Below are 144,179 nucleotides of genomic sequence, written 5' to 3' on the forward strand. Positions count from 1 at the left end.
ATTTTGTACTTTCTGGAGCTTGCATTAATACTTGTAGCATCATAGCCTGGCATCATGATATGACATCATTGAACTGTGAGAGTTTCTTTCCTTGTAGGCCGTAACATCTTCAGTGTTGACCAAGACCAAAGAAACATTTGGTGAAGTGTGGAAATTCTTTAAAATAGGGGGTTTTAATGCAGTAACAGGATACTTCATGTCACAGACTTTCAAAGTAGACAAATTTGAAATGAGATCAGGTTTTTCAGGCACATGGCTATACAACACAGAAGGTTTTTCTTATGTATTTCCAAGAGGATGGTGAAGCACTGGAATAGGTTGCCCAGAGTGGCTGCGTCATCTCCATCCTTGCAGATATTCAAAACCTGGCTGGACGCAGCAACCTGCTGTAGTTGACGCAGCCATGAGCAGGAAAGCAAACTCCAAAGGTCTCTTTCAACCTCAGTGCTCCCCTGTGATTTCCCCCCCCCCCCCCCCCCCCCCCCTGGACAGCCTGCATAGGACACAAATATCACCTTTCTTAATGTTTGTTTCATTGATTATACAGACCTGTATCTGCCACTAACCAGTACGAGCTAACAAACTAAGGTTTCAGCCTGCCTTGGGCCAGTTTGCCTGATACTTTTTTGTGTCTTTCATAGACAGCACAAGTGTGGCTCCTTTTCTCTTGCATTCCCACTGATGTCATTAGGTTGCAGCAGACCAAAATGTCCCCAGACACCTTTGTTATGGGCCTGTTGGCTCTGCAGACATAGTAAAACAAATGTAAAGACCAATGTGGCCTTTTTCGAACTTTCCTAATTTTTCCAAGTGCCCCTAAGGACTGATCATCCATGTCCAGCTGTCCATCCTGATCTGTGCAACCAGTAATTAAAGGCTTTGGATTACAGATTCCCCAAATTATTGGCAGAATTTAACAAAACAAGCTTTTTTATTTAAAAAGACACATATGTACTACTTATGTCTGTATATTGAAGTGCACTTAACTCTTTTGGGGCAGTGGTTTGCCTCTTTGTTAAGCAAAGAGGCTCATTGCACCAAGTCTTCAGCTGTTGGGAACTGATACAGCTACACTCAGCCTGAATAACCAGCAATACTGAGAAACTCCCTAATTGTGACTGTAAAGATAATCTTTAGCACTTTCTGACCTTTTCAGATTTTTACCTTGCAGAAATGTTTTAGAATGAGGCCATTGATTTATTTGCTTTTCCCAGATGACTGGTATGTTGATTTATAAAGTCATTTGATGGAAGAATTTTTCTCTAAGGATGTCTAAAACAGTGTTGTGCTAGAAACAATTTATTGTTTTGAGCTTCAAAAATTGCATGTATATCTAACAGTTTAAAGCAGGTAGCCATCTTATAATAGAGTTTATAGTTTTCCTTGGTGGCTATCTATCTTATGATGCAGCCTGAATGTTGAAGATGAATGGTGCAGAACCCTCAACCTCGATTGTTGGTAAATAGTGCAGAACACCACCATGGCTCATTTCGCATTTGATTCATTGTGTTGTTCTTTCCCCCTTATTTAAAAGCCATGAGAACATCTTCTTTTGTCCCTTCCTGCTGTTTAAGACCACAAAGACTGTATGCTTGTACTGTACAATGTAGGAGCATGGTAGTGGTGAAGACAACTGAAGAATTTCATTAAAAGAACTTGAGATTTTTGAAGTTCTGACATTCCTACTTTCTTGTGGCACTAATCGTTCTTCTTTTCTCTTTTCAAAACAAAAGGCTACTGAAGCCCAGTGGCTATTCCAGCTCTTAACAGGTATATAAATAAATAAATAAATAAATAAATAAATAAATAAATAAATAAATAAATAAATAAATAAATAAATAAATATAGCAGGCTTAGAATCATAGCCCAGTGTCATAGTAATACTTTTCCAGTTAACAGGTAACTGAAAAGTAATTTCATTTAGTAAACATGAGAAAGATTTCATGGCAGTTTGAATTTATTCAATTATATAATCATCATTATACTGAAAGTCAGTCCAAATAAATAAATATGCGGTAGAAAGAACCACTTTTTCTTAAAAATTTCCTAATAAGCTTATCAAGTTTTAATATGAGTTATCTTCCCAACCAAATCCTGTTCTTCATTAGCATTTTTCATGGATGCGTGATTTAGGGTTGCTCAAAGAATCACGGTCAAATGGATTAGCAAAAGTAGTTAATGTGAATTTGTAAAAGTTCAGCTTAACCATGTTGGATGGCAAGGTTCACTCTGTCACTTACTAACTGGAGGAAACATAGAAAGGCAAACGGACCTAGAATCAAGTTAGGATGATTTACACCAGAGACCAGAAATGCAACAGGCTAAGGGAGACCCTCCCAGTGAGTCAGGAAGTTCAGGTAGACCCCTTTACTTTCTACACTACTAAGGGAGCTTAGGTGCGGCTAGGTCCAATCTTACTCTCAGACTTGGACAACAGTTTATGTCTAAAGGAGTTAACTGCATGGATTTCATTAGTATTAATTTAGCCTGCTGTCTCTCACTTAAGAAGGATCTGTTGTGCATAAGGGGTCTCTCTGCATTGGGTGAGGAAGGATCTCTTGGTCTCAGGTAAGGAATTTCGATCCTTGAGAGGCATCCCAGCCGAAGGGGAGAATCACTGGCACACAGCCCAGTTGCAATTTCAAGAAAGCTTGAATTCAACTCATTGAAAGAGCTGTCATTGGTAAAAATGTCTCTCTGCCTTGAGGAGAAACCACGAGGGGCATCCCAGCCCAAGGGGAGATCACTGCCCTGCAGCCGTGCCATGGCAAGCAGCGAGACCTCAGGGAAGACCCACGAGGCTGTCATATTTATGGGACTAAGTGGTTGTCTCAGTCGGGTTGGATACAGTGGCAAGGTACGCGTGAGACTCCTTGTACCCACAGCTTGCTTTGTTCCTTCATCGAGGAGTCCCAAGCCCCACCCACCATCCATGCCTTAACGGCAAGGCCAGCGCTCCAAGCCCATGTGTGTCAACGTGCGGTGTCCCTGCTCTTCTGCCGGTTACCTGGAGGGGTCCTTGGTACAGCTCAGGCCTTTACCTCCTTGGGAGCCTGTACCAAACTTCTGCTAGTCTGGTTAAGGGGATCAAGTGCATCCACCACAGCATTTTGAGTAAATGGCCACCCCTTCTCTCCCCCAAAGAAATAGGAGTCCACTGTGAAATTACCATACCCAGACAGTACTTGCCTTTTTTAAGGGCTGCATGCATCTATTTTTTCCCACTAACATCATTTCCTGCTGTTAAATCTGTTATTATTGAGACACATAAGAAGCTTTTAAACTTTTAAAACCCCTAAAAGTAATGGATATGTGGTCAGGGATATGCTATATCTGTTTCTTTCATTTAAAATGCTGCTTCAGACCTGTTTCAAACTTTCTGTACAACCGAAACCTCAGTTTCTCCTGTGTTCAAATACAGTTTTTTCCTCTCTCTTCCTTTACGCTATCAACAAAACAGTCTGCTGTTTGTGGTAGTTTTTTCAAGCTGAAATTAAGTTACTGATGTTGTAATTCAATACCATATTAAAAAATTTATTTTCTTTGTAAAAATAACTGGAAGTACCATTACAGATATACTGGCTAGACTGTGTGACTTCCTGAGATCTCACCTGAGGGAAGATAAAAATAAAATTTGTCTGTACTGAATTACAAGACTATTGTGCATGCCACTAGACAGAGGTGAAATGCCAGGAGTTTCAAGTTGTAGGGAGTTTTAAAGATACAACATTTAACGCAATACAAACTTTTCCTAAAAGTGAGATGCAAGCAAACCCAAAGTCATTCATTCAGAAGGATTACAGAATATATTGAGTGTTTTCTTGCTTTTATTGAATGGTTTCAGACATAGAGTTTATCTCATCTTGAATGATCAATTATTCTAGTATTAGCTAATAAAAGATTAGAAGTCAAAAGGTATATCATATTTTTGTTTGTTGATTCTTCTCAGATAATTAATTTGCTTGTTTGCTCATGTTTAATCCTTGTTAGCTCTCCACAGTGAGACTGTTACACTTTTCTATTCCTTTGGCACAGTTTCAGAGGACAGTAATCTTAATTTAGGAATTTACACCTATACAAAGTTTTTGAGATCCACCACTTTTTTTTTTTTTTTTTTTTCTAAAACAGGTTTTATTCTCCACACTTTTTGGGGGGCTCGATATGGGTAGAAAAGCTGATGACTGATTGTGAGAAGTAATATACATCTTTACATCTTTTAATCTCTAGTAATGTCACTTCCTATGAAAACTCTGGAGGGGAGAAATTCCTTAAGTCAAAGAAAATATCTTAATCAGAATATAAAGAAACTAACTTTAAAAACATCAGAGAACTGAACTATAGCATCTAATTATCCATTTTTCAAAATTTAAAAACATATTTATATTTCTCTTACACATACATACAGAAACTATGACACAATATATTTAGCTCAAAAGGGTGTTTAAAATTCAGTAGAGGGGGAGGAAATCATAGTAATGTTGCCAATATAAAATACTGTGGTAGGAAATAAAAGAGTCATGGTGGAGTGCAAAATGTGCCATGTAGTCACTGACATATACTGTAATATGTATAGGTATGTATATACACATTATACAGGTAATTTATCACCTGGAGTCCATTTTTTTCAGTTCATTAAGTTTGCTTTATTGGTTCCTCCCTTTTTCTTTCAGCCTCATCTCACATACACATCGTTATTTTCAACAATCTCATTACGTGGTCTCTAATAAAAAGTGTAGGTCTTTTAACACTGCTGTTGGACGAGTGGCTGTGTTGCCTTAATTTCTCATGTTTGGGCAGAAAAGCTGGCTAGAGGCAGCAGACCTCATCATGGTAACATAACTCAATTTCTATGAGGCAAAGTCTAGAAAATGCCACCAAATACACACAGTTTGGGTATGTATTTGGTACATGCCCATTTTAAGGATGCTTTTCTTTAGTCCTTGGTTTCAGTCCAGTTAGAAAGTTCTACACTGGATGAGCTCTGCTTGTTTCAGTTTATGGTTCCAAAGCACCAATATGAAAGTAATATCTCAAGTTTTCCTAAGTTAAGGTGAAATTTCAGTAAGATACTACATTTACATATTTTCATTGTGTGATAACAGAAATTACAGCTATTTGTCTAAAGAATTAGCCCGCACCCCACAGAAGGACTACACAAGACCTCAGTCGTCATGACCTGGGTTCATAATCATAGAAACTAAAAAACCCTCTCCTGTTCTTAGCTAATCTATACAGAAATACATAACTTTTTACAGAAATAAAGGTGACAAATTTTAGTATTGGTTACAATTAGCACCAACAATCTACCTATACCTCGAATTGGAAAGGTGAGCCACAGACCTACTTAGGTATGGGAGCAGAGTTTTGGTCTATAATCAGTTCCAGTCACAGTCATAACGAGTTTATGTAGAGATGAGGCTGGCAGTAGGCTGCCAAAAAAGTAAAAATATCACCACATTAGAATACATGTCTTCCAGGTATTTTAGTTTAAAATTAAGTTATTGTTTTATGAAGTGCATCTGTACTTTTTGTCGGTCATGAAACTTAGAAAATAAAATCTGTTTACCAGAAAGCTAAGGCATGGTATGATATACATAACAGAGATTTATTTCTCCATGAACCATAGAGCTTGAATTTATTTCACTTAACAGCAGTTTGTAACAGAAGAGCAAATGAACTTGTAACAGTGGAAAAGAGAAACTTTTAAAACACTGTACAGAAGATACTTTTTAATTTGCAAATCACTTTTAGACTCTCACAAGCCCTTTAAGTCTGGATTCTAGCAACATGTAAGTTTTAAAAAAGTGCTTTCAACTGTTGCTTTTAAGAAGTTGTTTTCTATTTCCCTTTGGAGGCATTACATCTATCATATTGTACTGTTTATTCACTCATTGGGCTCAAGTGCAGTTTCCTCTGGAAACCTATAACTAGCATCTGAAAAACAAGTTAGTCTCATGCTCAAATCAACAGCTTGTAACTAGCAATCAATATCTATGCACAACTACAAAATCCTGCCTTTAGCCTCTTACAAGCGCCTCCTCTCAAATGAGAATTTGAGAATGAAAAGTGTGACTCTACAGGACATTTAGAGCCAAATAGATAATAGTTTGATTCCTAGTTAACTTTTTACTTCTTTAAAACATGCTGCAGTGGTCAATGCATCAATGGCTGTGTGTGGTATACTGGGCTCATTATAAATTCTTTGGCTGTATGTCTGTTAATGTCGTTAATGCTTTAATGCCGACCATTCGGAGATGACATGAACCTGTACTACATGGAAAAAAGTGGGTTGTCCCCATAGTTACTATGAGGGAAAATAAGTGATCAGACTACATAAAGACATTTCAAGGTTGTTTCCCTGGGAAGGTTTTGTTTTAAACAATACTAAAAAAAATGCTATATAAATAAATTATGGGACTATAAACCTTTCAAGATAGTGACAATTATTGAATCAGTTTCCAAACAATATTCCTGAAATAACTGTGGCAAAAGTTTACTTTCATCTCTAGCTACAGTACCTTTATGACAAGATGCCAACATATGTAATATAACTTGCGTTACATCTGTCTCTTGAGGGTTGAACAAACTTGACAGTCCTGAGAGAATTATAAGGGCTTTATGATGACAACCTAGTGAGGAAAAAAAGAAAAAAAGAAAAAAAAAAAGGAGAAAAAAATGTTTGACTGTGAACAAAAGAGAACAAATACAAGGAGATAACAGACAAAGTATATGTAAAGTGAAATTCATAGAGACTGATGTTTAAAATTTAAGAAAATTTTATCCTATTTTGGTTTTTGTTGTTTTTTAATCACTTTTTGGGTTTTGTTGATTTTTAACCAAGAATGAGTTCAGGCCCCTAAATCCTCTGTGGCTAAAATAAAATAAAAACCTTCTCTGTGTTTAATCGCTATGAATTTTAACTCCTTTGTTATTTCATGCTAGATAATTGAAATAGGAATATATATGAAATTTTCATCTCTAAGATACTAAATATAGATTGAAACAGATTCCAAACACCACATTGGTTTCTGATCTGACAAAAATATCTAGTTGGCAGGAAGGAAACAGGAAAAAAGTCAGTGACGAATACTCTTGAATACTCTTATAGCTTCATTGACTCTCCTCTGCTTCATGGTCCTTTTACTTCAGTGTAGTAAATCATCAAATGAGATTTTTATATTGTATTTTTCTGTATTTAAAAGATGAAATAGAGTTCAAGAGATTCCTCAGAGTTCTTCTAATCTATTCCCTCTAGAGTTTGGAGGGGGGAGGGAACCTGCTCTTTAGTGTCTGTTTTGGCTCCTGACCTATTCTCTCCAATCTTTCTCATTTTTATAGAATATTGTTAACGAAGTGTGTACAATGTTGCCTGGGAAAAACATGCCACAGTGATTTTTCTTTATTTTTAAAGTGTGTTTGATTCCATCTAGCAGCTGCAGGCCTCCTTTTTCACAAAAGAATCTGATTACTGACTGTGATTAAAATGAATTTCTCTTTATATGATGAACTGTTTTTCCCAACTGTGAATCTAACAAGCACATGTTTTTCTGAGTATCACTGTTATACTTGAAGTTGTAAAGACACAATCATCACAAGACTTTTTATTTACTATTGTTCAATACAAACAGTGTAGAGTGAAAGAAAATAATGAGGTCTTTGATAATCAATTCTTATCAGAAATGTCTTGGGCAGAATGTGGTTTTTCAATTATCATCAGTTGTTCAGTAGCTGTACGCATTGGCTTTTTTTTTCATCTAGAAGTGCTGATTTTATCTTTATTTTAAGAAAGATTAACTTACATTTGAATGCTTGAAATTAAAACTGTTCCTATTTGGACTGCTTTCTTGACAACTGGCATTATTTTGTCTTCCATGATTTTACATGTAAGCACTGTCATACAACTATTGAGCTAAATCTTTAGAAGGAAAAACTCCAAGGTAAGAAAAACAGGCAGCTGGCATGCAGAGGTTTGGGGAATTTGAGGGCAGGACTTTTGTTTTTAAGGAGTCTGTGAGAATAGAGAAGCAGGTAATGGGTAGAATAACCTAGGCATTCTCTAGGAAAATGATGCTTCCAAATTTTGAAAGAAATTGGAACAAAGTTGCTGGTTGGTTATGGGAGGAGGGGAGAGGGATGAAAAGACAGCCACCGAGACTGCCAATGTAAACAGTTGCATTGAAATATTAGCGCTAGCTTTTAAAAGGGACCAGTTGGAGAATGAGCAGTTTGAAAAGATAAAGTGTTGAATCCATTTGGATCTTTGGATCTCATTCCAACTCTACAGCTTGCACCCCAGAAATAAAGACCTTTGGCATTTCTTTTGCTCCACAGCTGTAATTATTGAGGCAATGTCTTTGAGGGGAGGCGAAGGTGTCCTAAAAAGCAAAAGCAAGTTTTGCCATATAATAATGGTGGTTCATAATAGATTATTAATACATTTATGGTGTTTTAACTTGCCCAGATAGAGTATAGTCAAAAATCTCTGAGCTTGGACTTATCTTGAGTTGACAGAACAAGTCATTCGGTAATGAACAGTTATCTCTTTGATGTATGGCAGGGGGAAGGGTAGTTTTCAGGTGGTGTTATATGTAATTTTCCCCAACATATTTTAAATTTATTTGTAATTACAGCTGTGTTATATACTGTATAAAGGTGATAAACTGGTCTCTGTTTCCTGAAAGAAATAATTAATAAGCTGTACTTTTTTTAAATGTTGTACTTCAGAACCTCTTTCTGAATTCCAGAAGCAATGTCATCAAGTTGTACCTTAGTTCCAGGTAATAAGGATAAATAATTTGTATATATATAAAAGCAAGTTGCAGCTCAGTAGTTTTACAGAGAGGCGAGATGAGATGAGACTGCTGGAAAATCCTGGAAAAGCTACATCCAGTCTCTGGGAACAGTATCTCTGTTCACTGCTACAGAGAAGAGATGATGCCCTGCTTTATACCCTATTGAAAAAACCATTAGGATTATGTGAAGTTTCCTTATCTTTCACGTAAAGCACATTGTGTTCACCTTTGTCCCTTTTTCATGATTTTCCTAGTATGGAAAATGGGGAAACAGAAGAAAACACATTTCGTATTGTACTTAGGTTCTTAATATCTCTGAACTTTCTTGCTTAGAAAACATGTCTCTTCTAAAAGACAGGGATATATAGATGACAGCCCGTCTCAGGAACTGCATCTCCAATGTTAAGCCTGGGTCAGGTCAGGGCACGGCTGTGTGGGCTGGCTAGCTAGCTGGGGTGGGCTAATGGGCCGGGGGCAAAATAAAGGCTCCTCTTCATCAGCCCGTCCATATGCCATTGGCTTTTCATATTGAGCCTTTGCAACTACAGAAATGGTTTTCGTGATATGTACTCAGAAAAATGCAAACCAAGCAACTTTTCCAGTGTGCCAAAACCACCGGAGTGGCACCGGGCCAGGGATGCCAACTGGTGCCTTGGAAATGTTCACAAAAGGTGCTTTGCTGTTTCTTGTAACTTTGATTCCAAATTTGCTTTTAAAAGGTCTGTGTGTTTGTGCACATGGTGAAAGTGTAGGAATGGAAAACAGTTTTACTAAAAACTGTAGTCGTCCCTGGAGATTACAAAGTAGGGAAGTGTTTATTGACAGTCAAAGGAAAAATGCTACTATGAAGTAGCCTCATACTCGCTTATAAAGGCCAGAATTATCTAAAAATTGTTGCCTAGCACCATCTTCTGAGCACAGCCTGTACTGCAAACTGTCAGTCCTGAGCTGTCTGCATCACTGTGCACTCCACAGGACAAAACCCCAGTGCTCAGTACCTGCCTGTCAGGCACTACATCATGAGCAAATTTATCCAGTTTGCTGAGCTAGAGGGCTCACATCATTAAGAACTACTTATTATTAAGAATGTGTTTAACAGATTCATGTCTTCCCTAATTAAAAACTTTACTGACAGCCATCAAGTAACTCTAAGGAAATCCACAATGAGAAAATCCTCTGTAGGAAATGCAGTATCTGCCACACTGTTGATAAAAAGATCTCACGTTACTGCACAGGTTGAAGAAATACTGACATTGTTTCTATAAGCTTTGAACGTAGGCTACCCAGTCCTTCTGGGTAGCTTCTTCAATTCTAAGACATCTAGCACAGATCAGTTAAGATTGTGGTTTAGCAAAAATGTTTTATGCAAGAAATGAAAACTTATGCTATATTTTTGTCTGCTATTTTTTCGGGGTTTCAGTATTGCTCTTAATATTAATTACTATAATTAAAAATAAAAAAATAGCCCAAAATAGTTTCTGGGCTATATAATTGGCAATATATTATAGGGGTGTTGCAATATTTTTGTAATAACTGATTTTGCAATAGAATAGAGAGATGCTTATGATGCTTGAAAATTTGAAAATTACATGGCCAAAGAGCAGCAGTTTTAAAAGTGAGACAAAAATTGAGGAGGTTATAGAAAAACAAGAGAAATAAAAAACAGAAAGTACCTACAAGAAAGGTACCTCTGTTGGCCTCATAAACATCAAAACTGAAAACAATACGCCTATGAAGTTGTAAAGTTCAGAAGAAAAGTACATTTCTGGAAGAAGAGAGAAAACCTAGTTAAAGATTAAAGCCTTACAAGTGTGGTTTTTTGATAATATATGTATATATCAGTCATATAACTGTTCTAAAGGATGCTTCACTCTCAAAGGAAGGAGATCAGAGGACATTTCAGTTTCAGATGACTGCAGTTAAAGTTAGATAGCATTCTTTTGATTGTTGTGACTTTTAGTAGTTATTGTAATTTACTGGAATTTACTCAACTTCTGTTGTGAAATTTATTCAGGAAAAGGGACAGTCTCCTTCTACCTAGTTTATCTATAGAATAGAAGGTAAAGCAATAATCTGCTAACAGAATGCCAGTCTGTCATCTGACAGTTCAAAGGCACTCGCATTTGTTATTATTTCTGTGTATCAAGGTTGATTGGGTTTGGGTGGTTTTTTTAATATATATTTTTCTCTGCCCACATTTAAAGAAGGAGAGAATGTGAGAGTCTGCCTCTCCAATGGGTCAGGGAATGCCACTTAAATTACAGGCACAAGAAGAGATAACGGACAGTAAATATAAGATGGAGAAAATCCTGCCTTGAAAAGCCAAAATTCTTAGTCACCTAGCTGATATTTTGGTTTTGTATCCAAATGCACAGGGTCTTGCCCAAAACTAGCCTATTCTTCATACCCACTCCCTGTTCTTCAACACTTTTTGTAACTTTGAAAATGCAGAAATAGTTTGGGTTAAACTTCAGTGTGTTTTCTGTAAATTGAGACTTTTTTGACATTGAGTTTGATTGAAACAGATTCATTTTCTCAACGAAAAGGACAAGTGGAATGGAAAATGTCTTGTTTTAAACTTCCTGCTGCAGTAACATGCAAACACTTTCAGATGTAGTTTTTCTATTAAGTATAAAATATTAATCTATATTCAAAATACCATATTTAAAAGATCATTCCTGGACAGTCTTACCCAAATAAGTTGCCCAAGCAAAAAGTGGGGGATATATTTTCTTCTTAGTCATATATGGTTGGCTTGTTAAAATCTGGATAGTGTGAAGTTAGTGTCGTCCTCTTCGGAACGCTCCATAAATATGATTATTCATGCACAAGAGAATAGAGTTTTTATTTTTTTTTGCATATGTAGAATTGTGATGGAGGAAAAAAAAGTCCTCAGGGAGGTGGGAATGAGCAAGAAAAGGTGTGTAACCTTTAATGACTCCATGTGCGAACGGTGCAGCAGAGCTTTAATGAAGAGAGAGACATGATAGTGGTGAAGATACATAGAGATATCATAATGGTTAAGCTCAGCCTTCAGTCTTGCGCAGAATTGCTTTCACAGGGGCAGTGGTATCCTTGCTTCCCATAGATCACATTATAAAAATACAGTTGCTGGTCCATTTCATGTAAAGATTATCACCCAATCTAAAGAAGAGTAAGGTGCTTTAAGGGCCAGAGCTTAAAAAGAAAGAAAACACAATGATTTGGGCAAAAAAAAAGAAAAGAAAAAAGAAATAGCACAAATAATAATCATTCTGCCAGTGAAAGTCCTGATGAAAAGCACTGAGCAGTCCAAGGTCAGAGATAAGAGAGGATGGCTCCCTCCCACGCCCTGCTGGCGAGCCAGCTGGACGTGCAGCTGTCAGAGCACCTAACAAGCAAAGATGCTACTTAACTATTGCACCTACTCATGTTTGGAGAAACAGAGGAAATGTGAAGGGATGACACCTCATCAGAGAATATCTCTAGTGTTTCCTTTCACCTAATAATGTCTAAACATCTCCAAATTCTCTCCAGTTTGCTTTTCTTCTCTCTTCCTGTTAGGTGTCCAGTTTCCTTTTGTGAATTGCTGGTTTCCTTTCACATGAATTTTCACTGCTGCACAAATAATGTGGAAGAAAAAAACCCCTAAACCAAACTTTAGTACTAAAAACACTGAGGTACTGCTTTCTCTAGAAAATTAAATTGTGCTATTTTATTGCTTAAATTCAAGTACCAGCTCAAATTTTATTTTGATGCTTTCTAACACTTAAGATTTTAGTCTCATGGTAATTCTTGTTATGTCATCCTAAAATCAATTATTTAAAAATCAATTCCAGATGTGAGTGTGTAATATTCCTCTTATTCTTTGCAATTTGAAATGAACTTTCATATCAATAGCTCCAAACGGGGTTGCCAGCCTGTGCATGACCTGATTCCGAGCTGTACAGAAGCACATATAAGTATCTTGGAAAGAAATGGAAACTTCATTACTCCTGATTTCCATGGCACCTTAACAGCAGATCTCTCAGTACCACCTCTTCAGACAGAGATTGAAGCTTGAGTTTTCACTCAAGGAGAGGAACATGTAGAATTAGTTGTCCACATGTAGTTTTAAAATCCATTGTTCCTCAGGCTGACCACTTTATAAGGTTGCGTTCAGATTGCCCTCTGACTTCTCTGCTTCCTACCCTTCCCATCTTTTCCCATTTCCCCTTACCCATATTTATCTTCGTGGTATTTCTATAACAAGATACAATCTTAAACTTAGAATTTAAAAAGTGTAATAGTTACCACAGCCTTGCCGTAGGAATTAGTAGACCATCTCATCACACAACACGCATATGCAAATATTCACATACTCTGCCTCCGAGGTTGTGGTTCATGGTAGGGAGATTTGTCAAGCTGATAAATGTAGCTGCACGGTGCCAGCTAAAAGAATGCAACAATTTTTCTTTCTTACACTATGTTTTAAATAAGCAAACCTCTTGACACAATTTCTTCATAGAACAGTAAAGAAATACATAAAGTGTAATTTTCTTCTAATACTCTTTTTGAGACTATATTAAACTGGAAATGGTAGTATATTTAAAGATAACTTTAAGAGGATTGCTTCTATCTAGATGTTTATTCTACGTGTCTCATGCCTTGTTTACTGATAAAGCATTTCATAAAATTTGCAAGCTGAAGGAGGGGACAAAGGCAGGGGAATTCTGTCATCTCTGCAGTTCTAACCTTTGCAAGCCATGCAGCTCTCAAAGGCTGGCCCTGTGTGTTTGCATTACAGTACTCACCCACAGCTGCTGTTCTTCAAAACTCACCTCTTCTGTGCTCAAGCCTTTATTTTCTTTCATTACTGTAGACTTGATTAGGTTTTTAGATATGGCTTTAGATTTTGTAAACCACACAGCTAAGGCCCCACGCCTGCTTTCTCTCACTTGAGGCTGTGTGCCACCTTTTACCCCAAGCAAATTTCAAATTCCGTGCAGAGGCTTTATGAGGAAGACCCTTTGCTACTGGCAGTTTACCAGTGTTTACTCTGATGTGCCTCTTGCACTTACGTTCCACATTGTTTGTATAATTTGTATTTTAGAGTTTTAAAAACGGGCATTCAATATTGGTGCTTTCCAAACAAGTGAAATAAGCAAGGTCATACTGGTTGCAGGAAATGGTGATGCGCTGTTATAGAAGAACATGAGAAAAGTGTGATTTAGAGCCTGAATGATGAGAGTAGTGACCCTCTTCCTCTGATCCACACAGGTCTTTATTTTTATAAAAAAAGCATACATGGCTGTTGCACAGCCAAAGCAGGGATGGACATGAATAGGGAAAAAATGTCAGTATTTTTATTTATAATGTTTAAAAGTACATATTTGATGCAAAAGATGTTCTACGTAGGTGGTGAGGCAGGCTCCCTATAGGACAGGGGAAGAGAGAGAGAAAATTAGCATCTGCTTCATACTCACAAATGTTTTACCATGCAGATTCACTGCCAAGCCTGGTAGTACACCCCCTTGCATTTGCTTCAGATTATTGATTTGGTGGGAAATAAAAATAACTTCCTCTGATGTGAATTCTCTAACCCATGGTCTCTAAACCATAGCTGGTTTAGGGTTTGTTTCCCACTTGCTTGTATCTTTCTGTTGTTTTGTGATGATAGGGTGGTGTTTGATTTGGTTTGGTTTGGTTTGGTTTTGGGGGGGTCCCCTCCACAGAAATGCACACAAAATGAAAACAGTCATGCAATAAAGCTTGTTTCTGGCCCACCGAGCTAGCAAGGGATTTCTGTGTTGGTCTAGAAATTCACAACTAAATGAAGGTAGTTCTTAGCTGATACACTGGTTTTGTTGCATGGTAGCCTCATGTAATGTCCCCAAAAGAAATCATATTAAACTGTACCATGCTCTCAGCCTTCTGAAGGCGATCAGCTCAGGTTTGCCAAAGGCCGGGGGGGAGGGGCAGCACCTTTCGTAGAAAGGGCACCCTGACATGACAGTATTGGTAACTATTTGTGACTCTAAGAAAGAAAAAAAAAATGAACTTCCTCTAAAACCAAGTGCTAGAAGGAAGGTAAATTTTTGTTTATGTGGACCAGATGCAGTAAGGGCTCTAAGACAGGATTTTTTGTTCTTTTAGAGTACAAGAATGGGATTGATACTGCTGTGTTTTCTATTCCTGAAAAAACCACAAAGTTGTTAAAATATAGTCTAAACTTTCTTAGCAGAGAAATTAAAGTTTATTTGAATGTAGCATGCTATATATAAACATAATTGATTTTTAAAGTTAAAAACATTTTTCTTTTATAAATATGCTTATGAGATTTCATCTTTAGAAGCATTCAATAGGATTAATACTATAATTTTTTTTTAAAAATAGCATATTGCTGAATTCTGAAAACACAGTATTCTATGAGGAAAGTTAGTCTATATGTTCAGGGAATTTTCATCTCTGTCCTGAATTTTCTGATACTGACAAAACAACAACATAACAAACACCTAAGCAGATACTCTTCAAATATTGTGCTTTACAGCATGGAATATCTTACATACATTCTTTTTCTAAAATACACTTTCAGCATTTGAAATTATATAAAAGAACCCGAACAAATGAATGCAAAACAAATCAAAACCCTCATTAGAAACTGGCACACAAAAAGAAAATATCATGCATGTGGAATACTTTGTGCTGTTTTCAGGTGATTCTTTTCCCGTTCTTGATTCTTAGCATTCCATTTGTTTCAAATAAAACATAAACGTGCTTATATAAATGGTAAATAACATTACACAGTGGATGTGGGTTTTTTCTTATCATATTTCTACTGTACATGAGAGAAAGCTGGTAATCTTCAGCTGAGGTCAAAGACTGTCATATCAATATGATATAAAAATTTCATTTTGTAAGTTATATTCAAGGAGTGTAATTATATAATTGTTTTAAAATGTATATTATGGTGATTATCGCAAGAATAGTCAAATTACTTGAACGCATACTGACAGATGGTTAGTGGGCAAAGACAAATCCATGAATAAGCTGACACACTGATCAGAATTGAAATATCACCTATCTATGCACTGTGAAAATGATTGCAAATTATATTAGCATTGTGTTTTGACAAAACAGATTTCTTGCTGTTGGCACATACTTAGTAACATAAAGATACCTTAGCCCTACTGTTTCTTAACTTGCACTATTCCATTTAACATACTGCTAAAAGTGGGTATTCTGTCACAGTACTAGTAATACTGGCGGTTGAATAGCAACCACATTCTATGCTTCTTCAATTTGATTGTAAAATTTATTTAGTATTTTATTTTCTGAATATAGAAATGAAGTTACTTCTGCAGAGACTATTCTGTTGCCAGTGATATTTATGGACAAATATTTCCTTTTGTGTAGTTTTCTGTTGAAGGTGTTTCTCTTTTATTTATTTTCATTTGCTTAAAATATAAAAGCTCTTTTTATAAATGTCAGTGTTCCTGCCAACATAGAAAAGAAAAAAGTTTATGAAATCTTATACACCCGTTTACCACTTTACTACTGCATTTTATAAATAACAGATACAATTTTGTAACAAACTGGAACCATTTAAACATATTATTGAATTGTTATGTATTAAGCATAGTAAAATAATTCACTTATGCAAAACTCTCTGATTTTTGTAATGCAGGAAGACACTTTTGTGCTCTAATAGCATAATGGCTTAGAGATAAGTACTCTTTATCACGGAGGGCTGCTAAGATGCGTATAGTCTGTACTGCTTTTGGGAAAGGTTTCTTATCTTCCTGACTCAGTCTTCACGAAACTCCATGCAGTTTAGTTTCACAATATTTATAATCTCAGGGCAACTTCACAACTACAACACATGCTCCAGCTCTCCCAATATTGACAGGAACTTCCTAAAAAAAGGAAAAAAACAAAAGGAAAAGAAAGAGGAAACTTTTAAAGTATATTCCTATGGATAGGACTAGAAGAAGTTATTTGAAGGTTTAAAGGAAAGCAATTTGTTTATTTAAATTAATCTACTGCTAAAAAAGTTAGATTTAATTAGGGCTCTAAAAACAGTTTTGTTTTTTGGGGAAAAGGCTTTAGCAGCCATTGAGAATTGCAGCAGTGCAGGCTGCTGCTGTTACTCCTAAGTTTTGTAAAAAACCTACACATCCCACGTTCCAATCCCACGGACTGTGTAGCTACAAAAGGATCTTGACAGTTTTAAATATTTCCTCTTAGTCTCCGCTGCGGTGGTCATAAACACGAAAACTGGAAAGTGCCTCCAGGAGAGGGCATTGCCGGCAAACACGTCAGCTCTAACAGCAAATGTAGGCACTTCAAGCACAAAATGATCGGTGCAACATGACCCCCTTGGCCGTGCACTGCCTCCAGCCTTTAGGCTGAAAAATTCTGTACAGTTATTTCACAGAAAAGGCAACCAATATTTTATAAAACCTGACTACAGTATTACTGCATCCTAATATATCATTTTTTCACAAAACTGGTGATAATTTTGCGAGACAGTAATTTTTGTTTTGCCCACTACAGTAACACAGGGTGGTGGGGGCTGGACGGAGCCCACCGAGCCCAGCCCGCGGCTGCCCCCGGCCCTCCCAGGGCGCCGCACAGCATGGCCACCGGGCGGGTGGGGACGGCCCCAGCGAAGGAGAACGGCCCCAGCTCTTCCTCGTGTCCAGAAGGAGCTTCCCGTGTGGCAGTTTGTGCCCGGTGCCCCTTGTCCTGTCGCTGGGCACCACTGCCGGGAGCCTGGCCCCGTCCCCCTGGCACCCGCCCTGAAGGCCCCTGGTACCTGTTGGTCAGACCCCCCTCAGCCGCCTCCTCTCCCGGCTGGACAGGCCCAGCTCTCCCAGCCCTCCCTCACCGGGGAGATGCTCCAGCCCCTCATCATCTTCCCAGCCCTGCGCTGGCCCCTCCCAGCAGCTCCCTGGCTCTCCTCAACTGGGGAGCCCAGCACTGGGCCCAGCACCCCAGATGTGCCTCACCAGGGCAGAGCAGGGGGCAGGATCCCCTCCCTCGACCTGCTGGCCACGCTCCTCCCGATGCACCCAGGGTCCCACTGGCCGCCTGGTCACACTGCTGGCCCATGGGCAACTGGCTGCCCACCAGAGCTCCCAGGTCCCTCTCTGCAGAGCTGCCCCCCAGCAGGGCAGCCACAGCCCATACTGGTGCGTGGGGCTGCCCATCCCCCACCCCCCAGGGGCAGGACCCTACACTCACCTTTGTGGAACTTCATGAGGTTCCTCTGCCCAACCCTCCAGCCTGCCCAGGTCTCGCTGAATGGCAGCGCAGCCTCTGAGGTGTCAGCCGCTCCCAGCTCTGTACCATCAGCAAACCTGCCCAGGGTGCTCTCTGTCCCTCATCCAGGTCACTGACAAACTGAACAGGACTGGACCCAGCACTGACCCCTGGGGAACACCGCAAGCTCCAGGCCTTCAGGTAGTTCACAGCCCTCTGAGCTCTGCCATCCAGCCGGGTCTCAGCCCACCTCACTGCCCACTCACCTAACCCACACTGCCTGGGCTTACCTGCGAGGATGTTGTGGGAGAATGTCAAAAGCCTTGCTGAGGTTAAGGTAAACAACATCCACCACTCTCCCCTCACCCCCTGTCCCATTATTCAGATAGAATTCTTCCTGTCTGCAGGAAAAAATCCTATTATTTGTTAGGCAATTCTTCCTATTACCTCTGTCCACTCGTTATTTTGAGCATCGTAGGACTCCACGGTATCCAGGTACGTATGGCCGTCATAGCCCCCAACAGCATATAATCTGTCCCCCAGAGGACAGATTCCAACAGCATCCCGAGGTACACTCAAGGGGGCCACTGTTGTCCAGGCATCTGTTTTAGGATCATACCTAGGATATTTTACGATCAAAATTAGAAAAATACATTTTAGAAATATATTTCATCTTTGAATTGCTGATATTTGTTTTATTTTCTGTTGTATTGTAGTTCTATTTACACCATGAACTAGTATAGTTACAAGTAATGGGATTAAATATTCAATGTAGCCACTAGAGGGGTCTTCAAGCACATGAAAAATGCCCATATTTTCACTTTTTTATTACAGTCTCTCTATTTCTATCAGATTAAACAACTAATACAGTTTAAAACATAAAATAATGCTGGAGGGAATGATAGCATGGCCACCAATTGACTCAGCAGTTAATTTCAGTATATCCTTCTTTCTCCATTAAGATTTTTTGTTTTCTCTTTTTTGCCAGGACTCATGAGTTCAGAAAATTTCACTGTAGAAGTTAGATATTTCATATAGGTGATGAAAGTTTATAATGCAAAATGTATGGCAGCATTTTACATCAGTGTTGATTTCATTTCGATACGTATTCAGTCAACTTCCAATATAAATTCAAGTGAATTCCAGGGTAGTTCCCACTGTACGCCATCTAACTGAGAACAAAACTTAGCCGTCGTTATTCACAACAAGGAGTTGAATACTGGCTCAGTTTCCCTTTCTTGCCCCCAGAGCACACAAAGGTGTCACTATGGGTGTCCAGGGCCCATTGAAGAGCCCGAGTTGCTCCCACTCATCGTGTTCCCCTCTCACCCAGGGCTCAAGTGTTCTCTTCTCCTTCTACACTGTGCCACATGCCACACAGTGGCAAAGCAACATTTGACACACGACACTTTCTGAAAAAGAAATGTCCAGAATTTGCATTTTCTTAAGAACTGTGCTTATCAGTGGAGAATACAGAAATGGGATTAAATAAGGATCAGATAAACAGTATTTTCATTTAAAAAGGTAATTACTTTGAGAAATGGATATAAAACCAGGATTTCACTGCTTGCACTCTGTGCTACCAAAATCGTTAGGCCAACGTATTAATGCACTATTTAGTTCTAAAGTGTGAATTCAAGCTAAAGTAGTTTTCTTCAGTGTGCCTTTACTTTTTTTTTTTTTTTTGCTTGCAAAATCAGACCCATGGCGTATGTTTTAGCCTGACTTCCTATAGCAACATAGTTTCTTACAGAAACAAGGCTCTTTCTATCAGTTTTCTCCATCAGAAAATGCCTGTGTAGTTACTACTCCTGTTTGATATTCTTCTGTGAATTGTTTGGTATTCTTATGTGAATATCCTGTGATATTTCTTATATTTTTAACCTTTTGGCCAATATCAGCCAAATCATTGGAGGAAGAAACAACTGGGAAGTATTTAGTTCCTACCACCTATGACACAAGTAGCCCAAACCTGGGGTTTGGCACTTGAAAAATCAAAAGGCCACATACTGAATTTGTTTTACTTGTCTTTACTTGGCTCCTGGGCAGCTCAAACAGAAGGGAGAGCGGAAGGAGTTTGACTGTGAGGGTTAATTGTTTTGTTATCACAAGAGTATTGGAAATGTATTCTGCTCAAAATATTATTTCAAAAAGTATATGTATTACAAACATACATTCCAATTGTGAAGAGATTTCCCTTGCTGCTATAAATTATTTTGTACTTCCTTCCTGGAAGGTAAAACAAAAAGGGAAGAAAAAAATTCCTTACCTTTCTACACAGTCGGAAAGCCGAGAGCAGTGGTTGGAAGCAGGTGCATCGTGACCTCCCACAGCATATAAAAACCCATTGTACGTTGCAACACCAACACCACCTCTTCTCTTGGACATCGAAGCACATATACTCCACTTGTTTGTGTGCGGATCAAAACATTCCATGGATTTTAAGCAGGAGCTCCCATCTCGACCACCAACAGCATACAGTCTGGGATAATAACCCACAAGCAGACCAACAATTTCAGTGTGTGCCAGTTGATCAGGTCCCTTTCACACCCTGGCTATTACTTACTGCCATGAAATTGAATTTACTTAGTGCAACTAATTAGAGACCTATGGACTTGTCCAGAGTAAGTCACCTAAAAATATCATTGATTTGTTTTTTGTTGAATTTTGCTTCAGAAGTGCCTGTTTTTCTCCAGTGACTGCAAAAATTTTTAGACCAATCCTGTATAATGTAACTAGAAAATTCTTGACCACTGTTAGAATAATCCTTTTCTGGCTCACTCTTCTGATGTTTGCGAGTGGAAGACAGGAGAGTTCAGTTGTGCAGTTTGTCACTTGACCCATAAAAAGCTTGAGGATTTGATTTGTTTTTTCATGTCATGCCATTAGATACGGACTAGTTGTTTATACAGCTTTCACAGAGAGAGGAAATCATTGTATAGGCAAACAGATCAGTTGGGATTTTTTGTTTTCCATAACATGTGTGGAAACATGGTAGTGTTTCCCACTCTCTAAGGAAAAGAACAAATATACCATTATTGACTAATGTTTTCAATAGACCATTTACTGGTCAAAAAGTGTTGCTCCACAGAAGCTTAAAAGTTTTTTTCTGGTGGAGCTGAATAGAAAAATATTATGGCATGACTTAGGGAAACAGGAAAAGGAGAAGCATTCTGCTTGGATAGACTGTAGTGCTAGCACTGAATGATGGACGTCTGATCTCGGCTTCCCCTGGTATGCCAGAAATTACATCACTAGACTAACAGACATGATTTAAGCCAGGCTGGAGACAGCTTCTATCAGGAATGATTGAGAACAGAGTCAGGATCAGGCTGGATTTCCTCTCTGACAAAGTGGTTTCCTGCATGTTGCTGTGGAAGGTACCAACAGGAGTTTCTGGTGAAGTTTATGCTGAGAACATTTCCTCTAAGATACAGTGGAGACTTGAACAGGCAGTTCTGCCTCTCTTGGACTTTTGAGTTAACAATTAAAATCATGTCAGTTTTGAATGCAAAACCCCAACCTGTATGTGAAGAGGTTTTGCATTTGCAAATATCTGTTTGCTGACATCCTTGTTTCTGCTTTTTATCTTTCTCTTTCTCTGCAATTTAAGAAGTGAACAAGGAAGCCAGTGATAAAGTTTCAGGATAAATGCAGTTGTCTGCCTGCAACTGTAATATTCCCAGCCCCTACAAACTGTCATTGCTAAGAGCTTTCCACAGATTTAAATAAGAAGCTTGGCTCAAGCCATGCTCTGCAACATAACCTGGGGCCTTTTGCAAGGATTTTGTATTTCCAGCACCAGACTATGTTCCTGAAGAAGGAAAACAGAATTCTGCCAGGCATTCATTTACAAATTGTTCTTCCTCGTGCTGAAATATAACTGCTTTCGAATAGGAATGTACAACAAGGTGTAATGCGCTGTTCACTGCAGGTTACACAGTGGATCAATGTATGTGCCTGTTCCCATGTTAAAGTGTTTGAGTGGCTTTAGTGTCTTAGGAGGATGTTTAAATAAGTTTTGAAAATATTATTGGGAAAAACAATGTACAGTGAACGCATGATCTCAGTGTATTTAAGCAATAGATGAAGGGCAGAATAAATCTAGGTAAGATAAGACTTATAGAAGGCTGTTTATTCCATACGCAGAATAAATCTAGGTAAGATAAGACTTATAGAAGGCTGTTTATTCCATACGCAGAATAAATCTAGGTAAGATAAGACTTATAGAAGGCTATTTATTCCATACCTAATTATTAGACTTGTCTTCCTTTCATTGAACACACCATATACCTTTAGCTTTTTAAAAATTATTCTCGACTGTGAACTTGTATGTTAAAGTTGTAGATGCATGTGGGAGCTGTAAAATGGCAGAGGATTGAGTGTTTCTGTACATGTTCTTTCACATGGTACTTAGACACAGAGATTTTAAAGTTTAAACATAAACTCGGAATATTTTTTTAAAGTAGCTGACCTAATATACCCAGAAGTTATATTCTAGGTAAAATTCTGATATGCATGTAATAACATTTTCAAATTGCTATAACTTAGAAGGGCTGAAATATGTTTAAAGCATGACTGCAAGTTTGAAAACAGTTTACTACACAACAGAGGAAAAGCCTTTCTTATTTTTGTATATTTTTCTTTGTTTTCTTGAGGTGATTAATTACTATAAGATTTAAAAGAAAATTTAAGGAACTATATTTCCAAGGAAGGAAGCAAACGAAAAAAACCAAAGAGAGTTTTTCCTGTTGACTTACTTGCTATTTAATGCTGCAACCCCTACAGTGCTTCTAGGGGTTGACATGCTAGCAACATAATTCCATTGCCGTGCTTGTGGGTCCCATCTTTCTACGGTGTTAAGGTAACTCCATCCATCATGGCCACCAACAGCATACATTGGTCCTTCAAGCATTGCTACTCCTTAAAAGGCAGAATTTGGGACAAATTACAGTATCTAATAATTTCAGTAACCAATATTGTATTAACTTCATACTTTAATTCCCTGTATGCAGAAAAGCAATTTCAGCAGGTATTAAACTATCTAAAAGCTACCTTGTCATCTGGCAGAATAAGCCAAAGATAAAAAAATACTTCATATACAGTCTTCTTCTGAATAAGCATTGTCTTTTGTCAAAAGGTTAGAGGAAAGTTTCTTTAGTTCTGATTTCTTCTTGGAGGACTTTCATCTCTTCCACTTCTGTTGACCTGTTCTGGAGTAAACTTGAGCCCCTAAATGAGAAGCAATGTTGTTCTTTTAAAGAATGGCAAAGGTTGAGCCTGGCAGTGAAAATATTCCCAGACCAACCACATATTCCAAGGCAGCTGAAGTTCTGTAGTCCTGCCAGCGTGGAGCCTGAGCGGGTGGGTAGCTGCCTGTCCTTACCGGCTAAAGCACCATAACATTTCAATGCCTGTAAGGGGAACACCCTTTTGGATAAGAGCTGGGCTTGTATCTGTAGCCCTTGGGGCACAGAGAGTGAACCTGGCTGTCTGCAAAGCTCTGTGTGGCCGTACCCTGTGTCTCTGTCCCCCTCCATAGAGAAGGGCTTTGGTGCTTCCCCTCTGGGGAGCTGCTGCTGCTGCTGTTTGCTTCATTTGTTAGGTAAGGCAAAATGTTTGAATCTGGCTGCTTAAAAGTTTTCTAAATCTGTCTTTTTCAGGCCTAAATATACATGGCCTGATTTTTTCAAAAGCACTAACTCTCCACTAAATCATATGAAGCTAATAGGAGCTGTAAGTGTAAGGCAGCTGTGCAAACCAGGCTGATGCACAGGTAGAAGCCAAACTTTGAGCAATCAGATTTAGCTCTGTGACCTACTTGCTGGGCAAAACTATGCCCCTGCAGTTGGTAATTGTAAAGACTGCAATGAAAATTATTTAATCTGTTTTATCTTCTTTCCCTTTACCACCTACTAGTATTTGCTTTTATAAATTTGACAGGCTAGCTGGTAAAAATGCTACACTATATATACATTCTCCACAAAGCAGTGGAGCAGGTAATATAGGTCACAAAGGTTTGCTGAAAAATTCTGGATCAATCTTTTTCTATTATTCATTAAAATAAGTATATTCTATGTCATTTGAACTTACCAATGATTTCAAGCAATACCTGTTGCTGTAAACTTAAGAGAAGCCAGCTTTTTCGTAAGAACAGTGATATATAAATCATTCAGAAATCATCATATTCCCTTCCTTGCAGTCTCCCCAACTGTAAGCTTATCCTTATCTTTTTTTAGTTCCAGAAATAAATTCTAGATTTCATATTATTCATTCACTGTGAATAATAGAAAGGTTTATTGTGCAGTAATGACCCATAGATACTAAGTCATGGCAGAACTCTGTAAAACTTCTTATAATTACAACATTAACATTAGCGAAGTTGTACTTATTTCCTTACCACAATGGTTTTTTCAGTGTGGGTAGTTCTCTGATCTGATTTTCAGAGGTGCTCGGTACCTATGGGCTTAACTTAAGTCATAATTTTAAAAAAAGCCAAACTGAAAATAGTTATTGTATCACAAACATATCTCTTGACCATTAAATTGGATAAAGACTAGATACTTTTCACTGTTGCTTATATTTTGAAATGTTCTAAAATTAAAATTAACTCTGGAAGACCAGTGTAAGTTAGGTGAACACTAATACATATCACTGTCATAAAATTATGGCAATAGGCAACTCTGTCTTTGAAAAATATCTACTACAAATATTGCCACGTGTTATCAAATGTTTCAAAAATTATCTCAACTGTAGTTTTGTCAATGAAAACTCATTTGTATGCAATGCAAGCATTTACAAAGAAAGAGCACCTCTTACCTAGGCCATGTCTGTGTGTTGACATAGGAGGCATTATAGTCCAAACTTTGGTGATAGGGTTGAAACATTCAACGATGTTAGAAGTTTTCAGACCATCTCTTCCTCCCACAATATAGAGCTTGTTGTCAATTACTGCAACTCCAAACTGTAATCGTCTACCATTCATAGTACCAATTTGTATCCAACTATTAGTCCTAAGGTCATATTTTTCAATTGTTGTGGTACCTGTAACAACATAATTATGATGAGATGGCCATGAACTGATCAGTACACAGCAGTCGGTAGCTGGTACAACCCAAAACATTATTAAATTGTAAAATTTTGAAATACTGTCTGTGGAGTTTTAACTGTGGCTCCTTGGTAACTTCAACTATGAAACGTGAACCTAGTAGAGAAAGCTTGCATTAACATTAATTGCATGCATATATAATTGTCAAATCTATGAGAATTAACTGGGGGCAAGAAGATGCAGAACTGAATGCCCTCAAAATTTCAATACTGAAAATTTTAGAGATGAATTAAACCTGTTATTTAAATACCATGAGGGTAGGGGTTTTATGGTTTGAGTTTTGGGGTCTTTTTTAATATCCTTATGAATATGGTACCTCACAACGACGTACACTTTAACCATGTTTGTGCTTAAATCATTAGTGATGATCAAAACCAGAAAATGGGTCCAGGTGTCTGTCTTAGGATTTGGGCATGCCTCTTCATGAATAGTTTGGATGTTTTCCTTGTTATGATGAAGACAGGTAGAAGCCTTAGTTGTGTGTGAGTACACATTTGGTTCCCACAGGTAGCTTCCCTGAGCTTCATCTTTGCAGCAGCCTTGCAGTAACTGCTTGTCTGCTGTAATATATAAGCTGTATTTTCAGTTTTTTCAGGTCACTGAAATTCTAGCCATGCTTTTGCTGCAAGTAATCATAAGGCCCTAGATCTGTGCCATTCAAAACTGACACCTTGCCGTGCGCTGGCCCCATCGGTCACTCGTCAGCGGTGATTTCTCCGGTGAGAGCTGATTTAGCACAGTGGGGGGATGGCTGAGTAACGGCCAAGGTAGAAGAGGCAATTGCCAGCTGCAGGTACAGAGCACCCTGGAGGTCAGCCTCACTCAGCTGAAGGCAACCAGCTGAGAAAAGGAGCCGAGTTCCTGCCTGTTCCTCCACTGGGATTTGAGAGGAGAGAAGCAGTATTTTGAGAATTACAATAGGCAGTTAGTGGCTAAAGAATGATTTACAGCAGCAAAACCACCATGCGATAAAGCAGAAAAGAAAGGTAGCATCTGGTTTAGAAATCTGTTAGAGATCATGTGGTAGACTTAATGCATTTAGTGAAATATCCTTATATCTTTTCTCTCCTCTAACATGTTTTTCCGGATGCAGAGACTGGGAAAGAAACCAGCAGATCCATCTTCAATAAAAGAAAAAAATTCTTTTTCCCTTCTCCTGTCTTCTTTTATTCTGAGAAACTGCATTTCTTTGACTGTTCTTCCCCCTTTTTTTTTTTAGTCTGTTTGCTCTTCTTTGCTTTGATTCCTTCTCATTTATTCTATGCTAATACGCGACTGCCCCAAAGTTCTCAGCTTCAAAAGAAGTATCTCGCACACTAACTGAAAAACAGGGAAAATACATTAAGGTATACAGCGTGTTCATATATACCCTGTAGGCTGCAATTTTTACAGAGGCTGGAAGGTAGGTTTTTAAAGTTAATGTGGCTTGGGCACATTCACATTTTTCGAAATACCAGCCCAAAAGTAGCTCTTTGATCTTCTTTTGATCACTTGAAGTTGAGATTTGACTTCGTATACCACCTGAGATAAGCACAAAGCCAAACCTGGTGTTCCCTGCCAGTTTTCTTTATCACAGAAAGCGCATTATTGCCAGAGGTGTAAGTTACTCCCTTCTCAGAGCTGTTCTTCCAGTGCATCCCAGGCTCTTAGGTGGTGTTTCCTTTATTTTACAATCCAGCGCAGGCTCAAAGTATGAGTCAGAGCTGTAGAGGACAGCAGGGAGGAGAGGAAGTGCTGTTCTTCTTAACCATCAAAAGGCGAAAGTTCAAACAATTGGCTTCATTCCAAGGTGATCAGTAAAGGGGGCACCAATGGGAAGAGCAGCTGTTGACTGAAACAGCCCTTTGTGCGTAACCTTTACTGAGAAAAACCCATCAGAAAATCTTATTCTTAGTTCAGTTGAAGTTAGCTTAATGATTACCTTGAATTCTTGGTTGTTTTATATAATTCATAGTATTGCTAATTAAACTCTGCTAATTGATACGGTTTAACTTTATTTTGCTAAATTGTCCTAGGAATGCATGTTCTCATGTTGTGATGGCGATGAATGTGTATTTTGCACTTGATTTGATTGCATAGAGATAGTAAAGGTAGCATTGCACGAGCTCTCATATAGGAAAAAACAGTCATCAGCAACTTTTTGCAAACCATGTAATGGATTAGCTTCTTTGTGATTCTATTAAAAGTGAAGTCACACAGCTAAAAGTAATACTGTTCAGCAAGTCGCTAGACTTTAAACTAATTATAATTCTTTGGCTCCAAGCTGTGGGTTTGAAGTTAACATTCCTGTAGAAAATGATTCAATATACTGCCTACTAAATATAATACTGTAATGTGTAAAGCTATAAGCTGATTGCAGTTGTGAAAATCAAATAATAAAAACTGGAATACATTTAAAACATTTAACTTTCAGCCACAAATCTGAGAAATCCCTGTGTATGAACTCCTGAAAAAAAAGCTGCACGTACTGTAGCACTTGTGAAAAAGTACAAATCTTCCCATCTGAAATTTTACAGTAAGGATTGATAAGCTTTAGCTAAGAACTCTCTATAGTTCAGTAATGCCTTTTGGTTTTATTTTCCTCCTCTTTAAAAATTTTTCCAGCCTTCTAACTTTGTCAAAAAAGAGCACAGGGTTCTAAAACAGCATTAAAAGAATCGTCAAACTGCATGCACAACTACCGACAAAACTTTTTTTAAAATCACCATCTGAATCAAACTTCTTCAGTCTGCACTTCAAGATACATGCATATCATTTACAAACATATGCTTCTTGTAAGAAGAAAGAACATCTAACACATGGGATTGTGTTCTGTGGGGCTTTCCCCCCCACCTTTTTCACCCTGAATCACTGTTTTCCTAACAGAAAACTTTAAATAATTTTCAGATATTCTCTCAGTGTATGTGATACAATTGATTAATACAATTAAATTAATTTCTGAACTTACCTTTAGTGGCATCCATACCTCCTACAGCATAAAGTGCACCCACTGTAGATTTTCTGGGCTTAGTTCGAGGACTCTGCATCATGGACCGTCTTTCTGGTAGAAGATGGTACTTCATAGCCTCCATAAGAAGTTTCTGACACTCCAGGTCGTCTGCAAACATTGGACTATTTTCTAGGTCGGCTAGTAACTAAGAAACAAAAAGTGAGAATCTTTTTTATATAGAAATAATTAAAATTCTATGTACTTTAGTAATTAAAGTATTTGTAGCTACAAATACTCATTTTCAGTTCACCGCTCACTCAAGCTTTGCTGGAAACTCTGCCTTAATGCAAGCAAAACAATATAAAGGTAGGCAAAAAAGTCTTTAAGTATGATGTCTTTGCTTTATTTTTTCAAAAACTTTCTTTTAACCTTCAGAAAAGGTTAAAATTGCAAATGTAGTACTGCACCTTCTGAATGCATATTATTTTGATACCTAATCCAAAGTTGAATATTTGCAGCTTCAGTCATGGAGTTCCATAAAGTAGCTGTAGTGTCCTGACAGTCGTGATTTTCCCATAAGCTTTTCTGATAAGATATATAGATTCTTCTATGACACAGATACAATAGTGTCAGCTTACTGTAAAACAGTTACGCCCATCTCTGATGCTTATTCGATGAAGTGCCTCAGTCTTAAAGGACAAGTAATGTCACCGCTCAGAATAGTCAGCAATAGTCTAGACCTTTTAATTTTTGTCTATACTTTATGGCAATAAAGAAATAAGTATTGTGCTTTATCTGTCCTGCAGTTTGATAAATCTAAACGTCTTTGCACGGTATCTTAAGCTGCTGTGTTATTAGAGGAAAACTACTACTGTTGCCGACCCACACAGGAGCACTGTACTTTTGTAATACCATTAGACTGGTATTTTTGTACAGGTAATTCTGAGTCTAGTAATTACACAGGCATTGTGGGTTGTTGGGGTTTTTTTTCATCTGTTGACAAATAATAAGCATATCTACTGTACAGATTAAAAAAAAAAAAAGGCAAAAAATGCACCAAAAAACCCCAGCCAAAACCAGAACCTTTCCACAGAATTGTTTTCTCTGTCTAAGCAATGCCTGAGGTGGAGGCAAGCCTTTCAGCTGGTAGTTAAGCTCCCTCTTCGCCCTTCGCATCCATACCTGAGGTGGAAGCAGAGGCAGTCTAATATAAGAAAGAAGCATTCCTAGGTCTCGTTGCCGATTTTGCAAATCATGCTTCACCCACATCATTAACGCCTGGAATATGGCTTCTTCATCTGGAACATTGATGTCATCGCTAGACAAGAGCTTTGCAATTTCATTGGCAGGGAGTAAAAGGAATTCCTGGTTTTTAATTACTTCTGTGAAGTGTTCCTAAGAAGAAAATAAAATAAAATATATATATTTATCAATGCACTGGTCATTTTCACACCTTGAAATAACATTTTCTTAGATCATGTAGGCTTTGCATAAATTTCATTCCTGTTCTGTTCTACAATATAAGGAAATGCAAAATATATTTTAATTATCAATGAATCTCCTTCTACCATTTAAGGCACATTTTGGCTGCTTTTTGCTGTCTTACTCTTGCAGATCTGAAGAATAATCCTCATCTTCACACCACCGTGCCTACAGACATGTTTGTCAGGCTTCTTGTCGGTATGTCCTGTCTTAGGGATTTCTCACTGACAGTTTTGTCCATCATTGTGATCTTAACACTGCAGCTTTATAGAAACACAGTTTGAAGATATGAATGTTAAGAATGCCAAGCAGGCATTCAGTAATCTGTGTAAGTTCTGTTACAATCAGATTCAAAAGTTTTAAGCAAATTACATTGAAACCTTCTGATCCTTTTACAATGAGCTGTGCCGGGTGTTGGCTATATGTCTCCACTCTTAGTAGCAGGTAATAGAGCGAGGGAAATGAAACACACTTTTCTAAAAGTACTTGTCAAGCAGTAGAAAATTGGATGAGTCCCAATAAAGGGGTCTCAGTCTCTAAGCTATTGCTATGATAAAACTCACCAGCTCCAGAAATGTCCACGAAAATTAAATCCCTAGAATCTTTCAAAGAACTATTTTTCATAAAAATAATACATTGTACAGTCAAGTTATAACAATACTAGAATTTATATTAAAATATATTAAGTATGCTTGCTTGTGCTAAATCCAAAGGAAAAAAGAAATGTTAGGAGAGATGGGGGGGTTATGTTACTTGCAAAGAGATGCGTGTAGGAATTAATGTTTGCATTTGAAATACTCATTTCCTTTTATTTATCTGGAAGTAATACATCTTATTTGGGAACAAGATTGAAATAAGGCAGGTGAAGAAATTTTATTAACTGATATTTATATTATTTGTTTTCAGTAGTGTCTTAGATTTCTGTAGGTCCTTTCAAGAGTGCCAAGGATGTAAATATAGAAGTATCAGTGATTAAAGGAGATGTTAACTTTGCTTTGTTACGCATATCCTGCTTTAATATTTTGTGGCATTCAGAGAATAGGGACAGGAAGACCAGTCCACATTTAGTTACAAATATAGCACAAAATGTTTATCAGAATGAGCTCTATCTGCACAACAAGACACCAGGCAGGAAACTGTTAATACTTTGCATCAATGGCCAAAGTAATTGAAGGGAAAGGTCTCCATTGTGCTTGTTTTTATTGAATGGATGTGGTGTTTATAGCTGATTGTCTTCTAAAAATATTTTTATACTACTAGTTCATGTGCATGGTCTCTACATTTACAGTACAGATTTATAGTCTTTCCCCTAATGTACACATTTACAAGTGGTTGAGGTTGGCATGCAAGAAAACTGAATGGAGTTTTTATCCCCTTCTACAACACTTGTGTGTGTGTGCATTGTTATAATCTTTTATTCTCCAAAGTTTTTTAATGTTACTTCAAGGGTTTAAAAAAAATTCTTTAAGATTTTTTAAGAGGTGCAGATTTCCTCTTCTGTCTCTAAATTGTCAGCAGCTGCAAACTTGGTGGGTGGGTTTATGACATGCAAGGTCCCCTTGCATTCTGGATCTGTGTTGCACGCAAGATACAGGAGGTGGTTCTATAGAGGTGGAAACGCTGCCGGCTGTTTCAGGAAGACATAGTGTAAAATCTATATGCACAGTACTGCTGGGTCTCATAGATTCACCATACTTCACATTAGACAGCGTTCGTAAAGGCCCAACTGTCATTTCTGTAACACACTGTTCTAAAAAATAGTAAAGGTCTAACTCCTGGGGAAAACTGGAGGTTTTCCTGGTTAAAATACCTAAACAAAAAAAGCTCTCTTCTCACCTGACATCATAAAATCATATATCTCACCATACGATTTTATTTCAGTTTTGCAGAAGTTTGGACCATAAATTTTAAAGCTGATGCCCCTGTGCTGGGGCTGGTGGGAGAAATGAGGCAGGAGCAAAGGGGGGAGGTTCCTGGTTTTGGCTGAGTATAAAAAGCTGTGGAGCAGGAAGGACAGCACTATCATACAGAGGCTGAGTGACCTTCTACCTTAAATGCCCTTTTCCAAACTTGAAAATATAAAAAGACTCTAGATCGCTGCTAAGCGAACCATTCATTGGTACGACAGGAAGGAGCACCACCAGTGCGTTCAATCTGCACATGCCACTATCATTTATTTCAGCATGTGGAAGTGTACAGTCTCTTGCTGGAATGCTTTCAGCATTATGAAGCCTCTAAACTCGTTTCGACATACTACACTAATATTTCAAGCATAAAGCTGCCATGTGTCTCCTAACAAGTAGTTCTTTTTATATCTGTTTAGCTGTAGCAGTTGCTATTCTTTTTGAGTTTAAAGTTGCTATAGCACATCTTGTTGCCCTGAATATTTATCCCTTGATTTAGTTTCACAGCAAGCTATCTTGCCTCTCTGTTTCCCACACTCTGAATATTCATTTCTTGCTTTGAGCCAGAGGAGGATTATGCTTCTGTCAGGGATGTGCTTCTTTTCAGCATTCCAAACCTTTCCCATAAATTCTTTGTTTGGGGTCCTTTTATGTGTGTCTCACCTTAAAATCAGCTTTAGAATTTTCTTTGTGTTGAATCAAAAGCCTAAGAATGGGCGATTGGTGTTTGCATCTTGACATTAGCCATGTTAAGGCCCTATTACATTTTCTGGAAGAAATACATATCCACCATACTGCAAATTTAAATTCAGTAAGTATGTCCTTCTAAAAGGCAAAACTCAGAAGGGGGAAAAACAGAACTGATTTATTTATTTATTTTCCCCCAAGAGTGCTTTTCTCTCCTTCCAATGCTTCTGTAACAGTCACAGTTCTTAAATTTCCCTTTGGAGACAGAGCTGGGCAGAGATGTCTCTGCATCAGGGACTCGACAGAATTGACCCCGCCAGCATGGGAAGAGCAGCACCACCACAGCAGCCCCGAGTCCCAAAGGCCGTGTGTTTTCCAGGAGAGTGTTCACACTTGCTGTTAGCATTGTCACTGTAAGGCAGTTAGATTGTTCCTCTTACCATAGTGTACATGTGTGCCACCTTCAGGAGCTCCGTGCAGCCCTGAGCATCTCCGAAAGAGCGAATCCCCAGGCAGTTGGATGGGTGGAGCTGCTTCATGAGAAAGTTGCAGCATACCTCAATAACCTGCGAGAGCTGGAGAAGACAAGCTGCAGCTAGCAAACTTTCTATAGTGTCTTCCTTTAACTCTAGAATACCTGTGCAGTTTGCATATAGCGGGGGGGAAAAAAAAAAAGTTTAGGTTTCAGTCATTTTCTTTATATTATTACTTTAAAGCTTCCCACTCCTCAGTTTTTCTCCTCCTCTGTAAAATTTTGAAAAGAAGTGTTCTGTAATGCACAAATTCATTTTCCTTTCTTGCTGAAGGACTCTTTAAGCATATATTTTAACAAACTTAAAGGATTTGGTGGATTTTGAATGCAGTGCTTGCGACATTTTTATTGGAGTTCTAATAGTATTAGGTCTGATTTTGCATGAAAAGAAGTAAAATAAAACAAGTGTGATCGGAGAAAAGCCTGTCCTAAAATTCATATATCAATTAATAAAAATATATATCGTAAGTTTATATTACCCACAAGAACTTCAGTATCAAAAGAGAGGAAATGCCAGCAGTGTGTGCAGGAAACCCGATTTCTTCCATTACCGAGTGTTCATAGATAGACTGAAAGGTGTTAATTTAATAAGATCTTCCATTCTTGTCATCTCGCCAGTGGATGGCTCAATTCCCTAGCTGATATGCAGCACTAAGATCCTATTCTGAAAAAGGAACTGTGGGGGTTTTTTATGGCTGCATTTTCCATTTATCATTACAACCACCAGCCGCCTCAGAAACATTAATTTCTTTTCCAGCCTCTTCTGTGAAAGGGTGATACACACCGTCTCCATTTAACACATGGAGAAGGGCGGTATTGAGAGATTACAGTCAAAATTATCATCGGAGTAGAACTGTAGAGGTTTCTTGTCCAAAGTTCACTTCTGATTTATTGCAGCAGAATATGTAAACAATTCTGAAAATTATAGCTCTTATCTCTGAAAGTCACATTTATAATTCATTACCTAGGAAAAAAAGTAGCACTTAGTTTAGTGGCTTAGTTATTATCACATGAAAACCTGTGACAGAGGCAGTGGGAAAATTCTGTTTTCTATAGCAGTCTCCAGCAATCTTACCGTAGCACAATCCCATCTCTTCCTGATGTGCCTTGCTTTGTAACTTAAATAATACTTTCCAGCTTCTGCAAAAAATGTGGAAAGGCTGGCAGGGTGCAGAATAGGGCAATGTTTGGGTTTGTTTCTTACTATACAACTCAGAATAGTTACTGAATGTATATAGCAAAATTGGTACATGCTCCTGCAAATACAGATTGCAATATAATGGCTCAAAGCAAAGAGGGAATCCTGATTTCACAAGCAAACTTATACTATTTCATAGTTTGGCGTTTGCTTTAGTACTGCTGTATATGTTCTTTCATATGGCTTTGCACTAAGTAAACTGAGATGAAATTTAATCAAGAGGGATGATTTTGAGATGTATGTGGATAATAAGTAGCCCACCACCCAGCTCCTTTGCACTTGTACTAATCTATTTCCTCAGGGAATATATTCTATTTCAGTGTCCCAATATCACTGCATTGTAGATGTTCTGCAGCATTCCCTCTCACCCCCTGTATTTATCTCCTTGTTTGTACCTCCAAACAGGTTTTATTTTGTGTATAGAAACTTATGCTTCCAATTTGGGTTGCAGATTACTTAGCCTTCTCGAGAATTCTCTATGTGACAGTCCAGATATAAGAAGTCCCTGACCTAGCATGTCAAGAAGTCTCCTATTTTTAAAATTTATGCTAATGCTAATATGGCAAATATAATAGGGTCTTTGCTTTACTTTAATCTTTTTAAAAAACCCCAGTCTTTTAATGCCTTTTAAAGTACTATAAGAACAGCAATAAAGGCCTCTGATACATCTTCCATCCTCCCCGTGTCAGCATCATTCAAAGGCAAACAAGCAATGTCCTGGGTGGGACAGCAGATGACAAGGATCTAGTGAATGTTCTTGCTAAGAGCAGTTAGCTGAGGGGGTGGATTATTTACCAATAAATGTTCATAAATTCAGAAAGCTGGTTTTCTGGTCAGTTAAGTGTTGTTACTTCCTGGGAGAGTAATCTTCTCCTTTGGAGATTTGGACCTTTTTGGTCCATTTGGCTTGGTAGGGGAGAAAGTGTTTCGCAGGCTTGTCAGATGCCTGAACGTGCAGACTTCTGCAATGTGCATAACTTTGAATGTTTCTAATTGTAACAGAGACTAATACCCTGGTCACGTTCTACAGCATTTTCCCCTGCTCACTAGAGTGCAGATGAAAGGGATTTCACAATGCTCTGACTTGGTCTTTTTGGCTCTTTGGTTCAACCATTCCAGATTCAGCCATACAGGGGTAAATATTGAAAACAGGAGAAAACAGACTGGGAAAAAGCTACATATTCTGGTATTAAGGTAAAATATTTAATTTCATTAAGATAAAATCTAATTGTTCAAGAGAACATTAGTACACCTTTTTCAGAATGTGGTGGCACTTTCTCATAGTAAAAGTTGTTCTGCTTGTGGGTGTGATCATATTCCTGTTTTCCTGTGATTATTCCTACTCAAGAGCCTTGAGTGAGCCAAGTTAGTGCCACCCTGGCAGACCATTGCTGTAGCTGCCCGTGGCAGGAAGGTTCATCGGATACTCTTGGGTGTCACTGCATAAGGTGGGCAACAGGCATAATATGTTCTCTTTTTAAAATTCCTGAAATAATTTGTATCTAGAGACAGGTGTCCAGTATTAATGTATATGATAACTTTTCTGCATATCTTCTAGAATAAATTATATAAAACAATTATATTTTTTCATCCTCTCTAGAGAAAGGTTTACGTTACATATGCATGATTTATGCAGGTATTCATGTATTAGCACGAAAAGGAAGAAGTGACACTTATGTATGCATTGAATAAACTTTATCTGCCCTTACAACAACGCTGTGGGTAATGGAGGAAGAATTACCTGTGTAGGCATAGCGCACCAAAGCCTTCAGCGCATCAGGGTCTACTCCCTCCATCTTGATCTCCTCTTGCTTTGCTTCACGTACATCATTAGTAAACATTGCAGCAAAATAATCAGACACTGCACTGAGAACCAACCTTAAAATAAAAAGTATTTTAGGAGGACTGCAAATTACTTCATATCTCAATAGCAAGCATCAAATTCAGTATTATTATATCATAAATTCTGTGTGCAATGGAAACATTATCTTTAGCATAGGACTCAAATCTTACAGCAGTAGTGTGCAATAAAGTTAAAAGGGTAATTAGTAATCTAATTTTCTCCCATAGTGCTTGTTTGGGCAGATTTTCTTCACTGATCTCACAATAGTTTGACAGCAGCAAGAAGGGAAGATGGACATTATTAAAGGTTCAGGTTTGAATTTCATTCTATTTGAAATAATGAATATGAAACAGTGTTCACATAATTTTATTCTGTTGTTGGTTGATGTCCTAATTATAGTAACCATTCATTCATAAATAAACAGGATAGGCCTAACTTGGCCTAGCATTTGGAAATTTCAGGCTTTGAAGCCATGTAAACAATATTGGGCAATGTACCTGTGAGCTGGGATCTTTTGGTCTCCAACAATAAGAAGAACATCACACAGCTGCTTCTGTTGCAGATAATTTTCCATTTTGCGGAAAGTTTGCTCTGCGTGGTTTGTAGACTGGAAATACTCATCGGAGCCATTGGTGTTCATGCCAAGCAGCGAGCTGCTGGTCGTTGACAGCCTGCAAGGGAAACAGGCAGCACACTGAGTGCGGCATTATAAATGCAGGTTACATTCTTCATACAATTTTTCATTAAATGGCAGTACAGAAATATCTAAAATTAACAAGCGCTCATAATCTTGTCTTACTCTGACACCATCTTCCATATTTTCCGTTTGGTATCTGCAGGTTTTCATTTTTAAGGCTGACATCAATGGCAGTTTACTGCAGTTACCTGTAGTTGGTGGTGCTACTGAGTTTTCTGCTTCCTATCAGTTTTGTGTTAAAGATGCACTGTTTGCACAGTGTCGGTGCAATGAATGCAGCCTCTTGATCATTCACCGATAAAAAACATAAAAAACCCCCCTCTTTTCCTGGGATACTAATATCTAAAATATCTTGTGGTATGAAATTTTGGATAATACATGTCTTTAGGTCTTATTTCTGTTTCTCTTCATACTTTGTACATTAAATTACATTACTAAATAGGAATTAATCAGAAGACAACTTGACAAGGACCATATAATTCTAGACAAATTACCAAACTAGAAGGTGATGAAATCAGTATATTATATAGCCTTTAGGATCTGAATGCAAATAATAAAGACAAACTAATTTCTCTGCCTTTTCATGGAAATGTACATTATAAATATATTCCTCCCACTCCAAAATTCTGTTAGCTGTCCCACTTACAAACACCCATGCTGTTTTTTTAAGACATCATTTCTTACTGCCTTTTGATATAGATTATTTTGCAGATCAAAACACCTTTTTGATATTTTCTTAGAAAATTATTTGCGTTTATATTCATATGGTTTTTAGTAAAATAGTAATGTATTTGTTGATATACATGAGTATGATGTCTTGAAAATGCTTCAATCTTCAGCATTATTTTAGTGAAAGGTTTTTTTATAAAAATGTTTCCTCAGTTTAATATCAGGTATCACTAAAAGGTAAAGCATCTTAAATTTCCAAGCCCAGCTAGGAAATAATGGCAGCTACTTGACTTAATCTACTAGTTGTCTTTGATATAGTTAATACATATTCATAAATGACTAGGAGAGATAAAATCTCATTGAAATTAACATATTACATTTAGCAGAATGTGGGATTACATTCACAACTGAACATCAGTTCAGAAAATATAGAAATAAAAATGGGTAAATCAGGTTGAATGAGCAACATTATCAGAAAAAAGTGATAAATTAGATCTTACATTTTCAAAGATCATACCTCATTAAACAGTTAATCAGAATTCAAGGGAAACAAGTAGAAATCAAATTATAACATAATGTTGAATTGGGACACAGTAGTGTTTTCTGTGTTCTGCAATACGGTACGTCAGCACTTTTCAGAATGGCACAGAACAAAATCATGGTGGGTATAGCTAGCATGTGCCGGGGCTTTTCCAGACATATCTCTTTTTTCTGTCTGAAAATCTATCAAGACGAAGTTTTCTGTATTTCTGTGCTTCATGTATAGACATCCTACAGCCCGTTTGGAATATGGCATCTTTGGGGCACTGGTATGTCAGGAACCTTTAGATCCCCAGTGTATTTGATGCCTTTCCCATGCTCCAGAGTTCCATGTACTCCTTCAGGCCTGGCCCCACCAGGCTCACAGGGTATGGACAATCACTCACAGTCTGAAGAGACACGTTATTTCTGGTATAGGTGTGGTACAGCAGCCCGGAGGTGTATGTATATGTCTCCGGAGAAACAGCAGACCTGGTGCCTCTGAAATCCCCAGGCGCGCTGCGCGTGAGCATAGTGCACACATACTGGTGCACACGTGTTTCTGTCTGGGCAAATTGCAAACACATTAAGATACACCAAATCAGTGCAATAAAGTCTTTAGCTTTCTTCTGAAGCTCTTTGTTACAATTTCAAATGCATATTCTTTTCTTTTTTAAAAAAAGAAAAAGGGGCAAATCAAGTTCACCTATAATGTGTTTCCTTTGTAGTTTACAGCTTACAAAACTTAATTTGTCTCAGTGAGTTTAATGACTATACTTTTTCATTTGTTTTCCTTCAATGCTTCATTGAAAATGAAGAAACTGCAAAATTGGATTATATGCTCATTAGTTTTGCATCAGCTACTTGATGCCAAATTCATACTCTTTAACGTTCAAGTTTTGCTATTTACCTCTTAAGCTTTCTTTAATGTTTTCCAGTAAAGTATTTTTTCAAAAATATCTTTTTTCAGATTCATTATATCCACTCCAAGTATTGTACTGGAGTATGCATTACATTGCACTTATCTTTGAAGCTTGCAGAAATCATCTAAAATAATACTCAACCATCCCTATTGCAAACACACAGAACTAGTTTCTTGAAATAAATAATTTCCCATAGGGTATTTATGGGTAGAGCAATCATTTTTAAGCTGCAAATATTTACAAAGGGACTTAAAATCTAATAATTTCCTTCAGTCCTTGGTACTTTTTTCACATTTTGTAGAATGACCTTTAACTGCAGCAGAAATACCACTAACATAATTAAATCTTTCAAAGACAAAGGTCTTTAGAGACTGAAAAATACTGGAAGCAAAAAATAAGTGCTCCATTAAATTTGTTGATATTATAATTGTTGGTTTATCTTCAGCAGCTGATTCAACATGGTAGCTATAGTATATTATGGAAGGGAAAATTAAATTTAAAGAAAAATATTTATGTGTTTTCCTTACTGTACAACTGTCGCTGCAGAGAACTGAAATACTGACCTTCAGAATATAGTACTGGGGATTAGTGAACTAAAGACAGAAATTTAAGTATCTTAAAGAAAGAAGTCAAGAAAAATATCCTTGAGTCTGATGCCTTTTTGTTGAATTATAGTAGGGGATGCTATGTACTGTGGTGCAAAGATGGGCAAGCTAGCTGCAAATGTGCTAGTGTGGCTCTGTCTACCTGTCATATCATATTCTATGTGGGGTGGGTTAATGTGTTGAGAACAACACATTAAGAAAACTCAAGGTTCACGTGAACCTACCCAGAGAGGAAGCATGTAGAAGACAGAGAAATACTTCTTTTCTATATGTGTACAGGTTTGAACAAGCAAAATCTGAATATTGAGAAAAAAAAAAAAAGTTTCCAGAGGTGCATTAGCCTTGTGGTGACTAAGGAATTATATTCCCACTCAGTCAGGAGGTAAAATTATCAATGAAGAATTATAATCCCAATTGCTTAATGTCATCTTTGCTTTAGTGCTCACTAGGATGCTGAGTTGTCTTAACAACTTTAGCATCAGTAATAATGGTTTAATAACATGGCTTAACCTAGAGAGGGCAGAGATAAATCTATATTTAAATGATTCCAAAGTAGCTGAGTTCTATGAATTTCATTTTAGGTAGAAAGCCAGGAGAAATAATTTCAGCGTTCTCCTGTAAGGACAGTGAAAATATGGTACCTTTTTTTAAAAGAAGAAACATGAAATTTTGAAAAAGGAAATATAAACTGAAAACTTGAAGAAGTAATCAGAAAGCATTAAGCATCTAGACAATAACAAGGAGATAAATATCAGCCAGCACGGCTGTTCAGAACAAATCATGTCATAACAATTTTTATTTTTTTTTTAACAAGGTAACAAAGCTTACTGGGAGAAAAACATTAGTTGTCAGAAGTCATCTTGACTTTTGGATGACTTCTGACACTATTTCACATGACATTTTCAAAATCAAGCTAGGTTGGCATGTTTTAAGTGTAATAAGTATAAAAGATATGAATAACTTGAATAGCTACGCTTGAAATTTATCAGAGATTCACCTTCAAAGGCACACGACATTTGGAATATTCCAGGCAAATTCTGCTTCTGATGCAGCTCCATATTTTTATTACAGACAAGCATATGATAAAAACAGGGCTTAAATATTACATCTATATATGATAGCAAGTCACAAACTTTTGGGGAACAGGATTTAAATTCAGAGACCCATCTCTGTCCTTGTCTTTATTGAACTTCAGGCAAAGACCTGTTAACACATGCGTGTGAGTTGTTACTCGAATGAAGCCAGCTAAGAAATGACGGTTGAGGTAACTGCTAGATTATACTGGACACCAAATAAGCTGTGACTCAAATATGGTGCTGTGGAGGTCAGATTTCATCTTTTCTTTGGTCAGGAGAATTGATGTGATGAGTTTTCTGATTCATTCCAGCCCTACAATTCTTTATGTTTGTTAATTATGTTAAGATTTTTTTGTCTTCATAAAGTACTCTTCATTAATCAGCACAGCACTCTTCATTAACCAGTATATAAAGGATATATTCATTGTCCTTATTATTTAATTAGAACATGACAAAACATAAATGTCATTTATTTACCATGAATGTCGTTTTTAAAATTCAGTATGTGCTTGAAGTGCCTTATTACATGTGCCCATGGCCAAAAAACAGAAAGTAAACCTGATGGTAAGGAAGTTTAGAAGCAGAATGCTGCATGAAAACCAGGTGATAAAATGCAGTATTTTAATTTGATTGTTCTTGATAAACTATTGTTTATATTTTTATGGTGACCACTTCTCTTTTGGTACCTGTTTACCTACTATAATATTTGTAAAATTCAGTTTAATCAAGTAACAATTCAGTTATGTGTCTTTTACACCTTTTGATTTTGGATCACCTTACCTCTGCACTGTACATCGCTCCAGCCATCAGTAGCAAACTGGACACCAGTTAGAGACATTTGACATACTAAGGACTTTATCATAGCTGAGGGCACCGATGTGACTTCAGCTCTGTGGTGCGCTGTATGTGCTTCAGCGGTGACAAGATATCAGACAAAACTGCAACTTCATCAATTCAGTTTGTTTGTGCAGCAATATTTACGATGCAACTCACCTATATTTTTTTTCCCCTCTCATTTGTTTCTGCTTATTCAAGAAAAATGCAGACAGCCCCCACACAGGCAGACTCTTTCCTTTGAGCTCTGACCTGCTGGGCAATGTCGTGGCGTTGGACAGTGAGAGATGCTTTTTTCCTATGCAAAATCATAGGACCACAGCATCTGTTAGAGATAAACCACATCAGTTGGCTGAGATATAAGAAAAATATTTCAGTTAAGAAGCTATTTCTGAACACAGATATAAAGCCGATGCACCTGTACTAATTGCTTGCTGGTGTAATTATACCATGTCAGTAACTGCCCCAACCTCTGCCTTAAAATTTCTACTGCAGTTGTCTTCTTTGTTATTTATTCTTTGTAAATGTAACAACTAAAGATAGTATTGAATTTTTTAGGGTATGGGTAAAATCTTTGATCCAAAAGAGTATGGAAAATTGTACTATATGTTGATGACTGCTGAGGTAGTAACATTAACATGAGGTAGTGACAGAAAACAGTGGAGAAAAAGGAATAAGCAATTAAAATGTATAATTGTTTAAGTTAATGGAGAGACTGCTGACTTCTAACCTAGCTAAATTGACAATTCCTTTAGAACTTGGAGATCTTGAAACTACCTCTTTTTAATAATTTTTTATTCCTAGTGTTAACACAAACCTGCCACCTTTTTAGTTGGCAAGAGTTAACATGAATTTTCCCATTTGGGTTTACAAGTGTAAGTCTGCATATCACCAAACACAGGAGCTTCAGCACGGCACTCGAAGTACTGTAGCTGTTTTGAGTTTTGTTCTTCCCCTTAGACATGATAATATACAGATGAATGCCATTATGATTCATAGCAGGATGAATTTGGGTTATGATATTTTGAATTCTCCTATGAATAGAAAGCACGTATGTGGTGGGGTAATTCCACTGGAAAAGAGGTTGCAGGCAAGTGGCAGAGCCCCTGAGCGCTGTGTACAGTGCTTTATGCTTCATGTCAGCTGTGGCCACATCATGATTTCATGTCACAAAGAGGGGTAGATCCAAACAGTCTCCCCAGTAATCTGTTTTCTTTTGGAAATTGTATATTTATGGTGTTTAACAGAGGAAGTTAATTATAAAATTATTTTCCAGGCACACTGCGGTGCACATTGCACTTATTGGCATGTGTACTCCCTCAGCTGTTGATCTTTTGTTCCTAGCAAGGCAGTTTGTTGAAAGCTTCGTGCATTCCTTTATTGACATCTTATGTCAACAGTAGAGTTTTATGCTGGCAATTTGCTTTATGCAGGTAATTAAGAAAGGAGTTATTCCTATGCACATAGAAAGAAGTTTCTGTAATTTATTACCATTTAAAAGCACAGTAAGAACTGGTCCAGATCTTCTTTGCTTGCTTTATGGTACTCAGTGAATCGCTTTTAACTGCTGAAGACAAACATTTTAAAAATTCACTATTATGTAAATGCCTATCCAAGAGTCACCATCTATGGGATTTTGTTCCTGAGTTTTGCGGCCCCGTTTTGAAAATTGCTCAGCAATGTATTGCAGACCTATTCACATATTTCAAGAGACATTAAAATTAGGAGTCAACTGGCCTCCACTTCTCTTAAGTCAGAGTGATAGGTTGGGAAAGGCCATGGAGCAAGTCTTATCAGCCTCCGTGGCTTTGCATGCAGCGCCCACTCTGTCTGGCCAGAAGGAATCGAGGCAGCAGTGCAGCTCCACGGGGAGTAAAATCCACAGCTCTGAGGGAGATGCCCAAAGTGCAGTATCCATAGGCTGAACAAAGAGGTTTCTAGAGAGCCAGTTTAAATTGTTGAATTCAATAAAGGGACAATAAAAGGGACAAACACCAGCCAATCTTTCTTCTGATATTTGGTGGTCGTTGGATTACACAGTACAACTAAGGACTTCATCACAGTGACCTGTCAGTGTCAAGATTTGTAATACAGTAGGTGTTTTCCATTTAAGTAATGATTCTTTTCCTGATCCAGACTAATGTGAATATGAAACTTTACTGTAAACATTATAATGGTATGACTTAAGAACACTTATTTCCACAGCATGTGATATTTTCTTAAATACTGGAGCTCTAGTAGTATCTAATCATTCTGGAGACCACACTGCCTGTACGTCCATGAGTACTATTTTATATAACTATTTATATAACTATACAACTATTTATATAACTATATGTATTTTTATATATAGTTATATATACCATTTATATAACTATACAACTATTTTATTATAATAGTTATATGTTAATATTCAGTCATGAAGTGAGTGTCCCAGACAAATCATTTAAATGAATGCCATTTTAAATTACCAGTCAAAACATCATCCTCCAGGAAAATTAAGACTGTATTCATTTACGTTATGTAATAGAGAATAATAACGAAGTTAAACATTTCAGGTAAAAAGATAGGAGTATGTATGCTACCATATTAAAATTAACCTTTGTTCTGATAATGCCAAACATAGTGGGTGCTGCTTATCTCAAATATCCATGTGCCTTTTTTCTCAAATCATAAACATATTTGAGTTCATTTTTTATTCTTTGTTTGCAGGTATATAATAGCTACCATCTTACTATTCATAAATAGAAAGTTTTAAAGTAGATACTTTGAGATTACAAGTAACTATTGAAAATTAATCTAGAATTAATCAATCTAAAGTCTACCTGCCATTCGTTTATAACTACACAATGTTAAACAGATGCCTTATCAGAATAACGAAATTAGAGAAACTGAATTACAAAAATTGAATATTGCTCTGTAACTATGGTTCATCAGTAATAAAATCAATTTTCATACACTGATAGCAATAGATGTTTTTAAACTAACTTAAAAAGTTTGATTAGGAAATACTAGGTTACATGCTGATGTAGGAAGCAGCAAATTCATAGAAAACAAAGACATTACCCATGATGTTGTTTATATCAGTGATGTTTAGGGCCTCTAGTCATTATTTAGTATACAACAAAAAGCCTATCCTTTCCTCTGAACCGACACGCTTAACCATTAACACACTGATTCAACCATTTCCTGCAGAAGAAGGAAGTATTTCCCTGCATGGTAATATTGTATGTCTGCCACAGTGAATATTGCTATATAACTTATTTTTAAACAAAACCATATTTTAATTAACATCCATTTTTTGTAAGACAAACAAGAAAATCAATACTAAGTCATTATACATTGAAATTTACCATGCAAGATGTGCCATAATGTAGACCATGAGGAATACTTCATTGTTTTTATGAACACAGGCTCCAACAGTACAAGAAGCAATCTGCAGTTGTCACAGCAACGCATGATTTCTAATCTAACATTCGTATTATATGATTATGTTGGAGGGAAATTGAAAGTCATGAAGGAGAAATGCAACAAGGCTGACTAATTCTTGCTCAACTTTCTTGTAGCTAGGGATAATATTGTTAGATATTTTAATAGCATCTTTCTAAAGAACAAAAAACGATGTGACCAGAAGGCATGACATAGCACTATCTCAAGCTGTCATGTACAAAATGAAAAGTAATGACTAAATGCTGGACATGAGCTTGTGGCATTTTTATTTAGAGGACATAGAAAACAAAATACAAGCCAATGGAAAAATTAAATCCAAGCATTACTGTTGCCAGATTAAATTAAATAAATCCATGTTTCTTCATTAAGCACCTTTCAGAAAGACTCCTGTTGGGAGAGATTGTAGGGAAGGCAACCTGCTTTATGCTGTCCCCTTTCACTGTGGTTGGCAAAGAGAGAACAAAGGGGAGCTTGGGAGGTACAAGAATAAGAAAAATGTAAATGTAAAGTGGTTCCATCTCTAGTGAACAGAATTTTGAAAAGCCAGAGTGTAACAGTCTCAATAGCAACTACCCTTGCCCCTATCATTCTGAGCCTTGCAGCTAATTGTGTATGGATACTGCTGTGAGGTTTTTTGTAAGACATCTTGATTCATGAAAACACAAACCGCTACCACAGCATCTTCTTTTTTCTACTTCACGAAATGCAAAGGGACTCCATTCTTTTGTTTTCTGGGACCATTTCCTTTTTTGCATCTTTGCCTTTCTACTTTTATCTGTTTAGAATCTAACTAAGCAATAACAAGATTATGTTTCACTTAAATGGAAAAAATATGATAATCCCCACTTCAGCTGAAGTCACCACTTTACATTTCATTTCACTGTACATGACACTTCCCCAGTCATGTAAGATTCTACAAGTTTGTTCCAAAACATCTCCTCACCTGACTCAACTGATCTACTAGATACCTCATTCAAGGCAAAACATTGCTGCAATGGAAAAAAAGGTGTGATTTGTAACCTATTTAGCCAGTGTGCGCCATCATAATTACAGATTTCTTAGAAAAGAGTGAGAGAGAATGTGTATAAAGGTATGGTCAGCCTGACAGACAGGAAGCACATTTGAGAGGTAGACTGAAGTTTTCTACTCCTAAGGTTTTGTTAGCTACATAATTTCACCTGTGGTCAATTCCTCCCTTGTCTTGACTGTGTAATTATACCCTGAGAGGGTTTTCCTCTGTAATAGCCAAATATTTCTGTGTGTTCATAGGTACAGGTATCCTGATACCAAATTATTCTCAGCTAGTTGTTACCTTCTGGTTTTCTGTGTCAGAATACATGACTCAAATCTAGGTCTAGAACAATATTAAAACAACTTAGCCTGCTGTATTCATACCTGGCTCAATCGAGTGGATATTCTTTCAAGTCAGTATAATAAAACCAACATACACTGAATACCTTTCCATATATAGCGGAAGGAATCGTTAATGTTATAAATTATGTACACTATTGCGCTTTATCTCCTGTTTTATCCTTGGTCACTGACTTTCACTTTTTTAATATCTGAGAAATATCTTAGTATTCATTATTATATGAATTTTTGCTAATTTCAGGAACTAATGTCCACTGAACATCTAGTATGCTTGCTGAGAAGAGCAGAGGTTTGAGACAGCAACTTGCAATAATTGCTTATTAAGGAAACCTCTATTCATGAGTCCATAGTGTCTTTGTAAAAGAGAAGGAGAATTGCCTTTACAACCTTAATAGGTAGGCTTTTGGGTTTACTTTTATTTGACAGTACCAAGTGTATTTAACACTATTTCTGACAACATCTTAAGAAAACCTGTACTCTTGATGCCATTGGTTACTTGGCATTTGTTCTGGCAGATAACAGTGATAACTGCTCCAACAAGCCAGGGTCTGTGTCAATGTCAGCTCACTGTAACTGAATTGGAATAAAACCATGAAATCTAAATAAAAGCAGTATATGAAACCAAAAGAAAAATAAAGAAAGGCTGAAAAGTACAAGTGGAACTGATACAAACTGCAGAAAATATTGCTTACAGTAGTATTATGACAGATTTTTTTCCTGGAGTGCCTGTATTCTTCATTATTCTAGGTTGGAGGGAGGCAAAATTGCATTATAATGTGAGCTTACAAAATTTAAAAGATCAATTTTATCACATTTATTCAATAAAATATGTATTACAGCTTTTGCTGAGGTTGTAATACAGCAATAACTATATGAAGCATGCAACAGCATGCTACCATAACTAATCTTGATAGAAAACCCAAATATTTCCTTAGATTTGTTTTATGCCTCCTGAAGAAGGAACTGATTATTTAGATTGTTTGTAACCTGCATTGTTTCAGTGAAAACATGTTACAAGATATGCCTTCAAACTATTCACCAAGTCACGTAGTCTCAGTCCGTAGAGGTTTTCAAGCCCTGATAGGATAAAGCCCAGAGCAACCTGGGCTGATCTCACAGCTGACCCTGCTTTGAGCAGAGACTGGGGTGGAGCCCTCCTGAGATTCCTTCTAACCCAGGTTACCCTGTGATCTTATGGTTCTGTGACTCCTGGTGATCAAAAAAACTGGCAAGAAGTAATAGTATAAATAATAAGGATTTCAACTGGAGAGTAAAATCCTTTAAGTAGATTAATGTCAACACTTACCTGTTGCCATCTAAATGTTTTAAGGTTGTCCTGAAAGCATTAATGCTCCCCTCTCTGGAATTATTTTAATGAAGCTTCTCTTTTGGTAAGTTTTCCAATTTCTCACAGTTTCCTCTTATAATTAGAGAAAACTTCTATTAGTTGTTTAGTCTTTGTGCAATATCATAACATGGGTTGTACTGCGTTCCTACTGACCATATTTCCACCAGCAAGAAGATCAAATGAGAGTTAATCAAATGTTTTAAATGTAGGTCAGCCTTTCCTGCTCAAATTCTGCTAGACATTGTGTGCTAAACACCCCTTTACTGAATACAATTAATGTTCCCTCCAAATTCAATGTGAAATTTGATGTATTAAATTGCTGCGATGGAGAGACGGGACGCAGCTTGATGCAAGCAAATGTCGATTTATTGTACAGAAACACGAGTTTATATATAGTTTCAGAACCTGCGTGTTTTAAACAGATTGGTTCTTGAAGCTAAGCATTGCATACTAGGCAATCCCCGACTGGTGGTTAACTACCATCAATTAATAGCAAGGTGTTACCTTTCTTTGGCGCCATCCTTGGTGCCATCCGTCCCCAACTCCCCTATGCTCTCTCAGCATGACTCATCATGTTGTTGTGTCTATTCACACTCCTTGTCCTCCCAGGGTTAGTGACCTACAAGCTCGAGCACATTCCCCTCAGCTAACTGATTGCTATGCATGGTCCTAATTTCCAGCTGGCTCCTGCATTAAGTTGAACAGGCAAAGCTAAAGCTGTGTTTATTTTGCTTCTGAGTCAGAACCCTTACTTGCTTGGGTCTTACCTTTATATCTTGCTGCAAGTGTACAGATCATCTTAACATATTGCAAGTCTTTCCTCCAAGTAATCTACATTAGAAATTGGTCTTGCATTTGAAAGAGTTTGTTTGGGGTATAGGAAAACCAGAAATACATCAGTTACAGTTTATACAATTAAAAAGTAACAGATTAAAAGTTTAGGAGCCTAGAAATTAGAAATTTTATATTTTGGCTATGGTATTCTCCAAGATTGTTTTAAAATATGGTTATGATTGAAAGCTACTTATTAGAAAAGGTAAAAATTTGTGGGTTTGAACTTCAGTTGATTCATGAAATATCACAGCAGTAGCCAGTAAAAGTGAAATAACAGCCTCTTCGCTTCATGGCTTGGCTTATGAGGAACAACAAAGGAAGTTCTAGAAACTGTAGAGACTTAAAACAACTTGTGAAAAGTCAAAGATGACGTATCAATCTGATGTATTGTTAAAAATATATAAGGAAATAATTCCAAATGAAGAATAAAAGCTTTAGTAGCATGCTAGTAAATGTGTCAGAGCTTTACTGTTCCATTGAACAAGCCAAACTTTCCTTCCAGTCCTGACTTTGTTCTTTTGCTAATTGTGTTAAGTTCAGGTTCAAATTCATTATAACACTAAGAGAAGAAGTATAAGGAAGCTTTAAACAGCTAACTAGTAATTGAGCTACATATTGAATGAGGGAGTAAAAGGCACAGATGAGCTCTACTGCTTTGTGGCATCCCATGGGAGCTTCATGCTGAGCAACTTCATTGGTATATTGTAACACAAAGCCACTCTGTATTTCTTTCATAGACAAATTTGGGATCCTTTAAGTGAATGAAAAAAACAAAAAAACGAAAAAAGAAAAAAAAAAAAGAGATAAAAAATTAGTCCTGACTTACAATCTTGTTCCTTTTGGTGCTTTTCTCACTGCTTCATTGTGTTCTGAGTGAACAGCCTGGCTGCTGCACGATCACCAGGCTGTAACTTCCCAGGCAGCTGTCTTACACTGCTTGTAAATCCACTACGACAAGCTATATCAGGAAATGGAGTTGGCTGCACTGCTGGATGATTTTACTAGGTCAAGCATCTCAGACAGAAAGATCAAAAGTCCATCCTAAGCCACTGTACTAGCATGCAGAAGTGGGTTTTGGGGAAGTATAAGTAATGGTGTAGGAGGGAATTTCTGGCTTTACATGTAGTTTTCTGTAAACTGACTGACCAGTGGAGAGACTGGAGGCAGTCTTCTATGAATGTCCTGAGACCATCACAAAAATCATGATGTAGAACAAGCATTTTAATCTTTAAATGTTTTTTACAAGGTATTGTTCTAAAAGATATTTATGTATGTTTGGTTTAAAACTCTTGATATAATCATAGTTCAGTGTTTACATATGTTTTGAATTACACTTCATGACCCAGAAAAGAAGCACACAATTCTCCAGTGTGCTGGACAAAATAGTGAACTTTCTGCAGAAAGCTGTGGCTGTGACATCTGAAGTAACTGAAGGATTTCATTACTCCAGTTAAAGCACTCTGTAGCAAGAATCATTTTCTGCCTCTTTACTACCTAGCCTAAACTAAACTTTGGTACTGCTAAGATCCTACAGATCTCTGACCCACTATCTCTTTCTTTCTCTTACATTACCCTCTGGTATGTAAATAACAGTATGGTTCACAAATAGGGAACACTGGCCAGTTTGGGTACTAAAGTTGTTAAAGTTTGGTCAGATCAATATATATCCATTATGAACATAATTTCAAACTGTAGAACACAATATTTTTTTGTTCACAGTCTATCTTTATTCTCTTCTTTATCAGCAAGTATTTTTTGGTGTATTGAATAAATGAAAGTCAAGAACCTTTAGTAGCACATCCATAGATGGGCTTAGAGTTTTATCTTTCTGAAAAGTATTTTCTTATAAATCCATTTTCTGTTTTTTTAATAATTTTATTTTATTGAGGGGTTTAAACTACAGGTAATTGTTTAATTGCAAGTAAAACTTCAAGACTTTAGAAGTTTAGTACTCAAAATACTGGTTCCTGGCATACCGTATGGTCCAACAATAAAACTCTGAAAAGCTGCTTCCTGAGCTTGCAGCATGCTCCTGAGACCGGTTATATACCTGTTATGTGACTGCACGTACACATGTCCCCAAGATGTGATTCTGCAAGTATGTGCAGTTCTGTCCTGTGCCGGGCTTATGATTCACACAGTGGAATTCCTGAATTGTTTCAGTGCAGTTGAGGTACCTTGCCTGGACAGACAGTGAGAATGCACTCTCTTTGTAGTGGGGTCCAACACTGGATAGTGGTATACAGTAATTACATGCCATTCCCCAAACTATACGCAAGATCTCTAAAACTGAGAGACTGAAATAATGCAAAATTTGAAAAAGTAATTATTTTTCAATAACTCAAGTCCTGTGTTTTCTAAGTTAGTTGAGATGTTGCTCTTTGAAAAAGAGAAGAAAAGGCAGCGCACCTTTTCATGCTCTGGGTCCGGCCCCCTGCCTGCTCAGCAAAGGCAGGCGTGTCTCTAGCTGTGGCAGAGGGCAGCTGCCTTCCAGGCTCTTGCCTGCCTGGGCACTGACGAGATACAGGGGCAATGCAGAGGATGCTGTGGCGCTGAAGCCTGCGTGGAGCAGGTTATATGATATGATTTGGCAAGTCGCATCTGCCCCAGGGTCAAATGGTTGGCCAGAAGTAGTGTCACCAGAGCTGGTCGTCTTGTATTTTCACTACGTATATGGTAAAGGCAGATAGATGACTGTCTAAAACGGGAACTTAAATACATCAAAATCTATGGTTTTAATGTTTTAACAAATATCCTCAGTCTGGCGACAGAGATTTTTTAATTGCAAAGCTTTTATCACCGTGGTCATGGCAGAAACGAAAAGAACTAACTTCCACCAAAGACGTACAACGTGCCTAAGAAAAATGGCACAGACGTGTTTGTCTGCATGTGTGTGTATGTGCTTCTCTATTCCCTCACAGTCTGAAGCATTCTGAAATGGTATGACATGGAGACGCAGAGCTTTCCTGAGCATCTGTGCTAAATGAACACTGTAAAAGAGGTTTCCCTAGCAACACAAACCATATGTAATAGCTTAAAATAGCTTTTCTCCAACTCCTAGGATTTCTTAGTGGTTTGCTCACAATTTCCATTTAAATCTAGGTATATTTGCCCAGTTCAAAAAGGTTCTTCATTTTCTCAACTTCTATTAAAATGTACAGGCTTTGAAAATGCTCATTTCTTGCAAGAATGCCTCCCTTCCCTTGACTTCTAATTTATCAGGTAAACTGAAGCATAGCCAATCGTGACAGTGGCTGTCCACTTTATCAAATGTATTCCCTTTGTTTGGTGTACAAAATATTGTACTGTAAGTATATTGGTGGTCTCTACTGCTTATTGTAATGGGAAACTTCTAGTTAAAGCAGTAGACTTTGATTTTTGTGATATTATTATAATGAGAAGATAAACCATGCAACTATATAGTATAATGCATCAATCATAACGTACTTGTATTCCACTTTGCATTTTAATAGCAATTTGCAGGCAAATTCTGACACTTGAAAACACTCATCAGTTCTTACTGTGGCCTTAGGAAAATAGGTACCAAATGTTATCTTAACCAGGAATAAACTGTGACAAGAGGCTAAGTAATTTCTCTGAGTTTATATAAGAAGCAAGCAACAAATTGAAGACATAACCCATGGGTATTGATTTCCAGATCCTAATACAACTAGTCATAAAGTCATACATTTAAAAAGTTAGAAGCAGGCTGACAGGTCTTGAAATTGATTACATCAAATGTTAGTATACAGGTAAGATATCTAGAATCTTGTCAAAAAAATTTCAAAATATGTATAGCAAACCTGAAGAATAAACCAGGTATCACACATTGCTTTCCTTTCCAATAAATATATTTGTTTATCCTAAATGGGTTTTAGTTGAGAAAACTACAAAGCAAACTTTTATTCCTCTTCATGTATCCATATATATATACATTCATAAATAAGGCAGCCTCATCCAACTGTAGCACACAGCATGAGAGTACAGCACCTATTTCCTGATAAAACATTTCTAGACTGTAGTCATTTAGATACCATATCATATATTTCAACCTCAAATGTAGTAATGGCTACAAGGTAGGGTCCTTGAAATACTTTTAGTTGTCCTTCTTGTGACCTGTGAGCAGCAGACTTCTCGTGAAGTATCCTGACTTATCGGATCGAATGGAAACAGTTACTAGAATGAAGGGAAAGATGTTTTACGCTAATAATTATTGAATGGGTAGACTTGTTGCAAAGAGCCAGGCTCTAAGGTCTTGTTCTATCTGTTTTAACTAGCTTTGAGTTGAGTTTTGACTATTAAGCATTTGCTTGGAAAAGGAGGGGAGGGGGCGGACTGGGAGAAGATTTGCTGTCAGCTGTGTGGGAAGCTCTCGTGCCAGGGTAGCTGACGACAGTCACTGAGGTAGAGTCTGATTTCACAGAGGAAATTTTCTTTTAGCTTTGGTTTAGAGATTATGTTTTAAGTCTATGTCCTATACTTACCTTAAGCTCTTTCTGCGAATCCCAACAGTGCTTCAGCTTCATTTTGGTGTTCATTTAGCCTGCATGCCTATAGGTCTGCCATACCCAAGCTATATTCTTATACTTATCATTGGATGTAATCATTCTCTAAATATAGTAACATTTTATTCTAGCAGAATGAAAGGAGCTAAATTAAATTTGTATATATTGGGCTACCTTAGCTGTTTGACTATAACAAACAAATCACATTACTTCTTTAAAAGTGAAAGATTTTAGTAATATTCTTCATTACGGTATTTCAAATAGTTCAAAGCAAACAATTCAGCCACAAAACAACAATGAAAATAAATGGTACATTTCTTAGAGAATACTGTCTAGCTATAACTTTCAAATCAAGCAAACTCTCTCTCCCCCCTTCCCAAGAATGCTTCAACAATCGTGCGATTCCCTGTTGATCATACAATTGCATAAGCTCAGTATGGCTGTAAAAACTGCTCTGCGTCAGTTGCATGTGTTTAATCATCTCCTTAACTTTTTCTGGGGACATTAAGAAGTGATTTTAAGAACAGTAATAACTCTTTAAAAAGTAATTTAACAGCTGTCTTTGCTAAGAGCGAGCTGTATGGAGTGGAAATGAGAAGATAATTGAATCATAAAGAAATTGTTTTGAAATGAATAGAATTGTCCTAGTTTCTTAAATTACTATTAAATGACATTTTTTTCCTTTGCCAGTAATAATTCATCTTTGAAAGCTATACATTTCAAATGTAGGCCTGTGAAATATTATGTGGTTTTAGTAAATCATATTATTTCTCATTATCGCTTTTATGGTGGGGGGTGGGTGGACAGGGTTATACTTGGTGGGGGGTGGGTGGACAGGGTTATACTTGGACATCCAGAGGTCCTTTTCAGCTTAAATTATTCTGTGATTCTATTTATGTAGCTATGAAAAAAAATCTTATGCATAAATAGCCACTCCTTCCACAGGCTAAATATAAAATTATTTTCAAAATACAAACCTACTTCATTTTTTAATAACTGTTTCAACCAATTTTAATTTCACATGCTATATGCTTTTTCAGGTTCCTCATAAGATGTCTTAATGGAAAAAGCATGAATAAAATCTGATGATGATGCCTTTGAGACATATTGACTTTAATTCCTGTACCAAGAGCTCTTGTGTGAGGCAACAGCATTTGTTTAGTCAGAATGACTTCTTTGGTCACTGCTCATTACATTCACACATGGCCTAAAAAAGTCGTATCCCTCCTTGTGAATTATCTACTTCTGGGAAAAGGCAATTCTCCTTAGATTTTAATCCTGCATTAGATGCCACTTACTATAACTTCACAAGTTTTCTAGACTTAGCAAAAATGAGATACCAAAGGAAAATTTTCTTGGTTACTCTCACCTATCATTTTCCATACAGTCATGAGTGAATTGCTGTAAAATGCTATTAAAATTCAGTTTAACGTCACTAATTATCTCATGTGCTACATGTGCCTTTGCTCAGTTCGTAAGTACAACTAATCTCTGGTAGCAGATGCAGCGTCTCAGGGATGGCAATGGGGTGCTCCCCAGCCATCGTTGCCTAGAACATCGCCCTCAATCCCCTGCTGCAAACTGCGCTTCCACTGCACTAAAGCATTGAAAGGCCACATGAGCTTTCAAGCATCACTTCTGAGAGGAGATCAGCTACAGTATCTTAATAAGCCATTTCAAATGTCTCCAGCTTCAAATCCATATTTTGACCTTTAGTTAAAGGTCATCTTTAGAAGACAATTGGTTTTTGCTTGTCCCTGAGGTAGCAGTGAAGCATTTTGGTTATCCACAGCAGACTGGCATAAAATCATCTTTTTAAAATACACTACTGAAGTATATATTGTTGTAAGTATTAAAGAAACCGTAAAATTCTCTACCAGACAGAAACATAATTTCTTTTCCTAGCTCTAGCTTCTTGCAAAATTCTCAGTGTAAAAGTAATACTATTTTTGAACACTTAGAAATGAAAAAGAATACAAAGAGTTAGCAAGAATTTGTCAAGCATAGGATGTCAAAACAAATTTCAGTCCTTCATTGAGAGGTTGCAGTAGGTATTATGGAGAACAGAAAAGAAGTAGTTGGCATTTGAATCTTGGACGTGAGAATATTTTTTGTTACAGTCTCATATCAGATAGTACTAAGTTCAACCTGAACTACTGTTTGAAGTAAACCATTATGAAATGGGTGCAAAACTGGTTTGATACCATTTAAAGGAATTATCGGTCGTTCACTGATAAATAGGAAGCTAAATCAAACTGGGTTCCTAAGGAACTTTGCACTGAACTTTCCACTATGACTTTTCATAAATTTTCTGAAGTATTTGAAGAGAGGAGGAAATAAAGAAAAAGCTTTGCTAGGAACTTTATTGCAATTAAAGATCAGGCTGATCCGAGAAGAGCTGCAGTTATATTGGAGCATAGGATCAAAACTGAATATTAAATCAGTAAATTGGAGACATTATCTGTTAAACATAAGATGGAATTTATTTGTGCAAAGTACTATATTTAGGAACAAATGACTGGAAAAATGTACAGATGGTTAGGGAACAGGTCCTTGGTACAGGGTCAGGAGATTCACATGAATCACAAGCTGGGCATTGAGGAACAGCACCATGTTGTTGAAAAAAAAAGAACACCGAGCAGGATAGTCCAGCATATTTTTAGTCAGAATGATATGTAAGTAATCCTGCCCTCTACACTAGAATTGTCAGGCTTTAACCAGAACATACTCAGATCTGACCACAGTACTGCAAGTACGGACAGACATGCTGGAGAAAGTCAGGAGAGCAATGAAAATTAGTTGTCTAGCATTGGACTTCTGAAAAAGAGACTGCAAGAATTGCATCTTTTAGACTTACAGAAGTTTTCAAATATAAATGAGTGCTGTAAAGAAGAATAGTGTGGGAATAAGAAGAATAAGGGGAGTAATATGCTATCTATATCCATAGGGGAAAGATCAAGGAAATAATGAGCTTAAATTGTGCTACAGGTAACCAAGGAAGCACCTAAATACAGTTGATCCAACTTTGTCAAAGAAGGACTGGCATGCCATATGACTTGATGTCCAGTGTTCTTTATTATGTTTGTAAACCTTTTATTTGTTAATGTTAAGATTTTTTAAAGCTTTTTTTCAAAATGTTGGAGGTTTAGTGAAAATTAAATTGGAACAGTTATGTTTTCATTTAAAAATAAAGGCTGATGCTATGTGAGATTAGGAATAATAATTTCTGAACTTTTACCTTAGGCATCAGAGATGGTGCATTAAACTGAATTCTTACTCATGAGGGGAAAATAGTGTCACAATGTACCACTCTGAAAGCAGCGCTTCATCATGTTCTCTGCAAAGGATACAGCGTAGCCCTTCCATTTACTGAATGCATTGTCAGTCATTCTCATGAATCAGTGGTAGGATTCTGCTTATTTGGATACCCAGAACTGTACCCTTAATGCAAAAAACGCTCCCTGACTGGTTTGACTAGTGATTTCATAAAGTAATTTATATGCTTTATTTTCACCAGAAAGTTTATCACATTTTCTTCTTTGGAAATGATCTTTTGTTTTGAAAAATTAAGCAGACATCACTTCAGTGAGTATCTGTTGCAAACTTCAGAGGATGTGATGAATGTAATGGCTGTCCTCAAAAAGTGCTAAGCAGAAGGAAACATGACAGCATGTGTCCTTGATCTGTGCCACATTAGCCAACCAAAAAAATGGCATCATATGTGCAAGAAATTGGGGTCAGGCACCGCACACTGATTTATTCATTTCCACCTGTTTCATATCTCCTGGGATACTGCAACCATTAAAGGGGTATTTTTTTCCTTGTGGTACCTGTATTTCACACTGGAATGTGAACCAAGGCTGTTATGTGCTACCAGAAATAAAAACAGAATTCCAGGAAAAACCCTCATATAGGAGATAATATCTGAAATAGTTATGTATATGTATATGCGTATATATTTATGTCAGAGACAGTAAGGGAAATGGTCTGTCAGCTATTTCCATATGGCTGACAAAAAAAAAAAAAAAAAAAGATAATCAGAAGAGTTTTCTTGTCTTAAGATGAACTATCAAAATAACTGAACATCATAAACTGTTGCTACAGAAAATTGCCTCAGTTAGGAGGATAATCCTCACAGATATGTTTCCATGTACATCAGTACCAACTGTTTGAATTATGACATCAAAAGATTCTATTAAAATTAATTAGAAGTGTATTTTTTCTCATATGGGAAATTAGAAAGCACATATCTTTAGCAAAACTAAGGTTTGTCAGCCAAACTAGAGTTTGTCAGCAATTTTTCAGCCATATAATTAAAACAATGCGTAAAAGAAAAATGATAAATGGAGTTACATTCAGCATTGAAATATAACTGCCTTTGGTCAACGAGGAAAAGAGGTACACACATATTTTACCAGCACACATGGTCTTCAATAGTATACTTATAGAATCATAACATATCTCCTAATAAACATGCATAAATTGGTCTGGAAATATAGCATAATGTTAATAAATACTAGGCATAGGGCTCGTATTGAAAGGTCAATACAGTCATGCCTGTGAGTCTAAATGTTATCAAGGGAAGTCATCAAGGTAATTCAAGATCATAGATCCTTCTTATTAGGAGGTACCTGTGCTTTTTCTGTTTATGTGTGCACAAGTGTGTGTTCACACGTTGCACACAAGAGCAAAATTTTTTGTCAACTGCCAAACAAAATCTAGCAAATCTCCAAGGTTTTGCTGATGTCTCTGGACCATTGCCAGATCACTTTCTTTGAAGGAAATGGAACTGCTTCAAGGTCTGCCTGATGGAGGACCCTGAACCTCAAAAGATTCCAGACAGTTAGAGGAGATCATAGGCGATCATCAGGTAGCTAAAGTCTGCAAAAATACACAACTATGCTTTCTGAACCAGAAGCAATTCGCAGTTTATTTACCATGCATTGTCTTGGAACTCATTTAAGCTCCTACTTACTTTAAGCCAAACCTAAAATCTTTGAAGGCTTTTGCTCTTCATTTGCTTGGCACACTGATTTAGATTTCTGACATTCCCAGTAATGCCATAAAATTATATAGTGGGAAAAAGAATGTGCAAACAAACAAAATCGCTTGGTATTTATGCAGGTTTTAGCTATTTTCTCTGTTTTTCACCTGTGAAAAGGTCCCAGCCCTCATTCAAGGAGGATGGTCAGAATCAGACTAAGTCAGTGAAACATGTGTCGTCCACTGCTCAGCCTTTTTCAAAACTATGGACGCAGCTTCTATAAGCATTTTATAACAGGTCAAGGCCCGTCATTTTAGATGCTTCTAGAAGACTGTTTGGTACCTGTTGAGTATGTTCCCTTAGCCACACTGGATGAGACAGTCCCCAGGCACGGTGGGAGGCTTGACTTAACCTTGTGCCAATAAGCAATGTATTTGTCTGTTTTGCACGTAGCAGTTATGTTTGGCCACATCTTAACTGGCTACTGTTACTACAAAACTAATGAGTGTTGGTCATTTAAGCCCTTGTTTACTTTGTCATGTGTTACAGGACATCATTCAGGAGCAAACTTGTAGGCCAGAAGGGCTCCTTTAGGTCTTGCACTATTTAGAGTACAGGAGTACCAAACAAGATTGAAGAAAGCAGAAACAAGTGTATTGATGATAGTATATTCAGAATGGAACTGTTGTTTGGAACTTTCTTGTTTAGCTTCCTCCTCAATGAACAAGCCTTATTTCATCAAACCCCGGGGTGCTCTGTGTGTATCACTGAAAGCGTTAAGTCCTGAGGTTTCTAGAAAAAGACATCTCAAGTTTTTTTGGGAAAACTAATATTGTTTTCACGTTTCTAAAGTTTTTTTGTAGGAAGCACTAAGGTGCTAGTAGGAATTGCTTTCATAGTCTGCTCAAGACTCTATTCTACCCTCTTCCACTATTTCCAGTGTCCAAGGGACAGGTAGCAGTGCCCTGCTTTAGAGCCCAGCTGCAAGCGGGACCTCTACAGGCACAGATGCACTCACTGGATTAGGGGCAACACTCTGAAGGTGTCATTTCTTTTACAGAATAAAAGGTTCATTTGTATGAGATTCTTTGGTGTCCCCAGGTAAGACTGTGAATGAGCATATGGCTGCAATAATTGTATAGTTTGTTATGCAGCGGCTGTAATGGTGTAAGGAAGTGGACTCTGGGGATGTTGCAAATGCCTGATTTTCAGATGTGTTAATTACTAGCAGATCCCATTGATTACAATTGATTGTGAATATTTAGAACTTCCAAACAAAAATGAGGCCCAAAATGACTTTAAAAGATTATTTGAAATGTTTAAGATTAGATATTCTGAAGACATGAAAATACATCCAGCAACTAGCTATAGATAGATATTGATATAAGGCTGCTTCTCTTTATTTCTTCTTCTCAATATTTCGTTTCTACTCAGTCAATTAGCATATTAATTCATGTGGCCTGTGCTGGATGCTATAGGGCAAGAGAACAGTGATTTCCTTAATTATTTCTGTTGGTACATATTTAAGAAAATGGAGATATGTGAAGGTGTCTTTAAAAATTTATTTTATTTTATTGAAATAAAATTTTGATTATAGAGAAACTAATAGTCATAAATCATTTTCTAAACAACTTCTAAGAAATTCAGCCTTTTAAGGCATTAAGATAGGTTTTAACCTCAACATGCATAAAAAGCCTTTACTGATAACTTTACAGAAAATGCATTTATTTGAATACAATATTTTATGAAATATATGCATTTCCATTTATAAGATATGCGCATACGCAAAACTTCTAAAAGCTGTACATTTAAACAGCTCATGAGTAGAACTTAAATCTGAATGAATTTGAAGGCACTAAACATCATGAGGTCTTAGCAGAAAGTTTATATGTAGCTGGAGAAAATGTCATATCTTATTTTAGAAGACAGTGTCTTAATACCTTCCAAACTGAATTGATTACGCTTTTTTTACCACCTTCTTCACCCGATAGAGAATCCTGTTTTGATTATTCAGTGTTCCTTGTTTTCTTCAAATGAAATGGACTTTATTTCTAAGGTGTGCCTAAAATTACTTTATCCCCCCTCCCCACCCCCCAGGAAATTTGTACTGTCATTTAAAATGTTATACTAAGAGTCTGCTTCTTACACATTACAAACCAATACACCAGTAAACATACAGAACTACCACATTCATACCTCACTGATTTTATTGTGTGATAATTTTATGCAGTACATATTGACTACTAGTACTGTTCTCAAAATGACATTTTGAAATACATCTTTCTGTTTAGCCTGCAGATGTTCCCTACACCAGATGTATAACTTGAAGAATAATAACTGCTAAAAATACACAAACTGTCAGCTTTAGTTTTACTGGGAGAAACTATAACTTCAAGTAAGATAGATTTGTTTTTAAATACAATGTAAGAAACCTAAATTATTCCCAAAGACTAATGGCAATCTCAACAAATGGTGCAAATAATCACATTATAAATGCATAATTTGAGTCCAAGGTGGGGTAAAGGTAAGGCAAAATTGTTGCTGTATGAACTAATAACACTGAAATCAGTCTTGAGAAAAAAAAAAAACAACAACAAAACCCACAAACAAAACCCCATAACAAAATTAAAAAGCTTGCTTGGTCAAATAAGTGGTATTAACATTTTCTTCTGGGTATTAACACCTTAAAAATAGCTCTTTCATTGTGCTTATATCTTTAAGGTCTCATAGCTGTAATGTTTTTTCGGCTGACCTTGCAGAAAGTATTTTTCTTAGTATACTAAAGAAACTGTGAAAGTGATTCCAAACAAACCTTTTTAAAAAAGCAAGTAATGATGCTTCCTTTCCACTTAGTTCAAGGTTAATTATACTTGTCAAGAAGGCAGTAAAAATAAGCAGTGAGAAATTTGACAGCTCGATGGCAACCACACAGACTGTGCACCTCCAGCTGTTCCCATTTGTCAAAGTTGCACCCATTGATAAAGTCAGAATGAGGACAATATTTTAGAAGGCTCATTTTTTCATTGCATTTCAACATAATAAATCAAGACAAAAAAATTAATATGCTGTAAATTGTAATAGAGAAAATCTGACCAACTGACAGATTTTATTTTTATGGAATAGTTATGTATCTTAAGCAAAGATCAAAATTTCATGACAATGTTCCTGTTCATTTTTTAAATGTGAATGTGTTCCTATTCATTTGAGTGTGGGTGTGTACCTATATAAAGTGAGACTAACGCAGTCAGGAACACTGGTTAAAAAAAAAAAAAAGAAGACAGTTTTAGTGATTAACTTGTATAGAAGTAGGGCTTTCTAAGTGCAGACTTTAAAACTCCTACCTCTCTGCAGATTCATCTGAATTTTCTTCTGTGATCATCTGCAACTCCTGTGTGTTTTTACTTGAATCTTCTTTGACACAGTTTTCCTCTGAGCTTGTTTTGGAAATATCTTCATTTGATCGAAGCTGTTCTATGAGATTTTGTTGATGCCAGGTTTGAATAGATCGGTGGTGCACTGGGGTCGGACCTGGCACGGGTGCCAGTATATTGTGGTGGACAGGACTGCTGTTTTTCTTCAGCCCATTTCTGTCCCGAGAGTGGTTCTTCAACCTGTTCTGAACCGGTGTCCCTCTGTGCTCATATCCTTCCTGCTGATGGCAGCCCCCCGTGCCTGTGGAGCCTTGCGAGGGGTGACTGAACCACCTCCAGCGGAGCCTCAGGATCTGCTTCACATCAAACTCTTTCTTTCCAGATACGGACATTTTTTTCAGGAAAGGAAAAAAAAAAAAAAAAAAAAAAAAAAAGACAAAAGCCTATTCTTTTAGAAAGGAAATAGATTCTTTGTTATCTCTTGTGTTTCAACTCCTCTTCTTAAGAAAAGACAACAAAAGAACAAATACCGGTAGCTCTCTCCCTCTCTCTTCTGATTAATATACTGCAAGCTCTTCAAGCCGATGCTAAGCTGCTGCTAACTGTATAGGTGGGAATCCATACTGACAGGATGATGAGGTCAGACCTTAAACAAGTAAATCAGCTTAGCACAGGAAAGCAGCAACCATAACACTACCCAGCTGCTAGGCTTACACACTCACAGCACTATAGCACAGCTCTCTAATATATAACCGAGCCTCACATGATCCTAAGGGATCCGAAGCTGCAAGTTAAGATGCAGGAAAGCACATACAAATAAAGTGACAAGACTTTCTATCTCACGAGGTTTTCCATCAAGCCTGCTAACAAGCAATGCTGCATTTCACAGAAGATTTACAGAGAATTCTTTTACAGTTGTCTTACGGAGATTTTTGGTAACGATTCACTGTGAAACTATCCTGCAGTTCGTGTGTTTCCTTAAGCTGTTTGCATTTGTTTATCTTGCTGTGTAAAATTCCTACAAATGGCCTCAGTGTGGTAGCACTTACCTAAAGGAAAGAGGCAGCATTAGAATACACTGTGCAGAACTGTATGTATTTTCTCACCTACAGATAAATTTCTTGATATAATTACAGGAGTATGAGAACAGAGGGAGGAAGCTCATGAAAATCAGAGATGTGCTCCCTGAACGACTGTATCTGTGGAAAACACAGTGTTTCCTGGCTAAGTGCCTGTGTAAACACCCTCTGCCATCCTGCTCTTAATTTCTCACGGATGGTGAAATGAGTGGGGGTTGGGTTTTTTTTTCATTTTTTTTAGAAAACACCTTTCTTCTGATAGTGTACACTGTAACATGTTTTCAACAAATTTAATAGATTAAATATATCCAATGCCATCCATTCATTAATAGGCAGGATCATGAGAACTGTTCCCTGTGTGCTTTGATACAATGTACACAGAATGTTTTCATGTGCAAATTGAAAATAATCAAGTGGACTGGATTATTTTTTCTTATGTTATATTCTGCACAGTTTGCTACTGATGATCTATACAAGATCATGTAAGCATTGTGCAGAAATAAAAAAGGCTGTAACACAGAGTCAGTAAAACAGGATTCACAACTATATGAGGGTACCCCTTTCCAATACATCTTACATCTCCTCTTCAGACCTTCCCATTTTAACCTCCTTTTTCTCTCTCTGTATTGTCATTTTTTCTTCTTTTTTTCCTAAACTCTACTGCTGATGGGATGTTGAATCTTCAAATACTAAAGCCTGCTTTGCTTTTTTTTTTTTTTTTTTTTTTTTTTTGTTTGGCTGCATACAATGCAAACAGAGAAATAATGAAGTACAGTTTCGAAAAGAAAAAGCAAAATGAGGGGACAGGACTGAGAAATCATCCACCTTCATACTGGGCTGTCAAGCTCCTGTCCTGTTCCTGGTATTCAAGCAAATGATATGCAGTATCATGGACTGGATGTATGTGAGAGAAATTACAGGACAAGTGAAGAGCAGTAAAATAGTTGAAAGGTATTATACTATTTAGATACATAGAGGGACAGAAAAGACCGTACAAAGAAAACCTATGAGGAATGGCTGGAAAAGGCAGAAAGGAAGGAGCTGAGGAAAGATATTTGACAGACCTAGCCAATGCATGTTTATTGCTATATAGAGCATTGAGGCTGAGCTATGGCAATAAAATGTACATTAGTATGTGGCTTTGATAGTAGGATAAATGTCTATGACAGACAGAAAAGAAAAACTTGGTTGCAGGTAAAGAGCCTTTTCTTATAGGAAAAAATAAAGTATTAGTGGGAGCTAAAATGCAAGCCCCAGCAAGCCTTACTGCAGTGCTTTGGCGTAATTGCTCCTGTCGCTGACCTTGGTCCTCTGCTACAGGCTACTGTTCTTGCAGCAGTTGTTGGAACCTGTGTGTGCCCTGGCTGCTTCAGTTAAAAGTCACGCGTGACATCCAGCAAAGGCTGCCTTATGCTCAGGCACCAGGCTCAGGGTCCCAGCAGCTCTGCTGCAAGAACCACCCTGCTCTGCCGCTGCCCTTCCCAGTGCTGGGATTTACACAACAGCAAAGACTGCTACACTGTCATGCATGGCCATCCCAAATCAGTGCAGCTTCCCTATAAAAGTAATACTCTGTTTAGCAGTGCTTCATTAAGATGGATTGGATTCTGTAATATTTACTTGAGAATGAAATAGAAGAAGGATTGCTGTGTTAGAATATCAGGCTGTTAAGTGTTCTTAAAGGAACATATTTTTAAAAGACTTCATTTTCTGTGTTATTGGAATGGATAGAAACTAGAAAACTTGTTCAACTTCTAAGACGTTATATTAAGAAGAGGTATATAAAGGCCTGTTTGTAATTTTAATACAGGGTTTCAATTTAAGCTTGTTGAGAATATAGGCTAATAAAGAAGTTGCTCCCAAATTTCAGAAATTTGTAGGGAATGAATGAATAAATGAAAATGCTGGCCATTGACTTCTGGACATACAGTAACCTCTCTTACTCAGTGTAAGACGTTTTCACACCTAAATGATGAAGCACTTATAACAATCTGACATTTTCTGCAGAGCCAAATATTTCAGATATTTTTTCTTGCATTACAGCTATGTAATATTTAATTTAATGTTTCTTCACTTTTCCATTTCAGTCTGCATGCCTATGGGTGTTACTCTTTTCAATGTCATAAAAGTAATAAGACTTAGTGGTATCTATATATATATTCCTCAGGATTGCCTACATGGCAGTCTGAGGTCTAATTTAAGGAGGTATATCTCTACATACCAAGTTAATAAAATAATTTATATAAAATCTTGTAAAGGTGGACAGAGAACATGGCTTCTTGCTACTATCTTAATCAGGTCATTGAGCTATCTCAGCAGCTCTGTCAGCTCCTCTTGGCAACATCTCTGATACATTTATTTTTTTTTTACCATGCTCATATTTTTTTATCATGTCACAAAGCTTCTGTTGGTTTGCTTTCCTTAAATCTCTTTTGCAGAAGTCATCCTTTACTCCAAGATATCATCAAAAGCATATTCCTTGAATTTTACTTGAACTGTGCAAACAGTACTTCTGTTTGTGAATTACTCTGTTTCCTACTAACTCAGTACAGGTTTTCACAGTGTATCTAGCTAAAATTAAAATAGTAAAACTGGACATTTGCTGAAGAGACTGCCTTGCTCAAGAAATCAGCTTGAGTCAGCACAGAATATGTTTCAGGTAGCGCATAAGTAGATTATTTTTCACACAGCTTGTTACCATTCTAGCTAAAATTTCAATTTGCTGTACTAGGGCAGTGTAAGTGATTTGATAATCCAAAACTTCAGGCCTGAAATGATTAGAAGCAGGTGTGTGGCATAAAGCTGCACCTTGTTTATACATATATATGCCACATACCTGCTTATAATCATTTAGATCTATCTTCTGGTGGGAAAACTAAGATTCCTTGAAATTGAACACAGTGTGTTTACTTCTTGACAATTCCTTTATAAATCTCTAACACGTTTTTCAGTGTATCTCTGGCTGGGTTCAAACATCTAAATGTGAAAAGATATTATTTTTCTGTTATTACCATTCCAATGTAATATGTTTGGTGTCATTTAGAAAAATATCCACCATGGAAACTTCCCCCCCCCCCCCCCCCTGGTTGTAAATTTCCAAAGAACAGAATTTTCTAGAGCTACAGAGCTACAGCAAGTCTATCCAGGGCCATCAAGAAGGTCAGGCAGCTGGAACATGACGGATGAGGGAAGACCGCTAGAATATGATTTGTGCAGCCTTCTGAAGACAAAGCTCGGGGCCGCTTATTGCTGCCCTCAGGCCCCTAGTGGGAGCACGCAGAGAAGGCAAAGCCGGGCTGTTTGAGAGGTGCTGGTGGCAGGCCTAGAGGCAACAGGCATGTGTTGGTAGATGGGGAAATCTGATCAAATATAAGGAAAACTTGCTGCTCATAAGGGTGATCAAGCAGGTGGGAAGAAGCTGCCAAGAGATGCTGTGACATCTCTTTCCTCACAGAAAGTGAGATGGCAAAAGGACTTGGTGCTGTGAAACTGCTGTGACTGGACTGGCTGTGAGCACGTGGTTGGACTAGATGAGCTCCAGAGGTCCCTTCCTACCTGTTATCCTCTGCCTGTGTGACATGCCAGGGAGTCTTTGAGATGTTTGTGTAATGAGTAGAGCCAAGTAAAAATAATGTGGTTGTCAGTTATGAAAAAGAGATACATTTCTAGAAACCTTAACTCCTGTTTGGTAGCAAAACAGCTCGGTATCACTGCCTGCAGTTGGGGAGGGTATCTAATTGCTCATCCCATGGGAGGCTTGCTGGTACTCTGAGGAAAAAAGAAGCCTCTAGTCTCTGAAAAACCTCCATTCGATTCAATGGGTATGAGCTTTTGAGGAAGATCTTTGATCAGATTAGGAAATTGCACTAAATATGATGGTAGGCAGGCATCTAGAGGGAAATCTGGCATTATTTTAAAAGGTTTTTATAAACTTGTTGAACTACTAGATAATCTGAAAGGTCTTAATAGTAAGAGTCTAAATAGATGTTTATAATAATATTAAGATTACAAGTGTAAATACCTATACAATATTTGAATTAGCAAATGATAAAATTACTTTTGTCATAAACTACTCGTAAGAAGAAATTGAGAATTTTCTTTCCGTCATAAACCATGTTTAAAATAGGCTTCAAAAATTGCTTTTAGCTACAGCTGCTGCCCATGTTCATCTGCCAGCAAAACACTTTACAGTAAGGAGTTTTCTAATACATTTCAAAAGGTCTGGATTTTCTAGTTAATAACTTAGTAATAATTTTTGAGAATTTAAGCAAGTGGAATATATTCAGGCAGTAACATAATGTTTATTCTCCTCTCAAAAGAGACATAGCAAACGATTTCTTATTCTTTTTCTGTTTGCCCTGAGCCGTTCGTTCAGTCCATGTACGAAAAGCCTATTAGAAAAATCTCTGTTCCCACAAGCCTCACAAGGAATAATAAAAAGGAATCATCTAACTTTCTCGTAGAATAATTCAAGAAAGATACAATTTGCAGACTCTGAAACCAGGAGTATTGCAAGGGATAGGTTACTAGCAAGTGCTAAGGAAGTAGATCTTTGCTGGATGTGAAGCAGACCAGAAAAAGCAGATTTTTTTTATTAGATAAAAGTCAAGCATAGCTTTGGACCAGAGGTCTTCAATGCCAAGCTCACTGACCCAAATAGGACAAATCTGCATATGCTGAGTGAGACAATCAAAAAAGCAAGCTAAGCACAGAAGGTTAAGAATGGTTCCTCATATTTTTCAAGATATTTGGTGTCTACTCTGACATTACATTCTTTAGAAAGACAAGTTAATACAAGCTCATACCAATACTGTATACTCTACAGTGCTTGCATTTAGAGAAAACATCATAGTAAGATTTACATATGTACAGATTTTTGATAACTAAAGTCCTATGTAAAAAAGCTGTACGTTCTCTACCCAAACACTATATTCTACAGGGTCTTCATAGTTTGTGTACTCAGCCTATGTACTCGCATATGAGGCCAGATAAAAAGAAGAAGTTGAATGTTTTTATTACACTGTTTTGAAAATATTCAAGAGAATTCCCATTAGTCCATCCTTTGTAAAAGAGGTGTTCCAGGAAACATCTGCATAGCACAGCACCAACATTAACAGAAGTCAAAGTTAAATGGAAAATAACAAGACAAAACCCAAAACAAATAGCTATATTTAAAATCTGCAGGAGAGTTCAACTTTTTTTTAAAAGAAAACTTTGAATCCCAGCAAATGCAACTCAGCTTAAGACAATCAGTTGCTTTAGATACTTCCTACTAAAGGAGGCAGTAGGGTTGATCTACTTAAGGGAAAGTGTTGACACATTTAAATGCAATTGCTTCCTCAAATAACTGGAAACTGTACTACAGATTGCAACCCACCTACAAAGCTGTATGCCAAAACTGGAAAAAATTACAGCATTTCTACAAGATCCAAGGAAAAAGAATGTGAGAAGTAAGCCTGGTATAAATAAGTCTGATTAAGATCTTGCTAAACAGGAAGAACACTGTCACTCTCAAAATGAAACCAGAATATTAGAGTGAAATAGCAAATAGCCACTTCACAGCCAACTGGGAAGGATGTGAACAAGGACTTGAAAGTGATGATACTAGTGCAGCAAAAGTAAGCTCAAACACATGACTTTAAAAGAAACTCCTGTCACAGGTCAAGAACAAGATATAAAAAAGTGGAAAAACTACGGAGAGATGCAAAGGAGTATTAAAAATATTTCATACTGATTTTTATAATATTTAGTAAAATTTGAGATGTTTTTCTTGATTTTTCTAAATGTCGTTCCCAAGAAAAGCCAATTGTAACATTATTTATCACCTACTGGTAGAATCAGGAACAAAAATACAACGCTGTAAGATGGAAGAGGTAGAAAAAGTTAATAATGGTTATGAACTTATTGAGAGTGTGGAAAGTAGCCTTTTATCGTATTTGTTCTTCTGCTGTATACAAGAATATCATATTAGTTGCCAAAGCTAACGAACCTTTTCAGTCCCCCAAAATATATGGTTTTTGCTGCCAGGGACTGAGGTAAATGAGAGAGAAAATATAAATGCCAACAGATTTGAATAATGAAGAAAGGTGGCAAAGGGTTAGGGCCAGAATTTTCCAAAATAATTACTGATTCTGGATGCCTTATTTGAGAGATCTCAGAAACAGGAACATAGCATTTTCCAAAGCACTATTTAAGTGGTATTGTGTTGAACAGTTAAATATACTGTTCAGTTTAGACAATCTTTTCTAACTTTTATCTTTTCCCTGAAGGTTTACAACAGACCAGATGACCTCCAGAGGTCTCTTCCAACCTAATCTATTCTGTGATTCTCACCCTGTCCAGCACTAAGAGGGAAAATGGTACTGTAAATGTGCTGCCAGTTTGCAGCATCCATCTTTTTAATCTGCAGGTATGTGGTACAGCTGTAACACAGCCCTTCTGCACACTTGCATCCCTTCTGCCGGAGCAGTGACTGTTCTAAATCTCTGCCAGCTGGTATGAGAGTTTGGAACGAGGTATGCTGCGGGCGGTTTTCCTCAGCTCCTTCCCTGGCTACTTAAGAAGTCTGCAGACTTTCTTGATACAGCGTGTGTATAAACTCATGGAATTTTTATGAAGAGAAATTATACAGAACTACTACTCTTACAGAAAATCTGCTCCTTATGAAAAGTAACACTTCCAACTATCAAGAAGGACTAGCAGAACCAGCAAAAGGCAATCTGTAGTGCTGCATGTACAAATGGTGCTTTGCACACTATCATATGTAGAGTAGAAAGCTCATAGGTGCATTTTGACTTTCTAAGAGCCCATTTCTAAGAATGCATTTCTCCAGGTGGGTTAGACAAGAAACTTTTGTCTTAAAATAACTTTAAGTATACTCAAGATGAAAAAATCCTTACGAAATTTCCAAGGTGAAATTTGAAACTTAATACTGGTTTGCTTTTCAGGGATAAAACTAAATTTCTGGGATATGTTTTGTTCTGCACATCTCAGAAACAGCTGTTTTACTGTATGACATTATAAAAATTCCTATTGCTCTGTTTTTGACTTTTACTAATAAGTATGAGCAAAACTCCATAGTCTGCAGATACTAGCCTTAATTATTTAAGAGTATTGTTTGTCTGACTGGATAGGTCTCTGCTTCAAAGTTCTGACAGATTTTAAAATAAATTATGTTGTTAAATTAATCTTGTTGAACGAAAATATGTATGACCTAAAATTGGGAAAACTATTCAAAATGAAATATCTTCTATGCAAAATCAAAACAATTGAATACAGAACTAATCATTGTATTTGTAACAGGAAAAAACCCAACACCTTAAACTGGACTTCCAAAAAGAAAGAGAAGACATGCAGGGAAAATATTTCTTTACAATGTTTCCTACTGCCAACGAGTAGGGTCATTTACCAACGGAGAACACAGTATAAAAAGACATTATGACAGAGATGCTGTTACAAATCAATAGGAAACTTGGATATAAACATGACATGCACCGTTTATGGCTTTAACATCAACAACATACTAATCAGTCACTTCACAGACAGTCAATATAAACTATATAGATTAAAACTAATGTTTACAGTGTTACTGTATCCTAAGCAAGCTCCTAAATTAAGTAAGAGTGGGATCTTGACAATCAAGTTTTTTTGTTATTAGCATAAAGCTGTTAAGTAACTGTGTGATACGCTATGATGTAACCATATAGCTACTGCAAATAATGTAAGGATAATCTCTCAAGTAACTGAGGAGGTAGTAGAAGCCATCATCAGTAAGCCAAGTTCAGTTCAGGAGTGATATAGTGACATAGTTTCTCTTCTTTTTGGGCAGAGGGTTCAATAAAAGTATTCTATATTATTCTAATATAATCCATTTCATAGGTGTAGTAGATAATAAATATATCACATCAAGGATTATAAATCCTTTGTCACAAAAGATTTCAAGCAAGTAGCTTTATTCATTTGAACTTCTCACTAGTTACTACCTGTTTCAGTGTAACTTCTAGCATTAGTCTACTAGTAATTGCCTAGTGTAAGAACTCAGTGTCTTGAAAGTTCATCTTTTAAGCTACAGCACTTGTTTTGCACCTAATATTTCTTATTCCAAACATTACCACAAGTTTGACCTGCTTAATGCAGTTTGTGTAAGATGCCTTGTTGCCCCTGTTGACATCTAAAATAAACCAAATAAAAACAGCCCTCCCTGCTACTTAGTAGTTAATGAGAACCCATAAAAGAAATGTGTTGACATCACTAAACTCTCCATATAGCATGCCACATCTTTGTAGTGTGAGGGGACAGCAAGCTTTTGTTTCCAGCACAACTGATTATTTTATATTTAATTGTTTTTGGGAAACTGCACAAAGTACTTGGAAAAATGTCTTGAGTTTTAGAAATGCAGGAAACAGCCCTTTTCCCTTGTTAACCCCAAGTAGCACACAGATGTCACACGTCCTAGGAATAAGTGCAGAGTTGAATCCTAATGCGTCTACCGTGGAGTCAGGAAACGTCTGTTGATTTTTGGTTTTGTTTTTTTGGGGTGGGTGGTTGTTTGTTTCTTTGTTTTTTTATTTTGTATTTTATTGGTTTTGTTTATTCTTGAAGTATTCTACTAGTTCAAGTACTCCAGAACAAATAATATTTGTTCTTCTGTCACTGGCCCTTAATTACCTTCTGCAAGAGTATTTTCGGTAGAGTTTGAAGTAAGCAAATCCTTTCTATTGTAAGAAAATAGATCTGAACAAGTCATGGGCAAAATGCATGAATGAACTAGTTAGTCCCATATTGCATTACCCTTGAACATTCGGTAGGCAGCTATGATCTAAATATAGTTTGTCTTCATTGCTGTTCATGTAAAATGTTGTTCCTTAGGGGGAAAAATATACTAACGAAGCAATTGGAAATTGAGGTATATACTGTGAAAATCAAACTGTTGCTGTATGTTTTGATTCCATTTTACTTAGATGACATTGTCCTTTCTGATGGTAGTGTTTCCAATTTACAAAAGAAATTATTAGAAATAGAAACTGAAGTAAATGCAAGTACATCTGCATTGTTTCAGTAGATACTATCAGCTTAACTCTACACTGCTTCCTATGTGAATTGGCATAAACTATTTTCTTTTACTAATCATTTGAATCAAAAAGGAAAACAATTACCCACAAAACATGATTGTGAAGACGTGGTGCTGAGAGCTATGAAGATACTCAAAACAACACCATAGTTATTATGTAAACCTATAATAGGCTGTATCACAGAAAAGCATATCTTTACCTTTTTCTGCAATAGTGTCACAGAATAATTCTGTTTGGAAGGCAACTCAGGAGCTTTCTAGCCCAACCTTCTGATCAACACAGGGCAAGGTACGAGGTCAGAGCAGGTTACTCAAGCTTTTATATGCTTTCATTTTGAAAACCTCTAGGATGGAGACCAGAACAATTCTGGGAAACCGATTCCAGTGTCCTAATAGTAAACAAGTTTTTCTTATAACTGGTCTGAGCCTGCCTTGTTTTAATTTATGCCCACTGACTGTTACCTTTCCTCCTGCTAACATGTTCTGTGAAGGACCTGGCTCAGCCCTCTTGATGACCTTCCTGTAGGCACTGCGAGGCTGCTGAAACTGTGTCTTCTGCAGACTGAACAAGCCCTGTTCCCTCAGACTTTAGTCTTTGGGTGAGTGCTTCAGCTCCTAACCATCTTGGTGACCCTCTGGTGAACTCACTTCAGTTTATCAGTATCTTTCTTGTGCTGTTGGGAAGGGAGTGTGCAAACTTGGCAGTATTCCGTATGTGGTCTAATGAGTGCTGAGTAAAAGATGACTACTACTTACCTAGTAAGTACCTAGTAATTGTTTTACAGTTATGGAATAGATGTCATCACATGCTAAGAATCAATGCTGGTTTCAACATGTTTGTTACATGTAATAAATGGTTCCATCTACTGTGCTACAGTACATTTATTATTACAGGAACCATTTATTACATGTAACAAACATGTTGAAACCAGCATTGATTCTTAGCATGTGATGACATCTATTCCATAACTGTAAAACAATGATGATAGTTATGTTCATGTAGAAAATACCTAAATTTTCTTCTTATTTACTGATAATAACAACCCTTATTTGTCCACCAATTGTTATCATTGGCTATTAAAGAGTATGGAAAAGATCTGGCATACTCTCAACAAAACCTGGTATTTAGATTGGACACTTGTCAGTATAGGGCTGTATCATATGCCATCTCAAAGCCATGACAGAATAAAGGTTTATTCCCAAGGTCAGCCTTCTCTGGTAAGTTTTTGAATGTGAGACTTGCTCATTGTCTCTTAAAAACTAATAAATGAATAAATGCTGTCTTTAATTCCAAGATAGGAGGTCTTCAAGGCAGTTGTACTTCTGTGCAGTGTAGGATGTAATGAACCTTACATGTATTTGGTTTTTAGTCCCACAAATTTCTTCTGAAACTCATGAAAGGCATTGTATACATCAATAAAAAATGCTTAGAATGCATGGCCATGCATGTCCTCTGAAGCATTGACATCAGAGGTTACAAAGCTTTTTGATTATTCATGCAAAAATGACCTGACTTGGAGCAGGTGTTTGAGAGGTCCAAGGTAGTCACTTCCAGTCTGTCTCCCTTAATGACTTCTCTAACCTCCAGCACACATATTGATCTGAACATAGACACATACTCAAGTTCACACAAGCTGGCTTGCTGTACCTACAAGTGTGGAACAAGGTATTCTGGTATACCATCTGGTTTGCCTTCAGATTAACACAGGGAAGCATGGCATTTTTTTAAAAGGCAAGTAATTTTGAGGCTGTTACTGTTGAGTTTTTGTAGCTTAATAATCCATCAACCTTTTCTACCTTCAGTTTCCATCCCAGTTGACATCAGATTTCCTACCAATTTTCCCAGATGTCTGATCTCTCCTTGGTGATGCCATAAGAATGCAAGGGACAGAATACTTTTTTAAAATCATATGATTATAAACATCACAGTCAAAGCTCATCTGAAGTGCTGTAAACAGATATTGCCAGCAAACTGTCTCCCAGCATCCCAACACTATCGTTTTGGCCATGTCACCTGTAAAAGCACACAATAACTCAATTTATACTTTGACAAAAAGCCATAGAGATCCACATCTCACTACTATTGTTGTTCAGCCTGGATCTAGCTATTCTCAGCTGCCAAGACGCCTTGAGGCTGAACTTTTACTCTGTGATGCTAGCCCAGAATATAAAAATACAAACCCATATTTAAACCATTCAAGTACTATCTTTCTCATGCAAAAATCTTTGGTTCAATCATGTTTGCAATTTTTAGAATAGATAGGCTCCGCATGTATATTTTGGTTTGCAAGCAATTTTTAGTAACGTTTTCATATTTTTCTGGGGAAAAAACATAGATGTTGTACATATGACTACTGCATTATAAGATTAAAATCAACGAACCGATAGTAAAATACAGTATGGTTTATCTTCACATATATTTATTAATAATAAAAAGGTACTAAAAACATAGTGGTCAAATTTTCAAGTGATAGCACATTTCAGGGAGAGAATAACAGGAAACCTCCAGAAAGCACAGATTACTGAATATAACATACAGTATTCTGAGGCAAAGCCTATTAATGACAGATTCCCAAAGGAAGAGAGAAATACAGCCTGCTGAAAGAGAAACAGAAGCCAGCACATTAAGTCTGATTATTTAGCATAAAATCGTTGAAAAATCCAGTTACAGGCTAGGACAGGGGTGTGATGGAGAATAGCATCTCTTGGTTCAGTGTAGATTAGACTGTCTTTAATTTTTTTCAAAGCCTCGTCAATAGTCTTATTTGATCCAGTCCTATATCTCTTAATCTTAAACACAAATTTTGCTGTGACTTGTGCCATGCCAGACATCAATGACGTGAGAAGATTATCTGTAGGTATAACAATCCAAGTTTCTGTGCTAAAAGCTGCAGACGAGGAGTCCTTATGACAAAAGCTTTAATTCCATTTTAAGTTTCCAGCTCAGTTTTAGTTGAGATGCAGATAGTCTATCCTCCATACCTGGAAGACAGCAATCCTACAGTACTGTACTGGTCAGCAGGAATTTCTGGTACCTCTGTGATAGTGCCAGGTAGCACCATTTCCTGCAAGGTCCATTGACAGACTGTACAAATGGATGCAGAACAGAAATGCCCATATTTGATGGATATATGTATACTGATGAGATTTGGCAATGGAAGTTGGCCTTTTCTCTTCAATTAAGGAAAATACTTGCAGCTGCATACATTAACAATAGAAATTCTATAGCAAAGAGAGCTCTGTTGTAATAAATTAAACCATATTGCAAATAAACTACCAGAGAACTGTTCTAGAAGAAATTAAGCCTAGCAAGCCTCCTGAAATTAAACTTCTGCTGAAATAAATTGGTAATATCTAACTCATATAGTTTAGCATATGCCACAAACAAGAGATGCTCTTGGTTGATTATGTCAATTTAAAAGGCTGTTTACATCAAATAGTTTTGAAGTCTCAGTTTTAACAGCAGGGGTCATAAGGTACTTTTGCTTTGCTTTAGAACACATTTTAGAATGCATACTTGACACAGAGTGACAGTTTGGCATTTTGACTTACTGAGTTTCCTAAATGAAGTTACTGATAAAACCTCTTGTTAGTGAGTAGCTGATGGCTTCACACTTTCTTGATGCAGTGAATGCTTAGGAATGTTATCACCATTTTAATGTAAAATACGATTGACTTTAAAGAACAAAGTCTGTAATTGTGGTGGTGTTAATGTGGAATTAATGATCACAGGAAAAAACATCCCTATGAAATTCCAAATGCTTTAAAATACAAGCTTACCTTGAAACATACAGAAAAGGCTTTGACACATGATTGCTTCTTAATCACTGTTAGCTGCTGATTTTTTTTTAATGCTTTATTTCATAATGTTATGTTTCATGTTAATGAAAATGTTATGGGAGAAACCAGTGGGAAAAGAAAAGCTATTTGCCTCTCCTTACTTAATAACTCCTTCTTGCTAATCCATTTAGGTATTTTTTTCCCTCTGAAATTGCTTTCTGTATGCTGGAACACACCTCATTGTTTTTCTGCCTGACACAGTCTAATCATTCTGGCTTGCAGACCTCTCACATAACAGCAAGTACATGCCACAGAAAAGGCATTACTGTATTACTAGGACATATAGTCCTCTTGAAAATAATACATATTTTATCTTCTAAAGAAAGCAATACAGAAATTCTAAAAAGCTGTTGTGTGATTCACAACATTTATATATTAGGATCTTTATATTCTTTTCATGGACTTGATGAAGTCCAAGAAGCTTTAGTAAAAAGATGAAGATTACTCTGCCTGTTTTTTACACCAGTATAAGAATTATTTTCTTTCTGCAACAACCTGCAAAAATAGTTGCCTTTTCACCTGGTACTACAGTGGAGAATTCTTTAACTTAAGTATCTTATTTTTATCAATATTTTCATTAACTGCTCAAAAATTTTTGTACAACGTTGAAATTATTTTCTCTGTTTTATTTTACTTCTTAGGTTTTTTATATATATAATTATATGCTTATAATACATTCATATGAAGCATTAAATGTTGAAGAAACTTGTTAATTCTACTTTGGTTGGGTTTTTTAGGTATTTTATTCCAGGAGTATCAATTAAGGCCTAGTGAAGGAAAGCTTGTTAAAAAAAAATAAAATAAAAAATAAAAAATACAGCTAATAATCAAATTGATGACCTGAGTGCATTTTAAATTCTTTGGCAGTACTCTTACACTCAATACTGAACTGGGGTGAATCCAAGATATTCAGTGTTTCTGGAAGTAAAGTTCAACTCATGTAAGTCTCATTCTTACAATAGTTTATGTCTGAAAATGGAGACAAGTAAATTCACTTGCACAGAGCAACTTCTAATTTACATTTAAGATTGTAAATATATACAGTCTGTATTGGTTAACTTCAATTAATGTATCTGTTGCACTAACCCAAAAATTTTGTACAAAAAAGTTTCCAAGAATAAGAGATCCTTTTTATAACAAAGACAATATCATTTTTATAAAACAAGCTACTATGCAGTCTGTTGAGTACCTCAATGATTTGTTGTAATGTGTTGCGTATCAGCTTTCCATTCAGAACATCCTTCCTTCAGAAACAAATAAGTTTTCCCCCCAATATCTTGCAAAGTAGTTTATTTCAGACAGTAAGCTATTTTAAGTTTATTAAGCATATCTATGTTATGTGATGGTGGATCTTCTGATGTGTTTTTCAACTATGTGAAGATTGCAGACTTTAATCGAGTGCTTCAAGATGTATAGCTGAGCTTTCTACAGATGACAATGACATATTTTCTTATCCAGTCCACTTTTAGATATTTAGAATTCTATTCTATTCTTTTTGGCACAGATCTTTGGATTATGGTTAGACTAAATGATCTTACAGATCTTTTATAACCTAAATGATTCTGTGATTCTATGATTAATTGAATTTGAGAGTTCTGAAGAATTATAGTTCTTCTCTCATTATGTTATCACACAACAGAGTTTTGGATTGTGTGTACATTACACACATTCTGCAATTAATAACATGTTGCAAACATTTGGACATATTTTTCCTCCTTCTTCAGTAAAGGAAGCACAAAGCCAGCCCACTGCCTCAGCATCCTTCAGGAGAAATCACACCTTCCTGATACTTTCTGGTTCCCTCTTGGTAAGACTCTTTGGTCGGTACCCAACTTGCTCTCGCCATATATGACATACGATGCCAGGTTTGCCCCTTTTAGCTTTTGTCACACATCTGGGTTCGACATTACCCGGTCCCCTGCCCCGCCAGCGCCCCGAGGCCGTGCGGCTGGAGCCTGCGGGGCCCTGCAGCTGGGAGCAGCTGGCTGGGCATAGGCAGGGCCAGGGGCTGCGGCCCGGCAGAGGCCTCTGGTTCATGCGGCGCTTCTCGTTAGCCTGCCTGAGAGAGCCGGGGCCACTGAGGCAGCCTCGGTGGGTGGCCCCGAGGGGACAGGCCGCAGAGCCCTCCCTGATGGCGCCGGGGTGGGGGGAAGTTCTGTGGGGAGCCTGGGGAAGGTGACAGAAATAGAAACTTGGCAGGGAAGGTGAAAAGAAGAATATTGGTATTTTTTGTTCCCTGAAATAACTGCAATAGTTGGAGCACAAAGCGGGGCAGGAGGGAAGGCCCTGCTGTGCAGCAATGCTGCGGAGAAGTGACTCCTCAGTGCTGGGGTCAGTGTGGGCCCTGTCCTGGGGACTGTTCAGAGGCACACCTTTGGAAAGGATCTTGGGCTCTTCACCATTGAGAGTGTTCCTTATCAAGAGCCTAAATGAGGCAGAAACACAGCATCTCAGTTTCTTGCCCTTCATTGCAGCAGGTGTGTAACGGCCTTGCTCCCCCTCCACAGGAAGCAAGGAATAGAGGCTTCTTGAATCCTGCAAAAACATCTACCTATAGCAAATGACATGCTTTGCCAGCATGTAGTTAACTCATTAAGATAGACACACAAATCAGCTTTTGCAAGACTGAGAGCTGAACAGCGGAAGAGCTGCACCCTGAGCTATACATGCTAGAAACTCTGTGAAGGCTTTATTGCAGGGCATTGCCTCCTGAAAACCAAACTGCAAGCTCATTGCCTGGCTGTGTTTGAGCAGGACAAAGAAGAATATATTTAGAACAAATGCAGCATTTGAATTCTCAACGTGTAGGAACTAGTAGTTTTACTTGGTGCCACTATGATATTTAAGGATCAGCTTTACTTTGTGTCACTGTTTTTATAGCTGTGCACAGAACTGTTTGAGACGTTATTCACACATAATACCACGTGAAACCGATAAGAAGCAGCAAAATACAGAATTAAAGAGGGATTGAGGCAAAACTAATAGTCTGTCCTAGTCTTTACAAATTTTAATTAGTGTTCATCAACTGCTGCTGCTACTCAGCTCAGCTCAGGTTTTGTCAATTAGCACTTAACACCTATGGAGAGCTTTGCAGTGCAGGACACATCTCAGCTGAGTCTTTCAGAAAGAGGGATGTGGATTTTAGCGGCAGAATTCAGAGACTTTTCAAGCCAATGGACACAGCTTGTGTGGTACCTGAAGTTATCACCATGCAAACAGGCTCTGCCTAGTGGAAACAAGCCCCATTAGGAATGTTGTATGTGCCCTCCTGGGGGCTGAGAGGCACAGATTTGAAATAATTTTAGACCAAGAATTAAAAAAATATGCTTGGAAAAAAGAAATGAAAAAATTATCAGATTCTTTGTTGAAGCCTGTTTAAAATACTCTGTCAGCAGTGTAAAATGATGTAAAATAGATCAGAGCTGCAATCTCAATTTTTAATGAGGCAACCTGAAATAGGAAGATCTCAGGCACCTAGTCCAGGTCAGTGCGAAATTGTCCTTACATTGCGTTCTTTTTAGGAAGCTTTAAAGTAATTGAAATAGATCACCCATTTCTCTGTAAAAGAGACAGCATTGAAGTAACATTTTCTATCAACAGGCTAGCTTTCTTTAACTGCAAACTAAACATTCTTTTTTTTCTTTCTTATGTGCACAGCTGTTCTGTCATTCCTATAAAGACTTCAGTACTGAATTACATAGCATGATTAAACTCTTTCCTTACTTCATTTTTTTTTGGCTCAAGGCATTATATTTTATTCTTTTATTTTCTTGATCTTCCTGTTTTTCCTCAAAGTCCTCTTTTTTTCCCTATATTGTTTACCCCTTAGGCTAAGTGCACATTTCCCACCTCTTCAGTTTAGCAGAAGAATAGGAACACAACTATATGGAAATTCCTGTGTTATGTAATCCACACAGTTCCATTAATAGCCTAACTAATATAAATCATTCCATTTGGAGTTTGAGACAGTCTCCTGAATTGCTTGTTTTTAAAGCAAATAAATGTAATATAAAAACTTTTTGTCAAATTCCTTAGTCAGGAAATTATATGGTCCACCGCTGTAGTCATTATGTTGGTTCCATTCTTTTCCAGTCCTGTCAAAAACCTATTAGGTTTCAGTGGGTTGTCCCCAACCCATACATCTTGCCAAATGTCTTATTTCTTAATCGCATGGTATGGACTGTTGGTTTACAAATGTCGTACAGTATTTTAAAATGTCAGGGATACACAGTTTCAAGTGATTATTTGTTCTACTGAAGCTGTGCTACAAAGCTGTAATTTTCACACTTGCTTTCTTGGCTAGTTTACAGTGCAGTTCTCATTACTTACACACAGTTGTGAAAACATTTTTGGATGGAGAGAAGTAAGCTTACCATGTACTCAACAACTATAGAACACATTTTGCTCTGTTTTATCAGCCATAATGGTAAAGGTAACAAGATACTTCATATACTTGCTGTTACTTTTAAGTATTTGGGGTAGATTTCAATTTCTCACTGCTCTTGTACAGGTACAAAATCAGGTCTGTGGGTTTGTGCAGCCACAGATAAAACATAACTCTGTTCCTAATAAGCGAAAGCAATATGTCTAAAACTCTGGGATTTTTCTGCCAAAAATATCACAGTATTGGTCTAAAAGTTACAATGATAATACATGCTGGGTGGTTTTCAGTATCTTTGATCTAAGGCTCTAAGAACCTCTTCAGAAATCTTATGATTTCTTAGAAAAGTAATGTGCTATTGTCTTTGCTCTACAATATATAAGTAATCCTTTTGGTCTCCATGACTCTTCTCTCATTAAAGCAGGGACCACAAAGCAGATTGATTCATAATTAATTTGGCCTGACCACTGTCCTCGTTTGTATATGTGTATCATCCTAGAAGGAAGTACTTTGGGAAAGATAACATATTGACTATACAAAAAGGTTTCCATGCCCCCAGTGCACATTTACATGCCAAAGCCAATCCTCCTCTATTCTGTTTTACTGTGTAACCAACACCTAGCAAGAATACACACCTGAGTAGAAGAAAATCCCCAAAGACAGTAATGCAATATATCTGTCTCATCAGTATGCTTTCATCATGGCTTTGGGTAAGGTGACTTTAGTGGAAAGGTTTGGGGGCAGGCAGTATTTGATTTACTGGAAAATAATGCAATGGATCCAAACAGATTAGTGCAACTGTTAAGCTACCTAATTTTCACTCTTAAAATAAGGTACTCGAAGAATTTTACATCACTTTTCTTTGACTAGTGTATATTTGCCTGATATCCTTTTGTATTTCAGAAAAATTTGTTGCCAGTAAATTCATCTGGGTAAATATCTCCCCTTATAAAAAACACGCGTTCAGTCATTTTTTAGTCAAATGGAAGAATGTCATGCAAGCTTGTCAGGCTGTGCATGTGCTTTCATAGATGGCTGATGCCAATGGGAAACAGCTCTGTAAACACCCTGATTTACTCAGTCTTAGCTGTACAAGAGCAGATCCTCAGAAGTTTTGTGTGTTTCCATCAGCTATTCAAATGATTCCAGTAGATAGCTAACCACATTAAGGATAGCTGTAGTGGTTCCGAGAGGTATTTTCACCATCTTATGATCAAGACCACAAAAGTAAAGTAGCTATTATTTCATGCTCTTATTAACAAATAAATGATCTACTTTCATGTTAAACTTGTACATAGCATCTCCAAAGTTAGAAGATATTTGTTTCCTTTGGCAAATATGTCTTTCTTCAGTATTAATGTATTGTGTATGATTTCCGTGCATTTGTTAAAGAAAAATAAAAAAAAATAATTGATGTACAATGTCAGTGTGACATTGGCAGCTGATTACATCAGTAATGAGAGAATTTTCTAAAATGCCACAATTTTAGCTCTGTTATGGGATAGGGTGAACTTTATTTTGCTTTGAAAAGCTGTGAATGAAACTGCTAAAATTTCTACTGATCTCTTTTCTCAAATTAATTGTTAAAATGATGCTGCAGGGACTTTTTCACTTGAAGTCCAGAATATATTCTGGGAGGTTTGAAGTCATTTCCTCTCTGATCTAAATCTATAAAGCTCTTGCATGCTCAAAAATTTGCAGGAAGCACTGAAACTTGTGGATACCACTATGTCATTAGAATTTATAAGTACATAAGATTTTTACTAAGGTATTAAAGTCAGGATAATTTCTAAAATTTACTGCTGAGGAAAAATGTGAGTTTTAAAAAGTCTTCTTTCATATTGCTTGTGTGTTTGGAACATTATCCTTGAACTTTCCTCTAAAGATTCAAATATGTTGCCATAATCTGTTAACAAAAAACACATTTGAAATGTGCAGACATATAATTATAGGAAGTATAAGACCTCTGTGTAAAGCATAGCACCACAGAGAATCAGGGAGGTTTATGATTTGAGTGGTTTAAAAGATGGGGGCAGGGGAGGGGCGGTTAATAGCTGATGAAGGAGATTCAGGTTGCTTTAGGAAAGCATATATAATAATAATGCATGCACTTAGTGCAGAAAGAGATGAAACAAAGCAGATATTCTGCTTTTAGTCAATGGTATTTGTATGATAAACCACCTAGAATAAGGTATTTCACAAAGATACTTCTTTAAAAATATTTTGTGAGGCAATCTGATTTATATTTTATGCATGAATCAGCCAGACCTGTTGTGCTTTATGATTTTTGTCCCAGTTATATTGTTTTTGCAGGAAACAGATCTCAGTGATCTAAAAATTTTGGTGAAAAGTTTATATACCACAACATGAAATTGTTAAAGGCAACTTCCTTGTGCTTTGTAGGATTTCACCATTCATGTTATGACTAAATTGAACTTCCCTGCAGTCCATTACATGACTTTGGTATAGTGATGTTATCTGCAGAGAAGCACTCTAGTGATACAGAACCATCATGTTCTGAAAGAGAAAAACAGGTAAGAGCAAATGCTGGATTCAGAATCCATGTATGTTTGCTGTTGAGAAGCCTTCTGAATGAAGTAGAGCATGCTTTTTGCAGATTGTCATCACATTCATTTTGATTTGTGCTCCTCTTTTCAGAGAACACAAACTGCCTCCTTTACTTATCACAGCTAAGATGTGATGCTAGTCTGTGGTGTAGGATTCTCTAACTGCTGAACACTGCAAAGGTGCTACGGAGGCATTTCATTTCTAGCATGAAAAAGCAAGATGTGCAAGGCAGACTGTGTGTATTGAAATTTTGGTCTGCAGATGCCTTGCCATTTGATGTAGGAATATTTGCATTTGCTTGACAGTGAACAGTCTGAGAAAATCCATAGGCATATCGATCACAGAGAGGGGTTTTGAAGATGATGAGCTTTCTTATATGATGTGCCAGTGATTGTTAAACTGCATCTCTTATTTTTAGCTGTTTCCAAATGTGGGCCCTTTTTGAAGACCAAGCGGAAAGAGATTGACATTCTTAAGAAAAAAAAATGTCCTTATGTACTCTATCACCTGTCATTCTTTCTCTGTATAGGGTTTTTGAGTTGTTGCAGATAATTGGGGTATTTTTCATTGCAATGCAGTTTAAATTTATATTATCTGTTTGAGAACTTAGAGCTGGGAGAAGGAAACCCAAATTCAAATGCTCTAACAGTTGGAATGTAATGCTAGAATTGTGCCATTGCTGCAGTTTGTGAATGACATTCAAAGCCTTTTATAAATTTAACTCATTACTGCCTTCTCTCCTATATTCATAAAACCTGATAGGTCTAGAGTTTTTTCACACTCCCCTATATTCCATAAAATTAAGGCAACCATTTCTACTGCTTTTTCCAAACTTCCAGGAAACTGAAAAATTACTTATTGGGAAATTTCTATTTTAATTCTGCTAAGGTTCGCAGGTGACTGCACAGGGCAGTGAATAAATGTGCTTTGAACACCTGCAGGAAAAGAAGTGCTTTTTAAACTCTGCTACTTGCTTAAGAAATGGCATTTGTATCTTCTACTGCTTGTATAGAAGTATATAAATACTGCATGCTTGATTTATAGGCAGGCGAATTCATAGTGGAAATATAGCATTTTAATATAAGAGAAGCCAATACTGCAGTCAGAAGAGCTGGGGTAACAGCACTGGAAGTAAATGATGGAGAAAGGACTGCATTCTTTTACATGGGATGGAATTTTTTTGAGAGGAATATGGTTGTGTGTTTGGTTTTTTTTAATAAGAGCTTAGAGATTTTTTTGGAAAAGACCTTGGTTTGAGATCAGCTTTCAAACTTGAGCTCCAAAATTTGGCAGCAGGCAGAAATGTTGCCACGGCAACCTATTATCTAACACTGTATTACTGAACCTCCTGCCAGTTCATCCACAGTTGAATGGTGAAGGCAACCTTAGAGGGTATTAAATGTTCTGTCCTGAAACAGTTCAGCCGGCCCTTCCAAAAATAGGTTGTGGCTTGAGAATATGAACAGCTATCTGAGAGAAAAAAACCCACAAACCCAACAAAAAACAAGAGGGGAAAAAAAAAGCTTTTCCTTTATAAAGGTGAATGAATACACTCTCAATACTGAATTTTCATCATCTCCGTTAAACTATTGGGTATTTTATCGTGAGTGGAGGCAGTTCAGACATTTTAAGTTAGAAGGGTGATTATGCATTTCGTTCTAGAGTAGCCTCTGAATTTAGGATGCTGTCATCTTCGTTTCTCCTGCATTGAGAATAATGGTCTGGATGAGTCTGGGCAGTGCTGTCCTTAAGGAATTGAAGTCAAGACTGGAATCCAGTTACAATACAGTTGTCCTCAGACCAGGTACTGCAAATCTTCAGTTCAAAGTAAAAGGAGATCTTTAGGCTGGCTTCAGAGCAAACAAGCTGATCTACAGCCTTCCCAGACCTTCCTATGACTAAGACCAACACCAACTTATTAGTCAGTTGGAGGGGATAATTTGTTCAGCATTGAGAAATAATAGCAGTAGTCCCACTGTGGTATAAAATTAGCACAGACTTCAGGGTAACACAGCAGTAATGGCCTCAGCAGCCAGTGTTAGCTCAGTCACTTCTCGCAGCAGGAGGTGCAGATTGCCCAGCAGACCAGCCTCAGCTGCACCCGTCTCCAGGGTGCCAGGCTGGGCTGGAAGATGTGCTGTGAGTTACATGCACCTTAAGGGCTGCATGTTGGCCACCCCTTTACTACTGCGTTATGTTTATTAAATCTAGCCAGCTGGTTTTAGTGAGGTATCCTCAGTCCAGACAATTTTTAACATCTACAGTTCACAGTATCGTCTGCTCTTTCTTGCTTTTATTTCACAAATAAGCACAGTGCTGGCCACAAAGAAAACTGAAAAGTCACAGAATGAATTACATGACTTGTGCTCATATCCCAGGTTTCCACATCTTAAGGACCATTTTCTGTATGCATGCTTGTTATTGCTCTGGAAATATTTGTATCTATTTTGGCATTCTACTTTCCAGACTTCTGTGTGAAGCAGTTATTCCAAATCCCTTACTGCTCTGCATCTCTCTGTGACTGCTTCCTAAACTGTTTCTTGGTTTTGAAATACTTGTACTGTGATACACTTGTCAAACTGTGCAGAGAAAATAAGCCCCAACTAGAAATGCGTGTCAAATAATGCAAAACTGACATTCTAATTAATGACGACTGATACGATTTGCCACAAGCATCAAAGCTTCCAATAAGATGTTATTGCTGCCAGCAAAAAAAATTTTTTTTTTTTTTTGCTTGAATGTTTTTTTTTTTCATTCAGTGGTATGATATGAACAAGGTTCGGTTCATATTTACACAAATTCCTTTGTTGTTTGTCTCATGATCTAGTTAATATTGGCACCGTTTAATAAAATGCCACCTCTCATGACATTGTTTTTTATGGTTCATCCATAATACAAGAGTAAAAGAGGAGTCAACTGAGTTACCAGTAAGATTCTATCTTTTTTCAATCATTTGACTTTCCTGTTCTACATCTATCAAGCTGAAATATTTATATATGTATAATGTATATTATTTAATTTATATATTAATGTATTTTATATTACATATGTTTTCATATATGTTTTTATATATATAAAAACTTCAATATTTTAAAATAAATTCGTGGCTTATCTGTGTGTGGAGGAGTAGTTCTGGGAATTTAACTTTCAAACCTAGTACAAGATTACTGCTTAAAGGCTGAGAGACTGCTAGGTTATGTATTGGGAGAGACTGCTAGGTTATGTATTGGATTACTGGCAGAATTTCTGTTTGATGGCATGTGCTGTTTAGAAGAAATTAAAATAAAACCTTGACTTTTGATATGAAGGTATCCGATAGTAGAAGGGATAGGAAATTTCATTGGATTTCACACTTTTAAACACTTTTGAACAAATGAAACCTGAATTCTACCTGAATTTCTTTCTCAATTTACTTCTGTTATTTGGAAGCTAAAAACCTTAGTGATGAGCACTCATCAAAATTGTAATATTTTCTCTGAGTTATTGAGGAGCAGATGTAGTCTTAGTTTTATATCCTTCATTCTGCAGGAAGCAAAATCTGCAAAAAAGTTCAATAGTTCTTTTCTTTCTTCTGAAATCATTATCTGGAAGATATTATGAAAATAGAATTTTACATACCTCTAAGGTATAGAGCTATACCTTAGCTCTACTGAAACAGTGGTAAGCAGAGGAGTTAATTCACCTTTGTCACTGCAGGATTTTGAGCCTACTGAAAGCTGCTCTGGATTTGGCAAGCCCCTGTGGGGTCCCAGTGCTATGAGGGATACTGCTACCATGCTGCTGCATTGATGCTGAAAGTGAGGGGCTCAGCAGCAGCTGATCAGAGTTGCTTGCCTAATATCAAAGGAACCTCCAGCTGACCCAGGAAGGCTTCTTACACTAAATAAAGCAGCAAAATTAGAAGCCAAGGGCTGGCATGTTCTAAATTGCATTGCTTAGATCAGTCATTCTTTCAGAGTTTTTATTTCCTTTTTTTAATCATTTTCAAAATCGGCTGTTTACTACATAGCTGAAGTGGCTCACCCACCAACTACAAGACACTCTACCACAAATTTTGTTTGTGCTTGTTAGGAAACTGGATGCATGGATCTTCATTGCTCCATTGGGCAGCTGGGGATCTAAAGGAGAGTGGCAGTCCTTGGTAAGCCTGTCTTTTCTTAGCCTTTCTTAAGAGAGAGGTCTTTCATATTAGGGAGGTTTATAATATAGAATAACACATGGCAAAATAAATGGACTTGTTGTCTCATAGGAGCCAATGCAAGGCTGCCAAATCTAGCAGCTTTCATAATTGAATGCGTGTATAACAACAGTTATTTTATCATTTAAAATTTGCTATTTAAGATTCTATAGCAGTTTCAATAACTCTCATCCTATACCCAGGGCACAGCATGTAGTGTTTTGTCTGGGAGATTCGTAGCTGTACAGCTTGAAAGTGCAGGACATCTCAATAATGGACAGAGAGCAAAGGTCTTTCCCTCTGCACTGGGGATGAGCAAAACAGCTTCTAAATGCAGTCTCCTGTGTTAGATGTGTCTTCCATGCAATCACTCGCCTTTCCATGTAACCATGAAAGTAGTGCTGAGTTCTGGTGTTCTCTGGACACAGTTTTAGACGGGAAAAGTCATCAGGTTCACAGAGGCTGAGGTTGTTTGGGACAGCAAAATAACCCTGTGAAAGGTGGCCTATGAGAGCGCTGTAAAGCCAAATTGATATAGCCGCTGTCTTTGCCTGCACTTATGTTGGTGACTCCGAGAGCTGGGGAGGCTTACTGAAAAACAGTAATTGCTTCTTACTTTGCACTGGGACTATCTGAGTGTCATTTTTGGCTTCACACTCAGCATGTTCCCATCCCTTACCATACAGGCCCCCGCTCCTCAGCTTTGGAGCAATGAACCTGCATTTTGCTGCTTCACTGCTGGGGATCTGAGCCAGCTCTGACATAGTGAAGATTTTCAGGTGCCATAGCAGTTTTAGGAGGAGAGCAAGGTGAGAAAAACTTTCCATTTGCACACTAAGGCAGATGGAATATGTCTCCATGTAATATTTGCATTTCATTGTGTGAACAAATTCAAGTTTTAAACCAAATGTCCAAGAATATTTCAATTATTTTTGCAATTCTCACATTTATTCAGTACCTATAGGAAAAGTTCTTATTAAAGACAGTAGGTAATCTGGGTTTAATACAGATTACTGCTGGGCTGTGTTAGGTTTGTATTTGTTGCATTTGTGATAAATTTTAATATTTAGCATTTGATAATTTAGGTTGCCAGGTTTTTAATGATGCTACTACCATTTAAGATGTTTTTCTGTCTTCAAAAATTAAAACTATTTCAGGATATAAAATAACTCTACTGTTCATTTTAAGGCACATGTCACTGCATATGTTTGTAGTTCTGTTTTTCTGAATGTGTAAGGTTTTTTTACATATATTGGTATTTCATTCTGAACCTGGGGAGAATTAATGTTTACAGTCACTGTTTGAATTCATTTTAGCTCTAATTGTTAAGCCTTATCCTCTGGGAGTAAATGAAGGAATCCCAAGGAGGTAAACAGAAACAAAGGCATGAGAAGAAAGAAAGGAAGGTGGTGGTAACAATAGCACACGGGGTTTTTTATATCATTGATTTAGTACAGAAAAGACTGTGTGTTATAAATCCTTTATATATTCCTTATTCATTCTAACTGGTAGAAATACCATATTTTTCCCATTCACAAAATTAATTTTGAGCCATGAATTTTGGCCAGTAAAAAACCCTGAATTAACTACTCCAGCTAGAACTATGTCTCATGTTGTTATATTGTGAAAGGATTACACACCACTTAAACTCCATGAATCTTCAAAAGCAGCACACCAGCAGATAACTGGTGGTGCCATTAGGAGATCTTAGATTTTATTTATTTATTTTTTTTTAGAATCTTACATTTCTGTAACTGGCTATTAAAATTTATTTTATTTATCTGTTTGAAAGGTATAGGTTTTTTCTTTCTAAATGAACAATATTTAACAAGCTCAGAAAGGGAAAAATATAAGCTTCTCTAATGGTAAACTGGTAAACACTGACTGAACTGGGGTTTTTCCCCACCTCCCCGGCTCCAGTATTTTGTCAGCTGTTAAATTCTGCTCATCAGTAGCAAACCATATGTTAACCATGTTATATTTGACAATGATGGTGTCTTACAGCCAAATTATGAGTTCACTTAACAATTTGTGTAATAAATATTTCCACTGTATTTTCTAAGTAACCTGACATGGGATCACTACTCTAAAGAGAAAGAAGTGCTCTGGATTTAATTCATTGGTGAATTTTCCCTTCTCACATCCCTCCAAAAAAGAATTATAATTTAAAACAAGTTCATTTAGCAAAAATATTTTGATGTCAACATGTCACTCAACATTCCATGCCTGTTAACCATGAAATATTTTTTCCAAGTGACATCACTAGATAAAAAGGAAAATCTAAAAGATAGCCTTTAGCATTCAAAAAAACAGATTTCAGTTTTATTTTTACAAGCCATGTAAAATGAATTAAGTTCCATTTTCAGCAACTACATTTATATTCTGACAGGCAGAAAAGCTGTAGGTTTTGGTTTGGGTGGTTTTTTTTTCCAAATGCTGCCTGTTCAATGAAAAGAACTCATTACTGAACTTGATAAAGAGCGGGTATTAATACTAAGCGTGTCCATTTCATATTAAATGTATTATTCTGGCAGAAGAATATTTTCATTTCCAGATCACAGCAGAAATAATTAAAATTTGAGGCATTAATTATACTTTAATTAAAACAAACCATATTTCATAGGATTGTTTTGGCAATATGAGGAAGAAGTCTGTCTCCTCAACAGCTAGTGAGGTGGTTACGACAAATTATAAAATCACTGAAGCCAAGTAGAATTGTTCCGTCAATTAAGTGTGTCTGTGAAGGAATATATACAGTATATAAGCAGATGGAAATAATACAGCAATATTTTAATTCAGACATACACACCCATTGTATAAAATCACAAATAATGAAATCTGCTTTTTTTTTCTCTCCATGTAGTCTAAAGAAGTCCCTTGGGTTTGGTTGGGCTGATGATTCTATGTTAACATGTTAGGTATTAACAACACGTCCGTTGACCTGTTAATTTAGATTTCTCTGAAGGACATGGTTCAAAACACTGTTTCTATGTATGAGAAAATGTGTTTAAAAGCAGAGAACATGCTAAAACTTGTGGCACGCAATGCTTTGAAATTTAATGGAAATGTATGTTATTCTTTGTGTTCATTGCTTTCTTTGTAAATATTTTTACATCTAAATGTAGACATGATCTATAAGGTTTTTTGTGATTTTGTGATTAGAATTGAAATATTAAGTTAATTTATATACTCAGAAATATTCTTTCTTATTGTTATTTAAGGATTTTTTTTTTTTTTCTACAATGTAAGCAAGTGTCAACTGCAAAGCTTTCTTATTACTATAGGCCAGATTACCCAGCAGGCAGACACCAATTTCCTAAGTATACTACTATGACATAGAGGGTTGGAACAGTGACTGGCATGTGCTGCAAATGTGCAACAGGAAGCTTCGTGCTTCCTGAGTTGCTTCCCATCTCCATGTTCTAAATTCTTCGCTTTAGTGAGTAAGATACAGAGATATATATTGGGATTTGTAGTTTCTTTGATTAGTTTTGGCCTTTGTTTAAAAAAAAAAACAAACACCCCACCTATAAACAAAAGAAGCCTAGGAAATAAAAGCCTTTTTAGATATACCTAAAGCTCTTTCTTTTCACGGTGATGATGGTTGGTGTACCAGTGATAGTGGGGACAGCAAACATACATGGATATAGACTGCTGAGAACATTTAGCCAGTAGCACAGCTTTTAATATCTCTTCCATAGGCTTAATTAATTGTGGACAAGACTTTGGATCTGGTAGATATCTGACTCCTATCTTTACTGAAATTAGTTAAGCAAGTAATTAACACTCATGGGACTACTCAAAAGGAATGTCTTTCCTTGCATAGTAAAGAAATTAGATGAGACCAAGGCAAATGTTAAAATGGACAGTTATACAAGAATGTGAGAAGTGCTGATCTATGCAAAGTATTGACAAGTAAAGTCATGCTGACATAGTTTGGTAATCTGAGTTGGAAGAATGTTTGTATTTGACTTTAGTAAATAGGAATAAATCCATATTTGAGTTAGCATAGAGCTGTTAGTGATATGTCCAGCATATTGCTGAGTTAGCCATCTTTCTCTACGGTGACCGTGACGTTACCGAGCCCAGTTAGTTCTAAATTACTTTTGTTAGTCATGCTTCCCATAAGTTAGCTTTTCATGGTAAACAGAACGTGGTAAACAGGTACTACCAAAGGTATTTCCTAACAGATTGGCATGGACATTTAGAAAACTATATAAAACTATTTTAAGGTGTATCAGCCACATATAGAGCCTAATATAACTGTACGTAACAGTTTAAGTTACATCTGAACTTTAGTCTTCAGTGCATGAGCAGGGCGATCCAAATTTGATCCATATTGGGGATTCTCCTGTAGCTGTATTTGAATAAATAGTCAGTAAGTCATGCTAGGAAAAGGACATGTGGTTTGTAAGAGCTCACTTAATACTTCCTGTTCTTAAAACTTCCAAGAAATTTCTAATTAACATTTGTATACAAGTTCATTATAACACTTGCATAATGTATGACAATGGCTGCAGAGGGATTTGAACACTGATGCTAACTAATATGAAAGATTGCATATTATTTCTTTCTCTTTTTCCATAATAGTCTCAGTTATTTCCCAAGTTTCTCATACCTGATGGTACTTAATGAGTAAATCTTAATTTGTTCAATGAAACTGTGATTTTGAAGTGGAAATTGCACAAAAGATGCAAATTGAAGTTAAGCTTTGCAATCTGATCTGTTTTTCCTGTTATATTTGTGTGAATCTACCATGTTAGAACTTTGATTCAATCCTCTTGTATGATACATTGATTCTTAGTTTAAAAAAAAAAAATATTTTGGAAAAGGAGTTTATTATCTGAGAAAAGTCAACATATTTTTTGCAGATTGATCATTTTATCTGTTATGTTCAAAGTTTCCTGAAGCTAGGAACCATCATTATATTTGAAAAAAAAACCACCACACCTTCTAACTGCCATTCCATCTCACTTTGTGAATTTAGAGTACAGTTAGTGAACAATCCTTGCTGTTTTGTCTCATTTTTCTATGAAGCAGGCAGTTCCTTGGAAGCTGTTATCAGCCTCATTTCAGATAAAGTCTATTCCTCTTAAATATTATTTGGACTGCAAAGTGCACCTTTCATACACATGGAGTGCTACCTAAGAGGGAGTTTTACCAGGGGAACTCTTTCCTCATGCTGGCTAACATGTTAGGCTGTTTTCTTGGACACATCATATAAGACTGTAAGTAATTAGTCACAGCCTTGAGTTGGTTATCAATTGGAATTCTTAAGTTCTCCTCTCCTACAAAAGTACTGTACATGATTAGATTTGGTCTCAGATACCTTCCAATTAAAACAGTTCTGCTACCAAAAATAAGCAATATTGGGCCAGAGTAGGTATGTAGTTGAAAAGTGTAATTCCTTGATTCAGTGGACAGGAGAATTGTCTTGGAAGTGTTCTGTAGGTTCCTATCCGCTCTCCAAGAATCTGTATTTTATTAAGCAATCATAAGATAAATGTGGAAAAGGTCCATCACCTCTCCCAGATAAGCACCATGACTGCAGAAAGCCTTGCTTCTTTCCTTGTCCATTTAATACACTTGATTGTGCATTGATCTAGCTACAGCAACGCTGGTGATGTTTTCCCCAGAGCAGTTTCTAATCTGGTTATATACAAGCCTTCCCTAGGAAGATGGCTTTGCATCAGGATAAAAGCAGCACAGAACAGGTCATCACACCTGGGGAGAATGCTTTAACCACTTAGTTTTGTATGAAAAGCAGGCACAAATACTGCTTTTTCTATTCTGGTCTGTTTTTTAATGAGAATGTTTCTGGGCACTGTACCTACAAGCACAGATGTTATGTTTGGTGTGTTCTGAATACCAGATTCTTCCTTCCTGGACGAAAGATTAAAAAAACAGGCAGTTTGAAAGTCTTGGCCTCTTCAGTGTATAATGAAAGCTACTCAGCTGTTCCAAAATATTGACGTTGTATACAAAGCAGTATTTTAAATGTGTAGGGAACTTCAGTTTTAAAACAGTAAATGGACTACACATTATTTTTCATTGATCTTCCTAAATATTCATTGTGTAAAATGAACTGTCTCCAGTAATAAAATTAAAGTGTTTTTTTTTCATTTATTTCCCCCCCTTTTCTGGTCATATTTTTGCAGTAATCGCTGTACTGTGTATACAATGAAACCATTACAACTTCAAGAACAGATTCATAGGAATACCTTTTTAAATACAACCTATTGTTATATTTACATTAAACATTCAGAGAAAATCCTCATAAACCCTGAGATATTACTAGAGAGAAAATCAAGATACACAGGCTACTTGAATACTTAGATTTTAAGAGTTTTGAGCAAACCTTTTTTATCATGAAGCATAATTACAGGTCTGAACATTTAAGTCTAATATTTTGTGGCTTAGCATACTACTTCTTACTGATATCCTTTCATATACTGTTTATCTGATGGAGATGGCTCCACATTTATCTCCTACTTTTAAGAAGCATTTTCTTTAATACTGCCTCTTGCACAACAGAAACAGTTTTTCAGATCAATTTAGCTATAGGCTGCTTTTTCTGGTCAAGTTGTTTGTTTGTTTGTTTTCCCCTGCAAAATCTTAAATCTCCAGTTTAAGTCATATACAGAATAAAAAACTTCCCATGAAAGAAAATGTTCAGGATTGCTTTTCAAGACTATATGAAATATAGAACTAAGGGTTAAAGGGGAATTCTCAAAAAAGAAATGCAGACATAGGTGTGAGATGCTTAGCCACGTGAGAATAGATAAAAGGCTATTTCAGAGTGAAAGCCTTTCCAACATGTGCGCACGTGAGAGTGTATTAACAAGGCTGCAATGCCTCTTTGGATATGAGTCAGAAAGCTGCTTCTATTTAATTAGACAGGAAAATTGTGACACAGCCATGGTATGTGGCTTAGAATAACAAGAGCGTTCAGCAAATTACATTGAATGATAGAGCTGTTGCAGGAGGAAAAGTGAAGCATAAACTTGAAATGATTATTTATTTATTTGTTTACAAAATAGTGCTTCTTTTCTGTCTTTTTATAGTGTATGCATTTTTACTATTTTTTATATCATTATTTCTGTTATTTTCTTCCTTCTGGGACTAGTTGACTCCAGTTACACTGCTTTATGGCCAAAGACAAAACTGCCTGTGAAGTTAGCAAAGCATGTTAAATAAGCTGCCAAAACATGAACCATTTTATACCTTACAGCTCAGTAAGAAAGACAATTTTATACAACTTAGAAGTAAAGACTTTGTGTCACCTTGTAGGACAGCCTGAAGATAGATTGTATATAGCTACTGTTCATTATGATGCATCTGTAGGCTATTAAATTTCAATAATAAATGGTGAAAGAAACATCACAGTCTTAGCAAACCGGCATGATAAAAGGGAGGGTTTTATTCTTCAGGAACATGTTTTAAATTAAAACGAAAAGAATATAAAAGGGGTTCATAATGTTATAGTAGGATGTGGGTAGATAGATGTCAGACATCTTTCTGTGTGGTAAGGAATCCTGAGTTTCAGATATGTGAGAAAACAGCACTTTGAGTGAGAACCTCAGGTACTTCAGAGCAAGTATTTGACTTGCCATCTTTGCATTTCTACCAAGGGTTCTATTCGGAAGTCTGACTACAGGTAGTTTTTTATTTGTTGAGAATTTCATGTTAATTCAATTATATATGTAAGCTGTACTTGATTTACACACATGATAGAGTAAGAACTCTCTGAAAGGTACAGAAATTGTAACTAGAAGAAGCAGGTATTGTATTTCAGCAGGAATAGCTTCATCTTAACAAAGGTAGCATCTCTCACCATCTTCTCTAAAATTCAGGCATTAGAACCTAGCCCTGTCCAGATGAAAGTCAAAGGAGAAGCTGAGTTGTCCTTGATTCCTATTTACTTTTTTGATTCAAGGGAGTATGCTTGAATGCCTCCAAGCCAGAAAATATTATGTGAGACAATTTCTAAATGTGTTTCTAGATTAGCTGTTCCTATGACCAAAGGACTTCTTTGACAGTCATATACTACTAAAAGCATTAGCACTTAGAGCTGTGAGAATTGTACCAGTCCATATTTGCTGAAGCACTGATGAGTACTGACATTTTAGAAATGATCTAATTAGAAAGCAGTGATTTCTTGCAAAGTTTTGACATTTTAAAATACAATAGTATTTTTTGGAGTAACAATGTAAATGACAGTGATTTCTTAAAAAAAAAAAAAGTCTAAATAGAAATTGATATTAATTGATATTTAGGAAAGATGCCTAACAAAGGGGAAAAAAAAATCTTTCTGTTGACTGCTTATAGAAATGTCAATAGAGAGTAATGGACAAAGCTGGAAAAGAAATAATAAATATGAACCCTGTAGCTAGGGAGCGGAGGGCAACACAGCTTTCTGACAGAGCCCAGAACAAAAACACTTCTAGTTGCATTTGTCTGTTTGACTATTCTAAGATGCTCCCAAAATCATTTGGTAGTGAATTATAGCATTCTTCCCCGCAACTCTTTCTTTCGGTAGTCCTGTAGAGTGTCTAGATGCCAGTATTTTAAGTATCATTAAAACATTTGCTCAAATATGTCAGGTTTTTTCCAAAAAGTTTTTCAAGGAAAAAATTAGGTAGGCTTAAAGAAACAGTAGAACCTGATTCAGGGTTGGATTTGCCATGGAAATACATTCATCTGATGTTGAATCTGAGGTAGCAATAATTACAGTGTGACTGATGAACCGTGTTGAAAGTCCTACCTTTCATAAGCTAGAGAAGCCAGGCTACAACTCTTCATTTCCTCTGTTCTCTTACCTGCTATGACCTATTGCACATCTCCGTTTCTGATTGATTACTCATTTATCCTTAGATTAAGCATGCACACAAGCACCAATAATTATTGATTCCATGTGTTTACAGCTGCTGCTTTCTGTTTCCAAGTGTCACATCTGGATATTTCCTGGTCTGCGTATCCTCTTGTATTTAACAACAGAAAACTCTTACAGAGAGCTATGTCAGTGTATAACTAGACTGCAGGCATCCTGCTTATTAATCAGTCCGCTACTTTGCTGCTTATCTGTCATACTCTCTGCTCCCTATTGCACAGTTAGACTGCTTTATTTTTTACATGCCGTATTGAGACCTTTTAGATTCAGGGAAATACAGGCCTATGTACTTCATGGTTTTGTCAGAAGAATTACTTCCAAAAATAGAATAAGTACACACATGAATAAATTTGCTGTAATTGGAAAGAAGGGAAATTATGACCCAAAATACACATAAGTTTTTTGATGCATTCAGAAAGCATGTTCTTGTTTACATAGATTCCTAAAAAGCTTTTGACAAAGATCATCATCAAATGTTTTAAGGAAACTATACAGCAATGGGATAAGGAAAGTACATAAATGGATAAATAATTGGCTAAAATGGGAAACAAGAGGTTGGAGTCATTTTTAACCTTGGAGGAAATTATAGTAGTTACATAAGGCTTTGTGCTTCGACCTTTGCTCTCTAGCATATTTATAACAATTGGGAGAAGGATTTGAATTAAAAGTTGTTAACATTTCCTGATGATGTTCAGTAGCAGGATAGCAAAGTCAGGGCCTAATGGTGAAGAATTATAGATTTGAACAAAAAGTCAGCAAGCTCAGTAACTGGGTAATAACATGGCACATAGGATTCAATACAGAGAAGTACCAAATGATGAAGTGATGGGCTCTGAGTTGTGTATTACTACACAGAGGCAAGATCCAGGGTTATGATGATAATCCCATGAAAATACAAAAATGGCAAAAAAGATAAAATCTTTAACATTAATAATAATATTATTTTCTACATAATTAGAAATTATTTGAAAAGAAATAGAGAAGAAAACATTATGCCAAGGAATGAATGCATGGTTCACTTGCCTTGAATACTGTGTGCTGCTCTGATTCAGAACTAGGGAAATGGGGTTTGTATATGAGAAGGAGTTAGACTGTAGTACTTCTACCACAGGGTGTTAGGGATGGTAAAAGTTAACATGGGCTTAAAGAAAGATTGGACAAGTTTACAGAGGGAGAAGCACTGGGATTACTAAACACAAGAAACCGTTTCCAGCTCTGGGGATGTTGAGCTGTGTGCTTGCTCTGCTCTTGCACACTTTCCTGATACCTGCTTTTGGTCGCTGCAAGAGGACACCTTTGGCCTCGCGCCCAGTGACCATCCTGTAGTTCTCACAGTGGCATACCCTGTGACGGAGTTGCTCAGTAGTTTGAAGACAGACTTGAATAAAACGAGAACTCTAAAGCAGGTCGGTGTAAAGCAAATGAAAAATAGTATAAGAACAGAAGGAAATCAAAGTCTTATGTTTCTGTCTAATTTCAGACTGAAATTTATGGACTGAAAAGAGAAACTCAAGGCAGATTTCACTGTGCGGTGCTATTGGTTTAACGACACGCCCCCCCCCCCCCCCCCCCCAAAAAAAAAAAAAAAAGGTGTTGAATTCTTCTATTAAAAAAAGTAAATAAAGGAACTTGTAGTTCTGAGATTCCTGGGTGTAGGCCATGTACATTTTATAAATGCATAATCTGGCAAAAAATAATTAGATCAAGAATAAAGATCTAAGCACAATCTGGAAAATACATATGAAAGCAACAAATGTTTCATATTTAAGTTGAAAAAACATAGCAAAGGAAATATCAGGGGTTTCTTTATTTTTTAAATCCTTCCCTCCTTGACTTCAGAAATGTTATTTATAATTTTTTTTCTAGTTACATTGACACTGTTCAAGCCAACAAAACCAAACTAAGTAGAAGGATGGCTAACAAAATATCTTGGAGTACCAATACAAGAAATCCTGCTATTTTTTATTGACTTTCATCTGAGTCTAAAGATTAATGCTTTAAGCACTGCTAAAATGTATCAACTGGTAGAAAATTAATTACTAATGTACTTTTAGTGGAGAATATTAGACTTCAGCAGGTTTTACTATAGAACAAACAGTATTGAAAATTATGATCATTATGGATGTCAACAAAAAAAAGACATTTAAAAGACATGGAAACAGTACGTGACTGTGAAATGTTCTGTGGGTTTGCCATAGACAAGTTGGAGAGAGGCTTCTATCGCTTCTCAGGAGTAGAAAGCCATTAATTCTCCACACAGCTTAAAACACATAGCATTTTAGAGGCAATATTTTTACCATGATATTTTTTAACATTTAATTTAGTTTCTCATACTAAACTGTTTTGGTTCTGAGCATCATCTGTAGTTTATCTCCTGGTCAGCCTTGGTCAAACCCCTTAGGTTTAAGATTTTATTGATCTTCCTGAGGGATGTCCTGCACTATAAGGTAGGGTGGATTGCTGTTTAAACAATAAATACTTTTAAAAAATATGCCTACAATGAGGGAAGTGTGTTTAAGACTAAAAACCTCAACAGCTATTGTTAGAATTTGCAAGCATTTGTTGCTATGGCTGTAATTAAAATCCTGAATGATAATCAAGCTTTTAGGCCAACTCCTGCCATCCATAAAAAAACAAATAACAATTTATTCCAAAAACATTGTCCTCAGTACATTTTGTTATTTATCAAAACAAATACTGATGTAAATTCTGTGTTTATTTTGTTAATTATATTTTCACCAATATACCAGACAACGTTCTTTCAGAATATTAATTGCTTTATGGAAATTAAGGAAGGGGTTTTGAAATAACTGCTGCTGCAAACCATTAATCTGTTTTGTGCTGTAAAGAGATCCAATTTCAACTGATTTCAGGATGATACTCCTAGTTGCTTTCCTGATTAACAGATCTTTCAGAAGGGACTTGGGCTTGTAACTCATGGCTTGCAAGACTTGTGTTTTCAACTTTTCATATGGATCTCATTCAAGAAATACTTAAATGTTCCAAACATAACCGATTATCATTCTTGCTTTTATATTTATACAGGCTTTTAGCAGCCCTGTACTCACAGGACTCCTCCAGTCTTCCTTGACTCGCCCTTTCCCATGCACCACACACTGATATCTTTCCCCCACCCCGCATACCAAGAGGGATGGGTGACAAAGAAACAAAGACGTAGTCCAGGGAACAGTTCTTTTGCTCTCAGAAATAATTTTTACTCAGTCACTGGCATTTTCTGTAGGCATTCATTTAGTAGGCTTATGTCTGGCATTCATTTAGCCCATCAGATTTGTAATAGTGAGGAGAGATTTGGACGGGTCCATTGCCATGCTTGTTTCCAGACAAAAGTATTCCTAAATAGCTTTGTTTAAGTTAGACATCAGCAAAAAATGATGGATTTTCTGTCCTTGAACAGGTTAATACCTGGGATTATTTTGGGGATATATCTGGCTGAATAAAAGGAATTTTGCCCTTACTACCATTCCTTCAATCCTGAGAATGCAAAGAAAACCAGAAGGAAGCATTACCAATCCTGATAACAGCACTAATAATCCTAGAAATCTTAAACCATCTTTCTCTGGGTCTGTATCTGTCAGTGAAGGCTTTTCTATTTAAGGATGTTATGAACTGGAGGTTCCTGGAGCTCCATTTGCAGCACTGCCCACCTCCTGGTATAGCAGCTGGATGTTCTCCAAAGTTGAAGCTGACTGAAATGGTAGACAAAAGTCCTCTAGGGGATGCAATGAATGAGTGGTCCTGGGTTTTCAGTTGGTTTTCATCAAGGTCATTCTGCAGTGATTGTAGTACTGAAATATTTCACAGTCAGTAGTGTTAAGGAGAAAGTCTGTCACTAGCCCAGTATGTTCCAAAGCAAAAGACCAGAGGTGGACACTTCATTTTCCGATCGCTAAACCATACATAAAATGGGGAAAAAAAATGACACCTCTGTACCTATTTGATAGTATTTGCCACAAGGAGGCAAGCTGTACTCTTGGTTTCATTCCAGTGACCGTTAAAAACAGATTTTTAGCTACACTGTGCATTTCAGTACAATAACCTGCAGATGCTGCTTCTTAATAACTGTACCCTTGTTTATAAACACAGTATCTTGAGGCTTGTGTGATTCTCTAAATAGGAAATGCTGTGAAACCTAATTGGAGTTTTTTTAAAACACAAAAATTATAAACTAGCTATTAGTGTTTGTTTAAATAATACAAATGCATTTGGAACAAATACAAAAGTTTGTCTTACTTTCTGGAAGTAACTTCATATAAGTAAAATAGATAAATATTGCATTTTGAAAACAGTTTCCCCCAAAACTATTATAGTTAATTTATAAAAATTATATCTCTGACAAGAAAGAAACAGTAGTCTGTTCTCATGTTTCAGGTTAATCATTCCAATTTCAAAGGCATATAATGCTAGATGGAGAATAATTTGTAAAGAAGTTGTTGCCAGGTTTGTACTGTCCTTCAATGCAGTAATAATGTTTGTTGTATAAGATTTGGTTGAAAGTAAGTCTTTCTAATGATTTTTTTTTTTTAGTTTGAAGTGTCTAAATTGAACACTAATGTAATCAGTTATGAAATAAATCTACCAAGGTGCTGAGAGAAAAATTGGAGAAAGGAGAAGCTTCTTCAAAACAGGCTGTCAGGAAACTGTTGTACAGTCTTCCAGAGATAGCAAGCTTGTGAACAATGACTTTAAAAAACACAAAGGTCTACTGAGACAGAGACTTCTGTTTGGCTTTTAAAAAAGGTCTACTGAGACAGAGACTTCTGTTTGGCTTTTAAAAAAGGTCTACTGAGACAGAGACTTCTGTTTGGCTTTTAAAAACAGGCCAGGTTGGAGGAGGTACAGAAACCCAGACAGCTTACAAAAAAGCAGGAGTAGGTTTTAGGGGAAAAAGATCTGCAAGGAGCAGGATGAGGTTTAGAAGTTAGTGTTGCGTTGATGCTTAACATCCTTTGCCAAAGCAAGGACAAGGGGACAGTTGGGTTGTGTTTACACCGTAAACACTGGAACAGCTGAAAGGCTGGATTCATTAGCTCAGCCATGAGCTGTTCACAGAGCTTTGTGCTCAGCATATTGTGTTGTGAGTTCAGCAGAACAGAGCACATTAATTCTGTGTGATGATAATGAACTCTCAGAGCAGGGCACAAATGAGATGAGGGGAACCATGGGACAGGTGGTAATGGTTTCATGAGCGTGCTGCCATTTCCTGGGTCTGCGTTATGCTTCAAAAAGACATTAAAATAAGTTGTTTCCAAACCGTGAGTTTTCTAAACTGAACACATCTATTTAAACGTAAGCTAGCTCTTTTGCTGTTACAACATAATGATAATAATAACAACCCTATTGGCCCCTCTTAAAATACAGTTGTAACATTTATAAAGCTATTCTGACTTAATGCTTCCTACAGCATGAAGAGTACTGACAGTCATTTAAAATGCTGAAAGAGAAATTAACTGTAAAAGCAGATGAACCAAACAGATGAAAGACATGTAATTATTATTTCTTATCTAGTAAATACTCCTTCAAACAAAATACATTTTGAACAAGCATCACTGAGATATTATATGGAGGGAAAATTTATAGGTTCCTTAAATGACTGGCTTTATTTCTTAGAATTTCAAATAAGGCCTCCAACTGATTCCTCTTGGAAGCTAATTCTCTTTCAGCAATTCAGTAACAGATACCAGCAAAATAATTTTCAGTATCTAGTTAAGCAATACAGGACTTAAATATCTCCCTTCTTCATGAACATGCTACTGAATTACAAATTACAATGAGGAAGTAAATTTCATATGACATAGATTACTTCGGTCTTTTAGTAAATAAGGAAACACAGCGACATTTTTACCCTTCTTCATTTACTATAATTTTTATCTGACTTTGATGAATGAAGTCAAATATCTAAGGCTGTCAAATGACCCTGTCCTTTATCATCCAGAGTAACATATTAAGACAAATTTTCAAAATTCTGAGATGAGGCACTTTACTGGTAAAACTTCATCAGCATCAACCTGACTTTAATAATACTAGCCAAATTCTCCGTGGAAAGAACCTATACATAAAGAAGTTTGAATGTAAAATAATTGCAGACAACGGAAAGCAGTGGGACATTAGTTTAATTCTGCATACACTTACAATATGAAAAAAAGCGATAGAACACCATTCTTTTAAACCGCAGATTGTCTTTTGTTAATTGGAGCATCTACTAGGACAAAAGTGAAAGTAGGAGCAGAAACTCATGCAGTAGTTACAGTGAAATCTTTTATTTAATGGATAGATTAGAAGCTTGTTTCTTTATGATACCTTACGCTGGAGTTTTAGGTTTTTGCTGTACATAACCACTGAAAGGGAGACACTATTTATCAAAATACTGCTTGTAAGAATGGCATTAGCACTAGAGGCCTAGTTAAATATATTTTATATTATAAATAGCCTTAGTCTTCCTAAAGAGCTCTTAAAACAATTTTATCATGAGAGTAAGTATTAAAGAGCCAAGTTCGTAACTTGCTGTTAAATCATTTAGTGTCTTCAGTAGGTTACATTATGCACATTTTATGTATTTGATCTCACTGCTAGCAAAAGAATTTGTTACTAGGAATGGAAATGGAGATAGTAGTTTTATTTCCTGTGTTTTCCAGTTCTAACATGATGTCTTTGTGTAAATCTTGAAAATGTTTATGACCAAATAAATGAGCTCTTGCACTATGCGTAGTTAGAGAGCTCAGATTGTTTACAGCTTTTCTCGTGCAGCAAAGTCAGAGTAAAAATTAATTCTTTAAAGTCGATATATTACAAAATATCTGTCATCAAACTGTCAGCAATACTGCATTCATCTTCGTGGCCCTTTTTTCTGAATATCTCAAATAATACTCTGTCATGCATTAGGATTTAAAATAAGTCAGTTTTAAGCTTTTTATGGTCACGTGTTAGTATTTTTAGATAAATACTCAGACTTCATAACTTAATTGCTGAAATAACTTACTTGAAGCATGACCTGAGTTTACTTCCATATATGAATTTTAAGAAAGAATTAAGACTGGCCTTTGGAAAGCAATTCCAGTTCTCTTATTAAGACATCATTCCTTTTCACAGGCAGCTTTGATCTACTATTCTCCAAAACCATGCAGGGGTTTTTTTTGGTCTTTTTTTTTCTTTTTTCCTTTAATAGAGGTTTTGTACTGGATAGGTACTTAGGAAACTAAGTTATACATTCAAATTCTTACTTAACATTTAGTGAAAGGCTGTAATCCATAGAAGATGAATAAACAACCAAATATGAATAACTTAGAATAACTCAGAATAATAATAACTCAGAATAACTGAGTAAAAGATGAATAGTAAATGTTGTGCTCCAAATGGTAGGAATATTGCTGTCAGCAAAGAACAAAATTTCTGAAACAATACTGAAAACCATGTTTCAGAAAAAGCCTCCAGACATTTTCTAGGGTTATGTAGAACTCCTTTCTTACGTGTTTTGTACCTCAGCTCAACTTTACAGCATTTTTTCTTCCTAACACTGTTACATAGTGAGATACTCATTGCCAGCCACTCTCAGCATCTCTGTTCACTTCAGTCATACCAAATGGTTTACTACCGTTAGGAGTTTGTAAAACTGGGAAGTGTGCAGAAAATGTTACGTTTCTGTCCCAGCTCCCTACTCCTCTACTCCTCTGCAAGCTGCCTGTTGCCTTTGAGGAGTTGCTAGAAAGGAGGAAAGATTGTACAAGACTGATACAGAGAATGAGCCAGGTAAGCAGAGAAAGACAGTGAATAGAAAGACATTACAGTACTACAGGCAGGCATGTTGAGCGATGTCCTGAGTGATTCGGAATGACAAGGTTTGGAGCCAGTGGGGTGGGAAAGAATTTTTGTAGTCTGAATGAAAAACAGTGGATTGCTGAGAAAAATGAGTTAGTTTAACTACATTGTTAGGGAAAAGGAAGTAAATAGATATATCATCGTGATTTTCACCTCTCAGAGAATTCAAAAGTGTTTAACCTGAAGTCCCACTGAATAGTTATGTACTGAAAATGAAAAAGCACTTTGGTGACTTATTGATGAGTGGATTAAATCAACATTCAAAAGTGGCATGTGGACAAATTTATTATTTTTTAAAAAGACACTTTTTCATTATGCCTTCCAAAACAAGAATGGAAATTCAAATAGGATCTAATCGTATTTCAATTTACTTGATAAAATATCTTCACAAGTATAAAAGTTCTTAGCCATCATAGTTTATTTATCTGCAACGAGCTATCTTGCATGCTGTAAACCATTATTTTTGACTATCACTAAACAATAGCATACAATTTGCTTGCTGTGTTCCATGAGTAGCTTCAATATCCTCCTGGTATCTAGAGACTTAATGTGTGTTACATCAGCTCTTGCAAGTTGGTAATGGTGTCACATGTTCTTTTCCATTATGATGTAGTGTAATATAAGCTGTTATACAAGATTCTGTGTCTCAGGCTTTTTGATACAGTACATTTTTTTTATAATTCTACAAATGCTGATACACCAAAATGAAACAGAGAAGTGTTGACAGCATGAACAGTAGGCACAGTGAAAAAAAGCAAAAATTGGAACTGAAAGAGAGTATTGGATTATAATATACAAGTTTTGAGTATCTGATTGTTAAAAAACCATTTTTATAAAGTTAAGATACTGTCGCGACGGAGGGAAGACACAGTCACTCAATATGAGTGATCAGCAGACTTCATTTATTGTCCCTTACAGTCACCTTTTATGCCTTGTTATAATTAGCTCATACATATTACAAAAGTTAAGCTCATTATTGGTTAGTTACCTAAATATCAAGTCCGCCCCTAGTTTCTGTTCTGTAGTTATCTGTTCCCACCTGCAACATTCTTTTCCCACTGCAGTCTTCCTGTTATTTTGTAACTTTTGCTTTACTTCAGATAAGCTGAGAGCGATGTGCATTTTTGTCCAGCCAGCTGGACTATGTCTATGAGACCTTTTTCAGCTAGCCAGTTATCCACAAGATACTCAAATCCCTTGAACTAAAAGCTTAAATCTTATTTGCTTTGCAGTATGCTTTTCTCTTTGGATTTTGCTGGGGGGGAAGGGGGGGAATGGGGGCGGGGAGCATTGATGTTCCTTTCTATCTAGCTGTATCAGACAGTAAAGCTACACCAAATCCTCTTGTACCAGGTTGCCTGTGAGAGTCATAAACTGTTTTGCTCTCCCAGACACATGACCTAAGTAGTTCAAAGAACAGGGAGAACGTCTCACTCTACTAGGAACATTGATCAATCTTTTTCAGACCGCATCTAAAATGGGGTATTTTCTACAGTATTGGTAAACCAGACTGTTTACGTTTGAGATAAGTCACAAAGAGATACAAGTCTCCGTACTTCAGTCTGAACTGTGTGATACCATATTGCTTTCCTCTGCAAGACTGCAAACCAGGTAAACTGTTGGTTCTCTTTAACAATTCTTATGCTCTTAAAAGTATAAATAAAGAGGAAAAACATTGACTTCAGACTTTTTAGAGAAAACATTCTTGTCCCTAATTTTGGTAAATGTGTGCCAGCGATTTTTAAAGGTTGCTAATTGAAAATCTGACAGTATCTATTGCAATGTCATCATTTTGCTGCTATTTTCATACATCTCTCTATATCTTATTTTATTAAAATTTCATTTTAGCTATTAGTCCATAGCTGACGCTGCTGTAACAGGAAGATTAGGCTGTCTGGGCTAGCACTTCCAGAAGACCCTTGTAGCCTGAATGATTTCATGATTTAAATTGTTATACATGTAATTGCAAAGACCCATGAAATACACTCTGACAATCCAGGGTTGCCCTAAGAAACAGGATCTGCAGGATTGCTGCAGTTAGTGGGGTTTATCCCTTTCTCAGTGACTTTCAAATCCACTCATTTATGAATATTATTACTTTACAAATTAGTTTTAAAAGGGCTTTAAAAATGTTGTAATCTTTAATCATGCTTTATCTGCTTATTTTATTTATACTGATCCAGCACTGGTTGTCTTTAAGTTGAGTTACAGAGTAAAATTAGCCCACTGCTCAGTTCAGAGAATGTCATATATTTAAGAATTCCTAGAGTTTCATCAAATCTAGGCAAACTGCTGCTTTAAGATACTGAAATTTTTTTAGTGCATATTTTTGCAGGTTATTTATAGTACAGAGTTATTTGTAGTATACACTCCAGAGTGTTTGAGAAAAGGTGCTATGTTGGATCTTGCATACAGGGAGAAATGACAGTGTTGGCCAGACTATCTGCTGCTGTAACAGATACATGTATATATTCCTCAGTAAGAGCAAGTGAGAGGGATGCCAGTTCTTCCATCCCATTGACCTTGTTCAGTGAGCCTGATCTAGATTATGTTATACCAGTCATCATACAGTTGGATCTGGTTGTAAATATAATATGACATACAGACTTTGGTGGAGCTGATTTTCCCTTCTGGGTATTCACACTTCAGTCTGTGGGCTAAATTTGGGGGCCTTTCTGTCTAAAAATTCTACACTGCATATGCAATGGAGAGAGAGAGAGGAAAAGAAAACCAAAAATCCTCCAAGGGATGGTGTTACCAGATATTATTATTCCTTGGACGTTTCCCCTGTAATTTAAGTAACCTCAGTTCACTAATGGAACAAAAGTGACACTGTCTTATTATTTGACAAGATAATTATCCAGCATGTACTAAACAAAGTTTGATGTAAAGACTTCATATTTTCATAAGAGAAAAAGCAGACAATCCTGTTCCTTTTCTGAGCAAAACATTCAAATGTTGCACGCTTTGGATTATGCAATTTTAATTTTTTATATTGAAGTCAAATAATTAAATCCTGCCTCATCTGGTTGTTTTGAAGACTCATTGTGTCAAACTTCTGAATATAGCTGTTGAACACATAGTGACTCTAAGGACTGCTTTATCCTTGTATAGTCTGTGGCAAAGTAGGTACTGCTACGCTGTGCAAAATAAGTGTTGCACAGTTTGGTCCAGCATAAAGTGTAGGATGCCATGACAATTTAGTGCCCTTTAATACTTTTAAAAATACTTTAGCTGTATCATTATAAGACAAATATAGGATGATGTCTTCTAAGGTATTTTATTCAGTACGAGTATAGGATAGAATCATATTGTAAAAAGAGTTTAACTGGGAATTTTATAATAACTGTATATCACATATGTGTATTGTATACTATTATTTATTCACTTATAAGATTACTCGTTTTCTGTGCCCCCAGAGTAACTTGTTTCTTGTTCTCCTAAATGGACATCTGTGGATTCAGTTGTTTCACGTATCCTAGCATCACTGCCTATTTTGACCCTTTATATTTACAGAGAGTATACTTGACTCCATAAAGGTTTAAATCGATTATGTTTCATCAGAACAGACAGAATGTTGAGGAATCTTGCTTTTCATGGCTGCAATTGTGTTAACAGGCAGTTTCCAAATGGAAAATGGTGTTACCCAAGAGCTAGACAGGTAGTTACTTAGTTCTTGTTTTCCTGCCTCAGAGTATGCTCGTATGAATACAGAAGTTTTATTAAATATGGTGCTTGCAGAAACTGATACTTAACATGATGCATTATCTTGCTCTATGCTAAGTATTTTTGAGAGGTATTTTTTGTTTGTTAGGTTTTTGACAGTAAAACTCCAAGTGTGAGTAAAGGTGATATGTTCTTGTTGCAGTCTGAGATAGTTGAGATTTTAACAAAAATAGTTAAATCTTTTTCTTAATTGCAGGACTAAAAAGCAATAATATACTGGCTGTTTTTCAGTAGGTGGCACAATATATCTGCCAACAATTAAATAGTAGAAATAATGAACTGTTTAAAAATAAACCACCAGATTGGTGGCTCTTACAATTGAACCTAAACCTACAGTTATCTGTGCAATATTTATAGGAAGAGGATTACAAACTTCCTCCCCTTGATATTCCCAAATTTAGTCTCCAAACCTGATCCAACCGGGGTCAGGTCTACTGTGTAAGAAAATTAGGCAAGATTAGTGCTTTGTATTGACACTGCCAGCAAGGTGGTGGGGTTTTTTTGTTATGAACTCTGCTAGAGAAATTTATCTGATTCTGATCTCGCACTTCACGTAGGCATATGAATAGTTAGCTGTCATCACTACCTACATAGCTTTAAGATACCCAGTGTATAAAAAAGATAGAACTCTCTGATTATATACAAGTGTCATGAAACTTGGAAGTAACTTGGAAGGATTATTTTCTTCAAATATGTATATATATTCTCCCTTTTTTAACTCCTTCCTCCCTGCCAAGACATTTGACTTATTTATTAATTAAAAACAGCAACAACAAACAAATTGCAGTATAAATGTTACTTCAACATCCTTTTCATTAACTGATGTGGTGGAGCTGTGATACACACTGGCGATAAAGGCCGAGTCTACACTTCAGAGAAGCTCCTAAGGCACTCCCCATGCTGCTCCCCAGGCATGCTCTGCTGCATCCTGCTTCTGCATGAGAGGAAACTGCAGTGCCCTGCTCGATTGTGCACTCAAGTTTCCTTGCAAAGGAATGCTGGAAAACAAGCCAGTACTATAACACTCCAGTCAGTCCCCCAGTGTGTGCAGTGGGCAGGTTCAGGGCTGTAGGGCACATCCATGCCCTGCACAATCGGTGCGCTCCCAGAGATCCGCCCATACGACTCAGGGAACTCCTCTCAGTCTTCCCAGTCTTGCAAAGTGAAGCAAATGACTTACAGAAATAAAACCAAAGCTATTGAGAACACCTTTAATGCTTGATGATGTGATCACATCTCCCAACTAGTCTATGTAATTTCTTTGTGCTTTTCTCTTCCAACAAAACAAGTTTGAATTGCTTCTGTACTTGTGCCCTGCTCTTCAATTCTGTTGCATTCCTCCTGTTTTACTGTCACGTTAATCTGCATCAGCCATGGTCATTTTAGCATTTTTGATGTTATCGTTTTATGAATGAGATACTTTTAAACTGTTTTTTCCTCACTGAGGAAACGCTTTATAAAGATACACTTTATTCACGTACAGTAAATTAAAGCCTACTTCAGAAATGTTATAAGCATTTAGGCATCCGAGTACACTATCTATTTGAATGCTTTTTGATGAAGTCACTTATTTATCTATGTTAGAAGTTAAGGAAGTGGTAAGGAACACATAGTACTGTAGTTTAAGCCAGAAGGTAGTGTGAGAGCAAAGATACGAACAGTGAACAATGGAGACAGGAGAGAAGGTATACAAAGACAAGCACCCAGTTGAGTGCAAGACTGCAATCATGCTGATTATTTTCCTAGCGCATTGCTTCTTCCTGGCTTGCAATGTGTTTATGTACTCTTGATACCAGACGTTGTAGGACATATTCACTTTGCCTAGCTTTATAAGCCTTTTGAGTGCACTTCAGAACAACGGGCCTAATTTAGTTGCCCTAAATCACCCTCTGGAGGAGCCTTTCTTTTCCGCTGAGGCATTTAGAGCATTTTATTTCATAATATTGGTATCTGGAATTAAACAGTGTGAATATTCCATATAATGTACTTCTCTCTCTCTTTCCCACTGTGTTTTCAGATAAGCTTGGAAAGCATCTGTCAAACTGAGGGCATTACTACAAGTTCTCTTGAATAAAAACTCAAGGATACCAGAGACCAAAAGATAATGCAACTCTAATTGCAGCAGCTATGATTTCTAGCATTCATTTTTACCTTTGAGAAAGTTGGTGGGGGGTTGTTTTTTGGGGTTTTTTGTTTTAGGTTTTGTTTTTTTGTGTTTTAAGCAGAGAATAAAAGATATGGCTGCAGGCAGGGTTTTTTACTATATTTCCCTATATAAGGGCTTACTGTTCTGCTCATTTGATAATATTACAATAAAAATACCAATAATTAAATGTTAATAAGCATATATTTTGTCTTCATTCATACAATCAGCTTTATTATTTGTAACTAAGGCATTCTTGATACTTAGTGCCTGTGTAGTCAAGTATTTCAAGGTTAAAAATACAGTTCAAAGCACAATATTCTTTTGTACCCACACAGAGGTTTAGTGCTGCATGAGGAGCATGTTTCCTCTTCTCTGCATTTGCTACCGAAAGGGCTGCTCCACCCCTTGTCCCAACACTGGCAGGCTCAGAGGTGACACCCTTTGCAGAGGTGTACTCTGCCCTTTTATCTAGACTCCTAAAAGACTGACTGAATCATAGGTGTTTCTCTGCAAGCTGTAAAAAGCAGCAAAGTCAACTGTTGCGACGTTTCTAAGATGTCTTCTTTCTGTCATAAACTCATGGTTTTCTGTGAGTTATTCCAAAGGCTCAAATAATAAGCATGCAAATGATATGTCAGGATAGGAACAAAATTAAGCTCTTTATCCTACCTTTAAGAAGTTTCAACTGGAAGTAACCAACTTTCTGATAATGGCACAATGCTGCAAAAGGATCTTGAGTTGTGGAAGGCTTTAAAATAAAAGAATTGCCAACACACGAGTATGTTTTCTCACATTTCAGTGGCAGATTATTTCAGAGAACTCTCTAGCCCATTTCCTATTTCCTTTGCCCTTGGTCTGCTGAGTAATATTGGCATTTTCCCTTAAAACAGCATATCTCCTCTCTGGACGGAAATTTCTGATAAGTGTTTTCCGTTGAACTTCCTCCAGCGTCTACATTAAACAGCGCCTTTGCCAAGGATCATTTCCTGTGGTCTCTGCTTTCTGAACAACATGTAGCCTCAAGATTGTGTCGTGCCTGCCCACTACCACGGTGTGTTACTTGGGACTGCAGGAAGTTTTCCAGTCTCTAAATATAATTATTTCAGAAACCACTCCAGGAATTGTTACCTTCCTATTCTGTGGGGGCTAACTAATTTTAACTTTATTTTAATTTTAATTTAATCTTTTAACTGATCCGATAATACTGAATGAAAAATATGGGGCAATTTTGGAAATAGCAATGGAGATACTTTAACTGGAAATGCTGAAACAGGATGATGTCAAAAAGAAGGTTCCACTTAAATTTTATTGCCTGATTCCAGTTTGGTCAGAACCATGTTCCATCAGGATACACTATGTCAAAATTTACGCAACTAGTTTTGATTCCTTAAATACTATCTGAGCTGAATAGATTTTAGCAATAGCAGTCATGACCAGATTTCTACATAAGAATATGATGGCACTTTTCCCTTGCTCCCTATGTGAGGGCCATGATAGTGTATGATGTGCAAAGTACAGTGTGGGGTTTTTTTCAGAAGCTGAAGTGATTTTAATAGAAATGTGATAGAATACTCTGCCTATGACTTTTTAAATTTGTTTACTTCAATATCTTCTGTATTAAACTAGCCAGCTGAGAAAAGTAAATGTAACCCTGAATTTAATTTCTGCTTTCTGCAAAGCATGTATCAAAAAAGAAAAGCTGCTAACTGTCAAGCTCAGGGTGCCAGACACCTGAATTTGTTACAATTGTGAGACACAAAAATGGACTATAAAACTTACTGGAACTTAATTTCCCACCCCCACCCCATCCCCTAATATTGCATCCAAAAGCCTAAAGTGATAAGGACTCTTTCTTCTCATCTTTCGTTTTAAAGCTTCATGTGTAAACTGACTCTTGCAACAGAAAATTGCTGGAAATCAGCATGGCTGGCTACGTAGTCCGTCTCTCTCAATTTTCATTTCTTTAAATGTGGAGATTATTTAAAGCTTTGGGTTTTTTTTCAGTCAGAAGCCAATAGTAATGACAAAGAATGAAAATTTTTGTAAATACCTTAAAAGAAAAATTCTTAAGCATGTTACACTAGAAAAGAATGAAGAATCCACCAGACTTAGATTCCTTACTTGCTGTTGCTGGGGCATCAAAATAGCATGAATCCCTTCTTATTGTTTCTGTTATATTACATAAATTTTTGAGTTTTGAAATTGTCATTTAGATGTCTAAATTCAGTTGGGTTTTATTCAAATTCTTATTTTCCAGAAATCTGGAAATTTTGATTCTGCTTTCCTTCATTTGATATTAACGTTGGCTTATATCAAAGTCTCAAAGCCAAATAGCCTTTTATGAAACTTTCCTTTTGGAGGGTAAATTTTTTGGATTTTTTTTCTTATAGTCTCTATGTTTGCTAGGAAAAAGTGAGTAAGCTTTCGGATTTTGACTTAAGAAATCCTTATCTGGATTGAACCCACTTTCACTGTGAAGAGAAAACATTGAAGAAATGTTTAAATCTTGGTGGAACATGAAGTTTTCTGTCAAAGAAGTATTTGCACGTTGCATTGCCGTTCAGAGTATTGCAATGACATATGTGTCTGGGGGAGTGAGTTTGCAGTTAGCTAAAGTGCAAAAACTCTTTGCATAGCTTACTCCTTTTATGGACACTTTTAGTATGCACTGGTAAGCTTTGTAAAAGGTCACGCAACCCCTTTGAAATGGTAAAAAGATTCCTCATGGTTGGTGTGTACATCGAGCTTTGAGGAGGAACTGGTATCGTCAGAACTGTTGTGCTGAGCTTTGTTGGCTTCCTGCAGATCAATGTGAGGCTCTGCACCTTCCTGAGACAATCTGACCTCCCAAGCCTGACTTGTGTCAGAGGCTGTGCACTGAGGTTATGAGCACGCCAACCCCAGTGCCATCCACTGTGGGTATCACTCTGACTGCTCTGGCACCAGTATCAGTCCTGAGCTCAATGTTAATGATGCCCTTGAGTCAAATGATAAAGTGCTCCAAAATAGCTGGCAGCACTAATCTCAGAGAAATCAGCAAGAAAAGTTACCTTACCTCCAAGTTTATTGAGTAATTAGCATGAAAACTGTAGGCCATGTTTTGCCATCATCACATTATACAGTAATTTATCCAGGAAAAAAATTATTTAGCCATGGACTTGGTGCAAAGCACAACATAACCCTGTGTAAATGGAAGAATCCAGTTTTCAGGTAAAATTCCCAAATACTTTAGCAAGTTTCTCCAGAAATCTTATGTGTCCTTGAAAAGATAGAAAGATTTCCTACAAAAGAAATAAAAGCTAAGAAATAATAATTCTTGAGAGTTACAGCTGGACTTATTTTTCTAGAATGTCCTTTAAGGATCAAGATAAAGCACATGCTACAATGTTACGTATTTTTTGCTGTGGTATTGGTAGGCAATTAGCATTTTAGGAGGCCAGCAAACACATTAAGATGAATTATAGTGAGGTGGTCTGATAACAGCTTTCATCCATTTTACAGAATAATATTCAGCAAGATACCACCACTTCCAGTCTGCTAAAACCATTTTCTGTTTAGTCTCATTGTCCTCTGAGTCAAACTGTTTAATAACTTTACAATAACAGCATTTAAAATTTAGGGGTTTATGTGCACATTTCAATGGCAGCTAATGATTCATTAGAGTTTTACTGTGAAAATAAAATTGTGAGCTACATTCGTATTGGAATGAACTTTAAATTTAAAAATCTCTTAAAGCAATCCTTTAATGACCACATACAAAAGGTTGCCATTTAAGCTGAAGCACAAAAATGTGTTAGCTTAGACTTCTCTCCAAAACATATTTTTTAAATAATACAAAGGTAGAACTTGATTGTGCTGTAATATTGACCAAAAAAGCCTATCTTGAAATGTTATTTTTTTCTAAAAAAGTAATGCCTTCAGAATAACATTTTTTATTTTCCTAAATTTCTCTTCTGCTAATAACCACCATTTGACTCCAGATGAATGCAAATCTGTGCTGATAGATGTGATTTGCCATATATTGCAAGAGCATTGGACTATCATTAATTAATTTTATCATGAAAATTGCATTATTTTCCCCAAAGAAAAAACACAAAATGTATTTGTTTTAAATATGGTCTATAAGTACATTTGTTACTGACAAATTCTACAAAGAATTACACCTAGTATAATGTATTTTAGCTCACATACTGATGCACGTATTTCCTCCAAACTGTTGTGGCAACTGATAAAAAAACCTGTAGTGCTGTCTTACCAAGAATTATTTTTAAATCTTGGTAATTTATCTTGAAAGACTCCATGATCAATATTATATAGCACTGTGAGCCTGCTACTTTATTACCCTTATTTTATTCAAGTGTAGAAAGGTAAAGTATTGATTTTTGTTTGGTTTATATGCTTCAAAAACAAAGGAGAAATGTCATTTTTGAATACCAAGGGTATATGCCCATTGTTTTATTGATTTTAAATGAAATAAAACTTATGTAAGGCTATAGTTGAAATTGCTTTGGGGAAAAGTAAATAGCATTGAAATTAAAAAAAAAAAAAAGTCAAACAATACCATTGAAAATAACGTATAGCAAGTTTACCTCTCCAGCTGAGCTTTCAAAATATATTTTGCCATTAGATTTGAAGTAGTGTAATACAGATAACACGCACAAACCTTAACATCAATACATTACAAAAAAGAAAAGTACACTTCTGTATTTTGGTGGTTCACCATCTTTTGGGATTTTTAATGTTTCTGATAACTTGTTTCTTTTGGAGATTGAGTTTGGAGACAGCCACCAGCTTAGATATTACCAGTAAAATGAACAAAGATGCTCATGTTCTTTTCTTCACAGCATACCAGCTACCAGTGTTCATCACTGTTCATCTTCGGTTCCCTAAACAATTGTCTAGTCTTGTTAATTGTCTGTCTTCTGTTATCTGTGTGACCAGTAGTTAGCTTTTTTTTTTTTTTCTTACAGTCTTCAGAATCTTTTTAATCCTGAAAATAGCACGAAGCATTGCTATTATGTGTCGATGTTGTCACTATCTTCTGGCTTATTTCACTACTAAGAAAACTTCAAGCAATCAATGGGGCTGCCAGCCCAATCAATAAAAGACTTAATATGCAGACATGAGAGGGTGCTGTACAGGAGCTTATAGATAGATTGTTGTAAAATACAGATATCCAGAGCTGAAAAAAAGAAAAAGAAAGCGAGGGGTGGGGGGGGGTGGGGGGTGGGGGGGGGGTGGGGGGGTGGTAGAAAATCAATATCCTTTCCATAGATACCTCATCAGACTGTTGGATTTCATGATTTTGATTTGAAAACACAGAATTAAATTTTTCTCATTTCCTGGTTCCCTTGGGTGAGTTCATGGTCTCCTATTTCTAGGTTTCTTTCTTTCTGTGTCTTATTGTGGTGTTTTGGATATGCTTTATTAACTGACATAAGTTACGAGAAAGATTACATCTGGAGAACAGACACAATTTTCGGTTTGCTGAGCAAACACAAGTGCGTATATACTTCTAAATTTTACTGAGCTGAGAATGCAGTGATGTTTGCCTTGTTTGCATAAAGGAGCTATTTACTGATTTTGAAAAGTATGATTAAAGCACACTTTGAACGGTTATTTTGATGGTATATTGTTGATGGATTATGTCTGATTTGTTCTCAAAATCTTCTTCCAGTGAAGACTCCACAATCTCTTCCATAACAGTTTTGTCTTCAACAATTTTATTTCTCTCTCAAGGGCTAAATAAATGCTTCTTGTTATCATTTAAGCCCCTTATTTATTGTCATCTTCTATGTATTTGTAGACTATTCCCTTTTTCTTCACAAAAGTGTTTGAGACCTAAAGATGTCTCTTCTTTTCTAGCCTAGAGTAAACCAGATTCTTGCAATCTTTTTTTGCATGTGTTTTCCTCACTTATGAGATACTGTAGGACAGAACCAGTCTCATTGCTGTCCTCTAGACACTTTCCATGTTCCTCCTGAAATGCAATATCCAAAATCATTCCTGCTAAAGCTTTGCTGAGTAGGCTGGGGGCATTGCTTTGTGTCTTCATTCTATACTGATGCCTATCTATGTGAATGTACTGTTTATCCCCCTTACAGCAGTATGCTAAATATGTTTATATAACCTGCACAAAAGGAGTTGAAACTGAATTTTAGATTCTCAGGTTGTAAGAACACAATACGTTACAACTGCCTTTTGTAAGAAACAAACTGAAATTTCACACTTCCTCTACCTCAATTTTTTCCCAGTATTAACAATTTATTTTAACATTTTTAATTTGCTAGCTAAAGCAAATTTTTGTTGTTCATAAAGTGTGTTTGTTTATATACTTGGTGTCTTGTAAGACTAAGCTCTTGCACTTTTAACATAGAGGAAAGGAAGCCACCTGTTGATGAGAGATAGAAAGTAGTGTTCTGGTATAGATGCTTTATAGTAGGGGCAGCTTTATAGTAGAGATAATGTACCAGAAGAAATTCCATATTTAAGTGCACTTGGAGGTAAATTTGTTATACCAGTGCTACAGGAGCCACGGTGTTTGGTGTGGTCTTCAAGCATATTGATGTATTAAGAGTTCAGTGTTCAGTAAATGAGATGTGGTTCTATTTTCTATGCACTAGAGCTAAGCAGTACTGCAAATCTGAAGTGTTCAGCACTGAAGTGCAGTCAGACCATAACCTTTAAAAAATGATAAATATTTTTATAGACCTATAGTTCTGAATTTATATTTTCCTCCCTTTAGCTGTGTGCCTTAGAAATGTAGCATGTTCAAATGACTAGTGAGGAATTTCTGTAATCCCAAGATGCTAAGAATTTAGCCACTCTGACTGTGTTAATGCTGTAAAACTTCAAGAATTCGAAATGTGAGTGGAGATTTTAATGTATATAGTGTTATAAATATGTACAGAATTTGATAGATATTGATATATATACACTGTTCAGAGTTCTCAATTTCACAATTACTTACCTGTATATACTCATGAGGTAAGAAACCTCTGTAGAAATACTCAAATAGGCAGGCTTGAGAAAACAGGAAAAGTAATCACATACCTTTTCATCTCTTTCTCATTTTCCTGGCCATATGCTTTCTGCCAGCAAATTCAGGTCATCTAATGAGGCTTTCAAACTTACAAGTTGTATTCTTTCCCTGTGTGGTGATCAAAAACTCACTGTGTGTCAGGCGGGTAGAAATTAACATCTGCCATCTGTCTTCAGTGTGATAGTTATTATCGCATTGCTTATGTGGGAAGAAAATACTTCCTGTGTATGTATTGGTAGATGCAATTGAATTTCATTTCTTTTTAGCAGTGATCGGGAAAAGAACCCAAAAAGTATTAGGAATGTGAAAATTAGAGATCAAGATAGCCTGTGAATAGGGAAGAGCAATTATTTTTAATGTTTAAGTTGTCTCTTTTGTTGAAACACTAAATTAAAATTTTATCATGAAAAATTATCAATACCGTCCTGTCATAAAATAATTCTCTGCAAACTGTTTTCTGTTATTTCCCACGTTGCTATTCTGATACATGCTTTAACTTCTCCATCATCTTGGCATACGTAATTAAAAAATTATTTCCCCAAATGTTTTTTTAACTCGAGGTAAATTTTCACACGTCCATCAAAACTGATGAAAAATTGAAAAAAAAAAAATAATCACTTTATACTGACATCCTGACAATCACTTTGTGCTGCAAGGCCGTGCATGTGTAAGCCTATTAGAAGGAGGGCTCGAGTTATTAAGATAACATAAGGGAATGGGTGATAACTGCAGTGAGAGAAGGAAGGAAGCTTCAAAAGACAGTCTGATGAGGAAGGACATGAATTTTTAGACAAAGGGCACAGTGAAAATATTATGTTGTGCTCAGGGAAAGAGCTTCTTTTTGTCTTGCTGTTACTATAGCATTGTTATGTTCAGTAAAATTAGTCTTTTTATATCATCATTAATAAATAAGTGCAAAGATAAGTATGCCATCAGTTTCCTGTCTAATCACAGTAAGTTGCTGGATAGTGAATTTTGTCTATTAATGACAGAGGCATACCCTTAAAGGTAAGGGGTTTACAGGTTCCACTGCCTTTTTATGTGTAAATAATTTATGAATTAGTAGTAGTGATTATAAAATGAAGTGCTTTTCTCCACAGCTTTTTTGTGTCTCAAAACCATATCTGAGCGTTATTAATTCGTATGAAAGAAATACAACCTGGTTAAATTTCAGTGGGTGGAACCTGATTTACTTTTCAGTCTTGATGTAATCCCATAGCTATGTTATGGCCCATGTTGTAAAGTAGCATTTTACATGTAATAAATATCCTAGAGCATTGTAAAGCACTGTGAAACAGACAGCACAATAAGCTATCTTTTCTGAATTTGTGTTAGCAGAATTTCATAGCTTACTTTTTTTTTTTAATAAATCTTCTAGAAGCGTGAGGTTTTGCCATATTGCAGCATGAATAAGCATTGGTTACAAAGGTTTTACCACTTACAAATAGATAGAAATAATATTCTGCAAGTTCACAGAATCTAAGAATAAAAAAGCAGAAAGTTATAAAATACCACATTTCTGTAATGTGAAAAATTAAGCGTTTCTACAATGGCATGACTGTGTAAGCTGCCATGGCAACTGTTGCAAAAGATACATTCCCTGATAAAATTTCCCCTCAAATTAAAGATACATTTAGGATGCGTTTGCTTCAGAACCATACTTTCTAAATATATGTATTTCAATACTAGTCATCAACATGCTTCAATTCCAGCCTTAAAGATGCTTTATGAATTCAGACATTTCTTCTGTGCTACTTCAATTTGAGATTGTTGTCATATAGTTAAATTCAGATGGACATCCTGTATAATTCTAAAGAAGACAATGGTTTAAATAAGGAAGAGACATTTTTAATGTTAATTTCTGCTCCTGCCATAGCACTGTTTCTAATTCTACTGTCAGGTAACAACATACATTTTGCCTAGCTAAGTTTCTTACCTCTAATAATGACATAGTGTTATTTAGCAACTTGGGGACAGTGGTAGCAGTCAGCCTAAATAATATATAATTAATTGAATGATAAAATATCACATAGTAAAGTAAGTTTATACACCTTTTCATTGGAAATGGATGAACACCAAGAGAGAATATATTATTGTGTTTAAACCTCTCTGTCTTGTATCAGAAATATTGCTACACTTTGTGAGATTTTACTAATTTAGGCACTATCTGGGACTGTGTGACTAAATAAAATCCTTGGGGGTTGTGAGTCAATGGTTGATTAATGGATGAGTCTTAATTTTTAACTGAAGGGGTCCCTCTGCTGGATCGTTTCATAATTCACTGCACAGGTTTAGGGAGGATGTGTGTGTGTTGTGTTTGAAATATAAGTGCGCCATTTGGTACTATAAAGCATTTTCATAACAATGCAAATAAATATTCATTATGTAGTGAATGTAGCTGTCTTCACATGATTTTACAAATTAGTTTTACAAAGACATTTGCAAGAAAAAGACTGAGTATTTTAATGATAAATAAAATACAATATAAGATAACTATATTTGAAGAAATTATAAGGAGGATAATATTTCTCTTCTAAGTACTTAAGGGTTTTTGGCCTTTATAAAAAAATAAATAAATCTCTATTGGAAGCAGAAGGCTAAGATAAAAATATTTACCTGAATGTAGTAATGTCCCTGATGTTCTTTAGATCCTAATTCCATTTATAAATTACATTGCCTAACAAAGATATTTAGAAGAGTACCACATGAAATTTCAATGTTTATAACATTATTTATATTTTTAATGAATATTAGATATCTGTTCTAAATAAGATATTGGCACTGGGCTGGGATTTTGAAGGTGTAGGTTCAGTTTTAGATGGTTTTGATCAGAATTTCTGTAAAAAGCACTGAAACACCAATAATAATGTTTGAAATTTATAGATAATTATATAGATAATGCTTCAAAAACATAATTTCTGTTGAGTTTCTTAACTGTTTTGTAGTTTTCCACTACCAAATTAAGAATTTGAGTGCGACTCCTTTGAGTGGAAACTGTTACCTTTGAAGAATGACTTTCATTGAAAAATATGATTATGGAATTTTGAGTGAATCACATAGCAATTTCATATTGTGTATAAATATTCAAGTAAAAAAGATATGGGGTTTTTTATTAGCAAATTGAGCCCAAATCACTGTTACTTTCAGTCAGTAATAAAAGGGCTACAGTTCTAAAAATACGATGTCATATTCTGGCTGAGTCCACAGAGTTCATTGGGACCATCATATGCTATCCTTCTGTAAAGGCTTATGTGCCTCTAAACAGGTTCTCCCACCACCTTCCGCTCAACGTGACACCTGTTCCGTTACAAATCTGCCAGTCTCTGATGCAGCACATGACACCTAAGGCCTCTTCACCTCTGGGGCCCGCAGCTGTGGCTTCACACAGTTTGCTTGGCAGAATGGCAATGGCTGCCGCTTTCTCAGCACATGATCACCCCCCAGCTATCACTCTTTTCTTTGGAGGTTTGATGTAAAGCATCAGGAGTGTGTCACATACACACAATTATTTCCTCCTTCACTGGTGAGAATACTCCCACTGAACACATTCATCATAGCTTGGGAGTCTCTTCAGACTAGCAGTGGGCTCGGGACAGAGGTATTTTTCAGTAGCGCTTCCTCCGCATCAGAACATTTGGACTCTATTATGTCCACAGTACACATGAGATTCTCAATAAGCACGTAGAGATGATCACAGACATTTCCACCATCCTGTATTACTAAACTAATGAGGGAAAACAAATTCATTCTAGTCCGCTGAGAAGCAACAAAGCTGCGAGTGTAGAATGTCACCAGTGAAGCCCAATTCTAAGCAATTCACATACTTTTCTCTTCCAACTCTCTCGTGAGTGGTTTCAACAGGAATCCTTTTCTATGTGAGCAGGCAGCTGCCACAGCTCCCACAGATAGAGCCAGTTGGCGATAAATTTGCTCCCAGGGGCAAAATAAAGTGTCACAGATCTTGCTAAAAAACAGGGTCAGAAATCTTTATCAGAGGCCATTCTGGCTGGAGTTTTTCCCTTGATTCTCCCTCTTTTGCAGATTGTCTGAGACATGTAGGAAGTGAGGGTGGATGTGACTATTGATAGGTTTTGTTTCACATTATTATGTTTTCCAGATCTGTGAGGATCCTGACCCAAAGACAAAAGTGTGCAGTCAGTTTACATAACTCTGGTGCACAAAGTCATTTCTCTCCCCAACCTGGATGACTGGTGTCTAAAACCCAGCTTATAAAAAGATTCTTTTATCAGAAGTTTTTTCACCTGTAACATGTAGGTAACACGTAACAGTAACATATGTATCAGTATTGTAGGTTTGTCCTTTATTCTTCCTGACTGTGTTGCCCCATTATTATTGACTCAAATCCAGATTAGGATGTACAAAGCCAAGAACTTGAAATAAGCTATAGAAAATCTCATTGTCTTTGCTCTTTACCAGGCTGTTCTGTGTGCTTACAGATAGCACCACAGTTGTGTTTTATACTGTCAGATGTTTCTATTCCTATAAAAATGCTGGCTGTGGAGCACCAAAATTTAAATCACCTTTTAAGCTCTTCACATTGCAAGAAAGGTGAAAGCAAAAATGGATTAACTCAGCAGCAGATCATGGGAGCTATTTGGTTTGAATGATTCTCTTATTCTAGATATCTTTGCATAAAGTAAATAACCTGCTAGAGTGCATGAAGATGGACAAACCCTGCTTCTGCCCCATCCTCTAGCAGTTTTCTCCTGGGTAAAAACCATCACCTTTGTATGTTTCTGTTCTATCTTTCCTATAAAACTAAAGGTCAAATGTAGAGGAATTGTAGAGGGATGAAGGCAGGTTAATTAACATTGATAATATACAGCTGTGGACTTCCTTCAGGGGCGGTGGGCTGGCTGATGTAGATAAGGTGCAGCTGTGGCTGGTTCCTTGTGGGGGATTGGTGGCCATGCCGGGACAAGGTGCGGGAACTACTTTAAAGTTAACCTGGTATGGGGTGGTAAAAGCCTTGTTGCAGCCAGCTAGTTTTGAGAGTGCTGTAGCAATCAAAAGGAGGTTCAGATTGGACAGAATTACAATTACACTGATAGGTATGTGCCATTATCTCAGCTGTTTAGATCACTGGTCAGTTTTTTGCTATTTCCAGCCCTTTTACCATCACAGCCAAAGAGGATTCTGCATCCCAGTCCACAGTAGCATAGCAAATAATCTGGTGGTTACTGTAGACCATATGTTTCAAGGTATCATTTTGCATGGATAATCTCCACTCTGAAATTACTCATTATATCTGGTATCATAAATGTGTAATAGGAACCAAGCACAGCATTTTTACTGCTCACTGGTTGTTACAATTTCAATCAGGAGAGATGCTTTGAAGTCAGTTGTAAATGTAGTAGTCAAAAATAAATCAGAGTAGACATCTAGACTAAACATTAATTACTGTTTGTAGAGTATAATTTCTTCCTAATTGGAAAAGAAAACCAAATTGCCATAGCATTTAGGAAACAAAACCTACTTTGCCTCAAAACTTCCAGAAGGAAAGTGCCAGTCTCTCTTTGTTTAATCTCCATAGTAAGTATTCAGTTCCTGCTCTTCAAAGTGTTTGTGCCTAAATTTACTGAGAGGGCAGGAACATATCAAAAGGAAGCAGCAATTAATTGCACTGCTGAAGATGAATGCCATTCTCTTAAGTCTCCTATGAGTTTACAGTTAGAGCTGGATCATGAAAACTGGTGGACACTCATTAAAATGTTCCTTTGAGACACTCAGCAAAGCAGTGTGTGCATGAAGATTCTTCAGCACTGTTCAATTATGCGGGGTTGTGCTGCCCTTTGGGAGAAAAGTTGGCTAAACTGAAATACCTGGAATGTTACTGAGTAATTCTCTGAATGTGCATTGCTTTACTCGGCATTTGGTGTTTCTAACAAAAAAAGGAGAACAAAGGCTAAGGAAAATACAAAACTATAGTAGATACTGCCAGAGACCTGCTTGACATTACACCTCTAGCACGTGGTAGCAAGTGCTCATCCCTCTTTGTCTAGGCTGCTTAAGGGAATAGGAAGCAGGCAAGGGGGGGGTCGGGGGGTGGTAGATGTGGCAGCCCTGTGTTTATCACCTACCGCTTCTTTACAAGTAGGGAAGAAAGCATGGATCTTGTGCTTGATATGAAGTAGGGAACCTACTGCGTAAGGAATGTCAGAGAGTAACTAAGAAATATGAACTCCATTGTGTGAGTTTGTCTTTGGTGCCATGGCTCTTGTCCAGCTAACTGAATTTAGGGAGGGCCTCTCTGAAGCCCCAGTGCCATGAAGAACTTGTTTAGCTTCAAGCTGTTTTGAACTGGAGCTTCAACATCAAATTTCAGATTCAAGCATTATGTAAAATATAAAAATGGTCTGGTATGCATTGAAGTTCGGTATGCATTGCATGCCACAAAAGCTGAAAAAACCCAGACTTTTGTCACCTCTTAATGAAGCTGGACACTTGAGGCAAACTCTATTATCCAAACCCACTACTGTTATCCTTGCCTGAGAAACCAGTTACTTACAAAAGAAAAGCAAACTCTGACCCAGAAAGGTAAATAGGTTTATGTGTCTAAATCAATAAACTTAAGTATAATATTGACATTTAGATTTAGAAAGTAACTCATAGTAAGTTTAGACTCAAGCTTTAAGTAATCTATAATGAGTTGACGTTTATGTTCTGCTCTTGTAATTGAAAGTAGTGACATTTTTGTTTTCTTCAAGCACATCTGTATTAGCCCAGTGGAATTGATAGTTGTCATTTCCACATGGACAAGTTGAATGAGCAGAAAAAATGTGTCAGAAAAATTATTTGTACAGAATCAGTGTCATAGCTGTTGTATAGACTACAATGGGAAAAAGATTACTAAGGATCAATTGCTTCTGAGGTCTAAAGGTTACCGTGGTCTCTCATTTCTGTTAGTAGCTGCATTTCTCAAATAGCTGAAGTTGTAAAATAAGTATCTGAAAACATACGGTAGTTTACTTCCACTAGAATGTTGTGTGTGTGGTATTATTGGATTACAGTAATGCATGGGAATTGATAAAGCAACTTTAGCAATTGCTGCTCTATGATCAGTGATTTGTAGAGTGGAGTCCCCCAAGAAGTAAATTACAATTGAAAATTTCGGGCCAATTTATATGTATAATTGGTTCAGAAACTGGTTGAAAAGACAACTTTCTGTTAATGCCACATATAATATGAACAACTGGAAAAAAATTAGGGACTTGAGCAAATTAAAGACTAAGTAATCACTGACTACAGGTAGCTAATTAGTACAACATCCTGTAATGGATTGGAAGTTGATTGAAGGTACACAGTTTCCTAGTGTCTTTTTGCCAAGGAGTATGTTTTACTTGTTCAAATTTCCTTGAAAGAAATTTTTCTGTTAAAGACAGAAATTTCTAAAAATGGAGGGCAAGAGCAAAGTAACAAGGGAAGGAAGTATGACATAAATATAAAATTTCTCTAATCACAGATTTGAAGCAGTAATAACAACAATGGTAACACTGCAAGTGACAGGTGTGGTGATGAAGTGAATCAGCTGTGAATAGTTGTAAGTCAGGAAATGTGGTGGTCAGGAATGATAGAAGGTGTTCATCAGTGGTGCAGTCACAGAAGTGCAGGAGCTGTTGGAGGAACAGCAGAGATAACAAAGATGCTGAATGGGAAATTGTCCTCTGTTTTCCAGAGTGGCCAAGTCCAGAGAGCTTCAGAGAAGGACTTGAGGCTCAGAAGAACTGCTTTGTCAGCAGTTTACAGGTATGTCCTGACAGCTGACATGCTCTCCAGTACACGTATTCAGCTGTTTGTAAAATGCAGCTACCGATGGAAACAAGAGGCCATAGTAATCAAATACCTCAGCGATTTTCCTTGGGTTTTCCAGTGATCTGTTTTTGGCTTTTTTTCCATTTAAAATATGGCAAGAAAATTTCATGCAAAAATACAACTCGATACAAAATATACAATGAACTTCTGTGAGGAAATGAGCAGCTGACAGACATAGTTTACTGTGATTGAGAGGAAACATTTATCTGCTTGTGAGAAGAGCAGGTTTGTAGTCATATGTCTCAACAGAAGGAGAGCGATAGTGGAATATCCCCCGAAGCAGGGGCACTGGAGCACTTTGAGGAATGGAAGTATGGTCTTTCCCACAGAAGCGAAGACTTGGGTTTTTGGCCATTTCACAGCCTGTGTTGAAAATGAAATAGATGTTTTTGCACAGCTGAATGACAAATTCATAAACTCTGCAGGGCAAACAGGTTTTATACAAAACTATCTCGAATATCTGTGTCGCCTGTATTTCTGGACACCAGTAGCATCAAGGCAGCTCAGTTCTAGCCAGACTTTTTCTCTCCGGCTGTATACTAAGCTGAAATAGCACCACAAAGACCATTCACTCTGTACTGCACTATTTAGCTCTCTGGAAAGCTTCATTGGCTTCATCTGTTGATTTTTCAGACACCTGACTAGGTTCTGCAGGAGTCAGTCTTTTGGGGTTTAGGTTGCTTTCCACCAGAGCCACACGGATGTTGGCGAAGCACACTGTACTGTGGCTGGTTTGAGATTCGTACTGCTGGGTGTTTTCCCCTTGTTCCACAGTATTTCAGCATCAACTATTCTAGCGAAGAATTGGTGGATTTAGGAATGCTGCAAGTGGCATAATATATTGTTTTGTTTTGCTTCCACTTGATTAGGCATTTGAAGATATCTCTAATTTTCAGACAAGATCCAAAACAATCTGATGCAAATTTGCTGATTGAATGGCTACCTAGCAGTGACCTAGATCTGATGAAGAATTAGTATGGATGAATTTTAATTGTTGGAAGGGCCATATAAAAATTTGTAAAAGGTCAACTAAAAAATAGCGTGTTGTCAGTGATTTATGGAAAGTATTTGCTGAAGTCAGCCTGTACTTCAATTATTAACAATTTAGAAAGGCCTTTCCCTGCAACCTTCTGACTGAACATTGGTATGAGGATACAATGTTGGTGCAGATGGAGATGCTTTGGCACTGGGTGTACTGGTTCAGTTAATTTACGTCAGTGTAGTCCACTGTTTTCAGCCTTTCATGTCAGGTCAAAGATGGATTTAAGGGTCCCATATATCCATCTAGTTTTTAAAATAAATAAAAACAAACCAACTGATGAAATATCTCAAGATCGTGCTAAAATTTTATATCCTAGTGGACATGCTAGGAATCCATTGCCTAAACTAGGGATGGGACAAAGTTTTGCAGATGTTCAGTGAGGTTCACATGTCTAAATATTTGCTCTATGTTTTGACTTATCTATGTATTTTATAATCCTAAACATATTTCAGTCTTCTAAGCTCTGAAATCTTTCAGGGGGATTTGAAATCAGTGACTTGACTAAACTTTATGTTGCTACTTAAGCGAGATAGAAAGATTGTGTTCAGTTAAGTATAGAATGTGGTTTAAAAATTTGGGATAGTTTCATTGATTAATATTAAATTAAAAATTCAAATTATCTTCAATGAACAGATTGTTCAATAGTATCTGAAATTTTAAGAAGCTAAAACTCACGGTAGGAAGCATTCTACACAGGTAGCTGTAAGGATTAAATCAGTGTGAGTTTTTTCTTCATGTTGTGTCATATTATCTAGGATGATTCAGCAATAAACAAAACGAGGCTTTTTAAAATTGTTTCTTGATAGATATACACACCTTAAAACTTTTTGTTCTCGTCCATTTCACATTCTGCCACCAGAGGGTGGTAAAATATCTTCAAGTTTTCCTTTTTCCTGTCCTTTTATTTTCCTTTTTTCTTTTTTTTTTTTTTTTCCTCTTTCTTCTTATTAACATTTGGTCGCCTGTTAAAACATATACCAATTTATAAAAAGGTGATTTGCACATTACCATACTCTCCATCTTCAGATTTTGTAAGTCATAAGGATTTTTCCACTTTTGCTAATAGATCTTTCCTGCTCTTGTGTATATGAACTTGTCTATGTCAGATATTTCGAAAGGTTTTGATTGGGAGTTTGCTACTGTGAGCTCTGTTACACTGCTGTCATTTGTTCAGTTTGCACGGACTTGTGCTTCCACTACAGAAGATGTAGGAGAGCTTCAGGATTAAATATAGATCAGCACTGTCATCGGTTTCCATTCCCCTCTTGAAAGGTAAACTATATTTTCAGAGCAGGAAAGACAAATGCTGAAATGATGGTGAGGGTTTTCCTGGTCGTTGAATGCCTGGTAAACTGGCGGCAGGTCATGTCCCATGTCCCGCAGCAGCAGCTGCTGTCCAGGCGCTGCTGCTCGCCCTGCCCGCAGACAAAGCCTGCTATTCCCTGAAAACGGAGCCCTCGCGCTCTACTAAGTCCTGTGGGCACTGTGAAGTTCTGGAGTCTCTCTGGAAATCTGCACAGACTGCAGCGGTGTAGTTCCCATTACTGTTCGCTTCAGCAGAATGGATTTTATAATTGAAGTATGACATTCCGCGAGAACGGTCAGCTCTGACTTACATATTAGTGGTGATGTTCTTTCCCCTAAACATTGTGTTGACAGCACTTCAGTCAGCCTTTTATTTACTGGATTTTCAGTAACTCAAAGTAAATCCAATAATAATGTCATTAGAGAAAGCGTATCCCACCTAAATGATTCTATATATTGCAAACTATATGGTATTAATATTTTACTTCTACTTTAGCTGAGAAAAATATAGACCTATGACCTAATAGACAGTTTTAGCTCCAGTAATTGCAAGCTGAAAGGTACTATCTGATTTTTCATTCTTCTTGGATCTTCTATATTTGTGTCTAGTACCAATTATTCAAATAAGAGAATGTGTCCACTTCTACAAATATTAGGTTTCTTAAATTGTGTATAAAATCTTGTACACTGCTCAACAGTGTTCTCACTGTTGTAATTAGTTTACATTGAAGCAGCCTTGGATGAGAACGTTAGTTTTAGGAAAGGAATATGAAAAGGATTTGCATCTAAGAAAAAAGCGTTCTAGCATATATGTGTAATTAGTCTGCCTTACAGTATGTAGGAAGAAATGCCCTCTGGTTCTGGGGAGTTATTTTATTGCCATTTCTGTGGGTTTTGGTAGCTGGGCACAAAAGTAGAATATTTTTGCATTGTAAATTAACTTACCCTTCTTTAACCTTCAGCCGCCAGAATTAGTTGTTTGGCTTTGCTTTTCTGTTTGTTGACTGCCCAGATTCTCTTTTCTCAATGACTTCTGAATTATTTTGCAAAGCTTTTTTGACTGCTTTATCTCCCATTTCATTTCCTTTAATATCTACACAGGCTAGAATCCATACAAAAATGACATTGTTGCTGTGACTTATTACCTTATTATAGACATCAATAATTTCCAAAGCTATTCCTACTCTAGTGATTGAAATTTCTAGGATGATATCAACAGCACTTAAAAGATCTGGAAAAGTGACAGATTGTAAAGGTTGTACTTCAGCAATCTAATTCAGTGCCATCAGGATAGCAAATAACTCAGCAGTATAACCAGATAACTAATCTAACTGGCTTCTTCAGCCTAAATTCACACCTATAAGGCTACTAAATCCTATTCCACTATGGTCTCTAGAATGAAAATGGAAAACAAAATAGCAAAGATAAATACAAAAGTAGAGCATTAATTACAATGAAATGATTACAATGAAATTTTTAGCCAAGTAAGGCTTTGCAGGGACACAAAACAGTGCAGCAAAACTTCAAAGTAAGGTTAAACTCAAATGTTTGCAGGCCTGTTGTGCCGGCATAGTGTTCTCACATTCCTAGTTTGAAGAACCCTTCAAAGTTGGGCTGAATGACATTTTCGGTTTTTGTTTCAGCTATGAAAAAAATACTATAGGTGCTGCTACTTTATGTTAGTTAGAAATTAAAACCTTAGGTGCTGTTAAAAGTAGTTCACATTCTGACCAACTCAAAATGCAAATTTAATGTCTTTAACCCATTGCCCCCGTATTAATTTCAGCACACCAGATTAAATGGGATATGACTGCTTTCTCCGTAATTGTTCCAAATCCATCCAAATTAAACAGTCCATCATCTCTTCCTATATTTTCACTGCAGTCTCATAATCTTTGAACTAGCAACAATGAAATTGTTTCCTTATGAGAATAAAAATCACAGCTGCTCAGATCAATTTATTTGCCCACTCCACTGTCCTTGCAAATATTTTTTTGAATTCTTTAAGTAACTGATTTTTCCCACCATATGAGGTTCAAAATTATTTGTGCTACTACAGGGAGCTTCCTAACATGGTCACTTTAACTGTGCCTTAACCATATCTCCTTGTGGCGTCAGTCTTCTAGCTAGACTGTTCACTCCTACAGGGAAAGTCTCTGTTCAACATGGAAAAAGTCTATGCTTTCTTAACATGATCTATAAACTCCTACCCAATATCCATGTCACTGTAAACATTAAACAGACGTGATCAAGGCAACCACTTAGGAAGTTCTGATGAATCATTTGGTTTAGTACTTGCAGCTATTCCCTAGTAACCAACCTCTACTCGAGAAATTATAATAGAACGGCATGTCCAAACCATTAAGATCAACCAAGATCAGCTTGCAGAGCTGATGCAAATGCAGAACATTTGGCACATACATGCAAATAATTTAAGTCAAAATTTTATGTTTTAGAAAGTGAATTCTTCCTCTATTTTCCAGAAGCCTCTTGACGTCCTAGTTCTTTATTCTTTCATTGTTCAACTACAAAACTGAATTTGATGACCATAAGATAAGTCATTGTTCAGCCATTCCTCTAAATATTTAAATTCTGAAGTAAATGTCATTTTTCCTTATTATTTGAGATATGGAGGTAATGAATTTTCAGTAACTTGAAAGAATTCATAGATAATTTAAATTACCCACTTCTGTGAATACCTCACCTGAAAATTACCCTATGCTTGTGTTGAAGTTAGACTGGGCAATATTGCGTGTTCTTCACTTCTGCATTTCATTATGTTGTCACTTTATGATGTATACAATGGAAGAAGAAGCAGTTTTAAAGCAAGCCTTAACTGTATATGCTGTTCCACATTGATCCCTCTCTTTTTTTCCTTATAATCTAAAAGGCAGTCTTTTGGTTTTGTAGAAACATTAGGATGTCTAGGAATGCTAATTTTTGAAGTGAAATACCTTAATTTACATGATGCCCATTACTCACATGATCTGTACCTTCAGTTGACTGTTGTCATCTGAACTTGATGCTTTTATTTGAGAAAATATTTTAGTGAAGTGTTGCTCACTTGTACACAGTCTATGTTGGACAATTAAGAAACTTATGGTTATATATGTGTTAAACGTTATTTTAAAACAATATCACAGGCAAGACTGTCCCTTTTTAAAAGGATATTATAGTATTTCTGTGTCTATAAATACAACACATAAAGCTTCTTATTACCAAATGCTTTATTAACATCAGAAGACAGTCTTATGACATGATCTATGCTTGATTGATTTGCCTGAAAGCCACTTTAATACTGAGGAAGAAGATTATTCATCTCCAGAAAGAATGACAGTCAACAATAAATCATTTCCTCCATCTTCTTACATAGTGATGAAGTTAAGGCTATCAGATGGCAAGAACCTAAATCAATGCATGATCCATTTTTTTTCCCTTTTTCTTTATATAAAAGGCCTAAGATTTTTTCCTAGTTTTGATCAACGTAATGCTACAAACATAATCACTGCAGATATGATGAGCTATCAGAAATTTAAACACGGTATAAGCATGGGCTTTTTCTACCTTAAATTTATTTTTTTTCTTGATACTTAAGATCATTTTAACTGGTTTTATAACCTTATGAAATTAACCAAATTGAAGAAGTTTTCTATAATACCAAGGTTGAAAGTGGGTTTTAGCAGGGTTCAGGTTCTCTGAAATATCTCAGTGGTCTGACAGTGGAATTTTTATGGAATGGTTTTGTTCCGTTGTGCTTACATTGCTTTTGAATTTCCACGTGTATTTTTCCTTTCCTACACTAGTGACAGTTAGTGGTGATATCCCATAGAACTGCCAAAGCAGGAAAGCTGCAGCAGCAAGATGTTTTCCGTGAGCATCAAATATTAGAGATAAGTCAGCAGAGTCCCCTGCTTTGCTTGTCCTCAGGAAGAAGTGTTCAAATGTGAAAGAAATTCTGAATTTCAAATGAGATCAGGATTTTTAAATCTCATGTGACAAGGAGGAATATCCAGTTTTGAACATTTTGAAACCTGGCTGGCCGTGACACTGCACAAACAGCAAAGGAACAAGATTAAAGAGCAGAGGGTGTGTTTATTAATTGAATAGTGAGTTGCTAGACTGTGAGCATCCCGAGTCAATCTCTTCATGCACTGTTGGGTTTTGTGGAAGTACAATGTGGATTTCAAAAGATAGAAATAGTAATGTTGTTATCCGTATTTTAGTATTATCGCATTAACTTCTGAGATCACACGTTAACCATAGTTTATTCTTGCTGTTACGTATTATTAAGTTGTCTAAAAGTTAGGCTTCCTGGTACACATAGGAGTCTACTCAGTTAAGCTAAGGCACAAAAGTCTAATAGACTTATGTTTTATAGCTGCTTCAGGATGCCATGCTCTATAACTTTTAGACAAGAAGCTTTTGGCATTTCCTTAGATTTGTGAGTGCAAACCTGTGCAAGCTCATATTATATCTGTAGTTTTTTCCGTCTCTGTTACTAACCTTATTCATGGTTTAGTGTATCAAGAGAGAAAAAGAAAATAATAGAAATTCATCCTGACATGAAAATGAACAAAGTAACATACCAAGTACCAATGTCACTCATCAAATGTAAAATTTTACAATTTATATGCACTGGCTATTTTAATGTCAGGTAAGATCCATTATTATGTCTAGTTGCATGAATGTTTTCTTATATGCCAATGAGTTTGTTGTGTAATTAAAAACTAATTTCAAACTATTAAAAACTATTAGAGGCTGAAATGGCCTTCAGTGTGTCAGAGTTAGCATGTAATTCCAGCCAGTCACTTATTCCAGCCTTTTTTAGCCATATTAACTACTTGTTTTCCTTGCATTCTGGCTGTGCAGGTTCACATGTTAAGGTAAATGGGGTTTTTTCAGTACTTGCAACTGAAATCATCGGGAGCCACGTCTGAACAGGCAGTACCTTATAGTACAAATTACTGAAAATTGTCAACTAGAAAATCAAGACTAGCTGATATTTTTGCTCCAAATTCTTTATCTCACCTTATCATTTAGTAATGGCAACATCAGCACCTCTTTTGAAAAATAATAAAAGCAGGATCTGTGAAGCGTGCAAGTACCACAGTAATGACTATGATTGAATAAATTAATAGCACTATCTGCAGAGCAAAGTTTGAATAGTGTGCAACAAGCATAATGTCTCAATTTGACTTGGAAGGACAGAGTAATATATTGCCACAATACTTACAAGTTCAGCATCATCCAGTCTGTTCTTACTGCTGCAGGAGTCCTGGGGTAGGTGGAAAGAAAAGTTTATTTAATCACACAATAAAAACCCAGATTTTTAGAAGTACCAAAACAATCAAGCAAGCAGAGTCTCACCGCCTCCTATTTTTTCAGAAAATGTAGTTAACATAAATTTTATATGTGACTATATTGTCAAAGCTGAAAAAGTGAAAGCTTTAAAAGTGCCTGTGTGTATTTTGATGTATGTACTACTACTTGTTTGCCTGTGCAACTGCATGATACTTTTCCTAAAATGTAAAGAAAAACTGAATGCATACACTAAATATAACGAAGTGGTTTTCAACAAAAAACTTTGCTATTTCATATCAACCTGAAAGTCTTAATTTGCAATTTTTTGAGCATTTTTTTATTGTTGGCGTCTAGACTGAGCTGTAAACAGTCTCACTGACCATGACACCAAGAACAGCACCACTTTCCAAACCGCTTCTTGTGGGTCTCCAAAATTCTTTTGCATAAGTGCCTGTATTTCTCCATATCATGAAAGAGAACAAAATGTGATAGTAATTTTTATTTCTGAGGAACGTGAAAAAGAAATTCTCGTATAAGATGCCTGACAAACACAATTAAGTCCCCTGTTCAGCTGTACAGCTTTTTGCAAGTCCTTCATTCCACCACTAAACAGTTTTTAATGTAGAATTTGCTGGGGACAGGAGAGGAACCAATGCTACTCTTTGCCTAACTTGTGCCTTGATGCACCTTTTTAACACTACTATTGTCCGAGTCATGAGTACATACATCTATATTTTGCTAAAATTATAGATAAATTTGTGTTGCATTTACTGTTGACTCCATCATTTGAATTTAATGCCATCAAATCTGTTCTTTGCTGCTCTGCAGGCTGTGCTGTGGTGTCTCTTCTTCGGTTGTTTCTGGTTGGGGAGGGCTTGTTCGTTTGGGGTTTTGGTTGTCCATTTTTTTTTTTTTTTTTTAAGGCATAGACATTTCTGGCAAAATTGCACCTTCATTATTTCTGTTTCTGCTTTTGTATTAAATCTTTTCTCTTACTAGGAGTTTAGACAAGCAAATGAATTAGGGACTTCTTGGTAGTGCTATTGTTTTTCTTTTTTTAAAAAAATCCTTATTGGTTTTAGCATTCTGAAAGCTTTATTGAGGCTTTGATTTTTTTCTTACTCAACTGTTGTAAACCCACTTAGCATCGCCTTATCAAGTGCAACTAATTAACATCAAAGGGATATTGTTATTCATTATCGTTCTATGATCAGTCATGTATACCATAAATGCTGAATTGGCTCTTTTGAATCTCATTCAGTATGCCTACTTTAAGTTTCTTATAGATTGCCTTCTTCATTTGCACAGTACTACAGAAGTTAATATGCGTATGCATTTAAGTGGAAAATTACCTCTTCCTGAAGAACCCCCCAGACCTGTCTATTGGCATTTTCTATAACATATATACACAAATATTTCACTGCTAACAGGCAAAGTTTGCCTATGCTTCTTCATTTCCCTGCTCCCTCCTGACTTACTAGGTTCATGATCAAAACCCAACCTGCAAATTTCTGCTAGACTTCATTTAGTCTCAGAGGAAACAGGTTTCCTTATATGTGTCACTACTGCTTATAGAGGACCCCTAGATACACAACGGGCCCCGCAGATACCCTGGCCATTTTCAATTACCCTGCCACTGCAGACACTCTTCTACTTCCATTCTGTCTGTGCAGAATATGCTTTCCAGCTCCTGAAATGATGAGGGAATTTCATCAACGGAGCAGAAAATGCCACGTCCCTGAAACAAAAACCCTGAAACTGCAGGTTTCTGTAGGTTTTGTTTTGTTTCTTTCAGTATATCAAAAAAGGTCTGTTCCCAATATTCTCGATGTTTAAAGAGAATTTTGATAATTGAGAAAGGTGTATAAATAGTTCTGAAATGCAACGTAATAATTCCTAAAAGTTAATGTATAATTTTACATTGGAAATAGCTTTCCTGCTGTTTCATAGAATCATATATGCAAATCTTGTTGCATACACAACTACCAACTGCAATTATTGAAGTAAGGCTAATTTTTAGTTAGACATGTGTGAATATATATGCACCTTTTCCCTGGATTTCCAGAATATTTGTATACTAACTTTATATTCTAATGCCTCTTTAATGTCTAAGAGTTTCTTGGAAGCCTATTTGTGTTGCAGATATACGTCTAGCTATATGAGAGGTATTCTGTGTGATGGGATCTTTTTAAATTCAAAGTACCTGAACTACAGTGAGGTCTGTGTTGCAGCCCATCAAAATGGCACTCTTCTGTTATAAAACTGAATTTGTGTTACATGCCTTGGAATGTTCTGAACTTCATGGGCATTGTTCACTGTTGCAAAAACTGATGAGAATGTCGTTTGTACTAAGATGCAGATTTGGGGAGATTTTGCTTCCTGTACACAACCTGGATTTTTTTACACTTAATCTGGTATTGCTAGGCAGAAACCATGCCATTTAAAATATTTTTTTTTTTTTAATAAAAGGCTAAAAGGAAGTGAACTGTACATTTATTGATGAAGATTTTCTAATTTTTTCTGGGAAAAAATGAAAACACTTTTTTAAAAAAAATAATTGTGGCATGCCTTACTTTCAGACAGATGTAATAGAGACAGATGCTAAAAGTACTTCTCTTTGAGTTTAATTTTAGTACATCAATAAGGTTATCTAGAATTCCAATAGCTTCTGTATTATGGAGATCTACTCTTTTGTTGAAAAATTTTGAGGACTGGTAAATATGGATCAACAATAAATAGCCATGTGTTTTTTTAAAAAATATTTAGAAGAATCAGTTTATGAAAAAACAAAAGTCAGTGTTGTATCTTAAGTGAGTTTCTTGATTTTAAGTAACTTCCAAAAAGACTGGAAACAAATCAGATTTTTATAGACTTCTGATCTAAACTTTTGAAAAAGCCAGATGTATTAATGCGTTATGTCTAATGCTTAAACTATGTGTCCAGTCTATGAAGGTAAACTCGTAAATTGTGAAGAGTTGAAGTAAAAGAGTATGTGCATAAATACGTCAAAACTATTTTAACTCTGTGAACAAATGAATCTCTTTAGTATTGCTCAGCTAGTTGTGGGGGTTTCTGAATATCATTAACTCCAGGATCCTTTTTTTTCTTGTTGTGCTTCGCACTCTTTTTTTATTTTTTCCTGTGGTCTTGCGAGATTCTGTCATGTTAGAATGAGCTGACTGTTCTTGCTGTTTGCCACCTCCTCCTCTCATTCAGTCTCCTTTTGGAGCTGGATGTCTTAACCTGACTTTGCTAATGTCTGTTAATCATATGAAAAATAGCAGAGCGTGGGCATCTCGATCCTCCCCTTTCCCATTTGGAGATCTTTCTGTAGTTTCCCTTTGCTATCTGATGGGGGATTCTGGCAGCATGGTGTTTAAGTTCCTCTGGCAGTTACAGTCTGCCTTAGGCATTTCTTCCATGTCGTCCACTGCATCCCATTGAAACTGAACTTTTTGTCTTCCCCAGGGAAGCACTTCACCCAGCTCAGAGTTAGGGGAGAGAGAACGGGGTTTCCTGGTGTGTTGTGGTTTAACCCCAGTAGGCAGCTGAGAACCACACAACCACTCATTCACTCCCACCCTCTGCAGCAGGATGGGGGAGAGAACTGGAAGGTTAGAAGTGAGAGAACTGGTGGGTTGAGATAAAGAGAGTTTAATAGGTACCGCAGAAGCCGTGTACGCAAGCAAAGCAAAGTAAGGAATTCGGTAGCTACTCCCCATGGGCAGCCAGGTGTTCAGCCATCTCCGGGAAAGCAGGGCTGCATCACATGTAACAGTTCGTTGGGAAGACAAACACCATCACCCCGAACATCGTCCCTGTCCCCCTTCCTCCTCCTTCCCCCAGCTCTATTGCTGACATGGTGTCATATGGTATGGAATATCCCCTTGGTCAGCTGGGGCCAGCTGTCCCAGCTGCATCCCTTCCCAAATTTTTGCGCATCTCCCCACAGTCTACTCACTGCCAGGTCAGCATGAAAAACAGAGAAGTCAGTTTTTTCCAGTTCAGATTCTGGATCAACTTGAATTTTCAGATCTTTTTCTTCTGCTTATTTTTTATAACATACATCACACCATGGTAGCATGTCATTAGCATTTACATAAAGTAGTCTCTGTTTCCCAGCTGAGAAGACTCATTACCTCTGGGTGTATGTTCCTCTCTGTAGCAGGTATATTGGCAGTCCAACTGGTTTTAAATTCCATGGACTGAATGTGCTATAAATTTTAGATTTGGTGAGAGTGGTGACATCTATTCATGCAAATACCTCACCCCCTAAAATACATGCCCATATTCTCTATTTTGAATGGCAGTGTCTTCTTTTATACTCTTTCTTAGTCTCTTATAGAAAGAAAAAAATACCTCTTGCAAACTAAGTTATCATTCATGTATTCTAGACAGTTTTAATATAACTTGAATATGCAGCAAAAAAATAAGATTTATTGTGTAATTTACCCAGCAGTACCTCCCTTAAAAGACATTACCTCATCAAGTATTGTTTAAGTGGGCTTTAGTATATGCTATCAATCTATGTGGTCGTTATGTTGTGTAAATCATCTTTTTTTTTTTTTTTTTTTTTATGTGATCTGTATATAGGATGTCTCTGGAGTAAAACACTATGGAATAAGTTTAGAATTAATGCCAAGTCATGATTAATATTCAATCCATATTTTTATTTTTCATATCAAATCTTCTTCCTGCAATTTGGTCATACATGCAAGCATAATCACATGTGCTCTGGGAAAGCAATTTAACTAGAAATAGTTTATGACTTTGACACATATATCCCTGTTTCTTAGCCAAGCTGCATTCATAAGCCAAAAATAAACAAAGAGGAAATTAATAAAGAAAACAAATGCATAACAAATTCAACACTTAGGTTTAGAACCAGCATGAAGGTTGGATGATCAGCTGTAATTGGATCTATAAACTTATGTAAAAGCCTGCAGGTGACTTCTGTGACATTATGATAGCTCTTCAGGAAATGCACAAACATAAGGGCCAGTGTGTCTGTGACAAGTTTTAATGTTTGCATGAATTCTGCATCATTATACCTTGAAATGTTCCCTCTTGAAGGAATAGGTAAAGGTCAGGATGTAAGAGAGGCATTTCCCTAAAGAGGAATAAAGGCTAGTGTGATGTTAGAAATGCTCACAGAAAGAGTGAACACGTGTCCCCAGCTGAACGTTTAGCCACAGTTTCAGTTACAATGAACAGTTTGTACCAATTTAGACAAAAAAAATGAATGAGTTGCATGTTTACCTGACAGTATGTGGGAAGAAGTACGAAGACTACAAATGCGCACTCAGTACTGAAGGAATCAGATTGTGCTGCTAAAATGACATTAAGATTGGTTTTATTAGACTTTTGGTAGTAAAATCTGAAGGAAGTCGATAGACAGCAGCTCCTATTTAGGTATTCATATATGTAGATACAGATATGTCTATCTCCAAGATTTCAAAGGACCAAATTTCTACTCGGACATCTAAACTGGGGCTGATTTTTCCGTTATCTCCTTATTTTCTCACCTTTTAAATGGCCTTTGGATACATGCAATACTTTTTAATGCAGTGGGCTTTTTCAATTGGATAAGGGTGTTTAATAAAAATCAATGGTTGATTTAAAATACATGTTTTCAGTGGCCGGGGGCAAAGCATAATCTGAATTTTATATTTCCTGTAATACTATAGTATCAAAACTAATGGGCTAGATAAAGCCTGAAAGAATAACATGCAACTAAGCATTACTAGCATTATGGGGATTTGCACTCTAAGACCATTTCTCGGCAGAGCTGTGCACCTTTGCCAAACTTCATCCCTTCTAGAGATTTAATGCATCTTATTCTAAAATTATCAGTTAGAAATGCTAATTAGTATGAATATAATGTCTCTCTCTGGTTAATACATACTTATACAAAAAGGTAGCATCCCCTTCTAAAACTGAAAGGTAGTGGAAAACTTGTTTGTCTAGAATAGAAAGTGTTTAAAAAAAAACAAACACCAGCAACAAACAAAACCAAAAGCATTGTGAATAGTGAGCATTACTGTCTTCCTGTATGTCAGAACACGTAATAGCATCTGGGGGTGGAAATAAAGATGCATAAAGAGAAAAAATAAAACATTATTTTCTTATTCAGTACAAATTTTACTTTTTTAAAATTTTATTTAAATATGGCTCATCAAAACCTGCATTTGAATTTTAAAAGTTTACAAGAGGTGACATACAAAACAATGTGTGACAGCTTTCATGTAGTTACATACCCTGTTGGCTGTCGTGTAGACCTTTTTTACATTAAGACCAAAATGCTATCATTACCACTAATTTAGTAACTTTTTCACTTTCATGACATAGAGTATGCCAGTAGTTTTGTTGAAATTCATGTTTCAATAATTTTTAATAGATCAGAGATGCATACGTGCTGATGCTATAAACACAAGTATCCTTCTACTCTGTCAACTCACCTATACAAGGAGTACTGCTTCTTAACATGGAAAAAAGGAAAAAGTAAATCCATTCTCTTAAACATTTTTATTGTCAGAAAAATCCTATATTAAGCACGGTGCCTATTTAGTCTTTTTTAGTTTTCGGTAAGTTTGAAATAAGTCATCTTGTATTTTGCACTAACTGAAAAATGTAATTTGACATTTTTAAAATGAAAACCGTCATGGTATTTAAAGATGAACTTAAGCTCTACTAATTCTATTAAACTGGAGGCCGCCAATGAGTTATAAAGTCTAATTAATCATTTTGTCAGTTTTGCCTTCTGAAGCTAGTCAATATAAATTTGAATAAATAGGAAGCTGTTGACCCAGGCACCTCTAGATGTTCTGAATAAAGATGTGCCAGTAGTAAAATACTGTAACTACTACCTGTTTTTACTGCACATATTATGCACAAATACAGCAGGGAATTATTCAGTGCTAACGTACAAGCATAGTGGTAAAAATTTAATTTAAATTATTTATTTGTGGTGATAAATAAAAGAATAAGCGTACTAATTTCTGATGTGTTTCATCTAGACATAGCTGTTTTGAGGATAAAAACTTTTTAGTCAAAGTTTGTCGCTGACGCTGCAGTGTGACATGTCACATCAGGTTGCATCAATAGAGCCATGTTATGTAAAAGTAATGAAATGTGACTGATAGAACCCAAGATACTGTAACATACTGTAACATAATGTGTCAGCATTTCTTTAATGGAGCCTTTCAGGAATGTTTTTTGGTAAAATACCTTTAAAAAGAGAGTTACAAAAAGTGATAAGGAGATATAAAATATCTGCACTCAATTGCTGCAAGGAACTGATGAAATAATCTAAATAAAAATTGTTTCCAGTAATTTCATTAGATATATATTTGATCTGTAAAGTTACAGCAATGAAGTATGTGCATCATCCCAGATAATTCTGTAACTGTATTTTATAAAATTAATTTCCTGATCCTGCACAAGAATATAAATTTTCCTGTGTTTGATACAAGATTAACATGTATGCCCATGTTATTTGAAATTCTCTCTACTAAAAAAAATTTGTATTTCCTGAATATATTCTAACGATCTCGGAAACCTCATTTTCATTAAAAAAACCCACATGTTCCTAGAAACAAAATGATTATTTACTTTTGTAGAGGTCGGATTGCATCTTTTTCTTAATATCTCACTAAGCTTTTGAACCTGAAAGCGGAATAGCATGGTGTGAAGGATGTGACATATAAAACACCATTGCCACTGACATCCTTCTTCTGAGGATGAAAGACAGTGAACTGTTTGTCTTCAGCAGATTAACAGGGAAGGTTGTTTTTGTTTGTCTGACTGGTCAAGGACAATTTACAGTTCAGTTACTCTGAAGGAAAGACTTGTTGATTTGAGAGCATTCCTATTACAGCTCCAGGTAGAGGATGATAGATTTAGCCGTCATTGTGATAAACTGCAGCCTATACACTTGCAATACACAAAATAAATAAAACACTAGTAGATCTGTTTGGTTCAGCTACTTAACAGCAAGGGCTGGCATGTAGGTGTAGGCTTCTTTAGTGAAGGTACCAAGGATTTAAATGTTCCCTTTAGACCAAACATATCTTGGGCTTTCTGAGAATATATATATATTCATGGTGAGGGGGGCGGGGGGAGAAAAAACCCACCACTTTTCTCTGTAAAAATGACTTTTGAATTCCATGAGGTCAAAAGGAAATTTTATACTTCCTACAAAATAGTCCTACTTTTCTTTACTTAGTGAAACACTTCGGGTTTTTCAAGTTTTTTTTCTTACCTTTGAATTTCTGATTCAAGAGTTTTTAAAAGTCTAGTTCATCCCCTGCCTGTGGAAGGCTGTTCTCTGTGGAATATCCTCTCTTGGAACCAACCCTTGTGACAAACTGAACAAATTTTCTTATACATTTAATTGATCTATTAGGTCAGTTGCTTATTATCTGGTTAGCTATTACCCTTGATAGCCATTATCATTCCATTAGAGCAGTCTTGTTAATTGTTTATCATTTCTTTTCAGATATATTCAACATATGTAGCAACTCCTGTTTCACTTAATAATGGGATTTGTTTGCTATGCCACTAAGCTTTAACTAATGGGAATTTTCTGCTTTTTTAATATTTTTCTCTTGGTGACACGAAATAAATCACTGCCAACAGCACTAATTCTACCATATCTAGTCAATGATATCACTATGAATTTACATTTTAAATTTAAACTTGTACACTTTAGAACAACTATTAAAACTTTTGAAATAAATGAATAAAAGCCTACATTTATCCTGCACTTTCCTGCACATCTCATTCCATGCTCTCCTGTGCAGGGTGGCTGTATAGGCCAATTTTGAATTTTCCAGTATGTTGTGGTGCAGGTAACACTAATACTAACACAAACATTGCTCCTGCATACCTGTTGATTTTTAATTCATTGAGATCAGGAATTGAAAATGGGGAGAAATTTATGTCCCAAACCCAGAACTTTACACCTCCATTTTTCATTAAGACTTGGTGTTTAAAAAAACCCAAACCTCTCCTATGTAAGACGTGAATAATATGTGCTATAGGAAATACCATCTGGAGAACAGCACAAAGCCATGGACAGTTCTGGTGCTGTAGTTTGCTGCGCTCAGTGCTGCCCACGATGAGAGCGTCCCTTTGTTCCGTCTAGTGGTTAGATCAAGAATTTTCATATTCATATTTCATATTACTTTCATGTTGCAGTTCAACCAGCAAAGATGAGATCTAGATTGAAAGCTCATATGTTCAGCTTCAGTACTCTTTACTTCTAAAAGCAATTACAAAGTTCCCTGTTTTTCAAGACAGGTTTGGTTTTTTTTTAAACACTCAGATTTGCAAAAATATCTGAGAAGTCAAGGATAGCACCTAAAACACTAGGTGAATTTCCCTCTGTATAAAAAGTGCACAGATCTTTTGTTGTTTTGTGTCCATCCCATAGTGTGATAGCTATATCTGAGATGCATTTTTATCTATTTAAATACCATGAAATGACCTACTGATCCAGGAAACCATGGCTTCCTGAATATGGCCTTTGAAATAGAGGTAACTGGCAATTTTACATCAAGTACTTGGGCACACAAAAGGCATGTGGGAGGCACCTCTTCTGCCCTCCAGAAAGGGGATGGGAGCAGAAAACGAACATTCTGCTTTATTCATAGCTGAGCCTTGAATGGAACAGGTGACGCTGTTAAAGGAAGAACTGCAGAGCGATATTGGACAGTTCTTTTAGCACGGATGGACTGTTCTGTGTTTCTCTGTTATCTTTCTGTGCCTAATACTGATACTTCATTGATGGTCATGAAATACTATTTTATAAGTATTTTTCTTTGCTATTGCGTGGACCCACACAGAAAAATACCTATCACTCATAATAATCGTAATTATTTTAGGGAAAAGGAGGAAGGGATGATATTGCAAGTAAGACTCAGTTTGACAGCAAAGCATAAAACCAATGTCGCTGTTGGTGGTTGTGTGGTTGGTTTTTTTTTAAAGGATTTATTGAAAAAGTCAAATTAAAGAAAGCACTAAGAATATATAACAAATCAGTAATTTATAATCTGATTAAAATGTAACAGTAGGAGGTAATATTAGAGGAGATGTAAACATTTTCAACAGAATTCAGTGCAGATAAGCTTGGTTCTGGGAGATAGAAGTGTGGCAGTGGCTGCAGGTTCTGCAGATGATTTTGTTGCTTTTTTATTATTTATTTAGTAGGTTGTTTACAGGTAGGGAAAGGAGGACCTCACATTACAACATTCTTGATCAGCTAATCACTACTCTTTCAAATCCAAATTTTGTGTGGAGATTACTTAAAAGTTTTAATACTTGGCAAATTTAATCTCCTCTTGGCTTTTTTTTTTAGCAAGTTTTGCATAGCTCTTTTCTTCCAGTTGTACAGGTTGATTTTTTTTTTAACCCTTTCTCTATTTTTTACCATTATTTCTTACTGAATTTGTTTTGAATTCTTGAATAAGCTTTATTTAGCTACGCTCACAGTAAACAATGATTTGCACATACACTGGCTCTGCATAACATTATAGCAATTACTGAAACTGCCAATGAAAAAAGCAAACTAAAAAATAATTAATAAAAATGCATGCTAGATTTAAGCCGATAGTGAATTCTATATGACTGCACCGGGCAACAAAGTCTAAAAATTGCTGAAAAGTCCAATAAACAAGGCAGATAGGTCTGTGTGAACAAAATACCTTCAAGTAAGACTCTGGAGAAACAGTTGCTTTGTATGAATGTGAAAAAAGATAAAGTTTTAGGTTTGCAAGTACTTAATAAATTATTACTTACTTGTTCTAAAAGTAATACAAGGGAAAAAATAATGGAGAATCCAAAATGGGCTTGTTCTTCTCCACTCCCTTCCTCCTTATAGTGAGAGTGCATGTAGAGGAATTCTTAACTAAATTACACAGTTCATACTTCAGCCAATGCCTGTCAGATATTAATTACATGATCAGTACAGCACGCTTTAAAAAACAGCTTTGAAGAGTGGAAACAGTGAATACCTGTGAGCTAACTGTCTGTGAGTGTGACTGGAAGAAGACAAAGCCCTCCCGGTCTCTGAGCAGTTCAGCTGCCAAACGTGTATTTAAGTGTCTGACTCCTAAAAGAAATGTTCTGAGCAGTCTTGAGCGTCAATTGCAAATTTTTCAAGTCAGTTTTTCCACTGTGAATTTTCTTTCTTTTGATTTAGAACTGATCTAAAAATCAGGTACAGAAAATCTAGATGCTTGAGAGTCATCCCTTGAAGTGTAAACTCAACAGTGAGTCAGTGTGTAGTTGGTTACAGTCTAGGAAGCTTCTTACACTTCAGCTGATATGACACTTGGGGAATTGTGATTGTACAATGAGGCATTTTGGTTGCCCCTCCAAAAGCAAAACCTGTACGAGCAATATGATTTGAGAACAAGGTGATTTGGCAACACTGATGTGATTTTAATGGAAGAATTAGCTAGAAATACGCATGCTGTACCAATTGCATGAAGAGATTGTAAATGCATTCTAGTTGTATGTAATCTATTGCTTTTTCCTCTGTGATTAGAGAAAGCAAATAAGTCCATCTCTGCACTCAAGGAAATTAGAGAATCAATCTCATGGAAGGAACAAAAACAAACGGAAAGCCTCTATGCTAGTGCAGGAATACTCACATTTGTAAAGTTGTGCAGGTTAAGCAAAAAATGTGATTTGTACTGTGATTTTTCATTTTGCACTACAGGCTTCTAGGGTTATTAAATGTCTAGATTTTAAAGTGTATTTCATCAACTGAAGCAGTACACAGGAGCCAAATTCTGGTTTATGATACGCAAGCATCATTCTCACCGATTTCATGATGAACTTTTAATTTATATTCAAGAAAGCAATGTTTGACTCTGCAGCGGTCTGTTGTGTAAGATGGAACAGCCATTGAAATTCTAAATGTTTCAAAATAATTTTAATGCACAGAGTCACTAAAAAATTCTTTTTCCCTAAGGAAAAACCGTTACCTAAACAAGACAATTAGTGCACTTCAAAAAAGGGGTGCAGAAGCCTCTATAGAGCACAATGTGTTCAAAATGAGACCAAAAAACTGTAGAGAGAAAATGGAACTCAAAGCAAACTTCTCCAGTCTATGAAACATATTTCTGCCATCCCTGCATCAGCCACGAATAACTTGTAGTGCATGTGCTGAAGTGTGCCCTACACTGTATGGAGTTCCAATCACCTTCATAGAACAGCAGGGAAAATAGTCTGTAAACAACATAAAAACATGTTCTGTGCTCTTTCCACCCACCCCCCATACTTCAGGTTTTCAGATGGACAGTTTTAAAGAATTGAATAGGTGATACAAGCAGTCTGTGGCCATGCATTTAAATCTCCTTTATTGTTACGGTTTCCAACGTGGTGAATGACCGTCACAGGTTTGATAATATTTATTTGAAATTCTAATTATCTTGCAGCATAGCTGTCAAGAGTGCATAAAGAAGTAATTGTATTTGGGTCTGTGAGCCTGTGGGTTTGAAGTTCTTGGTTAAAATAAAATAATAATAGGAAAAAAAGAAGAAAAAAAGAGGAGGAACTGAAGGACTCGCAAAATAAATTTGCAAAAGGGCATCTAGATAGCTGGATACAGATCTTACTTCGTCTGGTTTCATGTAAATATTGCTGTGCCACTGTATTTATCCTGTTTCAGTGTAATTCCTGAGTTGTCCAAAGCAAATAAGGTTGTACCACCAGCCACCCTAGAGTCGGATGACAGACAAAAAAAATTAAATACAAGAAAAATAGTTTTACTGCTTACCTATTTTCAGTTTCAAATACAGAAAGAGAACAGAAAGTGTATTTTACAAATAGATTTCTTTTTTGCAATAGAAGTAACTGGGATTTTTAAATGAGTCACACATCAGTTTATTCTGATCCATGATCTAGAAGAGAATTTTTGCAGATGAAATCATAAGGTTAAATATCTAAATACCCTAAACTGTTGTTGCAAATAGTTATAAGTAAATGTATGTTCCCATATTTATTTCAGTAATAAGGACCGTATGACACTGGAATGAAAACTTTCTTCTCTAGTAAC

The 144,179-nt window shown here is 36.6% G+C and overlaps 1 protein-coding gene across 3 annotated transcripts; it reads right to left on the minus strand.

Annotated features, from left to right (window-relative positions):
* Window positions 1-14,094: 14,094 nt before the first annotated feature.
* KLHL4 (kelch like family member 4) lies at window positions 14,095-109,430 on the minus strand. Of its 3 annotated transcripts, XM_027785684.2 has the most exons (12): window positions 109,263-109,404; window positions 60,854-61,253; window positions 36,195-36,368; window positions 35,596-35,732; window positions 32,565-32,761; window positions 29,234-29,446; window positions 28,070-28,256; window positions 24,834-25,058; window positions 22,775-22,937; window positions 20,284-20,496; window positions 18,462-18,633; window positions 14,095-16,666 (listed from the first exon to the last, which is right to left on the minus strand). In XM_027785684.2, exons 2-12 carry the CDS (start codon window positions 60,889-60,891, stop codon window positions 16,607-16,609), a joined length of 1,779 nt encoding a protein of 592 aa, XP_027641485.1. In that variant the 5' UTR covers window positions 60,892-61,253; window positions 109,263-109,404; the 3' UTR covers window positions 14,095-16,606. The 3 variants fall into 3 exon arrangements, with proteins under 3 accessions (XP_027641485.1, XP_027641483.1, XP_005236785.1); XM_027785682.2 differs by lacking the exon at window positions 60,854-61,253 and having other exon boundaries at window positions 109,263-109,430; XM_005236728.3 differs by lacking the exon at window positions 109,263-109,404 and having other exon boundaries at window positions 60,854-61,275.
* Window positions 109,431-144,179: the final 34,749 nt, after the last annotated feature.

Source organism: Falco peregrinus, chromosome 13 (assembly GCF_023634155.1).
Source record: "Falco peregrinus isolate bFalPer1 chromosome 13, bFalPer1.pri, whole genome shotgun sequence".
Lineage (NCBI taxonomy): Eukaryota > Metazoa > Chordata > Aves > Falconiformes > Falconidae > Falco > Falco peregrinus.

Excerpts from the sequence above, each read along its gene's own strand:
- KLHL4 (XM_005236728.3), bottom strand. The coding sequence starts at position 61,275 with ATGTCCGTATCTGGAAAGAAAGAGTTTGATGTGAAGCAGATCCTGAGG. Across the intron at positions 29,447-32,564 it reads TGGCACACATGTACACTATG|GAACACTTCACAGAAGTAAT; the intron begins GTAAGAGGAACA and ends TTTTCTTCTTAG. Across the intron at positions 16,667-18,461 it reads AAAATAACGAGTGGACAGAG|GAAGTTCCTGTCAATATTGG; the intron begins GTAATAGGAAGA and ends TCCTTTTTTTAG.